Source organism: Phacochoerus africanus, chromosome 11 (genome assembly GCF_016906955.1).
Source record: "Phacochoerus africanus isolate WHEZ1 chromosome 11, ROS_Pafr_v1, whole genome shotgun sequence".
Lineage (NCBI taxonomy): Eukaryota > Metazoa > Chordata > Mammalia > Artiodactyla > Suidae > Phacochoerus > Phacochoerus africanus.
In genome coordinates this window covers 99,798,055-99,942,233 of record NC_062554.1, presented here as the reverse complement: position 1 = coordinate 99,942,233, position 144,179 = coordinate 99,798,055, and positions in this window count along the sequence as shown.

The following is a 144,179-nucleotide window of genomic DNA, read 5'->3' as shown; positions in this document are numbered from 1 at the left end:
AAATGAATCACATTTACTAGCTCAATTTTTCCATGCTAACTTTCATTATTGCTAATTTCCAAAGTCTGCTTTCTATTCCTTTTCCTCTCACTTATAATATGTAGCTTTTCTGAAGATAGACAAATTATATCATAAAATCTGATTTTAGAAACTGGATAATTAAACCTAAAGAAACTTTGCCCAGAAATATAAATAGAAATAAACTCTAAAAATTATAGCACACATATTCCTGTTATTAAAAATTGGGAAAAAGAAAAAAAATCTGGGGGTCATTCAGTTCTCTAACTTCAAATTCTAACTGGTAATATGAATAACTTTTAGACTTCAAAGAGAAAGGCATACAATGCCAATAATTAAAGAAGGTAAAACTGAAATGCAAAATCCCACTAAGCTCTACAAGATAAAGTACAAAACAAAATAAGGACATCAACAATAATAACAATATGCTCTCATAGATACAGGACATTTAATAAAGCTTATTTATGAGAGTCCACAAAAGCATATAGAATAAAAGTATATAATGCTAAAGCTGACACATAATTATCTCATTTGGTAGTTCAATTAAACATTGGTTTTTAAAGGTAACAACAATCATGAATTAAGGTGATTAATATAAAGTAAAACCTACAAATGTTTGCTGAAATTATTTTATTTTACTTTATTTTATTTTGGTCTTATTGTCTTTTTAGGGCACATCTGCCGCATATGGAGGTTCCCAGGCTAGGGGTCCAATCAGAGCTGTAGCTGTAGAGCTACACCACAGCCACAGCAACGTGGGATCCAAGCCATATCTGCAACCTACACCATAGCTCACAGCAATGCCAGATCCTTTACCCACTGAGCGAGGCCAGGGATTGAACCCATGTCCTCATGGATGCTAGTCACGTTTGCTAACCACTGAGCCACTACAAGAACTCCTGATGAATTTATTTTTCATGAAACTATTCTAACTTACATAGAAAATAAATAAAAATGTGTGCAGAATAATATAATTATATGGACATTAAATAAGAAAAAAATCAGAGTTCCCAGTGGCTCAGTGGTTAACAAATCCAATTAGGAACCATGGGGTTGCAGGTTTGATCCCTGGGCTTGCTCAGTGGGTTAAGGCATCGGTGCTGCTGTGAGCTATGGTGTAGGTCACAGACATGGCTCGGATCTGGTGTTGCTGTGACTCTGGAGAAGGCTGGCGGCTACAGCTCCGATTAGACCCCTAGCCTGGGAACTTCCATGTGTCATGGGTGCAGCCCTAGAAAAGACAAAAAAAAAAAAGAAAAAAAGAAAGAAAAAAATCCACTTAATAGTAAAAACAAATTTATATGTTAATTAAAGTTTTTAAAAAAAGACCAGTTGCTGAGTTAGAATATTTTCTCCTCTTGCACTTGAAAAATGCCAGGATTATTTTATTGCAATTACTTTGTGTAGGCCCATTGCCTTCCTATTTCATTTGCCAAGATAATGTTAATTGTGTAGCATCCATCAAATTTAAAAGGGCAAACACCACGGTCCATTTGAAAAGGAGAATTTGATAACTTACATAAAAAAAAACAACAACAAACCTTCAAGTGTATTCAAGGCTTATGCAGAATTCTTAACCCTTTTAATTACAAAACCATCCTGTTCATTACCTCAGCCTGAGACAATGAAAATACAGAATTTTGTGTTGTTTTCAATTAAGCTTTCAAAATTTTGAAAGGCAGCTTCATTTTAAAAATACCAAGATATATCCTAAATTTGCTATATTAACTCCTGTTATGTTTTAAAATTATCTCTAGAAGGATTGTTCACACGCCAAAAAATTTTACTTTCTGATTCAAAAATACTTCCAAATGTTGGAATTTGAATTATAGCCTTACATCAATCAAAATAACCAAGAAAAATGATTTATTAACAATATTATTTGTTTATATTTTTCTCTTTTTGTCTTAATCCCAATAAGGGTGTAAAGATCTGCTATCAGAGAGAATAATGAGCCATTGATAAACTTTTGCAACAGGATAATTTATATTTGCAAAGCCATCAGAATCTAAACCAGAGTTGAGGGAGGGGGAGGAAGAGGAGCAAGGGAAGGAGGAGAATGAAAAAGAGAAAAAGGAAGGAGAGAACACAGTTAACAGTCCAATTAGGACAGAAACAATATTGTCAAATTTGGGAAGTAAATACAACTGAGTTTAATGTGAGTGAATCCTTATGCTATTGATTTGTTCATTTATAAAAATAATTATGGAGTATGTTTAAATATTGTCAAAAATGTAACTACAATGAACAACAAATTATTTCACCATTATTTATTACATTAACCCAATTATCAATATTTTAATTTTTTTACTTTTATTAATAAAAGAAATCATAAAGAATTAATTTTTTTTAGTAGTAACTTATATAAACTAAAGGGCAAACTTGAGTGTGGTTGAAAATATTATTCCAAATAAGAGGAAGTTATTTTTCATTAACATTTAGGTGAATGACCTGTGTTCTTTTGTTCTGTTTGATTGTCAGTTCAGATGGAATCCAGCGTCCATTTTAAATGGTGAACAATGGTTTAGAGTTTTGGCTCCTTTCCACAACACGTGGGGGAAAAAAACAAAACAAACAAAGAAACACAAAAACCAAACAGGAAAAGTGATGCCAAGAGCAAAATCAGCCAGCAGTTAGAGTGAAAAGAACACTTAAAATTTTTGTTTTAAATATCTTAAATACTTGGGTTATGTTATAAACTTATCTCAGAGACATAATATTCTCTAATAGGGAGCACATTTTTTAGACTATGTCTGAGAGATTTCTTAGGACCTCACATTCAAAATTCCTAAATCAGTTAAAGTTGTAATTTGAGTTATCTGGCTACCGTGAACCCATCACACTTCTAACACAAGAAGTATAACTTTAAGAACTTTGTAATGTTTAACTTGCATGATGTTCAGGAAAAAATGGGTCTTGTCATAGAGAGTTGGTACTTAGCAGCATAACATGATTTTTCCTCCTTTTCTCCATGGGAAGTATCTACTTTATAGTATTTTAACATGACATTATAAGTGATGATAATCAATAGAAACATACCTGAGCCAGCTGATTATTGTTTTCTTTTGAAATGTATTAACAATAACATTTCTTTTCCTTGTATTTCTTTTCTCATTCTCAAGAACAATCTAGAACATAAGTATTTCTAAGTGTAATATCATAATTTATGCAGGAAGTATGCTGACAAGTACCAAATCATATACACATTTTATATACATTTGCTGCCTGCCACTATAATTGCCTTGGAAATAGTATGTTTCAAATATATAAAATATGGGATAAAAGCTACTGTGTCACTTCATGTCCAAGTTGCACTTGGCCAACATCACTATCAGATGTGATACTTTCTGAAACAAAATTTTGCCCACCTTCTTTCCCTTCCTCCTTTTTTTGCCCCTCTCTTCCTCTTTTCTCCATTTCTTCCATTAAACATTTCCCTATTATCTCCCTTTTTCTATGTTAAGTAGATCATTAAAAAATCCTGCTCTCCTCAATAAATTTCATCCTTCAGGAGTCACCTGAATCTACATATGGCAAATATCTCAAATTCACACATTTTAACATAGAGTCTCTTAGGTAGTGCTTGAAGGGGTGGGGAAGAAAGCAGAAGATGCTCTGGCTTTTTTACTGCTCCTTGCTTCTACCAGGTCATCATCAACAGCTTTGATCAAGTTGTTCTCACTTAGTTACATATTTAACTGCTTTCTTAAATCCAAAGACATTGTTTTCAGAAAAAAAAGTTTCTTCCAATTTCTATATAATTTTTTATTCCTTGAAATGCAAGAAATATATTCTAAGTAGTGGTTATTTTGGGTATGACATAATTAAAAAGTAGAATCTGTGTTATGCAGTATGTCTAGGTAAAGAAAGTAGCTGGTATTATTTGGTTCCAGCCGAATTTCCTATCTTTGTTTTCAATCCTATATCCAGAAATAAAACAAAGACTTTAGCAAGAAACATATTCTGTGGGTGTCAGTACCTTGAAAGGCAAACTGGTTGCAAGGTGTTCAGAAGCTTCAAGCCTATCCATTAAAACTTTCCCCAAAACTCTGGTCAGCCACAATCTGCAGAATTACATTAAAAATCTTAGTGCAGGGACTGCATTCTTTCACAGGAAAAAAAAATGTTTTCCTTTTATTCAGTTGCAAATTAATGAGGAATTGGAAATAGCTTTGTACGCTGCAAGAAATAGAACTCCTAAGAGTTCCCTTGTGGTGCAGTTGGTAAAGGATCTGGTGTTGTTGCCTCAGTGGCTCAGGTTGCTGCTGTGGTACAGGTTCAATTCTATGTGCCATGGGTGAGGCCAAAATAAAAGAAAGAAGGAAATAGGACTTCTAGGTATTAGTCACAGCTATGCTAGTAACTAACTATAATAGGGCACATGTCATTTAATTTCTTTGGCCCTCACTTTCTTCATTTGCAAAATCAGATATAGTCTTCTTGACTAAAATATATGATATTGAAGTTTTAGAAACAGAAAACCACTTTATTCCATGACTGAATTTGAAATAGCTGCATCTGAGGGAAAATGTTGTCTTCATTAAAACCATTGTTATTTAACCACCATCGCACCTGCCTTTCCAACCAAAACTGCTATAAAATCTAGTTTATATAGGTAATTTTCTCTCAATTTCAGACATTTGGTTACTGATCATGACTTATTGTATCATGGATGGATAGCTAACCCTAGAGCAGTGGTCTGAGTAGCCCAGAAAAGATTAGCCAAATGCACTGATTTTTGTCTAATCATACAGCAAAAGAACGGCACAGTTAGAAATTGCTGAGGCTTTAAGGATGTGAAAAGGATCATGAGGTGAAATCCCAAATATGAATAAAACTGGGAAGTAGCAACTTTGATAGATAAGCCTATAAAATATAAAAATAAAAATTACAACCTAAGAAAATGATTAGTAGTAATGGAAAGTAGGAAAAAACAACAGCAACAACAACTAAAGAAATGCACCAGAACAAATGTCCATTCACCAATACTGGCATCCTCTGTAGAGTTCTTCTTCCTGTGTTTCATTTGTTCATTGTCTGAGTTTATCTTTGTGGATAACTTTATAATAAGTTCTATATTACTGGAGCTTCCAAATAAAGTCATACTTTTTCAGCCTAAAGACCTTATCTTAAAGGAGTTATCTGATGTGTAAATGACAAAATGACTCATATTTCCACATGGTATTTATATTTTAAAAGAGTTGTTAATTACAAGATGTTTATGACTGGAAGTATATTTAGAATTTTTTTTTTTGTCTTTCTCTCTTTTTAGGGCTGCACCTGTGGCATATGGAGGTTCCCAGGCTAGGGATCAAATCGGAACTGTAGCCGCCAGCCTACTCCAGGGCCACAGCAAGGCGGGATCCAAGCCGCATCTGCGACCTACAGCGCAGCTCACGGCAATGCTGGATCCTTAACTCACTGAGCAAGGCCGGGGATCAAACCTTCATCCTCATGGATGCCAGTCAGTTTTGTTAACCGCTGAGCCAGGACAGAAGATATTTTGAAACAGAAGATTTGACATGAGTATTACCTATCCAGATCCCTGCTTTTCATATCCTCAATAACAAAACAAACTTGACAAAAAATCCTCTTCACAATGCTACTCAACAACCAAAGCAAGATGACATTTACATTATGTTTTCTAAGATTATGTTGGCTTGATTCATACATTTCCATATACTTCTATTAATACGAAGATGAATGTGCAATCCATTAAATTTCATCTTCATGATCAAGATGCTACACACACAAAAAAAAGATTTTCCATTTTTTTCCATGCTTAAACTTTAAATTAAATTCACCCAGATGAGGGAATAAATCAAAGAAAGTTCATAAAACTTCAGTTAAGAAGCATTTTTAAATGGCATTTTTATTTATTCTTCACAAAGAAGCCATGCTTTCCATACTACATTGCATCAGGGCATTAATGATTAATGAAGATATTTGATAAACAATATCAAATTTATTTTTCATTTTGGGAAAAAAAGAGTGACATATGCAAGATGACACGAGATGAAATAAAAGGCAGCCTGTTTGATTCAAATGATGAAAAATACATCATTGTTAGCTTGCCATTGGATATGCAAAGACATAAAAAGCAGAGTTTGCTTAGAGAAAGCTCTTGAATTTATTCAGTTTCTACCAATATCCTCTGCTCCAAAACAGCATATACAGAATCTGCACTTTGTTACTGAAAACATAGCTTCAATATAAGCACTTTAGTTTTCACTCAACTTTTGTTGCTATGTTTTTCTTCCTAAAGAGAAACATGAAGCTTCCACCAAGTTGAGACAGAACGTCTGTCACTCAGAATCACCCAGGAACTGCTCTAGACCACACTTGCAAGTAGTGGCTTTCAGTGTCCCTTGTTTCCTTTTTTGTCCTCCTCTCCCTAGCCTTCTGTGCTGCCTCCTAGATATCTGTCTAAGGTCCACCATTGTAATCCTTTCTTCCTGTTACTCTTGTAATAATTTTTCCTTCTTCCATGCTTTTCCCAACCACTTAGACATGTGGTTGTCAAACTTCCTCCTAATTTAATCCCCTCTATTATATAAAATCAGTTCCTAAAGTGTTGATTAATTCATCAAATAAACAAATACAGGCTAATACTCTTTCAGGTGACTAGAGTTTTTTTTTTTTTTCCTGAAAAAAAAAAAGATTATATTATCTTTTTTGTCATATCCATGTATGTCTCTATCTCAAAATATTGTGATGTCTCAGATTACACAGAATTTTCAACTTATATACTCTGTTTACTGACACACTCTAAGAATAGTTACCTGGGAGTTCCCGTCGTGGCGCAGTGGTTAACGAGCCCGACTAGGAACCATGAGGTTGCAGGTTCCGTCCCTGCCTTGCTCAGTGGGTTAACGATCCAGCGTTGCCGTTGCAGACGCGGCTCGGATCCCGCGTTGCTGTGGCTCTGGCGTAGGCTGGTGGCTACAGCTCCAATTTGACCCCTAGCCTGGGAACCTCCATGTGCCGCGGGAGTGGCCCAAGAAATGGCAACAACAACAACAAAAAAAGACAAAAGACAAAAGACAAAAAAAAAAAGAATAGTTACCTGAAAAGAAGCAACCTATGGTATGAGTTTTAAAGTATAATGTACGAATGACATCATATCCCTTAGACAATCATAGTGCTGGACAGCTTTGCCTTCAGATTCATTTCTCAAAATTTCCATGCCCTGCTGATATCACAGGAAGGTTAATTACTACAGTCTGGATTTCTCAGGATCCATGTCAGCTGGTTTCCTTCTGGATTTGGTCAGTGGTGGCTGTTGGCCGGGGAGTAACAGTGAGAGAAAGGGGAAATCCGGAATATGTGCTTCCCTCTCTATCAAAGGTGATGTCTTCAGCAGCAGCCCTTCTTCTTCCAGACCTTCTTCTCCTTCCATGGTTCCAACTTGCCCCAGCTGATTTTGACCCTTGAATTCTGGGGCCTCTTCACTTTGTCACTCGAATTAAAGGCAGTAATGGGCTCTTCCTTATTAGCCTCTGAGTCACTTTACAGATTTTCTATTGTATGTCTTAGTTCTTTTGTTACCGTGTAACCAGTTTCCTGTGTTAAGTACTTCCGATAATCATCACAGTGGTTTTCCTGGTTGGACTCTTCATAGGATGTGAGGATAGAGATGACAATATTTAATATTGCACATGCTTTCCTAAAACCTATTTATTCCATAAATTGCCCTTGGCTATACGTTTTTCAAATATATGTATGTTGGGCAAAGATAATGAGACTTCAGTTGGTAGTTTCTCTTCTAATTTATTTGTCTGAAAACTGCCAGATGGGAAGATCTACCCCATACCCATTTGTCATAATGTCAATCTGAGAAAACAAAGCAATTAAATCCCTTGACAGGAAAAGTAGTGAGGTTTTTTTTTTTTTTTTCCGCATCAATTTATGAGTAATGATCAAATATAAAAGAGCAAATGGCTAATGGAACAACTGAATTATAGGATGCCAATTTTAGATTTTCCTCAGTGCTCAACTTGACATAGTTTAAGTGTTTATTGAACAACTAGTCTATAGTGAAAATTGCGCTAAGCCCAAGGATAGGATTTTGAAAAAGGTACAAAGCTTGCCCTGCAGGCTTTCCATTCAGGAATGAATAGAAGAATAAATAAAAGTAGGTAAATTAAAGATAAGTACTGAAAAATATTGGTATTAGAAACAGAATCCCTTCTAGTAAGGGAATCATAAGTATAAACAAATCAATATGAAATACTGAGTAACTAGGACAAAATGGGGAAATATGCAAGTTGTGGATACAGACCAGGAATGGAGTACTAAATCATGGTGGGGGATGTATAAAGGGGTTGACCAGAAAGGGTTTTCTAAGGAAATAATGTGAGAGTTAATTTTATGCAACAACTTGACTGCATCATGGGAGGCCCATATATCTTGTTAAACATTCTTTCTGGGTGTGTCTGTGAAGTGTTTCTGGAAGAGGTTAGAATTTGAACTGGTAACCTGAATAAAGCAGACTGCCATCCCCTGTGTGAGAAGCATCCAATATACTGAGGGCCTGAATAAAAACAAAAACAAAAACAGTAGAGGAAGGGAGAATACACTATCTCTCTACCTGATTGATTATGCTAGATCATTGATATTCTCCTGACCTCAGTGATCCTGGTTCTTAGATCTTCAGACTCAGACTGGCATTTACATCCTCAGTGGCTCTCCTGCTCCCAGATCTTCAAACCATTTCATTAGCTTTTTTGAGTCTCCAGCTTACAGATCATAAGACTCTTCAGCCTCCATGATCATATGAGCCAATTTCTTATAATAAAGCCCTTTAGTATGAGTGAATGAATGAGTGAACGAACGAATGGGTGAATAACTAAATAATAAATAAAAGTAGATATATTGGAGGAAAGATAGGTACTTAGAAAGATATAAATATTAGAAATGGAACCAATAGGATCTATATCTACATCTGCTTCTCTGGAGAACGCTGACTAATAGCAGAAAACATCTAAGTAATATTTTGAAGGACCAATATCATTCTAATCCAAGAGCCATGTCAAAGAAGTAGGGGATAGCAAAATAATGAGTTTGTGTAACTGCTTTTACTAAAAGGTCAAGTAAATTCAAAATAACAGTCAGCAAGCCTTTAATGATTCTCCAGATGGACTATTTGTTTTTAACTTGAGAATAGTTGTCATGGGGAGTTTCCGTTGTGGCTCAGTGGTTAACGAATCGGCCTAGAAACCATGAGGTTGCAGGTTCGATCCCTGGCCTTGCTCAGTGGGTTAAGAATCTGGCGTTTCCGTGAGCTGTGGTGTAGGTCGAAGACGCAGCTCAGATTCCGCGTTGCTGAGGCTCTGGCGTAGCCCGGCGGCTGCAGCTCCCATTCGACCCCTAGCCTGTGAACCTCCATATGCCATGGGAGCAGCCCAAGAAATGGCAAAGAGACAAAAAAAAAAAAAAAAAAAAAAAGAATAGTTGTCTTGGTTGTAGCTGATATTTGGGGGACAGCAAGTACCTCCGTATCCAGCTATTGGCAATCTTGTAAAAGCTTTGACAGGGCCAAATACAAACCTAAGATTCTTCGTTTCCCTAATTTGGCATTTATGTTATATTTTACCCTTTTCCCTCTCTTATTTTCTCTTATACAACTTATTACTCCTGTTATTTGTAAACTGTTTCATACCATGTTCTAATTTTTTTTTTAATTTTATCTTCTTACACTCCTTCCCTTCTATTTATTCACCATGCCACATTCAGACTTTACCTGTATTGTTAAGATTCATGTTTTTATGTTTTCTTGAAGTTGTTTTTATTATTTTCTTTTTTGTTTGCTTTTCTGTTTTTTGGCTGTACATGACAGACTGAGATTATTTATAAACCCCTCATGGTTTCTTGGTATTGCCAACAGGTTGACAATGTCCCCAGTTTTCTCCCTAGGGTACTTTTGAATCATCTTTTAAAGCATTCCCCTGCATCAGAAAAACAGAATATCAGAAATTCTGAGCCATACCTTCTATGAAAAATATGCTTTCATTTGCCAGTTTTTTGAGACAAAAATGTACCATCCCCGTGTTTCTGTAGTACCAGCTTCCAAGTCTGAATTTCTACCAATAAATTTGTTCCTATAAAGCAGATGATAAAAGTAAACTGATATCAACAGGAAGTCATTTAAAATTTAATATGCTTTATCTTTGGTCGTCCAGCCAGTGCCATTTAGCCCTCTTTCACTAATATATTATCATGGATTAATTATCAATTTCCCTTAACATTCTCTATTTGAGAATCAGAGAGCTTGTCCTGAAGAAATTATTTTATTCCCTAAACTGAATTTAATCCCTTTTGACAAGAGGAGTTAAGCTTTGAAGTTATAATCTTGGTAGCTATATATACACACATATGCATATCTATGTCAATTTGTCAGAGTAAATAATAAACTATGTATATGTTTGTTATAATATTAATATTTAATATATTTTATAAATATTACTTAATATTCCAAACTCTAAAACAGTATCGTACACTTTCTTAAATATGTTTGAATTTCCACAGCTAATATCTTGGAAAGCAAGGATTTAAATCTGACTGTGTTCATATCAAATTTAATTTCAAATGAATTATTTTGTCTCATCGTCCTTATTCTGTGGTGAGGAAGTACTGAGCTTATAAAAACCAACCTGCATGGAGGATTTTTTTTTCTTGGATTAGAAAACATAAGGGAGAGTAAAGCAACTCATATCTTATCCATTATGATCAACAGCCCATGCTAATGGCATTCATTAAACTAAATGAGCAAGAGAATGAGGACTCAAGCTTTCTAATTGAGGCAGATTTATTTTGAGGATGAAATTTTCCCAAAATACATTTTCCTTTTTAAAATACCAAGTGCCATATTAAGACATATAATTTAAACAACCAATCATGGATGGGATATACTTTAGCCCTTCTGGAACTGTGAAATTTGCAAGCTCTCAAATCATCATTATCACTTTTATAGTTTTATTATGACTATTATTTATTACATGAGTGAATAAAACATAAAAAGAAAAGAAAAATGTTCTTCATTAGAGCTAATGACTAATCCTAGCAATTTTGATATTGAGTTAACTGTTTAAGTTCTCTTCTGCCCAAGGTCTTCTTCTGAGTGCACCAGTCATATCTAATAAAAGCATATCACAAAAATAATAACACCTTAGAATAGGATGCTTGGAAATAGATTTTACATATGCTGAGCTCTACTGTGCTTGGAAAAAAAAATATATATGTGAACACACATATATACATCACATACATAAATGTTAACAAACCTAACACAAATAATATTTTCTAACGTATTTTATATGCATTAGGCTCTACATATTTCAAGTACTTTTATAATGATTATTTATAATACTTTGGGTATAACTGAAAAATAAATGGACTTGTTATTAAGATCTGGATTTAAATTATGTTTGTGCCATTACTATGTCTGTGCTATGGACACATTCTAGAATAAGAATAATAAATGTGAACTCAAGTAAACAATTTTCAAAGTTTTGGTTCTGACTACAACAAAGTAACTTGTTTCAGACAAATCTTCCCACCAAAAAAATTTGTAAAGGTTGGACAAATATGTAAAACATTTGAAAACACTGGAAAAAAGCCAATGCAGGCAGGATTTGAGGATCCATAATCTTTAAGACAGTGGGAGCACATAAGTTCTCCATTCACCAGTCTTTTCCTCAAAGACATTTTCCAATGTCACTGCATCATGGAGCAAAAAGTAGCAGTCCCACTGGGCTGAAAGACAGTGGCAGAATTTCAAAACTGCCAACATGTATAGGACTTGAGAAGCAAAATCCTCAAAATGAGGGAAATATAATAGTGAATAAAAAAATTTTCAGACAAATCTCCTTCAAGTTCTTGATTGATTCCTGATGCTTGCATATGAAAGAATAGACAAAAAAGAAAAAAGGAAGGAAAAAATGAAGAAAGGAAGGAAGGAAGAAGGAAGACAGGAAAATAAAAAAAAGAAAGAAAGAAAGAAAAAGACTAAACTAAAGCCTAGCCATAAATGGTAACAGGGAGCAAAACAAACAAACAAACAAAAACAAACAAACAAAAAAACAACTGAGCAGAAACCACATCAGTTACCTTGTACTGGGAAGGCAGAAGCTGAAAGTCAAGACCTGGAGTGTTGGAAGAACCTTCTTAACCCTTAAAGTCCTCTGTTTGGTATTCAGAAAGGAGACACACTGGGAGTCAAGCCACACCTTAAATATAAACACATATTTTGGGAGTAAGGACTACACCCTAAAAAGAACAGCAAAACTTATACAGAATAGTCCTTTAAATCAGAGCTCAACAGAGTCAATACTGGGAGGAGTGTTGTCAAAAAAATCTAACTCTCTTTAAAGTTAAAATAACATATTCCAGAATCATTATAATTTTTTATCCAAAATATTTAGCATTGAATTAAAAAATAACCAGGAAAGTAAAATATCCTTATCCAGATTTACCAATTTTTAATATTTTGTTCCATTTGCTTCATCACACTTATACATCTAATATTTTCTAAACAATTTAAAGTGGGGATACAAATAGCACGTGTCTTTATCACTTAATGCTTTAATGTTATTTCTTTATGAATGAAGAACTCTTTTTGTATAACCATAATAAAATGATCAAATTCATGAAATTTAACATCGATATACATTTTTACCTGTATTTCACATTTCACTTTCTTCAACTGTTTTAATATGTACTTTTTAGCTATTTTCAGCAGTATGAGGTCATATCTAGAATTGTGTATGCATTTACTTCAAACATCCATTAAATTTCCTTCAATCTTTAGAGGTTAAGTATAGAACATCTAATGAAAAAAAATTTTTTTTTTTTTTTGCTTTCTAGGACACAGACTTTTTATGTTTTTAAGAACGTAGGTCTAGTATTTTATTTGAATTTTCTTCCCATCGATTTTACTGGTATTTCCCATGTTTATATTTAGGTTATGCGTCTTGGGGCTGGAAAACTCTATGTGCCATGTTGTGTCCTTTTCAAGGTATCATCTAGATACAAATGATGTTTGTTCCCTCTTAGTGATTGTGATAATTTTGACTACTTGGTTTTTGAGGTGTTGAGGTATTGTTTGGTTTATTTACTATAAAGTTATTTTTCCTTTTGTAATTAACATGTAATTGTAAGAAAAATAATTTGTGGTTAGGTGAATAACCTGTCCTTCATCGAATTTTTCACCTCTAAATTTAGTAATTAATTGTTTCTTGCCTGTGATGGCACGAAATAGTAACTTTCTAACTCTATTATTATTCTGTATTTATAAGTGGTAATTCTACTGTAAGGAAAAACTTTTCTATTCTCCTTAATTTATATATTTACATATTTCATTTACAGTACACGTTAATGAGTTCTTATTTTATTCAAGGTATTATAATCCATTATTGTCTTTATTTAATTAGAGGTTTGAGTTCCAGATTTGGCCAGAGGGATTCCCCCTTCAAATTGACCTCTGGATCATTTGGGCATGCTAACATCACTTTTTGATCTCTTAATTTTGACACAAATTAAGTTCCAGGTTCGTCCTGATTTTCTCTGCCCCAGCCCTGGAATTAGCTATTTCTCCAAGATTCCATAGTGTCTTTTAGTGGAGAATGGTACTTAGAAAAAAGGACCTGGTTTCCTGAAAGCTAGGTCTGTTCATTGCCAATGGAATGTCCTTTCAAGATAGGGGGTGGGAGATAAATAAATACAAACATAGTTAGATACGCCCAGAAAGATTTATTTTGCCTTTCCCAATCCATATTTGTATTTTCCTTTCTCCACAGTGAGAAAAGTGGATCCCAACAATATAAATATGTTTACTCATTTGCTCAGTATTATAATATGTACCCAGTAAGTTGCAATTATAAAACCCATAAGAAATAAAAAATAGACCTGTTTTTAAAAGTTCAAGATATATTTGGAGTTCCTATTTTTCTTTTTCTTCTTTAGCCTGAGGGTATATAGTTAAAGAACTGCTTTACAAAGTTAATTGGATTAGTGTTTTTATTTTCATTTCATTTTATTTTATTTTATTTAGTGGAGATTTTTTTTCCTTAGGCATATGTTTGGTTCATTTGTGTCCATTTGCATTCAGTTTGCGGATTTTATTTTTCCATTCCTTTAAACATTTTGTTTAATTATGTAGAGCATTAATATGATTCTAAAATTTGAAACTGTAAAAAATGCTATACTCAATGAAATATTGCTTCCTCTCATATTTTTTCACTTCTTTCTCCTTCATATTTGTGGATAACTGATGTCAGTGTTCTTTTGTATGTCCTTATTATATTTCTTATTGCAAAATTAGCAAATACTTGGATGTTTTCTTATTTCCCTTTCTGTCTTATATGAAGACAATATACAATATATACTTTGGATTCTTTTGCTATTTACTTTTTAAAAAATAATAACTTAGTCTGGAAATCATTCCATATCATGGATGGATTCCTGTATTCTTTCCCATAACTGCATAGTAGTCTAGTGTGTGCGTGTATTATATTAATTCAATCAATTTCTTATGTTTGGGTCTTTACAAAATTATTGATATTTTGCAATTAGAAATGACGCTATAATGAATAATCTTATGAACATACATTTTTGTACTATTGAGAATATAAGTTCATGGTAAATTCATAGATATTAAGTGGCTATGTCAAAGGACAGATGCATAGGTAGTTTATTACATATTGCCAAATCTCTTCCACAGGGGTTTTGCCATTTTTACATTTCACCCACAATATATAAAATTGTCTTCACATCTTCATCCATAGAATGCATTATCAAATTTCTAAACTTTAGCCAGGTTGGTATGTGAGAAATTGTATCTAAATACAGTTTTGATTTATATAACTTTTTATGTATGAAGTTAAATATGGTTTCATATTTAAGGCTATTTTACATTTTTTATGCAACTTGTTTTCTAACTTTTGCTTCTTTTTTTTTTTTTTTTTTTCTTTTTAGGACCGAACCTGCAGCATGTGGAGTTTCCCAGGCTAGGGGTCTAATTGAAGCTTCAGCTATTGGCTTACATTACAATTACAGCTCATTGCAGTGCTGGATCCTTAACCCATTGAGCAAGGCCAGGGATCAAACCTGCATCCTCATGGATACTAGTTGGGTTCGTTACCACTGAACCACTATGTGAAATATTAACTTTTGCTTATTTTTAGAGTTTTTAGAAATTCCTTGATTTTATTTTTTTTAACTTTTTGTTGAAATACAGTTGATTTACAATGTTGTGTTAGTTTTAGGTATACAGCAAAGTGATTCAGATATGTGTATGTGTGTGTGTGTATATATATATATTTGTGTATATATATATATATATGCTTTTTTAGATTTTTTTCCATTATAGGTTATTACAAGATATTGAGTATGGTTCCCTGTGCTATATAATAGGTCTTTATTGGTAATCTATTTTATATATAGTAGTGTGTATATTTTAATCCCAAACTCCTCATTTGTCCTTCCCCTCATTTCCATTTTGATAACCCTGTTTGTTATTTTCTATGTCTGTGAATCTGTTTTTGTTTCATAAATAAGTTTATTTGTATCATTTTTAGATTCCACATATAAGTGATATATGCTATTTGTCTTTGTCTAATTTACTTCACTTAATATGATAATCTCTGCATCCATCCAGGTTGCTGCAAATGGCATAATTTCATTCCTTTTTTAGGGCGGAGTAATATTTCGTTGTGTATATAATTCATATCTTCTTTATCCATTCATCTATTGATAGACATTTAGGTTGCTTCCAGTCTTGGCTACTGTATATAGTGATGCTGTGAACACTGGGGTGGATAATCTTTTCAAATTATAGTTTTCTCTGGATATATACCCAGGAGTGGGATTGCAAAATCACATGGTAACTCTATTTTTGTTTTTCTAAGGAACTTACATACTATTCTCCATAGATGCTGCACTAATTTACATTTCCACCAACACTTAAGTAGGTTTCCTTTTCTCCACATCCTCTCCAGCATTTATTATTTGTAGACTTTTTTTTTTTTTTAAATGGCTGTGCTAGTGGCATGTGGGTATTCCCAGGCCAGGGATCAAAACTGTGCCACACAAGCAATCCAAGTCATAGCAGTGACAATGCCAGATCCTTAACCCACTAAGTCACAAGGGAACTCTCTATTTGTAGACTTTTTTTGTGTGTGTGGTTTTTTTCTAGAACCACACCCACTGCGCATGGAAGTTCCCAGGCTAGGGGTCTAATTGGAGCTGCAGCTGCCAGCCTACACCACAGCCACAGCCACACATGATCTGAGCCACATCTGTGACCTACACCACAGCTTACAGCAATGCCAGATCCTTACCACACTGAGTGGGGCCACAGATTGAACCACATCCTCATGGATGCTAGTCAGGTTCACTACTGGTAAGCTACAATGGCACTCCCTATTTGTAGACTTTTTGACGATGGCCATTCTGACTCATTCTGACTTATGTGAGGTGATACCTCATTGTAGTTTTTATCTTCAAGAAATTCCTTAGTTTTAAAAATTCTTTGTATGAGATTTTACTCTTTATGTGAAATATATGTTGTAAATATTTTCTTTTAATTGGTCATCTAGTTTTTGTCTTGGCTTATGATGTTTTTTTCTGTTTGTGTTTGGTTTGGTTTAGTTTCATACAAAAGTCATTTAAAATTATTTCTGTGTGGACCAATTTGTTAATCTTTTTTTTTTTGTTGTTGTTGTTGTTTTAGGGCTGCATCCATGGTATATGGAGGTTCCCAGGCTAGGGGTCTAATTGGAGGTGCAGCCACTGGCCTATGCCAGAGCCACAGCAACCTGGGATCCAAGCCCCGTCTGCAACCTACACCACAGCTCATGGCAATGCTGGATCCTTAACTCACTGAGCAAGGCCAGGGATCAAACCTGTAACCTCATGGTTCCTAGTCGGATTCGTTTCCACTGTGCCAAGACAGGAACTCCTGATTTTGAATTCTAATTGCAAAGCCTTCTTCCACATCTAGGTTAGAGAAAATTTCATTCATGTTTTATTCTGCTATTTGGACAGTTTCAGTTTTATATTTAGATCTCTGATCCTTTTAGGGTTAAATCTTACACATGATGTAAGGAATAGAATTAAATTCCTGTTTTTCCCAAATGGCAAACACATTATACCAGGAGCATTTAAATAGATTTTTTTTTATGTCAGATATTCAGATATCTATATCCTAGTATACTAAATATCTTCATATACTTAGCTTTATTTCTGTATCACCTATTATAGTGTTTTAATCTTTGTCTTTTCATGAATTAGTCCTACATTGTTTTGATTATAGAGATTTTTAGTGTATATTATAATTTATAGTCTAGTCATCCTAGACCTGGTCTGGATTTAGAAAAAGAGAAAAACATGATAGTATTTCCATTCTGCGTCCTACAATATAATGAATGCTTTCCAACAGCTATCCAAATATAATAACTAATTACTTTTGTCTGAGAAATATAGGTATTGTGTTTCATTTTGCATTAATTGTTGAAAAAATGGATTGATTTTATTTGGAGGCAATTCTTACACTTACCAAATAATCATTAAAATATTGAAAGTAAATATTAGTAAAAGGGTAAAATACTTTATTTCAGACTGGAATTTGAAAACTGAAAGATAGATTGTGTGTTCAGGGACCCTAGTCCCCTGAAACAGTTTTCATAAAGTGGAGCATACTTAATTTCTTTTTCTCTTTCTTTCTTTCTTTAGTCCTACTCCTGTGGCATATGTAAGTCCTCAGACTAGGAGTTGAATCAGAGCTGCAGCTGCTGACCTACACCACAGCCACCAGCAACTCAGGTTCTGAGGCATATTTGTGACCTACACCACAGCTCATGGCAGTGCCAGATCCTTAACCCACTGAGCAGGGCCAGGGATCATACCCACATCCTCATGGATACTAGTTATGTTTGTAACCCACTGAGCCACAATGGGAACTCCTTAATTTCTATTTCTACTTTCTCACAACCAGGAAAAGGAAAGCTTATGCTAAGCCCATAATTTGATTTTTAATTTCAATTCACACTTGATATTTTAATAATGTTTTTATTTCAGAAGAGATGTTAAAATTGTCATATTACTTTCTTAATTGATTTCATTGTAGTGAATGATAATTTTTATTTTAACCCATTTCTTGGCAATGGAAAATGATATGTCTTGTATAATACTTGCTTAAAGCAGAGGAGTATTTTTAGGTATAAATCCTATGAAACAAGAAAAATTATTCATTAGTGGCCTTGTGATGTAATGAGAAAACATTAACATAACAAGAGACTTCAGGCTCTAATTTGAAGTTCTGTCTGTTTTATAACCATGATGAAGGCCCTAGGTCGTCAATCCACAGATTTATCATTTGTAAAATGTGCGAATTGTATTTAATCAATGCTTCCTTTTTTTTTTCCATCTTTTTAGGGACGCACCCGCAGCATATGGAGATTCCCAAACTTGGGGTCTTATCAGAGCTACAGCAGCGAGCCTACACCAGAGCTACAGCAACGCCAGATCAGAGCCACATCTGTGACCTACACCACAGCTCACGGCAACGCTGGTTCCTTAACTCACTGAGTGAGGCCAGGGATCAAACTGGCAACCTCATTGTTTCTAGTTGGATTCGTTAATCACTGAGCCACGACGGGAACTCCCTAATCAATGCTTTCTAATTATTATTTATTTAGTAGTCATCTTACATATATACTTAAATAATTTTCTATAGAATATATTACATAGTAGAACTAAGGATGTTATTTAAAACCTTGAAAAAGAGGAGCATTTCTACATTTCACCCATAACAAACTCTTCTGTTTTATAAAGTCTACCTTCTTTACTAAGTTATAAAGGCAAGGCTATGTCCAATTTGCTTAACATTTTGAATACTAGTGTTACGCCTTGCATGTACTTAGTCCTCACTAAATACATGTTGACTGGTAAGGATGCAGATCAACCTGAACTCTTCATACATTGCTGGTAGGCAATTTCTTATCGAGGTAAGAATGAAAAACTCCACAGGAAATGAATGTTCCTAGCTGTTTTATTTGTAATAGCTAAAACCTGGAAACAACCCAGATGTTTTCCAACTGGGAATAAATTATGATATATCCATACAGTAGACTACTATGCAGCAACAATAGAAATAGACATTGGATATGTGCAATAGCTTGACCGGATCTCAAGGGCACTGTGCTAGTCAATAAATAAATAAAAACCAAATAAACACAAAACAGAAAAAATATTCCACTCGTATCCTGTAAGATTCCATGTGTAGAGCAGTCCTAAAGTGATAAAACTGTAGGGATAGTGAACAAAAACTAGTGACCAAGACTTAGAGTAGGGGAAAGTTATGGTTATTGAGGAATAATACCAGGTAGTTTCTTTGTTGTGTTTGAATAGTTCCACATACCGAATGTGGCGATGTTTAATCAAAATTTTGTAAAACTATACATACATCAAAAAAAGAAAAAAGTATAAAACCTCGTGAAATCATAATAATGCCTGTATTTGAGTTTTACCAATGTCCATTTCCTATTTCTGACAATGTATTATGTAAATATTATTTTAGAAAGGATATTATCTTTGTGAGGTCTCTCTGTACTACTTTTACAACATCCTGTGAAAATGTAATCCATTTCAAAAGAAAAAGAAAAACAGAGTGAGGGAATTAATGAACTGTGCAATAATTGTCCCATTGTGTTGAGTAGGATGTACTCACGCAAATTTGACTCTGGTGGGCAGTCAGATTTGTTAAGTTGTCTTATGTTCCTGTATTTCTTCAGCTCATTTGAAGTACAAATTTATCACTAATTATTTGCATTTTCTTTGTCTAGAAACTAATCCTAATCAAACCAGTTGGATTCTTGTCCCTTTTTTTGTTACTGGGCAATCACTTTTTAATATCCAGCTAGTGACTATTTACTTCAACTCCTTTCTGATTCCTAGAAAAACAGTATACTCTCATGCCTGGATTGGAGGTACTCCTAACCTTCAGTTTGAATCTGTTCTCCTTATAGCTATTATACAAAACTCAACTAGAATTAATGAAACTTTCATTATACACTTTTGAACACATGAAATCATGCTCAGCTTGGAATTGACCCCTGGGTTTTTATCTTTTCATACTCTGTTATTTACTTTTCAGTTAAGACCTTTCTGAAGCCTCAAAAACTCCAAATTTTTTTTTTCCCACTGTACAGCAAGGGGGTCAGGTTATCCTTACATGTATACATTACAATTACATTTTTCCCCCAGCCTTTCTTCTGCTGCAACATGAGTATCTAGACAAAGTTCTCAATGCTATTCAGCAGGATCTCCTTGTAAATCTATTCAAAAACTCCAAAATTTAACAATATCATTTAGGTGCATCTTAAACCCACCATTTCTATAATAAACTATAATTTGATACTGCTGGCTTTGGAAGAAGTAGGTAACGAGGCAAATTTTGTAGTTCACCTTGGATAAGGAAAAAATCATTTTTCTTTCATTTGTTTTTATTATATTTACAGTAAGTGAATTTGGGATTCCAGCCTGTGCTAGAAAGTCTCTGAAATTATTCCCTAAAATCTTTCATAAATGTTTTACAGATGTGTTCCTAATATCAAAACATTTTACCTGACCCATGTTAGGGCCAATGAATTAATAGCATTTAAGTTTGAATGAAATTTTTGTTTCTTTTGAGAAAATGTCCTATAATATCCTATTTTACTAAACTTTTATCTCCTGTAAAATTACATTTCTGAGTTCTGCTTCATTTCTCTGAATAAGAAATTCTGTGAAAGAAATCAAAGACTATTTTCTATAAACTTTGTTTATTCCTTTGTTTATTCACTTGAGTACCTACTGTATATCCTCAGCACTTATAGGTACCAAGAATTCAGTGAGGAATAAGGTGAATGAAGTTTTCTTTCTCATAATGTTGAATTCCAGTATTTACTTGTTGTGTTTCTAGTTGTACCAGAATTTCACATTTTTCTTAGGTTTCATCAAAAATTTTTTATATTCAAAGGCATATTCTCCATGCATGGAATTTAAAGATCTCTAAAGAAGGAACTTCCTTGTGTATGAATGTGCTTTCACAGCAATGGGGATTTTGCACTATATCCTATCATTGAGATGCTAGAAATGTAGACTAATTTTCTAAAAGACCAAAGGCCCTTAAAATAGATCTTTATATATAATTTATATGTAATTTAAATTAATTTGGGAGCTATAGTTACTAAGTACATATGATTTTTATCTGAGCAGGTAACTAAGACTGAAAATATATTCTTTCAAAAATAAAGTAATAACTGAAATAAGTCACCAAGATTATTAATATTAAACTATAGCTTGTGTGACTATACATAAACATTTCTCCCATATATGTTTTTTTGAATGCATCTATGTGACTACTTTGTTGTTTAGGGGATCAAAGTTATTCATTTTAAGCAGAATTTTGCACTTTTATTTAGTAATGTTTATAATGAACATCTCACTTTCATTGGTCTACTACTCCACTTAGTGTGTTAAATAGCCAAAGATTGGAATAAAATATCTGTATCTGTAGTGGAGCATAGCAAGTCTTGCAGTGAAGTTCAAGATTGGCTAAGAGTAAAACTTATCCTTTAATCTCCTGAAGGAAGTTGAGTAACATTGATAAAACATCATGGAGAAGCTTGCATTGCCTTTTTTAATTTTTGCTTTTTAGGGTCACACCTATGGCATATGGAGGTTCACAGGCTAGGGGTTTAATTGGAGGTACAGCTGCCAGCCTATGCCAGAGCTAAGGCAATACCAGATCCAAGCCATGTCTGTCACCTACACCACAGCTCATGGCAACACAGGATCCTTAACCCACTGGGTGAGGCCAGGGATCGAACCCACAACCTCATGGTTCCTAGTAGGATTCATTTCAGCCGTGCAATGACCAGAGCTCCAAAACTTGCATTGCTAATGATTCCTTGAACTTTATAGAATAAAATGTTTTAACTTTGGCTGTCATGTTAAAGCCTAATTGAAAAAAATTGCAGAACAGTCCAAAAATAATTCATTAACAGCATTCTAGAGTGCTAGCTAAAACTCCCTGTGAATGTGAAGTGTAGTTTGCAATGTGATCTTAAGCTAATCCTGGGCTCCATCCAGCTCCAGGCAAGTCATCTTCCTGCATGGTAAAAAGATATTATTAGAAGAAGATGCCAGGGCATATCCACATGTCCCTGATTCCATCTTTTTTAACATCAAATGCCTAGGTTTAGCTAGAGCACAGTGGCTTAAGAATGAGACTAGAGGTGCGGGTTTGATCCCCAGCCAGGCACAGTGGGTTAAAGGATCCAGCATTGCCACAGCTGAGGCATAAGTCACAGCTGCACACTGGATTCAATCCCTGGCCTTATTCCACAGGTGCAGCCATATATATCTATAACTTTTAAAATAACCTATGGCTCCTGAAAGATATCTATGTCCTAATCCCTGGAACCTGTGAATGTTATTAGAAAAAATAAGGACTTTACAGCTGTGATTAATTTAGGGGATTTCTGATGAAGCAGTTATCCTGGATTGTCAAGATGGGCCCTAAATGCAATCCCAAAGTGTATCCTTATACAGGAGGGAGGAAGAAGGGGATTTCACTCTACGGGTATAAAAGGAAAAGGCATTATCACCATAGTGGCAGGGCTTGGAGGGTGTGACCACAATCAAAGGATGTTGACAACCACAGAAACTGGAAGAGATGAGGAATTAATTATTTCTAGAGCTTCCAGAGGGAGTTCAGACCTGCCGCCACCCTCATCTTGCCCCAGGGATACTGATGTCAGACTTGGGGTCTCCAGAACTGTGAAAGAATGTATTTTTTGTTTGTTTGTTTTAAGCCACCAGATTCATGTTAATTTGTTATAGCTGCAGGAAACTAATGCTAGAGTCACTGGATTTTTGTGTAGTCTTCAACACTGTGCAACTGCTGATGATGGCATTTAAAAAAATCAGAAAGCATGTATACTGTTTCTGAGATGTTTACAGTCTTGTAGGAATATCATTGGGCAAAATGTCCTTTTGTGGACCCTGAGCATCTCATATGTTCTTTTTAGGTATTCCAATAGTTCAAGATCCCAATCTCTCTTTTTCTAAGCTGTTTCTCAGAGTATGTTTGCAGTAAGCAGCATTGAAAGATAGGATAATGTCTCCCTCTAGGCCAAAAGAAGGAAGGCCATAAAAGAGGAGGATTCTCCAAGATCAGTGTTCCTTGATTGCAATGCCAATGCACTGTGTGCAGCAGCTACCCACTCAAAACCTTCTGCTTCACCCTTGGGAAGCTTGCAGATCAATAGGAAGTGACACAGGTATGATTCTCATTCTGTCTTTCTCTGCTGTTAGTAAGAACCCAGATCTGTCACCTGGGAGTCTCATGTCTTCTGATACCATCCATTATTAATAAAATGACTTAGTAGCTTGCAATGAAGTATGTTGGGGGTCCCTCAGACCACTTTCACATTTGGAAAGTTGCTGGAATATCTCACAGGACTCAGCGTGTAGTCATACTCATGGCCAGGGTTTATTATGGTAAAAGGACACACACAGGATCAGCAAAGGAAAGAGACAGAGTCTGGCAATAGCCATGCACATGATTCCTTTATGCTCGCCCTCCTGTGAAGGGGCATATTTGAGTATGTGTCTTCGTCCAGGATTAAAAATGCAGCAGTGTATGCAATGGTTTTGCCCAAGGAAGGCCAGTAGAAACTCGGTACCTACCTTTTTCACTGGAGGCTGATGAGGTAAGCACCATCTGAATGTACTTAAATTTCAAACTATCAGAAAGAAAGTAAGTATGTACCATAAATTATAATGCTTATACAAACAGTCTTGGCACAATGAGTCATTCTTATAAGTAAGTACTTACTGGTCAAGTGCCAAATCCCCAAATGTCAGCTAATGGCCAATCTTGCAAGTAGGCTCTTCTAAATATAGCTTCCTCTTGTCTGTTAATGTTAATTCATTTCTGCACAGAAGGTTAAATAAAATCATAGACCCTGAGAACTTTATCCATGAAACAAATAAAAATGCATAACAACATGTGGTTTACTTCCAATCAATACACAAATTATTACTTGCTAAAGGCACACCGCTTAATGAGACAAATATAATTGAAGGGGTATTTTTGGTGGACAATCTGGAATTTGAGTTGCATCTTGAAAGATTGAAAAGAGGTACAAAACAAAAGCTATATTCTTTTTTATTTAATGTAATACCAAAAGTCATTTTTGAAGTAAAATTGTATTAATTTTATAATGAAAATTAGGCAATGAAACTGTTTCCACTGGGAGAAAGGACTTAAGAAGAAACCTAAACCACAATGACTCAGAGAATAGTGGCATTTTTCCAAGGTGGAGGAAGACATTTATTGTTTTGGAAAGTATAATCTCCTATCTGAAAGCATTTGCCAGTAAGTAGGGCATTGGATGACTAATAAAAATTACAGTGGCTTTATTCTACTTTTTAAATAAAGTGTTGAATAGAGGCTGTACATAGAAAAAAATCAAATATTTGAAACACACACAAAAAAGTATTTCTATTTAAATTCCAGGGGAGATACTAAGACACAAACGTCAGAGAAATATATTACTAAGCTTAAGTATATTTTAACTTTCCTGTAACTGGTGAGGACTAGAACCATTTTGTATATACTAGTTAGAATTTTCGTGGTTTTAGAAATATCTTTTCAACCAAAATATATAGGGAGCAAAGCTGTTGTTGTTATTATTTTATTATTACAATATTTTGGTATTTGGTTTAATTACATAAATTGATCCAGAATTTTTTAAATGTGTGATTTAAATACTTACTATGTGCCAAACACTATGTGCCAAGACCAGCTCAGCAGGATGGGACTGAAGAACGGGTACTGTGGCACTTAAGGAAAAAGAGTTAACATAAAACAAGACACAGAGACATTTATCTTAAGTAAAGGTGGGAACTGGGGGACTCAAGGTCTTAAGGACCAAGAGCCCTGCCTCAAGAAACCACACTGCTTTTATTGTGCTCAAAGGATTATGTCAAGTGAGGAGGGGCTATGGGTGGAGGATAAATGGTTTGTTTACTATTTTATAAGTTCTTTTATTATTTTAAAAGTCACTTAGCTGGTAGATGGTTAAACTTTTACTCTAAACTTTAGGCATTTAAGAATCATAGCGTTTGAGTTAGCTATCTATGCATAGCATTTTAGAGAATCCTCACTGTGCTTCCGCAAAGGGCATGCCTATTTGCAGCAACACTGTGTGCCTAGGTTTGTACCTTGGTTCTTTTTGCTAATGCATATTCTGCTAACGACCACTCATAAACCACTTGGCCATGAGGTTCCTCTTTCTCTTATTCTTTAGAGGACATATCATGCTTGTGCAAATGGCATACCAATCTGCCCAGGTCCTAGACCAATGTATTATGTCCTCATTCAGCTGACCCCGCGAATGACCCATGCCTTTAGGTCTTTGTTCTTAAGCTTAAGTCATTTACCATCACCGTGACTGTTTCTCAAGCAGGAAGACGGGACAGAGTAAGGAAGGACAAGATGGAGTTTTCAGCAAAGAGGCTAAGAAAATATTATAAAAACATGTCTCGCAACAACTATGTTAGGAAATGATGCCTTTTTTTTTTTTTTGTCTTTTTACCATTTCTTGGGTTGCTCCCATGGCATATGGAGGTTCCCAGGCTAGGGGTCTAATCTGAGCTGTAGCTGCTGGCCACAGCCACAGGAAAGCGGGATCCGAGCTGCGTCTGCAACCTACACCACAGCTCAGGGCAACACCGGATCGTTAACCCACTGAGCAAGGGCAGGGATCGAACCCGCAACCTCATGGTTCTTAGTCAGATTCGTTAACCACTGCGCCACAACGGGAACTCCGGAAATGATGCCTTAAGTAAAAACACAGCCCAATCATACAAGGGAAGCAAAAGCTAATGTAACACAGTATGACAAGTACTATTCAAAATGTGGGATTCAAGAATTTAGATGACACATGTACATACTTGGAATATATACCTTTGAGTGCACATGTACAAAATACCATACAATATTCACTGGAAATGTTTAAGCTCAATTCATTTTATTCATCTGTTCTTATTTTCCTAGTAAGACTATATGACTGCTAGAGTATTAAAAACTTAAAAAAATGCTTATCACATTTGCCTTAATAATACATCATCTAGAAACGGATCTGAAAAATTAAAAAGGAAACATACAAAAGACATATGTATTAGAATATTTACAAAGCATTGTGGAATCATGAAAGCTAATATATTTTCAGGCATTTCTTGTCATCATGTTCCAGGAAATATTTACTAACACTTTGTCTTTCATATGCTAATAAATTAAAAAGCAGATTATGTACGAGACATACCATCATCCCATTTTGTAAAAAAATATATATATATTTATTTATAAAGATTAAATAAATTTATACTATTTATGCATAAAAATAAGTATATGCCTCAGAAGAGTAATATAAATGACCTTTGTGTGAAATTTTTGTAACTTTTTTTTCCTTTTTCTTTTTTTTCATTTTTTTTATTACTCAAATGAATTTATCACATCTGTGGTTGTATAATGATCATAACAATCTGATTTCACAGGATTTCCATCCCACAGCCCAAGCACATCCCCCCACACCCCAAACTGTCTCCTCTGGAGACCATAAGTTTTTCAATGTCTGAGTCAGCATCTGTTCTGCAAAGAAGTTCCATCTGTCCTTTTTTCAGACTCCACATGTCACTGAAAGCATTGGATTTTGGTGCCTCATTGTATGGCTGACTTCACTTAGCATGATAGTTTCTAGGTCCATCCATGTTGCAAAAAATGCTGGTATTTCATTCTTTTTGATGGCTGAGTAATATTCCATTGTGTATATGTACCACATCTTCTGGATCCACTCCTCTGTCAATGGACATTTAGGTTGTTTCCATGTCTTGGCTATTGTAAATAGTGCTGCAATGAACATTGGAGTACATGTGTCTCTGCGAGTTGTGGTTTTCTCTGGATAGATGCCCAGGAGTGGGATTGCTGGATCAAATGGTACTTCTATGGTTAGTTTTCTGAGGAATCTCCATATTGCTTTCCACAGTGGTTGCACCAATTTACAATCCCACCAACAGTGTACTAGTGTTCCTTTTTCTCCATACCCTCTCCAGCACTTATTGTTTGTAGACTTTTGGATGATGGCCATTCTGGCTGGTGTATCCTTTTTCTTTTTTTAATTTGAAGTATAGGTGATGTAGAGTATTATCCTAGTTTTAGATGTATGAAATAGTAATTCAACTTTTCAATACATAACAAAATGCTCACAAGTCTCATAACCATTTGTCATTGTTCAAAATTATTACAGTAATATTGATTATATTCCTTATGCTGTGTATTACATTCCTGTAACTTATTTATTTAACAACTAGGAGAGTTTATACTTCGAGTTTGCCTTTACCTATTTTGCCCCCCACACCCCTGCCTACCCCTCTGGCAACCACAAGTTTGTTCACTATATTTCTAAGTCTATTTCTGTTTTGCTTGTTTCTTTTGTTTGTTAGATTCCACATATAAGTAAAATCACATAGTATTTGTCTTTTTCTGACTTCTTTCAATTATTATAACCCACTCTAGTTTCATCCATATTGTTGCAAATTGCAAGATTTCATTTTTTTTATCACTAACATTCATATTATGTATGTGTGTGTGTGTATGCATCTTCTTTATCCACTCATCTCATGATGGACACTTAGTTTGCTTCCATATCTTGACTATTGTAAATAATACTGCAAAGAACATAGAAATGCATATATCTTTTCAAATTAGTGTTTTTGCTTCCTTCAGGTATATACTCGCAGAGGAATTGCTGGATGATACAGTAGTTCTACTTTTAATTTTTTGAGGAACCATCATACTTTTTTCCATAGTAGTTGCACCAATTTATATTCCTACCAACAGTGCACACACTTTTGCTTTTCTCTACATCCTTATCAACACTTGTTATTTGTAGTCTTTTTGAGGACAGCCATTCTGACAGTAATGAAGTGATATCTTATTGTGGTTTTGATTTGCATTTCCTTAATGACTGGTGATGGTGAACATCTTTTCATATATTTGAGGTGTTCCATATTTCTTCTTTGGAGAAATGTCTATTCAAGTCTTCTGCCTATTTCTTAATCTAGTTTTTGTTTTGTTTTGTTTTCTTGATGTTAAGTTGTACAATTTCTTTATATGATTTGGATATTAACCTCTTATCAGATATATCATTTGCAAATATCTTATCCCTCAGTAGATTGCATTTTTGTGTAGTTAATATTTTCCTTCTCTGTGAAAAATCTTTTTAGTTTGATATAATTCTATGTTTATTTTTTAGTTTTATTGCCCTTATCTGAGGAAACAAATAAAAAATATTGCTAAAATCAATGTCAAAGAGCATACTGCCTATGCTTTCTTCATGAAGTTTTATGGTTTCAGTTTTTACATTTGTCTTTGATTCATTTTGAGTTTATTTTTGTATATGGTGTAAACAAAAAGTGGCTCAGTCTCATTCTTTTGCATGTAGCTGTCCAGTTTTCTCAACACCATTTGCAGAAGAGAATAGTCTTTCCTTAGTGTATATTTTTGCCTCTTTTATCAAAATTAATTTATCAAAAAAGCATGGGTTTATTTCTGAGCTTTCTTTCTATCCCATTGATCTATGTGCCTGTTTTTGTGCCAGTACCACACTGTTTTGATTACTATAACTTTGTAGTATAGTTTGAAACCAGGGCTATGGTCTTCTTTGTTCCTCTTTGTATCCTACCCAGTAGTGTGGTCCCTTGTTTACATAGTCAGGTGCTCCAGGACAGTCCTCTGTGTAGGCTTGTGTGCCCTCCTTTTATGGCTGGGCTGCAATTGCTGCAGACAAACAGTCTGTCTGTGGGTCTGACACTTGGTGCAGATGGCTATAAGGCCCAGATGAAACAGTTGTGGGTAGTCTAGTGTGCAAGGCAGGATTTAGAGGCAAGGGGCCTTTGGTATAATGCTGGTTCTGTGAGCGTACCTACTGGACCTGGCAGGGTTGGAGCCACTTTGGAGGTATTTCAGTGCAGGCCAAAGGTGCCCACTGGATCTGGTAGGATGTGGATCTGTTTTGGAGGATGACTGGCTGGGTCAGGTACATAGGTAAACTCAGGGCAGACCGAACCTTGCTAGGAAGTTAGAGGTGGAAACTCAGAAATGTCTGCTGCTGGTATTGGATCCAATAAGTAGAAGATGAGCAAAAAGGAAAACAAAACTAAATAAAATTAAATAACTGCTCCAGCTAGCTCCTCTACTCCTGGAGAAAGTCTTAATGGATCCCTTCCTCTTGGGCATACACCCTAAAATCAGTCATTGAATCTCCTTCATGTATGACCCAGGCACTTTTCAAACTGTTGGCTCTGTTCTGGACCTTGAGTGAGTTTTTGTGAGTGCCCTCTAAGGGTGGAATCTTGGTTTCCTCCAGCCCTCTGGCTCTCTCAGACACTAGTTCCACTCATTTTCAAAGACATTATGGGGACTCTGGATTCTAGTGCAGGTCCTCTGAACTGGGGAGACTGATGTGGGATTTGGAATTCTCGCTCCTCAGGGAGGACTTCTGAGGCTCTGATATGCCACATGCTTGTGGGTTGCTGCACCAGGGGTATGGATTCCAGCCAGACCAAACCTCTGCTCCTCCTACCCCTCTCAGTGTGGCTTTTATCATTAGTTGAAGAAAATTTTATCTGCTAGTCTTTAGGTTATTCTCAGAGATAGTTTCTATGAAGTCTTTTTTTTTTGGTCTTTTGTCTTTTTAGGGCCACACTTGCAGCATGTGGAGGTTCCCAAGCTAGGGGTCTAATCTGAGCTGTAGCTGCTGGCCTACGCCACAGCCACAGCAATGCCAGATCTGAGCCGCATCTGCGACCTACACCACAGCTCATGGTGACACCAGATCCTCAACCCCCTGAGCGAGGCCAGGGATTGAACCCACAACCTCATGGTTCCTAGTCAGATTCTTTTCTGCTGTGCCACAATGGGAACTCCTCTATGAAGTCTTAACATTGGTGTGTCCATGGGAGGAGGTAAGCCCAGGATCTTTCTACTTCACCACGCTCGTCTTTACCTTTTCTTTCCTTATTTGTGATTTAAAAAAATTTTTTTTCTGTAATATAAATTATTTTGTAAATTAAATAAATATGAAGCTCTAAAATTAAGTACAAATTACCTATGGAGCAAAAGAGATATTGCCAGCAATAGATAATTAGTAGGGATCATAGGGAAAATACAAGTAAAGATAATAATAATAAATATCTACTATTAAACAATGTGGGAGAACAAAAATAAATTGAGTATGTTATGTGCTGTGTATCATGGAAAAGAGGAAAAATATATTTAACAAGTACATTTTTGGATATCATGTTGGTTAGAAACTAGTATGTAATAAAGTAAGTTTTCTTTTTTTGCAATTTTCTCACTTTTGATAAAAAATAGTTAAAAATTCAGACACATATATGATAATTTTAAAATGAATTTTATAGGTATTAAATAGCATTACAACTGTGAAAATAATTTTAATAGTATGATCTACTCTAACTGCATTAATAGTCACTGTAATTACCCAGAGTTATCACTTTGATTATCCAAATGTATTTTTTGTCTCTAATGAAAATGTGTAACTATCTTTTCATTGAACAAATTCTTAGAAGAGCACCAAATCTAATAGAAATAAGTGAAACAAATGTCTATATATTAAAGATTTTCATGTTCCTCATGAGAGCTCTAGGACAAGGGGACTCCTCTGGAGATGAAAGGAATTGTAAACTCCCTCCCTTGCAATCATCCCCCTACTAGCTTGAGCTAGAATTGTTAAATTTGAATCTACTTAAAATATTGTGCTATCATGCCCTACAAAAAAAGGCTTTTTTTTTTAAAAAATGTTCTGTGCTATCTCTGGTTTGAAAACTAATGTAAAAATATCACTATTTCATCATGAATGCATATGTTTAAATAATGCCCATTATATTACAAATGTTTTATTAAATTTTGCAAATATATAGATGACAGAAACACATTCTGCATCTTCAAATGAATCACATTTTTTTTGGTATAGGATATATACCTCAATATGTTTATAATCAGAAAATAAGTAAAGTGATAGCAATATTCACAGAATATTATGGGAATGAGGAGGAAGACAGCTGTAGCCTGAGGATGGAAATGCCTCCAAGGAAGTTGTGTGCCAGTTGCTAAAGGCTGGAATTAGTATCTAAGATGGATGTAGTTTTGGCAATCATAAACAAATTTATATTTGTTAAATCCATGATGATGGTTAACATTAATGAAGGAAGATTTTAGGGTAAGAATAGCAAAGAAGAATAAATGTAAGGGACAACAACTTATAAGCAATGTGTAAAGCAAAGATTACAGCAAAAGAGAGTTAAAAACTTTGGTGAGAGAAAAGAAAAACTCTGAGAGTGCAATGTCATATAAAATAAGGTAATATTAAGAGTTTTGAGTAGTGTCAAAAGTGTCAAATCAGCAGAATTTTCATTCTTTTTTTTAAATTGAAGTATAGCTGATTTGCAACATTGTGTTATATTCTTTTTCAGATTCTTATCCATTATATGTTATTACAAGATATTGAATATAGTTTCCTGTGCTATACAGTAGGTCCATATTGCTTATCTACTTTATATATAGTAGTGTATATCTGTTAATTCCAAACATCTAATTTATCCCTCTCCCCCTTTCCCCTTTGGTAACCATAAGTGTGTTTGTGTGTTTTCTATGTCTTTGAGTCAATTTCTGTTTTATAAGTTCATTTGTATAATTTTTTAAGATTCTACATGTAAGTGATGTCTTATGACATTTGTCTTTCTCTGACTGATTTCACTTTGATAATCTCCAGGCCCATTCATATTGCTGCAAATGTCAGCAGCATGTTCAATAACAGACAACCACAATGTCCATGGGGATGTTATTAATAACTCATGAGGATGTCAAAAATGGAACCAGATTCCAGCTTAATGAGAAATAAGTGGGAGGCTTTAAAGAAGAGGTATGAAATTAAAGACAACTCAAGTTTGCATGAAAACGGAGGAAACAGATAGAATGACAATTAGAGAATGTATAGGATCAAAATAGGATTGTCCTGGTTAGTCCTATGGGAGACATTTGAAGATGTTTAAGGACTTAGGGAGAGGAGAAGAAAAATATGAGTGAGAGGATTGACTGGTGATAGGAGGTGGGGTCAAGAGAAATAATACACAGGCTGGCTTGAAACAGAGAGATATAGTTAAAGTAGATGGCTTTGCAGGTATGTTTTGGAACAAAAATGTTTAGGAACAAAAACTATAGGGCCTGCCTACCAGGAGTGAATGAAAACCAAGGATACTTGTGAAAGTAACATTAAGAGAGCCTACTGTGAACTCAGACTAGCTAAGTGAGAACAAGAGGTAAAACAAACAAATAAACAAACAAAAAAAACCCAAAAACCAAAGCCAAACCAAACCAAACCAAACCAGACAAACAAACAAAAAAGAGATAAAGAGGGGAGTGATAGAATGGGTAAACAAAGAGATTAAGAAATTTAATGTCTCTGTATCTCCTAGTAACTTTCTTTTCCACATCTATTTTGAAGGAACATTATTTTTTAAATTTTTTTGTTTTTTCTTTTTCTTTTTATGGGCTGCACCTGCAGCATATGGAAGTTCCCAAGCTAGGGGCTGTATTGGAGCTGCAGCTGCAATTCACCACAGCCATCAGATCTGAGCCACATCTGCAACCCATGCCACACCTCAAAGCAATGCCTAGACGATCTAACCCACATCTTAATGGATCTAACCCACATCTTCATGGATAGTACTCAGATTCTTAACCCGCAGAGCCGTGATGGGAACTCCCATTTGAAGGAACATTTTACACCCCTATTATTTATATTTTCTCCTTTTCACAAACAGTTAGGATTACATATCTTCCAAGATAGGCATTGAAAACTTTTCAAATTCTTGCATTATTATTCTCATATTAAGCAATTAAATCTCATTTTTTTCCTCTTGCCCAACTAGTTAAAAACCCAGTGTTCAGTTTTTTCATGTCAAATAAATTCCCCACTTTGGAATTAGCTATTTTTGTTCTAAAGTTTAAACAGTTTTTCTTTTTTTCTGAGACATTAAGCCTTTGTTTCTAAACTATTTTCCCTTGTGTTAATCATATTAAATATTCTTCTTTAATAAGTACAATGGTCTTTTCCTTGCATTATTATAAAAGTCTCATACTTATCTCTGAGGTTTTATAGTCTGTAATCCACACAGCAACCAAAGCAATTTTTACTCACAAGTCATATCAAATTGATCCTCTGATCAGTGCCTTCCAGTGGCTTCTCATCTCACAAAATATCAGATCCATGCAGACTGTTAGGACCAATAAGATCTGAATCCTGTTACTTTTAGCTCATTCATTGCCCTCCACCTCTACCCTCACTCTGTCTCTAGTAGCACTGGAACCATGAAATGTTCCAGGCCCTCTCCCATCCACCCCACATTCCTTTGACTTATTCCACAAGTCCAAATCCAAGAATCTGCTCAAGTGATACCTCACCAGGGAGTCTCTCTTGACCAATATTTATAAAAGGGTGACACCTGTCTTGTTCTCGTAAGAATTTATGAATTACTCTAATATTAAATACCTATTTGTCTCTTCTAAGAAACAGCATATATTACATACTTCTTTATTGTGTTTCTCCCCTTTAGAATGTAAGCTTGATGTTTGATGGGAGTAAATTTTCTATGCTTATTTACTGTTTTACCCCTAGTGCCTGGCAGAATAACTGGCATGTGGTAGGCATCAATATATATGAAAAATGAATAAGCGAATTAATGTGATCAAAATTATTCATACAAAATGCTTTTTATTTCTTTTGTAAACCCCTTTGGACAACTTTGTCATTGACTTTTTTATTATTCTTTACATTATTTCCTCTCTGTTTTCCTATTTCTTCTAAAACTTGCATTCATCTATAGTTGTTGTCATTTTCTTTGAACTCTACTACCCTAATTTTCCTAAACGTTGTCTCTACTATTCCCATATCTTTTCCACAGAAATCTCAGCTCATTCTGAGCAAAGTTGTCCATTTTTATTTTTTAGCATTTAACAAATATGTTAAATACCTAATTAGGTACAGTCATTTTGCCAGCTATGCTTAAGGATTCGATTCGGAGGTAAATAATTACCAGTCTTTTAAGAAACTTTTAACACTTTACAACTTCTTGAAGTGTTTCTATAGCTAAAATGATAGATAATCTGTCTTGAACATCAGTGCATGATGACTAAACATATTGATCAACTTGTGAGTGTAAAATGAGATATCATTTGCTATAAATTGTTGATAGTGTTTCATACATTTTCCGTGGTTTTCTTTTACCTAGTTTATTTGCAGCTAATATGCCAACTTTTCTATCAATGATTAAAATGTAATTTAAATAATTTATCTCAAACTACAGAAAAATTATGTTAATGCTATTTTTGCATTGTTAATATTTGTTAAAAATATTTAGCACATTGGGTATTGAAATTTATGGATTTTATTTGGTAGTGTGTTATAGAATCTGGAAATATTATAGCATATTTGAAAAGGCATTGAAAACATGAATAAAGGAGAAAAGGAACAGGCGGTGCTTAAAGCGTCATGACTTAATACAAGTCTTTAAAGTTCTAGGGCTGATTGCAGTGATCAAATTCTAAAAACATTTAAAGTCCTAGTAAAGGGCTTAGGAAGGACATTATGCAAATGAGATTTTATATAAAGAGACATCAATCAAATTTAAACTCCTCAGGGATTAAAAAACATAAAAGATAATATCTTTATTGTTAATATATTTTTTTCATTTAAATAGTCACAATTCCATGATTCATGGACTATTTTCATAGGCCAGGCCATAGTACTGTACTATATTTCTAATGATTTGCTTGTTTTGTGAGAATGAATTTTCTCTTCTACTTCTTTCTAGTCTTGAGTATTTACAAATGAAAATGGGACCAATGACATTGTTTTTAGGAGATGATAAAAGAATTCTTAGCAGATATTACTTGTTATTGTTTTGGTTGGAATAAATTTCTTTTTTTTTATTTTACAGTTATTCACTGAAGAAGCATAAAGAATTCTTAGCAGATATTACTTGTTATTGTTTTGGTTGGAATAAATTTCCTTTTTTTATTTTATGGTTATTCACTGAAGAAGCATAAAGATGAATTTCTTTAGCCAAAACATAATATTAAGCTGAATACTATTTTATACATTGCACTTTTTCTTTACAAAAGGCTGTATTTTATAAAGTGCTGATCTTATAAAATAGATTTACCTTTATATGAAATTTATTGGAATATTAAGTTTCTATGAATGTGAAATTGAGATTTTTCAGTTTGTTAATCACCCTCATGGTAAGCCAGCACATTCATATTTTAATTGTAAATTGGTTAAATTAATTCATAAAAATAAAGATACAGTTGAGTAAATTTTAGAAATTAACTGTAGTCCCAAACTCATCCCTCTTTTCCCAACTCCAAACTGGTAAGAGGACACACTCAAATAAAGGTAAATTTTATTTTCTTTTTTTTAATTTTTCTCTGTGCATATATTGATCTTTTACTAGTTGGACAAGAAAATTTCCTGTCTCTCTTTCTTGATTTATCAGAAAATAGGTAAATGTAGGAAGAAATATTCATTGAGAACACTTAATAAAAATATGAAACAGTAAAACTTTGTATCTGAAGCATATATTATTAGTAAATGATTAAAGATAAAATATTTAATGCACCAGAAAAATATCAAATTTGGTAATTTTATAATCATTTTTTACCAGCCATTGCACTCCTCAAAAATATCAAAACAGGTAAATTCACAAATATAGTATCTCAAGTCTACCTGGCACAAGAAATTAGCTCTTACTCTGATATTTCAACTAAATTCTTTACTAAGTTTTTTTAAATTACTCAATGAATTTTATTACAATTATAGTTGTACAATGATCATCACAACCCATTTTAATAGCATATCCACCCCAAACCCCCAGCTCATTCCCCCACCCCCTAACCTATCTCATTTAGAAACTGTAAGTTTTTAAAGTCTGTGAGTTAGTATTGGTTCTACAAAGAAGATCATTGTGTCCTTTTTTTAGATTCTACATGTAAGTGATAGCATATGATGTTGGTGTCTCACCATCTGGCTAACTTCACTTAGCATGATAATTTCTAGGTCCATCCATGTTGCTGCAAATGCCATTATTTCTTTCCTTTTAATGGCTGAGTAATATTCCATTGTGTATATGTATCACATCTTCTTTATCCACTCCTCTGTCGATGGACATTTAGGTTGCTTCCATGTCTTGGTTATTGTATATAGTGCTGCAGTGAACATTGGAGAACATGTGTCTTTTTGAGTCATGGTTTTCCCTGAATAGATGCCTAGGAGTGGGATTGCTGGATCAAATGGTAGTTCTATTTTTAGTTTTCTGAGGAATCTCCATGCTGTTTTCCACAGTGGTTGCACCAATTTACATTCCCGCCAACAGTGTAATAGGGTTCCCTTTCCCCACACCTTCTTCAGCATTTATTGTTTGTAGACTTTTTGATGATGGCCATTCTGGCTGGCGTAGGGTAGTGCCTCATAGTGGTTTTGATTTGCATTTCATTAACAATGCGTGAGGATGAACATCTTTTCATGTGTTTCTTGGCCATCCATATGTCTTCTTTGGAAAATTCTCTGTTTAGATCTTCTGCCCATTTTTTGATGGGATTGTTTGTTTTTTTGGTATGGAGATGCAGAAGGTGTTTATAAATTTTGGAGATTAATCCCTTGTCAGTCGCTTCATTTGCAACTATTTTCTCCCATTCTGTGGGTTGTCTTTTCATTTTGTTTAGGGTTTCCTTTGCTGTGCAGAAACTTTTAAGTTCAATTAAGTTATACTTGATTATTTTTGTTTTTGTTGTCATTACTCTAAGAGGCGGATCTGAGAAGATATTGCTATGGTTTATGTCAGAGAGTGTTTGGTCTGTGTTTTCCTCTAAGAGTTTTATAATATCTGGTCTTATATTTAGGTCTTTATTCCATTTTGAGTTGATTTTTCCATATGGTGTTAGGACGTGTTCTAATTTCATTCTTTTATATGTGGCTGTCCAGTTTTCCCAGCACCACTTGTTGAACAAGCTGTCTTTTCTCCATTGTATATTCTTTTTTTTTTATAATTTTTTTTATTTTCCCACTGTACAGCAAGGGGGTCAGGTTATCCTTACATGTATACATTACAATTACATTTTTCCCCCAGCCTTTCTTCTGTTGCAACATGAGTATCTAGACAAAGTTCTCAATGCTATTCAGCAGGATCTCCTTGTAAATCTATTCTAAGTTGTGTCTGATAAGCCCAAGCTCCCGATCCCTCCCACTCCCTCCCCCTCCCATCAGGCAGCCACAAGTCTCTTCTCCAAGTCCATGATTTTCTTTTCTGAGGAGATGTTCATTTGTGCTGGATATTAGATTCCAGTTATAAGTGATATCATATGGTATTTGTCTTTGTCTTTCTGGCTCATTTCACTCAGGATGAGATTCTCTAGTTCCATCCATGTTGCTGCAAATGGCATTATGTCATCCTTTTTTATGGCTGAGTAGTAGTCCATGGTGTATATATACCACCTCTTCCAAATCCAATCATCTGTCGATGGACATTTGGGTTGTTTCCATGTCTTGGCTATTGTGAATAGTGCTGCAATGAACATGTGGGTGCACGTGCCTCTTTTAAGTAGAGTTTTGTCTGGATATACGCCCAAGAGTGGGATTGCGGGGTCATATGGAAGTTCTATGTATAGATTTCTAAGGTATCTCCAAACTGTTCTCCATAGGGGCTGTACCAGTTTACATTCCCACCAACAGTGCAGGAGGGTTCCCTTTTCTCCACACCCCCTCCAGCACTTGTTATTTGTGGATTTATTAATGATGGCCATTCTGACTGGTGTGAGGTGATATCTCATGGTAGTTTTGATTTGCATTTCTCTTATAATCAGCGATGTTGAGGATTTTTTCTTTTGTTTGTTGGCCATCTGTATATCATCCTTGGAGAAATGTCTATTCACGTCTTTTGCCCATTTTTCCATTGATTGATTGTTTTTTTTTGCTCTTGGGTTGTATAAGTTGTTTATATATTCTATAGATTAAGCCCTTGTCGGTTGCATCATTTGAAACTGTTTTCTCCCATTCTGTAAGTTGTCTTTTTGTTTTCTTTTGGATTTCCTTTGCTGTGCAAAAGCTTTTCAGTTTGATGAGGTCCCATGGGTTTATTTTTGCTCTGATTTCTATTGCTTTGGGAGACTGACCTGAGAAAATATTCATGAGGTTGATGTCAGAGAGTGTTTTGCCTATGTTCTCTTCTAGGAGTTTGATGGTGTCCTATCATATATTTAAGTCTTTCAGCCATTTGGAGTTTATTTTGGTGCATGGTGTGAGGGTGTGTTCTAGTTTCATTGCTTTGCATGCAGCTGTCCAGGTTTCCCAGCAATGCTTGCTGAATAGACTTTCTTTTTCCCATTTGATGTTCTTGCCTCCCTTGTCAAAGATTAATTGACACGGATTCTCCATTCTGTTCCATTGGTCTGTCTGTCTGTTTTGATACCAGTACCACGCTGTTTTGATCACTGTGGCTTTGTAGTATTTCTTGAAGTCTGGCAGAGTTATGCCTCCTGCTTGGTTTTTGTTTCTCAGGATTGCTTTGGCGATTCTGGGTCTTTTGTTGTTCCATATAAATGTTTGGATTGTTTGTCCTAGTTCTGTGAAAAATATCATGGGTAATTTGATAGGGATTGCATTGAATCTGTAGATTGCTTTGGGTAGTATGGCCATTTTTACAATATTGATTTTCCCAATCCAGGAGCATGGAATATCTTTCCATTTCTTTACATCTTCTTTGATTTCTTTGATTAAAGTTTTATAGTTCTTGGCATATAAGTCCTTTACCTCCTTGGTCAGGTGTATTCCGAGGTATTTGATTTTGTGAGGTGCAATTTTAAAAGGTATTGTATTTTTGTATTCCTTTTCTAATATTTCATTGCTGGTATACAGAAATGCAACTGACTTCTGAATGTTAATCTTATATCCTGCTACTTTGCTGAATTTATTCATCAGTTCAAGGAGTTTTGGGGTTGAGTCCTTAGGGTTTTCTTTGTATAGTATCATGTCATCTGCGTACAGTGACAGTTTGATCTCTTCTCTTCCTATATGGATGCCTTTTATTTCTTTTGTTTGCCTAATTGCTGTGGCTAGGACTTCCAAAACTATGTTGAAGAGCAGTGGTGAGAGTGGGCATGCTTGTCTTGTTCCAGATTGGAGTGAGAAGGCTTTCAGTTTTTCCCCATTGAGTATTATATTTGCTGTGGGTTTATCATAAATGGCTTTGATTATATTTCCATTGTATATTCTTGTCTCCTTTGTCATAGATTAGTTGACTGTAGGTGTGTGGGTTTAATTCTGGGCTTTCTATCCTGTTCCACTGATCTATATTTCTGTCTCTTTACTAAGTTTTAATAGAGCTCCTATCCTTTGTTATCCTGTGTGTGTCTGTCCATTGTTAAGCAAGTTGCCAGCAAACTTGTCCTGTATATTTATAAATAGAATTTTTAGATGATATTTCTGGATAGCTCATGTGTAATTGCACATCACTGTGTTCCTTTTTATAGTATATAATTTTTGAGTACATAGAATTTCAGAAGTACAAGTATGATGGTATACAGAAGTAATTAACTTTGCATGGTAAATTTAGGAATTTTGACTATTTTGAGGAATTCAATCAAATATTAAATAGTAGGCTTGCAGCAGTACATAATCAGAACAGATTATAGGAAGAATTATAAATTAAGGGAACTGGTTGAGCTCTAACTAGAAATATTGACTCACATATGAAGTTAGCAATTTTTTTTTCTGCCACAGTTGCAGCTGCACATCTTTTTCCCTTTCCTATTCTTCTTTTTCTATCTCTCTCTCTTTCTCCTCTCCTCATAAATATATATTTTTCATGACCCCAAAACAGAATTTAGTTATAATAAGACTAGAAAGACAGAAAAGGACCTGTCCAAGGATAGGTTGAGCCTGAAGATTAAGTAATAGTGCAAATGATATGGAAAGATCAATTATCTAAGTCCTCAAAAATGTACAAGGACTGTGGCCAAGGCAAGATATTTAACCTTCCTCAGCCTCAAGTCTCTTATTTGTAAATTGGTAAAATATTTTCCTGGAAGTGTCACTGTGCCATCCCTCCCTGCATCCCTACCTAATGGAAAGTACTTTAGCCAAACCCCCATCCAAGGAAGGAGACATATTTCTGTGTCACTTTAGTCTATTTCCATGTGTGGGCAAACCACTTAAGAGTAGCCAATTCTAATCCAACCCAGAACCTTCAGTTTGGAGTTGGAACAAAGATATTCTCACTGAAATTTGAAACAAGAAATACCAATTGGCTGACCCAGTTAGCTGGTAGTTTAGTAACTAAAAATTTGTAACACAGAATGACATGGTGGAGACCCACAGTAACTAAAGTTATATGCATTGCAAACTATGAGAGAATAAGTAAAAGTAGATGATAGTTATCTGATAGTGGGGAAGAAAATGGAAGACATTTGTAGTGGAGCAGTAAAAAGGAAAAAAAAAAAAAGCTTTCACAAATCCCAGTTACTAAAATCTATGGTATTTCCTTGGACATAGAACAATTCTCAAGTTCTAATAGCCACGAGGCCCATTCCTATTACAATGCCAGATCTTAGAATTCCATGAAATATAATATTCTCTCTCCTGGCCACTACTCTTCCATACCTCACTCCTTTTACGGAATAAATTTACATAAATTGAAGTTATCCTCCATGCTATCTTACTTAGAAGAACTGCCCTTTCTAGAAAAACTTTATTAAAGTTTTGTGTAAAATCAACTGTGGTTGTAAATGGATGGAAATAACTTTCAATGGTTTTAAAATATGAAACTATTTTTCTGTTAAGTGATAGTTTCATGTCTCCAAGTAAGGATATGTTGTATTTATTGCCATTGTCTTTTCATGGAATTCAAATTGTGACTATTAATTCATCCATCTGTTTAACCAATATTTATTGAGGGCTATTAACTCATATGCTATTTTCAGGACTAGAAAATATGGTAGTGAACAGACAAATAATGTCCTTGCTCTTAAGGGACTTGCATGATAATTGAATGGAACAGATTTAGGTGGTGTCCTTGCCTTGAACATCAACATGAACTATAAAATATCATGTTGGAAAAGTGAAGTGGTTAGTTTTACAGAATCACATTTTTAATATCCTTATGATTATAAAGTTTCTCTTTTACCATAGGAAAAGGAAAGAGGTGCTTATTCCATTCATATCTCAGTGAAGTAAAAATTCACAAACCTGATTAAGATTTAATGGATTTAAAAGTTTTATTTGTGATAAGGAAATGACGTTATGAAATATTGATACATGGCCCATCAAATTGATTTTTCTTTTTTAGTGCTAGTAGCTGTATTGACCCTGGAACACGAGTTATGAGCTGTGATCTGTCACCAACCACTAGTGTGACTTTGGATAATTATAATTATTATCGGCTTTAGCTTATTTGTTGTAAAATGAGGAGTTGGGATAAATGAAGATAACTTACCTTCTAGATCTAGCACTCTAAATATCCCAAAATAGATTTTTTTTCTTTGTCATATTTCTTATTTCTCATATTTCTGGTTAGTACAGCTGCCCTTATCCATCTACTTTCTTCTGGAAAAGCCCCAGTAAAAAAATGGATACTAATTTGTGACACATCATCTTTTTTGTAGGTCCCGGGTCTGAAATCCTTATTATCTCTTTAAGGTGCAAGTATTTTTTAGGGTCTTTTTATTTAATCAAAAATCATTTTTCATGAAATTCAGTAAGTGCCATTATATCTGACTATGAATCTAATTCTCATGTAATAAACTGATGTAAAGGTGATAATCTGACTCAGTAAATAGATTTGTATAGATTTATTTAATTGTTCTGTTATTAGGTTAATACACACAATAAAAAATAGCAATAGTTATTTTCATATAACATTAGTGTTAGAATAACTTGTATTTTAACATCTGACATTTTGATATCAATTAAAAAATACTGACTTTTTGAATGCTTACCAAATAAAATCTGTAATAGTAAGGGTTCTCCAGAGAAGCAGAACCAAGAACCAATAGTGTGTGTGTGTGTGTGTGCGTGTTTGTGTGTGTGTGTGCGCGCGTGCATGTGCATTTATCCATTCATTCATTTATTAAAAGAAACTGGCTCATACAGTTTTGAAGGCCGGCAAATCCAAAGGCTGTGATGGGGGGTGGCTAGTAGGCTGGAAATATAGGAAAGAGCTCATGCTATAGTTTAAGTTTGATGGCCATGAGGCTGTAAACCCAGGAAAGAAGAGATGCAGTTCAAGTCTGAAGGCTGTCTGCTGTAGAAATCCCTCTTGAATATTCTCTGGGAGATCAGTTCTTTGCCCTGTTCAGGCTTTTAACTGATTGAATGAAGTCCAGCCACATTTTAAGGGCATTTTCTGCTTTACTCGAGAAGTCTGCTCTTTTAAAGGTTAATCTTACTAAACAAACAAACAAACAGCCTCACAGAAACATCCAGAGTAATGTTTTACTATGTATCTGGGCACCATGGCCCAACCAAGTTGACACATTAAATTGACTCTTCACAAGCCAGTACAATTCATTCATTATAGTATTTAACTCCTTCATCATCCCGAGAGTTTGGTGTCATTGCTAGAAGTCAGCAAGATGTAGAGTCAATCAGGAATATACTCAAGGTCTTCAGCCTGTTCATCTCTGTTGCATCAGTTATTAGCTTTGCTCTTTACTCTAATTTCAATTTTCATGACCATAATCATCATTTATTTTTAAATTTAATTTGTAATGATTTTGTCCAATGACACCAAAAATTTTTACTTTGAGGTTTTACTTCAAAACTCTTCTTTTATTTGAGAAAAAAAATCAAAACATAATTGGGTTTGAACCAACCTAGTACCCTTAATATCTCCAACCAACATGGTTAAAAATCAACACCGTGGTTGCCCTGAAAAAATAGCCCCTGCAGTTTATGTACCAAGGCCTTAGATATCTGTTCATCTCTTCTTTCAACCTACTCTTGCAATTCTGCTTAATCAATGTTGTTAATCTGGTTTCAGTTCCATAGCCTGCTTTTTGATTTTTATCTCTCTTTAGTTCACTTTAACTGACAAATTATTTGGATTAACTTTTTTATTTTTGACCCTTTACTACCACATGTTGCCTTTGGGGTGTCATTTAATTCCTCACAACATAAGCATGGACTAGTGCTACTTTCTTATCATGTTTTACCTCCAAAAACACTAACCTGTTTCAAACCTAGTAGGAGTTAATATTACTCAGAGATAAAGGAAAGACCACCAAACTCTTTAATTCACCACATCGGTATCTAATTAGGTAGTCTAGAATTGGCATGTTTTAAGGCAATAGTATACTGAGGCTTGTTACACAAGTCTGTGAATAATTATCCAAAGAAATATGCATATGCTTGTCTTTGGTCATAAGTGTTTTCAGTGCTTGAGTATTTAAGCATTTTCACATGGATTTTATCATTGGAAAATTAAAAATAAAAATTTTCAAATTATGAAGCTATGTAACATAAGACAAGCCAGAAAAAAAGGGGTAGAAATTAAAAAGTATACAAATTATGATTTAATTTCCCCACTGCTTTCTGAATAGGGTGTGGTTTTATTTATTGGACACTGTACTATACTGGGTGTAATCCTTCACTAGTATTAAAAATTAAAATATAGGTATTTGTAATATATAAACATATAATTTATGCAAATTAAATGATGAAGGGTAGTTGGAAAATAAAATGTCAAAGAAACAACACAATGGATCTAAAGGTAATTTTTTTAAAAAGTGAAGTTAAAAAAGGATTTACAATATCTCTTAAAACGTATGAAGCGATATTATTAAAGAACTAATTGAATATCTCTCATCATTCAATGAAAGAAAACACAAGCTAAATCTGATATTATTTCAAATTCATATAGGAGTGAAGACTGTAAAACTCTGAAAGAATTCCTCAAGTTTTAGGTTCAAGAGGGGTGAGCAAGCACACAGTACTAAGCACTTAGCCCTTGACCAGCCTCACATGTTTATAATGAGACAATGAAAGTTCCAAATTTTTCAGATAGGTTATGCAAGAAAGGCTAAATCTGAGAATATTATTATACTCAGCAACAAAGTTTTATAAATAATGAAAATATTCTAGGTAAATGAAAATATTTTTAATGAGATGTAGCTCTCAGAAGAATTCAACTAAACTTTGACATTTCATGGTTATCCCTGGTTTTGCCATGACTAAAATTATTGGTCCTATAGATCTCAGTTCATTCTGGTTTCTAAATATAAAGGTCCCATCATTTCCATGACTCCCTAACTACATCTCAGATTGCTTCTCTTCGAGTTTATTTTGCTCGTTGTGTTGATTCTTAGAATTTTGTGGCCAACGTTTCCTGGATGATTTCAACTGTCTCCATTATTTAAGCTACTATATTAAACATCTTAAAGCAGAAATGTGCAGATTTCTTAGGGCTTCATGTCCTTGTTTGGTGCACATTTCCACAGGATGTTTTCCCATAAATGCAAATATAAAGTCTAAAAGTATACTTGTGGTTCCCTCCATGCCATGTCATGTTCCAGGATTTATTTCCAAATTAGCATTATGCTTTCGGTCCCACAAACAAAAAAACAAATGTATTCATCTTGTTTTCCCTGATCTTCCCAAATCCAGACAAATTGCCTAACATATTAATTCTTTTTTCTTCAGTGTTTATTTACTTATTTATTATTTTTTTGGATTTATAATTTTTAAAGAATTGAAGTACAACTGACATGTAAGTATTAATTCTTCCACTTTAATTTTTTTTTTTTTTTTTGCTTTTTAGGGCCTCACTTGTGGCATATGAAGATTCCCAGGCAATGGGTCAAATCAGAGCTACAGTTGCTGGCCTATGCCACAACCACAGCACTGCCAGATCCGAGGTATGTCTGTGACCTTCACCACAGCTCATAGCAATGTCAGATCCTTAACCCACTGAGCAAGGCCAGGGATGGAAACACCAGCCTCATGGTTCCTAGTCAGTTTCCTTTCTGCTGTGCCAATACGGGAACTCCCCCCATAACATTTCTGACAAATGTAATCTCCTTCCTCACTGCCACTGACTGTCCTTGCTTTGCATCAGGATTCCTACATTAGACTTCAAGTTAGCTTCTTTATTTCCAGGTTCTGCAGCTGTCTATTCAGCATTGTTGTTCAGTGAGTGATCTGGGGTTGGGCAATATTTGCATCATCTTGGAACTTGTTAGAAAGACAAAATATCAGGCTCTACTTGAAAACTTCTGAGTCAGAATTTGTATTGTAGAAGGACCCCAAAGTGATTGGTCTGCATATTAAATTTTGAGAAGCTCTGTTGAGCATGACCTTGATATTTCTCTATTCACAAGGCCTTGAAAACATCCTTGACCAATAGCATTAATTAAATTTAGAAGTATTATGTTTGTTCACACAAAATGCAATTCCCACTAATTACCTATACAAACCCTATACCTGGTTTTCTTAGCTATCCTTGAACCACTGTGTACATTCCAATCCCTGTGTTTGGCTCATGCGGTTTATTGGCTGAGAATGCCCTCTACTCAGTTGCTTGTAGTTACACAGAGCCAAGATTGGTTTATTTATTTATCTATTTTGCTTTTTCAGGGCCGAACCTGTGGCATATGGAGGCTCCCAGGCTAGGGGTCCAATCGGAGCTACAGCTGCTGGCCTACGCCACAGCAATACAAGATCCAAGCTGCATCTGTGACCTACACCACAACTCAAGGCAACACCGGATCCTTAGCCCACTGAGTGAGGCCAGGAATCGAACCTGAAACCTCATGGTTCCTAGTTGGATTCACTTCCGCTGCACCACGACGGGAACTTCCCAATATTGTTTTTAAAAAAATAAAAATCATTATTAAAAATTATTTTGAAATAAAAAGTTTTAAAATTTAAAAAAATTATAGTTCCTATTTTACAAATAATAATAACCAAAAATAATTATATTAATGGTGTATACAATATAATACAGAATATACAATATTTTGTATTATTTATGTTTTCTTTAAATAGCCTATAATTCCAATTAGATGGCAAGCCTTTTGTAATTTTGTTTCATTGCATCTAGAAGAGATCTTTGCACAGCACTGGGACCAGATGATTTCTAAAAATGCATCTTTCTAGATGTGCTTAAAAGTAAATCAGTGAGATTTATTTTGAATTTGTAACACTATTTGCACAAAAACTGTACAAAATTCTGTAAAATTATGGTGAAACTTTGTTTAAACAGAACTGTTGCCTTTCTCCATATTAGAAAAAAATTTAACTTAATGTAAAAATATTTAAATGGTTGAGAACCTAATGATGTGATTATATATAACATTAACTTTCACTGTCTATATTTAATGCTGTATGATACAATAGGTGGGGTATGTTGCAACACCTAATAGAGAAATAATATTCTTAATAAATCTGTAGAAAAATATATCTATGTTGGCAGCTAAGATGTTTAGTAGAAATTAAGCTTTATAACTAAGCTTCTTGTTAATTAGCATATATTACTAACCATAATGACTCAACAATTTGTATCACTCACAAATTATGTAATTAGTATTGGAAACACAGAACTCCTATGAATAAAAAACAAAATAAGGCATCATTTTTTTATATCACAAGGAAAGAAAAAAATTAATACATTTTTTTCTCACAGAAGGATTCTTCATTGTAACAGTTTTTAACCTTTTTTTGTTTCAAATAGTTATCTAGTCAAATATTTAAAGTGACCTATAATTTTTCTAGTTGTTTATAAAATAATTATATATAAAGTGTCTTGATATTTTTCTATGTTTGATGCTCTCCTATTTTAAATATTAATGCTGAGTTTCCAGGCACAGTAATAATAGTTATACAAAGTAATAACCCTTATATCCCTTACAGTTTATAAAGTCCTTGCTTTGGATTGTTCAAGTCCTAGAATTCACCTTTCACTGTAATGAAGCTTAGAATTTCCTATTATAAATTTGTCCTATTTGTCATGCTATTTTAGGTTAATTAAGTGCATTTCACACTAATTTACCTGTTGTTCATAAGAGGTCAGGACATCTGGAAGAATATGGCCACATTTCTAAATTGGAAATATCGCTAGTGATAAGTTTTCCAATAATGCAGCCATCTAGAAATATTAGAATTGATGATCTGATACAATGAAATACTAATTTGACCTCTCGGTCCTGTAACTAGTCCTAGGATTTAGGTTGTAAGTGTACATAGATAAAAATTCTACCAATATTTTAAAACTTTACTTTCCTCCCTAAAGACCACTAGCAGTCAAATCTTCTGGGAATGTCCTTTAGTTTTTAGGTATTGGAAGGTTAATGGGGTTGATATCAGGATGGATATTGTAGGCCTGAGACATGATACCATCCCTAATGGAACTTGCTTTCTCCTAGAGAGAATAAGACACAGATGCAAAGAACAAAACTGCAAGACAATGTGATGTTACATTTTAGATTAAAATTCATAGTACTGGGAGTTCCTATCATGGCTCAGTGGAAACAAATCCGACTAGTATCCATAAGGATGCAGGTTCAATCCCTGACCCCACTCAGTGGGTTAAGGATCCAGCATTGCTGTGAGCTGTGGTATGGTTGCAGATGAGGCTTGGATCCCATGTTGCTATGGCTGTGGTGTAGGCTGGCGGCTGCATCTCTGTTTCGACCCCTGGCCTGGGAACTTCCATGTGCCGTGGGTGCAGCCCTAAAAAGTGAAAAAAAAAATTCATAGTAGTTACTAACATTAAGTAAAGAAACATTATTTCTTCTGGGTGACTCAGTAAGATTTCATAAAGGAATTGGCATTTGAATTAAAATTTAATTTAAAAAGATTTTTTGGCATTCAGATGACTATGGGGTGAAAGCCATCCAAAAGAAATATAGAGAAAACAAGAAAATAGAGGAAAGTTAAAGGAAGAAGTAGTATAGGATGCATCACATTTGTGGAGTGGAGAATAATCATTGACTAATATGTAGACTACCTAAGACTTAGAGGAGGCAATAATGGATTGGAACTGCACCATATGGTGCTTCGAATGAGTTTGAACTTTACAGAATAGATCGTGAAAAGACTAAAAATGCTTTATGAATATATATTGCAATAATAATGTTAATGGTTTTCTCTTTTGGAATTTAAGAATAAAATACATTTGAATCAGAATATCAAAACTATATACTCAAGCTTTAAAGAATTTCATAAATCATTTCATCAAACCATTTATACCTGGGTAAAGTGGATTCCAAAGACCTTGAATAACTTCTACAAAGTCAAAGAACTATATTTATTTGTTTTAACTAGAAATCACACATAGTTCTTACAGTTATTTTGGTAATGTCAATACTTCTACTTTAAGAATGTAATCAACTCTATTGAGAAGAGAGTAGAGTCTGATTTGGATGATCAATTGGTTTCAAAAGATTGATTTGAACTATTATGATTTTTTCCCATATATAATTATATTCCATTTAAAGTTGGTTTTAGACAAAATTGCCATGAATTTTAAAAAGTATAAACATCATCGTTTCCTCCTTTCTTTAGTGGTCTTCTCATATACTATTTTATCCAATATAACATTTAGTCTATCATTTTTTGTTTTTGTTGTTCATAAAATTTATGAAATCTTTGTTCTGTCTTGGACATAGTCCTGAAGAGAAGGGAAGGCCTCAAATCTGTTGGCTTTTCAAGTGAAATCAATTTGGATATTTATGACTCATTTCCTAAGAATTTAGAGCTTTTTTTTTTAAGTTTCTATTTGGTTAGAGGTACAAGGGTAAAAAGGGGGAAAATTGAAAGTATGACAAGATCAGCATATCGCCTTGATTTCTGTCAACTTTAGAAATCCACTGTCAAGCTCTGTGGCTCACATGGCATATACCTCTCCCTAGATTTCTGGTAAGCTATATATGATTCATTACAGCACTTACATCTCTCCTGCCATCATATCTAATATCTTCTTTAATATATAGCCATACTTAACTTTTAGTTATTCTGTATATTCCTCAGCAAAATTAAGTACAACTCAGGGCAAAGGTTCTGCCTACCTCTAGCAAGAAGGGAAGTGAGCTACTTCATCTGGCCTGGCACGTTCAGGGAAATATATACATATGGGATTTCAAGTTTCCCAGGCAAATCCACTCCAGTTTCTTCACTCCAAATATTAGGGTTCCATGCCTTTTCTTTCTTTGTTTTGTTTTGTTGTTTTTTGGTTTGTGTGTTTGTTTTGCCTCAACAATTTATAATTTTTTATTAAAGTATAGTTGATGTACAATTTTGTGCCAATTTCTGCTGTACAGAAAAGTGACCCAGGCATATATATGTATATATTCTTTTTCTCATATTATCGTCCATTGTGTTCCATCCCAAGAGATTGGATGGGTATAGTTTCATGGCTATACAATAGCACCATGGCTTTAATATAGAAGGAGTCATTGTTGAGAAGCCAGTCTGCTTTGAAGTTCTCCTAGACAGAATTTTATACTCTGTCTGTCCTCCAATTGCTGGAAATAGAGGCCTTTTAGTTTTCACAAGATGATGTGAGGTTGACTTTCTTGACTCTGTCCTTCTTGTTCTTTAAGGTTTCTAGAGCAACTCACATTGTCATTGTTTCTTTAAATAAGGTGACCATTGTTATTTTAAAATCTGCATTACATAATTCAATTATCTGAGATCAGTATGAGTCTAATGTTACTGTCTCATAATTCTGGTTCTTTCATATGCATCTTTCTTTCTTTAACTGCCTGGTTATCTTTGACTGATTGTTCTTGGAGCCTTAGAAATTTGGGGTACCTTGAGGCCAGAGTTAAGTATGTCCTTTTCCAGAGAGGAATTGCATTTGCTTCTGCCTTTTGCCTGATGGAACCTAACTGTTGGAGATGACAGTAAAACAAGTTCATGCACTGAAGTTCCTTGAATATCCCAAAGTACATAGCTGGGGTGAAAAGTTATTATAACTTTGTTCTATGGCCATGATGTCTTAAAAATATTTTTCCTTTCCTTTCTTTTCTCCTGAAGACTTTCCTACTGTCTTCTGAGATTAGGGAGACAGTTATGTTTAGGTCTGATTTGATCTTTTCCTGTGATTGTAGCTCTTATATCCCAGCTTAATGTGGGAGAGGTTTCCTTTAAGACTCTCAACATTGGTCAAGATCTGAATTTTTATTTTGAGTACAGCAGATGAACCAAAACTTGAATGATATGTATTGACCTCAAAGTCTTTGGTGCCCTGATAATGCACTTTAATCTATTACAAACTTTCAAACAAAAATTGACCTTCTTGCTCACCACTGTATTTTTTACTTCTATAAAATAAGTAACATGGTTTCAAAATATCTATCCATTATTTTTTAGAGAATGAGTTAGTGTAGATAGTCCTTTAGAAACAGAAAAGCCTTTCAGAAACAGGAAAACTTAAATTGGAATGAAGAATATTTTAAAATATCATGAAGAATCATGACATTGAGAATCTAGATTAGGTTAATAATCTCTATACATTTCATTTTCTCCATATCTGACTTTTCTCCTGCCACATTCAGTGATAAATGTGAAATCATGAAGAATAAAGATTGGGATTTTGCCAAAACACGTGTATTTAAAATATATAATGAAAAAGGATTAGGAGATTTCCAGGAGAGTGATAAAATCAGTTATGGAATCTAAGTCAATAGGGAATAAATTAAAGATGGGTCAACAGACAAGGGAAAAAAAAGAGAAGCCAGTAAAGTGGGGTTCCTGGAGGAATTTACAACCACTCAGTTCATAAAAAATTAAAAGGAAAGTATAAACAGTAGAATACAGTGGGATTGGCTGGCACAGGACTTTTGGGTGATCTCTTAAGGTATTACTATGGGGTAAATAGTGAAGATGGACTAGATGGAAAATTATTGATGTGATGAAGTCAAAGATACATTTTTAAAATTTTCTACATGGATTTTGAAATAAACCAGATTGAGAAGATGAGTTAGAACAAACAGGAAAAGTTTGGACTTGATATCAGTGTATTCAGGAAATGAAGTGAGTAAGTGGGACTAACTGGTTCAGCTGGGCAATAGTGTATGACAATAATTAGGAGGGGTAGTGTGTTACAGATTATAGAAGTAGAATTTTTTACAAAAAAGAGATAGAGATTCCATGGACATAGCAATGGAGAGCCAAAAAGGCACTTGTCCCCAGTTATACTAGCTTTGAGAGAAAAACCAACTTCTCCTAATTTAACTCTTGTTAAATATGATCATCAGAGTGTTGTGTGTTTAGATAATGTCCTTTTCACTTTTGTCTCATTTATAATGTTAATAAACAGAGAAAAGCTTGGCTTAGTAACTATGCTTTAGGCATTAGTAAAAAAGGAGAGATTCTGAGTATACTTTAATAAGATAGTGGCATTGAAATTTAACAACTTAGAGTTTCATATTCTGGATGGCTTTTAGAAGGAAATTACCTGGATTTGTATTTGTTATGTGTTGAATAATGTCCCCCTGAAAAGAGATAGGTTGAAGTCCCAAACCTACTTCTTAAATATTATGTGAATTTATTTGGAAATAGGGTCATCACAGATTTAATTAGTTAAGAAAAGGTTATATTGAAGTAGAGTGTGTCGTTACTTTGATGTTGTGGTTGTGTATATGCATGAGCAAGCATATATTTATATATCTTATCTTTCTTTCATTCAAGTGCTGATGGGGATATAAAGCCACTCTAAATTTTATGCATTGCTGATGGAAAAGAAAAATGATACAGCCATTATGGAAAACCATTTGTTACACATGTATATTAAAGGTATGGGATTAATAGATACAAACTATTCTATACAAATTAGATAAACAACAAGAATATACTGTATAGTATAGGAAATTATACCCATTATTTTATAATAATCTATAATGGATTATAATCTGTAAAAACACAGAATCACTATGCAGCTCATTGAAACTTACACAGTATTGTAAGTCAACTATACTTCAATAAAAAACTAATGGGATTTTATTTCTATAACCAAACTAGTGTAGTTTTCTTTGACAGTATTTTTCATGAGTAAGCTGAGTAGCTTTATAAATTATAAATATGTCATATGAATATTTTATTTTAATGAGAGATACAAAGTACATTCAGATTTACGTGCAAAAAAAATCACACATTGATTCAATCAGCTGATGCATCAAATACTATCTTTAAAGAATTTTGAAATAACTTGAAACTGTGAAAATGAACATTGCTGAACCAGAAACTTAGAATGATGTAGCTGGCATGAACTAGAATGCAATGTCAAGAACCACTGTTAAATTATGTCCAATAACCAATAACAAGAAACATCGGAAAGATAATAGTCAAAGGCTTTTAACTTCTTTAAGATTCACTGCAATGTGCATTCCAGTAGGAACCACTTCCCTCCCTGCCCCTTGCCTCACTTCAACCCATTTCTAACTCTATATCAGTTCCTTTCAATGAGAATTCTAAGCAGAGGAATAATCCAATTTTCTGGCAAGACAATCAAAAGAGCAAAGTAGAAAAAATGTCAAGGAAGAGGGGTAATTAACGTAAGGCCTTGTAATTGGGTTAAATTTCAGAGAATCAGAGAAGCAATGCAGACCTAAGAGAGTGAGCAAAGAAATCATTCAAAAGAAGCTCGAAGTACATTGAAAGTCTGGTACAGAGTCCAATTCCACACTCACAGCTACTAGCTCATTTCAGGTTGCCATCCTGACTAACACCATATCTTGTGGATTGTGGCCCAGAGTCTCCCTCATACAATATGCTCAACATAATGTGACCAAAATAATCTTCCTCTCTATGAAACTCACTTTCCTTTAAGAAGGCAAGAACTTTCCACTATTCCTCCCTGTATTGGAGCTGCTTTAAACACCCTGATAAATAAACTTATTTAGAGAAAAGAACTGCATAAATGAATGAATAGACAAATAGGTAAAACCTATTTGAAATATATTAGTGATGGAAAGGTTTGGCCCACATAAAACTTCTTTATCAAAACAGAGCATGACTGTGAGATAGGTGAGAGATTTCATCAATGACACAAATATTTTAAAATATACCTTTTATACTAGATGTATAAGACAATATAATACTTTTATTTTGATATCTGAATACTTAGTAATATTTAAAAGTTTTGTAATTTAAGTTTTGTCTCCTTTTTTTGACTTAGATAGGAGATGGGTTTGTGGGAAGATAAAGGAAAGAGGCCAAAATAAGACAAAATAAAATAGAGAGGTGAGAAGGAGGTAGAGCAGAAAAGAAAAGGTGCCCACAGAAAATAAACATACATAAATAGTGTTAAGAGATAAAGATACCACATGGAGACAGACATAGAAATGAAACAAGAGAGAAGAAGACACAGGTCTATATGGAAGGAAAGGAGGTAAGGCATGAGGATCTATACAGAATGAAATAAACCAAAAGAAATTATGGGCCATGATTTAGTCAAGGCAGAAGTTCCTTGGTTGTTCAGTGGGTTAAGGATCAGGTGTTGTCACTGATGTGTCTCAGGTCACTGTTGTGGCATGGGTTTGAGCCCTGGCCCAGGAAAAAAAAAAAAATTTAGTCAAAGTGAACTTTATTTTCCCATACTGCCCAATCTTACTTCTTGCTGTTTTCAAAGTCTAATTAACTAGGTGATAAAAATGATAATTAAATCATATTAAGGAGAATTTTGAGAAATAAATGTGATGAGACTGACAAAAACAATGGAATGTGACTACTAAAATGATGGAAACATTTTTTTCCTACTGGCAGTTTGAGAACAAGGAACAATAAAAACTTGCATCATCATTGCACGCAAAGCATTGGAAAAGTCTTTACCTACTCAAAGCATGTTTATGTGTCATTCTGTCCAACAGATTTGTACCCTAACTCCTCCTCTGGGAACAAATACTCCTCTGCCTAACCAACTCTTGCATTACTTGCTCACTAGCCTTGTCTTTCCTTGCTTTACAGTTTTCTTTTTCCTGATATCAATCCACTCTCAGGGATGCCTTCTCCTGAGGTGTTCTGCAGGTCTCATTTTGCAGACAAAAAATGGAGAAGAGGAAATATGTAAGAAATTAATGGCTTAAAATTTCCCAGAAATTATGAAAACATAAATCCACAAATACAGAAAGTGAAATGTATCACAGCAAAACTATCTTTATAAAAAGAATGAAGGAGTTCACACTGTGGGCAATAGGATCATTGGCATTTCTGTAGCACCAAGGACCCAGGTTCAATCCCTGGCCTGGAACAGTGGCTTAAATGATTCAGCATTGCAGCACCTGTGGTGTAGGTCGCGATTACTACTCGGATCTGATCCCTGGCCATGGGGGTAGAAAATGACATTTTTTTCAGGAAGAAAGTTTTTGATAGTGCAGAATCATTAGAACTTCACTCAAGTAACTTCAAAATAAGTCCTTCAAAAGGAAAGATAATGATTACTGAAGGAAAATATGAAGTGCAAGACAAAATGATGATCAAAGAAAACACTAAATATGAAGGTAAGACTAAACAGTGATTTACACTAAGAATAATAGTGCTTCATTTATAAGATTAAAAGAAGTTAGAACTAAATAGTGGATAATTAATTGCATAGACAAGCATTATTTCTGTTTCATAGAAAGTTCAAGAAATGACAGTTAACTTTAATAAGTAAAATTAATAAAATAAGAACAATGCATGCAAAATAAATGCAAACTTCTAGAGAGAAAAACATAACTACTGCTGTATAATATTCTCCCTAGCAGCAACTTTCTCATTAATAACTCTGCATGGCAGAAAACTATGGAACAATAGTTCCAAAGGTATTCGAGAAAATGAAATGACTATAAATATAGGATACTGTCTCCAGGCAAATCATAAATCAAGTGTAAAAGTAGAACATTGACATTTTTTGAATTCAAGGACTCAGAAACTTGATTCATCAGTTGTTTTTAGACAGTACTTGGGAATGTGCTCCTATAAAACAAGGAGAAAATTAAGGAGGAAAAAAAAATCAATGATAATGGAATCAGGAAATTAGACACCAACCTGGGAGAGCAGAGACAGGAAATCATGGGAAGGCAGTAGTACCAGAAAGATACGACCTCAGATTCGAGCAGGGGGGAAAAGACTTCCAGCAGTGTTATTACTGGAGAAAAGCATGTCTAAAGGCACTAAGTAAGTATTTATTAACCTTCTTCATGTCAAATGATATGTAAGAAACATTTACATTTATGCAACCTAGTAAGGTAACCTGTGACATGAGCAGCGACATAAGGATATCTCTATACACTTACAACCTATTTTTCCCACATGCTGTATATTGGAAATTGCCTGGAAAGATTTTCAATGATTTGAAAGATAGATGGACTGAAGTTACATAAAAGATACATTATCTTATCATCAAAAAAAAAATCAGATAAAAATGAGAAACACCTGGGGAAGCTAATCATGATATAAGAATTCCATGGCCTGAATATGAAGCACACTAAAATATGGGCATAATTTTAAGTAACTGATAGAATGACTAAGTAATCAATACACTCTTATGTTGGCTGTATTATGTATTGAGTGATCCAGAGGTCATGGTATTGAGGCACTAGAAAAGAAAACATTATTTAAAAATACAACCCAAGTAACTTTACAAAATCATAATAATACAAATAAATTTTATTAGTTTTCTACATTTAGGCCATAGAGCAGAATATAACTTGTATTAATTTTGACCATAAAATAAAGTACTGAAGGAAGAGGTGGTAGGCATAATGAGAAGAAGAAAAAGTAAAAAGGTAAGGAGCAAGGTATCTACATCTAATCTAGATGGGAACTTGATGATAATTATGGAGTGTGAAATAAATATGTAAGTACATCTTATAAAGTTGCACAGCTAAGCAATAAAATAATTTAAATAATGATCACATTATCAAAATATTCAGAGAAAGGGATGGTGAGAGGTAGAGGATAACAAGTGATAAAGTCCTCAGCATTTGTGGTGATGAATTAATAAGATAACATTTACTTTCCATAAATCAAGAAATTGTAGAATATATATAAAGATAATATAAAGTGAGAAATGATTAAATGATTTTATCTCTTTATATTGGAATGGGGTAAAGCGGTGACAAGGGTACAAGGATTATTATTTTTCTCTGTGATACCAAATCTAATATATGAATGTGTAACATGTCATTTTGATTGAGGTACTTAATATTAATCTGGGAAGTTCCCTGATGATCTAGTGGTTAGGATTTTGTGCTTTCACCACTGAGGCCCAAGTTCAATCCCTGATCTGGGAACAGAAATCCCACATCAAGCCGTTGCACACTGAAGCTGCAAAAAAAAAATTAATCTGAAATTTCCCAGAAAAATTACTTTTAAGATAAGATTTCTCTGTCATGTGATATAAAGAAACATTCAAAGATTACTAAATCTATGAATGGTGGGTAATTTATGTTTTAATAAATTTATATTATTCAAGAATAATATAAATGTAAATAATCAATGCAAAGTTCAAAAACCTTCAAAACATATCTCAATATATATCATTGTGTATTGGCTTCAATGTATAAGTATTCAATTGACAAGTATTAGTAAGTTTAATAAGTGAATGAATGAGGGAATACTCTAACTTCTATATTTTTTCATCTTTAATATTCTTTACAAAACAGTTTCCCTTATTTATTTGAAATTATTATACAAAATTCATGTGTGAGTTTCTAAAAAAGGAAAGAAAGAAAATCTAACTTTTATTCATTATAAATCATGCTTCATAGAAAACAAGAAGATTGAGATTATGATCATTGTTCTGCCGAAAGTATTTTTGTGCCCATGCTCCTTAACTAATCTGATATATTTTTTATGTATGTATAAATGTGAAAAGTGAGAATTTAGTTAAAGTACATGTAAATCTCTATGATCCACTCATTTTTAACTCTGAAATTTCAGAAGAAAGTATTTCTTTAAAGGTTATTCTTTATTTTTTCTGTTTAACTTTCAAATGGTATTTTAAAAGTTGTAAGATAAGAAGAACTGGTTTCATATCATCCCATCAGGTAGATTTTCTTCTTTTCTTTTCTTTTCTTTTCCTTTCCTTTCCTTTCCTTTCCTTTCCTTTCCTTTCCTTTCCTTTCCTTTCCTTTCCTTTCCTTTTCTTTCTTTTTTGTTTCTGTTCTGTTTTTTTAGAGCTGCACCCTTGGCACATGAAGGTTCCCAGGCAAGGGGGCCAATCAGGGCTGTAGCTGCTGGCCTATGCCAGAGCCACAGCAAAGCGAGATCCGAGCTCCCTGTCTGCGACCTGCATCACAGCTCAGGGCAATGCCGGATCCTTACCCACTGAGCGAGGCCAGGTATGAAACTTGCTTCCTCATGGATGTTAGTCGGGTTCCTTAACTGCTGAGCCATGATGAGAATTCCCAGGTGGATTTTCAATATAACTCCTCAGAGTTTTCATGTCTCTGAGACACCAATACAATCTATTCTGTTTTACAATGCTTCTTTTTTCTCTTCTTTTCTTTTCTTTTTGTAAAATGGTGATAGATACAGTTTTTGAAAAATACATTTAAAAAATCTTTATTCACCATTTCATCATTAATAATTTACTAGGACTCAACACAAGAATATATTAAAGGAACTAAATTAGATGCTCAGTTTTAATGAGTCTGCAAGAATTTGGTTGTCATAGCATACTAGGTTTACTGGGAAAGGATTCCAGCTGATGGTTTTTTAATCAGAAGAAGGTAAGGGAAACCCTGTTTTTATTAGCAGCTTTTCCCAAACACCAGAATATAGTAGCAATGTATGAGTTTAAATGTTGAAAATTTTACTGAGTTCCTGGTAAAGAAATATGTTTAAACAATATTTCTTCATTGAAAGAGTGTTATTCTTTCCCCAGGAAACCAGCTGGAGAGTAAAGCAATAGTCTTCTACTTTGTTACCATAGCATTCATTTATGCCCTGTAGGCAAAGGTAAACACATAGTATTCACAGCTCAACATCTTCTTATTTAAAAAAATAAATAACTCATCTAATATATTTTACCAGTCAGCTGATCCTGGCAGTTTCTAAGCATACTCCTTGTCTCAGAGAGATGTACTTGCCTTGTCTTCTGCAGAGCTGGCTGCAAAGGCAGTGTTCTGGCCTTAGACCAGGTGCTTCTCTCTGGCATGAGCCCTGCCTGTCTCCTAGCAAGCATTGAGTGAGGCAAACCCAACAGCAAAGTATCTTTCAGGTGCGTAGAGAAATACACATTTTATATTTTTTTCAAGGACAAAATTTGAAGGAAAACACATGATATATGTTCTAAAACACACACAACCTAAGCTGCAATGGATAGGATATATATGAAAAGATAAAACTTCAAACTGAAGGTTAATAAAAGTAAGCAATGAATGAATAATTGAGGAAATCATTTTGATTAATAGATAACTATGGATATATTGCCTGAAATTTATGAATTTGTATGCTTGAAATATGAGACATTCAATTAAAATAAATTCCCTCTTTTTCTCACTGTATCTAAGTCCCTTCTCTTTTTCTAGCTATTAGTACTCTAAGTTTGATGATCAAAATCCTTTGAAAAAGCAAAACCATATATTAGTATTAGAAGTCTTTTACACAAATTATTCTTGGATATAATGTAATAGAATATTATTTTTAGAAATTATTTTAATTGTTTTAATTACAAAGTATTAGAAGGAAATTAAATCAACCATAAAAACAATATTTCTTTAACTATTATACAATATAAATATGTTGGGAAACGTATATAGGCTTTGCTATGTCATACTCATGATTCCATGTTTCATTAACAAAGATAAAGCAGTAAATGCAGTAATTCATACCAAACATGAAAACTAAAGGTTCAAGACTACCCAACTTTTCCAAAAAATATGTAAATTATTACAGATAACTTCCATAATTTTGAAAGCTGGTCATTGAAATATATTTTATTGCCATAAGTGTTTGAAATGGCTTTTCTATCATTAAAAGAAAGATTGAGTAAAAACTTAGATTTATCATCTAAATGACTCAGTACTATCTGAAGTTAAAATCTCATCCAAGCACTAAATCTCAAAAAAATTAATCTTGAGATGAATTAATACTTATTTTAGTAAATGAGGTAAATTAAAAGTAGAAATACAAGGTAACTCTTCACAGTTATAATATTTCAAATGGACACTAGTTTCTTTTTATGTTGTAAGCTACTCTGCTGTGGAATTCTTAGTCAGCTACTATTCTGTATGATCTCAGATAACAACCTTTCTGGCAGTCTCACCATGTCTAATTTAAGCTGAATTGCTTAAACTACCTGACAGTCAGTACCACCGAACAAGTAGAGTTTCATGTTAAAAATATAAACATATTAAAGACATTGATTTTTCCTAGTTTTAAAAGTTATAAATTTTTTTAAGTCAGTAGAGAGCACATTGAGGAATTTGATCTGTAACTTATGCATACCTGATTCTTAAAATCAATGAAAATTTTAATTTCATCTCTGGATCAAAATTATGAGGAGGATAATAATTTTGATTATTATTTTAAATAATATAATTAAAATTTGATTATTATTATGAGGTTTTTTACTTTACAAAAATGAAGTCATTTATGCAGTCTTGTTGGTTCAGTTCTTAGGAATAGATGTGCATCTGATATAAAAAATGTTAAGTTATTTGTTAGAAATTCATGGGCAGCAACTTTAACTGAGGAGGAAATTCTTTTTGCACTTTAGATTCTTGAGCACCATGTGTTCAGACAGTTCCTCTCTCTTTGCTTGTCTCTGAGACAGACAATTTATATTGTGCCATCTGGAAGGATTATAGGCAACAACCTAAACAAAATGCATTTAAAAAAATTGCAAGCTATATATCCAATTGAAAAAAAAATGTCAGTGCTACCTAAGGCCTTTTTAAGATTTTGCCTAATTCTGCTCGTTTGATCCATTGATGTGTTTTGGGATGCCTACTTTTTGGAAATCTTGTTTTGATGACTGTCTAATCTCTCAGATAATCTTTTTACAAAGTAACATATGTGTTGGAATTTATCCAAAAGAGATATTACTGCCTTCTGAGAAAAGGATTAAATTGTTCTAGCCCAAGGAGTTCCTCTTCAAATATGGCAAAAAAAAAAAAAAAAAGAAAGAAAAGAAAAGAAAAAAAGCTTCTAAAAAATGAATCGTTTCAAAGATAACAGCTACAAAATATGGAAAAACTTTTTAAAAAGCTAAAAGTGAGAAAAGCTTATGTGTATTTTTTTTAAAAGAGGATGTAAAACTTGGAAAATAGTTATAGCATGGGTGGTTTCCCATTTTTATGACATTAGTTTGAAGGCAGGCTGCAATCCCACTGTGGCCAAGGAAGTTAAAACTCCTGTAGAAGCTCACATATTTTTCTGGTCTGAAGAACCAGAAGGTAATACTGAGGTGATCATACACTTAGAAAGTGAGGAGGGAATCCTGGGAAGGAAAAAGCCATGGAAGGAATCCCCAATTTCTGTGTATAAACTTTCCCCACATCTCTGGCTAATCACTGAATCATGCAACTATGGGTAAGAAATAAAGCAGCTTTCAACCAAGGCTAAAAGAAAGATTTGAGGTGCTGCCTCCACTAGGTGAGAAAATGTTTGAAATTTGACCTTAAACAAGGTTAATTTTTTTTGCTTTAAAAAGAAAAACACCTGGAAGAAGAGAAAAATAAATCTCAGTCAAAAATTAGAAAATACTAAATAAAAATAATAAATAGAAAATGGAAAGTATAGAAATTAGGAACAAAATATTTGAAATAAAAAGTAGACTAGATGGGATTAATAGTAGAATGGAACAGACAGAGGAAAAAGCAAATGGACTTTAAAACAGTTCAATGGAAATTATCCAAGCTGAGGTCCAGAGAGACAATTATATTCAAAGGGAAGAAATGCAGACCTTAGAAAATATTTAATAGCATCATATTGTCTAAAATGCTTCTGTAGTCCCATAAGTTGGAGTTGTTTGAAGTTCTTTGTTATCTTGCATAAAACTGCTATGAAAGTTTGCCTGCAAGTTCTTTGTGTGTATATATATTATTTCTCTCAAGCAAATACCTAGAGTGGATTGGTGGGGTTATTTGGTAGATTTATGTTGAGATTTTTGTTTGTTTGTTTTTTTAAGAAATTACCAAAAAGTTTTCCAAAGTGGTTGTGCCATTTTGTATGCCCTCTAGGAGTTTTTTAAATGTCCTTTTGGATTTGACTGGTATAGCTTTGAAAATATGTATATATTAAAAACTTTAACAATATTGTATCTTTCAATCCACTGGATTGTGCTGGATATATAATCTCCACTTTCTCAAGTCTAATTCTCTCAGTCCACTTTTATAGTGATTAGTAGAGAAGTCTTGCACATATTGTATTAATTTGTTACCTAAATAAATAGATATATTTAGGTAACAAATTAATGTGTTTTGATATTATTTTACATGGATTTTAAAAAATCATATTTCAATTATTTATGGCTAGTATATAAAATCCAGTTGACTTGGATATGTTAATGCAGCATGCTCTGACCTTATAAATTCACATAATTCTAGTTGTTTTGCATACTTCTTAGGATTTTTTTATATAAACAATCATGCCATCAGCAAATAGAGACAATTTTATTTCTAACACTCTAATCCCTGTACCTTTTATTTATTTATTTTTCCTGTTTTATTTCAATTGCAAAATCCTCTATTGTAATCTCATATAGAAGCAGTAGGAGTAGGCATTTATACCTTCTTTCTGACCTTGAAGCAAAAGCATTAAATATTTAACTATTAAACATGACATTAGTTGTAGGTTTTTATAGATGCTTTCTACCAGACTGGGAAAGTCCTTTTCCCCTTTTTATTGGAAAATTTTTTGTCATGAATAGATGTTGAATTTTGTCAAATGCTTTTTCTGTATCTATTGATATGATTAGGGGATTTTTGTCCTTTATTAATAAAAATATTTTGTCATCATAAAATAACCCTCTTTATCTCTTGTAGTACCTTTCGTTTTGAGGAATTTTTTCCCCTGATTTTATTATATCTACTCTCATGTATACTTGGAACTTTATAACTTTATGTGTTTTTCCATTCCTTTGCTTTCAACTTACCTGTGTTTGTACAGTGTAATTGACAGGTTGAATGGATTTAACTTAAAGTATTTACATTTTTTCTTCTAGTCAATTTTTTAAATCTAAATCTTTGGGGATGTGCACAAATCTGCAGTGTGGCTCTTGGTGCAGTTTTCATGCAAAGTCTCTACTCCAGTTTCTGCAATTTAGAATAAGTTAATCTGGTACAACTTGGCAGCATATCTATAAAATTTTCTCCTGATCACATCATTTACTATTCTTTTAAAGAAAATGAGATGGGAGATGGTCCTGGAAGTTCTGAGGAAATTTGCGTTTTCCCTTACTTTCTTTTCCAGCTAGATATAATATTCTATTTCTTGAGCTAGATACTGGTTACACAAGTGGGCTCAGTTTGTGAAAATTTATTGAACTTTTCATTTATGAAGTATGTAGAATTCTGTATGTATATTATACTTCAATTGAAAAGTTAAATGTGTTAATTAGAAGAATAGCAATAAAATCATATTTCTCTGCATTTCATAATAAATTATATGGCTTTCTCTAGGTTAGAAGAGGGAAATATATTGTGAAAATTAAGAATGCTTATACCTCTCAAACAATATTTCATAGTTTGTGTTGTGTAGAAAAGTGGTTCTTATATAAATGTTTGAGAAATGGCCCATATGCTATACTCCAACTTGAAGATTCCTAATTCACAGTTACAAATAAAAAGTCTTGAAAATGTTTATCATAAATATAACTGTTGGGCTTTATTTAACACAGTGTTTACAAAACTTGGATGTGTTCTATAGAACACTAACTCTTCTGCATATTAATATGTGATATAAGAAAGCAAAAAATTCTATGGTCAGATGTTTGAATATTAATGGGTTAAATAAAATTTAATAGTTTTCTTTACTACAGTAGTTCAACTGAAATTTACTGTCTTTTATAGAATATCATATTTCTGTATATGAATGAACACTCTTAACTATTTTGTAGGTTTTTTTTTTCTTTTTTTAATTTTTTCTTTTTAAGGCCATATCTGTGGTATATGGAAGTTCCCAGGCTAGGGGTCGAATCGGAGCTGCATTTGCTGGCCTACACCACAACCACCACAATGCTGGATCCAAGCCATATCTGTGACCTGTGCCACAGCTTGCAGCAATTCTGGATCCTTAACCCCTTGAACAAGGCGAGGGATTGAACCCACATCCTCATGGACACTACATCAGGTCTTAACCCACTGGGCCACAATGAAAACTCCTCTGTTAACTATTTTAGAAACATTATTTTCCCTGCCATCATCTAAAATTAACTGGAAAAATCATATTACAAAATGAAGTTTCAGCCAATAAGTTAAACTATGCCTGAGGGACAGATACTTCCCCATGCTTCCAGGGTTTCATTTTGGACAGTTGTAGCCACTTTGAACTATGTAGCAGAAACTTTCAAGATTAGGGTTTCTTGGGAGACATTCTTTTTAGAATGTATGACCCTTCACATGAAACACCTCTAAAAATGGCATTTCCAGCATCTCTAACATTCACTCACTCTCACTGGAGAGTCATCTATCCAGTGTTTCTGCTTTCTACAAATCTGCACAACAGCAGTATGGTCAGAATAGGACATAATAAAAGTAAGAAAAATGTGCTTGATGAACTCAGTTGTTATACAAAGAACTGTGATGAAATTATTTGAATTTAAGGCTCGGCATCTGAAAAACTGCAGCGACTCCCCTAAAATTAGCATACCAAAACAGAAACCTGAAAGTGACCAGTTTACATGAAGCAGTATAGCATATAATGTAACAGAGATAGGAAAAAAGTTGCTTATGATTAAAATGTGATCAGAGGGAGTTCCCATCGTGGTGCAGTGGTTGACGAATCCGACTAGGAACCATGAGGTTGCGGGTTCGGTCCCTGCCCTTGCTCAGTGGGTTAGGGATCCGGCGTTGCCCTGAGCTGTGGTGTAGTTTGCAGACGCGGCTCGGATCCCGCGTTGCTGTGGCTCTGGCGTAGGCCGGAGGCTACAGCTCCGATTGGACCCCTAGCCTGGAAACTTCCACATGCCGCGGGAGCGGCCCAAGAAATAGCAAAAAGCCAAAAAAACAAAACAAAAACAAAAACAAAAACAAAAATGTGATCAGAGCCATTAAATGGTTATTTCATATTAGAAATTGACCTTTATGTGTTTTTATGTTAGTAAATATAGAGAAACTAGTTTCAATATTGCAGCATTACTTTTTTTAATGTTATATTTTGGGAGGTTAGCAATAATAGGAACATATTAAGTGATAAGCTACAACTCTTTTTAAAATATGTTGTTTTAGAGTTTTGAATTTGGAACTTTAAATATTCTACATAAATTATAAAAATAAATTAAAAAAATACCCCCAAGGACACATCAATTTAATGGCATAACCACTCTGACCAGAATTATTTAACATTATTTTAAAACACACTATTTTAACTGACATTGCTACTGGGATATGCTTTAAAGTTTAAAATAGCATCAAAAATTTTGAAATCTAATTAGTCACTATTAGTAAAAAATATAGGTATCAAGTGAATATATATTATAATAGACAACAGAGATAATGTTCAAAACAATAATTTAATCAGTATTTTTATAAAAAGAGAAAATAAAAAGCAAAAGTTAAATAAAATCCCATTATTATTTCTTTTGATTTAAAAATGTCAGCTTACACTTATCAGTTTTCTTTAAAAATGCATCCGTCCTAGCTCTGTTTGTTGAGAAGACAAAAGCAATGGCAACACAGAGGTAACCCCAAACTGGAACCATTAGTGTCTAAATACCATTACTCATTAACAGAAATGAGGCTTTTTTGAAAAATTGTTTCCATATCTGGGAAATGTAGATGATGAGCGTGAAGTATTTTCCTGTCTAAAAAAGCAAGAAATCTGTCAAAAACTATTGAGGTCATCTCAAATGGACATAGGAGCAAAGTTGAACAGACTTTTTTCCTGTGGCTAAAGATAAAACAATGGGGGCAAAAGAAAATAAGGATTACAGGGAAGTAAAACATAAAATATATGGAAATCTATGAACTTGTAGAAACACTCATGGGTCAACTTTGTACAGGTTTGCCTGAAATATCCCCATTGACTACTGTCCTAGGTTAATTATTACTACTACCCCATATCACTCATAAGTGTTTCAATTTGGAGGTTAAATTATATAGTCATTGTACCTTTTTTAATGTAATAACTCATTATTCTGCAAACTGGCAAGTGTAAAGGAAAGAAGAAATTATAGTACATTATAACATAAAGAATTAAGGAGTAGCCAAATATTTGATAAGGTTAATTTCCTTTATAGAAGAAGTACAACTAATGAAACAAAAGGAATGATAGAAGATTAAAATCATCATTTTACAAGCCCAAATTAAATAATGGATCTAGATAACAGTCCTTACTAGATGCTATAAAAATCACATGAAACATTGCTGGTGAACTTAATAATGGATGGATTGGCTGACAATAACTGAATACATTGATCTGTCTTAGGAAAACAAGTTTGTATGTGCCCATAATTTAATGTTAAGGGAAGATAACAGACCTTCTACAAATTATTCTTGCCAAAATTCGTCCTGAATCTGCAAACCTCCAGATTCAAGTACAGGAAATATAAAGAGAAATATGTTGAGTAGTATCAGGAGCGAGCAATAGAAAAGGAAATCCTCCTGTTCTGTTGGTGGGAATGCACAGTGGTAAAACCACTATGGTGGACAGTATGGAGGTTCCTCAAAAAACTAAAAATAAAACTATCAGTAATCCCACTCCTATGCATATAGCCAGACAAAACCTTCATTGAAAAAGACACATGCACCCCTTTGTTCACTGCATCACTATTCACAATGGCCAAGAAATGGAGGCAACCTAAATGTCCATCAACAGATAAATGAATAAATAAGATGTGATACATATATACAAGGAATATACCTCAGCCATAAAAATGAAATAATGCCATTTACAGCAATGTGGATGGACTTAAGAGATTATCATATTAAACGAAATAAGTCAGACAAAAGCAAACATCCTATGATATCTTTTTAAAATGATACAGGAATTCCTGCTGTGGCACTACATGATCAGTGGTGTCTTGGGAGTGCTGGGACGCATGTTTGATCCCCAGCCCAGCACAGTGGATTTAGGATCTACCATTGCCACAGCTCCAGCTTAGGTTGCAACTGTGGCTCAGATCTGAGCCCTGGCCTAGGAACTCCATATGCCGCAGGGCAGCCGAAAATAAAAGTGAAAAATACAAATGAACAATTTACAAAGCAAAAACAAACACACAGACTTTGAAAACAAACTTGTGGTTACCAAAGGAGAAAGTTGTAGGGGAGGGATGGATTGTGGGTTTGGGATTGGCATATGCACACTATTTTTTGTGAAATGGATGGTCAGTGGGAACCTGCTGTATACCACAAGGAACTTTACTACCCAATATTCTGTGACAACATGTATGAGAAAAGAATCTTTTATTTGTTTATTTATTTTTGTCTTTTTAGGGCCACATCCACGGCACATGGAGGTTCCCAGGCTAGAGGTCTAACCAGAGTTACAGATGCCGGCCTACAAAACGCCAGAGCCACAGCAACGTGAAATCCGAGCCTCGTCTGTGACCTACACCACAGCTCATGGCAATGCCGGATCCTTAACCCAATGAGTGAGCCCAGGGATCGAACCTGTAACCTCATGGTTCCTAGTCGGATTTGTTTCCACTGAGCCATGATGGGAACTCCGAGAAAAGAATCTAAAAAAGAATGAGTATGTGTATATATATATGTGTGTGTATGTATGTGTATATGTATATATCTGAATCACTTTGTTGTACAGGACAAATTATCACAACATAGTGAATCAACTATACTTCAATAAAACTTTAAAAATGGGAAAAATTTATACATACCATAAATTTTACCATTGTAAGCAAAAAGGAGAGATAGAAATAAGTCAAATATAGACAGCGGAACATGATGCAGAATGATTAAATTCTTAAATAAATGGCTTGGGAAAAATGTGCATATATGTCTGTGACAACTGCTATGTTACTATAGGACAAAAGATATTTAAGAGACATACCTGGAATATTCTCAAATATTTGGAAACTAAAAAGTTTTAAAATCATTTGCTGGTCAAAAAATGTCAAAAATGGAATGTGAGAGGTGACATCAATAAAGATTCTACAGATATTTTAAAAATAATAAGAGACTATGAAAATTTTATGGCAATAATTTCATTTTAGTGAAATGGACAGATTCCCTGAAAATCACAAATTATAAAACCTCAGTCAAAAAGAAGTAGATTACCTGGATAGTTCATACAACTATTAGAAAACCATATTTGTACTTTCTAACCTCCCCACAAAGACAACTTCAGGTCCAGATATCTTCATTGGTGAATGTTCCCAAAATTAAAGGAGGAACTTATGCAAATGCTATGCAATGTCTTCTAGAAAATAGACAAGATTTACTCTGTTAACCAAACCACACAGGCCTGATGTCTCTGGAAAAAAAAAAAAAAAAAGGCCTTAATAGTGGGGTAAGGACAACAATTTTGTTCTTATGGCACTGAAGAAAACTCATGCAGAGAAGAAAGAAAACAATAAAATGATAGTCTGGGGAACAGGAAGCAGAATTTGCTGTCCCAAAACTCCAGCCTGAGGAGGAGCAGGAGCGCTAAAGGGGCCATGCCTTCAAATGTTTGACCTTACCTATTTAATTAACTTCTCTTCCCAAAGGAACAATTTGCAGGCTAGTGGTAATAGAGCTGTTTCTCAATTACAGTACCTCTTTGAATTGAAAGATAAGGAAACATATCCTTAGAATTTTTCTGGCAGAAGTTCCATATTTACACATATCTATTTCATAACTTAATGATGGGGAAGTATGTATTTTTCCAAAAATGAACTATTTCTTTTGCTACATTTAGCTTTGAATGCCTTTTTTAAAAGACAAAATCAAGAGAACACTTCATACAAGTCAGATTGCTTGAGTATTCTTTAATTTATCCATCTGTTGAGAATTCACCTGACATTGGTTGGTATTAATCCATTACTCGGTATTAATTCACAGCTTACTTGACATATTATATTAGTTTGGGGAATCACTTCAGATTGTAGGTAACATCTCAAAAGAGAAAAAAAAAAAACACTATTTCATATAGCTTTGAAATGCTCATCTCCTTACTTTATTCCAACTCTGGAATGACTTTCTCTTTTCCCTTTGTTTGAGTCCAATCCAATTTCAGCTTCTCTATGAAATATGACAGCACTCCAAAAAACTTTATTGACTTAATTAGATGTTCTGCTCAAATTGTCACTCATATAACTATTCTTCCATGTATTTTTTCTTCTAGTTTTCTCTCATAATTCTTAAGATATGTATGATATAGCTTACAACATCCTTTCATTCAATTTTCTGTCTCTCTCCAACTTCTCTTTTCTCCTTTTCCATTTTTTATGCTTTGGTTCATTTTTAAAGGGATAGTACTATGCTTTGTATTAAGTTTTTTGGCCATAGTTCCTAGTATATATTTTTCATGTTCAGTTCCTAGTATGTATTTTTCACATATTTGTTAAGAAAATTAGCTTTATTCTAAAATCTAAAATAAGAGCAATAGATGTTAAAAGTCATCACCTATCATTACTTATTTTGAAGTTCCGGATGATTTTAAAATAAAGGCCTTTAAGTCCACAGCAAAAACAAACAAACAAACAAACAAAAAAACTGTTTCTAGAAGCACTTTTAGAGAATGGAGGCGATAAGTGAAAGAAAGGAAATAAAAGTGCCAGGTGTTCTCTTTGTGGCAGGAGCTGTTTTGAGAAATTTATATTTTGACTGTGTGTGTGTGTGTGTGTGTTAATAGCCTGGTATGTGGTCAGTATTCCTTCACCCATTTCATATTAATAAAGATACTAAATCTAAGTTCCAAAGTGGAACAGCTAAGATCTCAGCCCAGGTTGTTTTAATTAAATAATACTTTTTCTCTCTACCATACCTCCCACTTGAAAATGAAGTAATCAAGACTCTAAAGAGAGCATTTTTCTGTCAAAAAATTATTGTTGAATGCATCATTGCAGAACATTTTGTGTAAAGAGTGCTCATCTTCTGAGCATGCAGGTAAATACTTAACTCATGGAAAATAGCTCTTTAAACTCACAATTAAAGTTTGGCAATAATTTGTGACAGGAATATTGCTCTAGCAAACAATAATCCTAAACTTATAACTAAATTTAGAAACTATCAATGTATTAAAGTATATTTTGAAAGACCTAGAAAAATATGGAAACTTGGATAATGAAAATTAATTGGAAAAGAAAAAGATACTCTTTGATAACCCAGATATCTGGATATCATGAAAAATATCTAAACTTATGAATGGTCCTAAACCAACTGATTGACAGGATCAAAATGTAACTAAATTCAACATTTTATTTGTGGAAACTACAGAAAGAGTTGGGTTTATTAGTCAGTTGGTTTTGGTTGTGGTTTTCATGTTTTGAAACTGAATTTAATTCAGTTGGGTCAAGTGTGTCTAGAGAGAAACATCTGATTGTATGAACTGTTAAATATAGAGGTAATCATTTAATCATATATTCATTCCCAGGTGTTGGACAAGCATCATTTATGTTGCCTGGCCCTCTTCTAGGCCCTAGATACATATTTTAAACAATATAGACACCCAGTTCTCATGGGTATTTGATTCTAGTGTTGGAACAGTCACAGGGAAACAAATATTACAGAAATAAAGAGAATAATGCATTGTTAATAAGTGTTATAAGGGAAAATAAGCCAGGGTATGGGACTAGAGGTGGTCCGGAAAGTCCTCTCTTAAAAGGTGACATTTTAGCAGGGACAAGAATTAACTGAGGGAGCAAAACACACTAATATTCTGAGAATGAGTATTAGAGGCTACAAGGACAGCATGTGCAAAGGCCCTGTGAAAGGCTATCCTTGAAATGAAGCATATATCATGGATAACACCCCAAGTGCTTTTTCTCACTCCAACACTGATAGATGATTTAGGAATAGGGAGATTAAACATAAAAATGTTAAATGGACAAAACCGAACTAAAAATGTTATATAGAACAGAAAATTATTTTGCTTTTAGTACAGATTCTAGCTTTTCTAAAGTTTTTTTTCTTAATTCAATTTGTATGTGTTTAAGATCTTATTTATATAGAGAAAACAACCACAGAGATAATTAAAATTTCCTCTGAAATTATTTAGTCACTCAACCGTTAGCATAAATTGAATCAATTTTAAATTAATGGACTGTAGGAATAACAGTAAAATTGCATAATGTTACAGATGACTAAAATCTAATCTGAGTTAATTTACACTGAAAGCTTTACTTAATTAAAACACAATCTTTAACTAAATAACATTTTTTGTTTATAAGTCTTATCTAAAACAAGTAATGGTCTCTAAACAGAGTAAGACATTCTTTTATAGTCTCATGAAAAATTATATGAATGATTTGTTTCGAATGGTTGCTGTCTTCAAAACCCTTTACATTTGTGTCGTTACCTAAAAGTCCTATTAATTTCAACTGCTTTGTAATCAATTTATACAAACAAAAATCACGTCCTTAGATTATACTCGATGAACAGATAACATTACTTTTGCCTTATTACCCAGCTTTTTAGTAATCAATCATATATTTGTTTTTTATTTGTTTCATGGTTAATTGGAGATAACTAATAGATGTGTTTGTCTCTCTCCGTATAAATCTTTCTAAGGCATCCATCATGAAGTACATGAAAAATTATATCTATTTTAATTTTGAGATTGTTAATATTCAGTTCAGAAAACTAAAACTCAAAAATATGAATTTCCTGATATTGTACTTTGGAAAGTTACTAAAAAATCATCAGAATAGTAACATGCAAATTGTGATTAATTTACATATTTTTCTAAATCAGTTACAAAAATGAACCCTGTCGTGGGATAAGAGTTGCTATAAAAAAGTTTACATGTTTTATCACATTTATTTGGATATACTTTAAAAAAAAAGAAGACAATTTTTTATGGTCATTTATTTCAGTATTTCATTTTATGTTCATTATCTTTATCAATGATATCTTATGTAATCTTATCCCATTGAAATAGAAGATGGATTAATTTAAAAAAAAAAGTGGTTTAAAGTTTTTATAATATCCATCTATAGACCAACTTTAATTGATTTTTTTTATGACTCTTTATTTAATATTAGTTATTTTCTGTTAAAAATGGTTTTGAATAAATAATGAATTATTTTTCAATACTTTTAATGGGGCTTAATATGCCTTTGGAGAAAAATATTAATTAATGATAAAGAAACATAGTGCTATATGCACATACTTCTAGTCTTAACAATTGTGTGGTGATGGGTTATCTTCTCTCCTAAATTTCCCTAGATCTTCCTGAGGATAGAACAAAAGCCTTTTCTTTCTCTGTGTCTCCAACCCCTAACGTAATGCCTCAAACATAAATGTTCTTGAGTCTGACAGTGTCTAACACCGAGTCAGTGACAGTAACACAGTAGTTTTTTCTGCTCTGTGCTCAGGCCTCACCTGACTGGAGTCTTACCTGCTCATGCCATTTAAAACAGGAATTCCTCCTCAGTCTCAACTTCTACTCATTCCTCCCCCCGCCTTTTTTTTGTTGTAGCACTTACTATCATATAATTCTATACATATTATTTTTGTTTTGTCTATGGCTAGTATCCTCAGTACATAACTGTAGAGTTAATGAAGAGATGAATGAGGAAGCAGAAGGAAATTCGAGTAGTTTATGAGCCAGTATCGTGTAAGAGATTTTTAGGTGGCTTCTGTGTTTCTTATATTGTTTTTTATTTATTTGTTTTTGGCTGTGCCTAGGGCATGTGGAAGTTCTTGGGCCGGGAATTGAACCCATGCCATGGCAGCACCCCAAGCTGCTGCAGTGAAAACACCAGATCCCTAACCCACTGTGGCACAAGGGAACTCCCCTGATATCCCCCCACCCCAGATCTTGATCTTTCTAATTTTGTAGTTTTACAACTTCTATGCAGAGAATTCTAATGCTATTTGTAAAAAGGACTAAAATTGAAAGTAGTTATCTCCATATAAGATCAAACAATCTAATCTCTATAAAGCTTACTGCAAACCATTAAAATGTAGAAAAAAAGTCTTTTTCAAGTAACAAACATTTTCTAGTTTTGCTATACTCTAAAGCAGCACTGTCCAATTGAACATTCTGCAGTGATGGAAAAGTTCTATGGCTGTGCTGTCTCCCATGGTGGACATTAGGCACAAATGATTATTGAGCCTTTGAAATATGGTTAGTGAAACTAAAGAACTGAGTTTTTAATTTCATTTAACTTTAATTAATTTAAATAGCCACCTGGATATAATGTCTATTATATTGGATGAGCACAGCTTTATTATTCTCCTTATAATATTCAGATGTTTTAAAAGAAATGATGCAATGAAAATAGTGACATTTACAAAAACACCAAAGAGTTAGTTTTAGGCGTTCCTGTTGTGGCGCAGCGGAAACGAATCCGACTAGGAACCATGAGGTTGCCGGTTCAATCCCTGGCCTTGCTCAATGGGTTAAGGATCCGGCTTCGCTGTGAGCTGTGGTGTAGGTCTCAGACACGGCTTGGATCTGGCATTGCTATGGCTCTGGCGTAGGCCAGCAGCTACAGCTCTGTTTGGACTCCTAGCCTGGGAACTTCCATATGTACAGGTGTGGTCCTGATAAGCCAAAAGACAAAAAAAAAAGTTAGTTTTAACACTAACTTTAATACTTCCTTGTAAAATTATTATGGAAAAGGGATATCAAACATTTACGAATCATTGTGAGGAGTTTTGCTTTTCTTGTGTTATTAAATTACAGAATGAGATATATAAAGATGTTATAATAGCTGATACAGTCATATAAAAGGTAAAATTGTTCTAACGATATATAATTCATTATACCATGCTTTATGAATTCCTTCTCTAAGGTTTGGGATCAGATTTAAATTTTTTTTTTTTTATTTTTTAATCTTTTTGCCATTTCTTGGGCCGCTCCTGCGGCATATGGAGGTTCCCAGGCTAAGGGTCGAATCGGAGCCGTAGCCACCGGCCTACGCCAGAGCCACAGCAACGCAGGATCTGAGCCGCGTCTTCGACCTACACCACAGGTCACGGCAGCGCCGGATCGTTAACCCACGGAGCAAGGGCAGGGACCGAACCCGCAATCTCATGGTTCCTAGTCCGATTCGTTAACCACTGCGCCAGGACAGGAACTCCCAGATTTTTTAAAAAATGTGGTTGTATTAAAATAAAATTTTTAAAATCACCTGCTAACAGATATTAAACAAATACCTTTGTTCACTGGAATGTTTATTATTCCTTTCCTCGTTTGATTTTTAGTCATACCTGAATTTAAAATGAGATCAGCGTGGATCTTAAATGCTTCAGTGAGATAAAAAGATTAATTCCTTTGCAATAGGAGCTTTATTATGGTTGTGAAGATATCAGCTTTTCTAAATTTATTGAGTAGGTCTGCAATGATTGTGTTTTTGGGATACTGACATTATATGTAGGATATATAAAAATAAATACTGTAAATAATGATAGATTTGATTTTTAAATGCTAAGAAAAATGACCAAGATATGAAAAAAGAAACATAAATAAAACTTTGATCTGAAATATTTTGCTGCCCTAAAATGAATAGGAAAGAGACGTTAGAAGCTTGCTTTCTGAATTGCACTCTTCTGAGTCTAGCTCATTCACTAAGCCAATTCAAATATATGGTCTATTTTGACTATACCTTAAAGACTCAGTTTGTCAAAATAGTTGGATGCCTACCTTGTATACTTTCTTGCTTTATACCCAGCCTAATTCTGGAAGCTCCAGTTGATAAAAAAATTACAAAATCATACTTAAAAATGGACTAAGAAGAAGAGATAAAATATTCAAATTACAAGAAATGACTGTTTATAGGAAATTTCTGGAAATCAAAGAAGTATTGTTAAACTAATATGAGAATCAAGTAATGTGGAAAATAGAAAAATAGTTTACAAAATTGCCATCTTTCCTGTAGGGCAACGATTAGCGGTTATAAAATGCAATGGAGACTATGTCAATGAAAGTAGCGTCAAAAACTCTAAAATATTTGAAAACAGCCATAACAAGATATGTTAAATATTTTATTGATGGACAAAAGGAATAACTGTTGAGAAAGATCATGTTCTGAAAATGGAAAGACAGTATAAAAGAAGAGGTTAATTGTCCCTAAACTAAACTATAAAACCCTTGTAATTCCACTTAATATCCTAATGAAAAATGAGTATTTGTATGTATGTGCATATATATGGTTTTAAAATAGTTCTCAAATTTTTTATTTCAAAATTTATGTGGAAATTAATTTTAAGGATAGTCAGTGATATTTCAGAAAAGGAAACAATGAAAGGGAACTTACTCTAAATCATATCATAGAAAATATAGAATTATACAACCAAGCTATTTAATATTTTTATGAAAATGGACAAAAAATTTTAAGGCAGAGGGAATATACACATACATGTTTATTCGGGATGTAAGGTGACTTTTAAATAGGAAGAAAAAATTACATATAATGAAATCTATGTTGTTTGAATAATTGGCTATAAATTTGCAGAAAAATTAATGACAACCTGACATCATTCACAGAGGTATGAGATCAGTAGATACAAACTACTATATATAAAATAGATAAGCAACAGAAATATACTATATAGCACAGGGAATTATACTCATTATCTTATAATAAATTATATTCTGTTTTTGGTGAGTTACTTGTGTGCATTTTTTTCTTAATACATCTTATAAATATTTTGTGCCAGTGAATAGTTTTACTTCTCACTTTCTATGAGTTTTTATTACAGAATTTTAAATGTTTTGATGGTCAAATGCATTAATATTTTCATTTGCAAATATACCACAGATTATCTGATTTACCAAAGCCTCCCCTACATTAGATTATAAGAATATTTGGTTATTTGTATCTAGTTTAACATAGGCATTTGTATCTACTAATCTCATACTCCTTTTTTCTTCTCTCCTTCTCTTCCCTTTTGTAACCACAAGCAAGTTTGTTTCCTATATTTGTGAGTCTATTTCTTTTCGTATATACATTTGCTTTATTATTTTTCATATCATATAGTATTTGTCTCTCTCTGTCTTATATTGCACTAAGCATTATATTCTCTAAGTCCATCTCTGTTGCTGTAAATGTCAATATTTCATTCTTTTTATAGCTGAGTAGTATTCCATTGTGTGTGTATATATATATATGTGTGTGTGTGTATGTATACATACACATGTTGGTGTATACATATAATATATATGTATATACATACACACACACACACACACACACACACATATATCTTCTTAATTCAATTGCCTGTTCATGGACACTTGGGTTACTTTCTTATTTTGGCTGTTGTAAATAGTGTAGCTATGAACGTTGGGGTGGATGTATCTTTTTGAATTAGTGGATTTTTGTTTGTTTGTTTGTTTTTCTGGACATATACCCAGGAGTGGAATTATTGGATCATATGGTTGCTCTAGTTTTAGTTTTTTGAGAAACGACCATACTGTTTTCCATAGAGGCTTCACCAAATTACATTCCCAGCAACAGTGAACAAAGGTTTTTTTTTTTATTTTCCTGGGGAAAGGGAAGGAATGAGGGGGAGAAATCTTCTGTTTCCGAATTAACCCTATATGCACCTTTCATAACAACTAGTAAATGTGTATTGAAGATGGGTGAGATGTTTGAGAGAGGTGAGGAATGGTCTATTACTACAGAGCTGTTAAGGCAATACACAGTTAACACCAGCAAATTCTGCCAAAGTGGCCCCAAGCCAATAAAAAAAGGCAATTTTGATAACTTATTCAGACAATGTATGCAGTTCTTATTTTTTATTCATTTAACCAGTTAATTTACATTGAGAACCTGTAAAGTAATAGGAGCTTGTAACTTCTTTGCAACAGCATATCTATTTTCCGCTAATAACTTACATGAATTCTTTGTATCAAGATTGTTTGCTAATACAAGTTTTAACAATTATTCACATTATTATTTATAACATTACTCTTACAATCTTATACTTAATATTTTATTCAATTTCTTACATTTAAAAATTTATCTCTTCAATTATGTTATAAAATTTTAAAGGTAAATTTCATATCTTATTCTTTCTTATATTTTTCATGGTGCTTAGACACAATAGCATTCATTAAAACATAGCCATACTGTGAAGTTGTTTTGTAATTTCTCTAGCTGCTTCCAGGCCTTATTTTGAACTCCACAGTGGCAGGGTCAGTGGTAGAGTCTGACTTGTAAAGAGAAACAAATAAAGGAAACATCAGAGAGATCATTTCTATGAGGTCTAAGTTTCATTTTTTTAAAATGTCTTTGTTATTTTTCTTCAAATTAAAAATATATTAATATTCATATGCAATAATTACACTTTTTATTCCTTGGACAAAAGAACCTTAGTTAACCTAAAAAAGATAGCACTTACAAGTGGGATCATGTGTTTATCTCCCTGAGACTCGTCCTTTTTCATAAAAAAATAATATTTCATAGTAATGGCCCAAAAGTTACATATCGACAAGGGCAAGTGCCCTGACGAAAAAAAATCTTTAAGGAAGTCAGTGTTAAGAGACAGTTCTCTGTGGATCTCTACCATTTCAGCCTAGTCTTGCAGTAAGAGGCTCCATGTTATCAGAGATGTTCGCATAGCAAACAGCCCTAGGAGACAAAGAGCATCTGTGGTGAGGTTCAGGCAGGTTTATTGCCTACCACAAAATATTTGTATTCTTTAAGGTTGGGATTCCTACTTCATGTGCAGTTTCCATCCGGGCTAATCCATGTCACTATTGGGACTTGAGAGACAAGGGAAATTGATATGAAAATGAGGCTTTTGCTTCCTTACTATGCTTTTATTCTGACCTAAAACTTCCTGTCTTCTACCAGCATCCATGAAAGGTTAAAAATTGTACCTTTTTAGCATGTAAATCAGTTAAAATTTTAGATTATTTCCAGTTCCTGATATTCAATACAACCCAATTTAGAGATAGTAACTGTTACAGATACAGTTACAGGGTATACTATAAGCTTTAGCTACTTTTCCAGGATGGGATTCTTAATCAATATACTACTAAGCCCCTGAGATACACTGTGGCACCATTTCTCAAGGAGGAGTATTCTTACCCTCCATTAACCATGGGAAATTGGTTGCTAAAGTCATGCTCTATTGATTCTTTAAGTTATTTAAAAATTTTACCCTGAGAACTTTAAAAATCCACAATTTTATCTCTAGAAAGTAAAATTCTAGCATGCTGTTCTAATCTTAATACATGAGTACAAAATCCTACTACAAAAAATCTCAAAGTGTTCCTACCCATGTAATAACATTCAGCAAATATTCACTGTAACAAAACACCTAAAATTATTTAGTCTCCCAGCACTTACACTGAAAATTGCTGTGCTATAAAATGTGCATAATCTATAGATGGACATGCTAAGTATACATATACAAAGTTAGAAAAACCTTAAACATAACTATATAAAATATACATATATTAAAAAATATATTTATACATATAAATAATGAACGGTGAATTCATATTCTACTGACTGTTGATGGTAAAAAATAATTAAAAATCCTAGTAAAAAAATTATTAAAACATATAAATTTGCAACAGAGATGTTAAGAGAAAAAGTGACCTTGTGTGATATGCTTGCTGCAGCAGGTGTTAACTTTGATAAATGATACTTGTAAATCAGGGCTAATGTGGTATGGTCCCAACTGACACATAAAATATAAGTGCTTCTGATGAACTTTATAAATGCCAAACAGCAGATGCATGCACTGGCTATTAACATTCTTGGATTTTCTTATTAGAAAGAAAGATAGAAATTAAATATAATGTAATTGCTGGCCACATAGCGAAATTTCACAAAGACCAAGTCCAAGATATTTCAGGCTTTCAGAATTGAAAGGAAGAAAATAATCTTAAAACTTTACATGTAAACTAAAGACATGTCTGTCTATAAAAGATATTTTAGAAGTTTCCAGATACCTTAAAACATTTTTTTAGGTTACTATGATCTATATAATAAAATAAAATACCTGTGGAAATGCCATGTTTCCAAGTATTTGAAAAATAATGCATGATATTAAAGTGATATCCAAGAGTATATGTTTACCCAATGATACTGTTAAGCAAACATTGAAAATGCATAGCCCTTCCTTTTATATCTAATTTTGCCAAAATGTTAAAAAAAAAAAAAACAATATCTGATTTCTGATAAAGGCTAACAAAAAAATCAGAAATTCAAAGTTCTTTCAGAAAAGCATAGTAAAGAATTCTTCCCTTTTTCAATAACACATCTATCTAAAATGTATTGTTATATATACATAAATTAAAGTAGTTCCCGTTGTGGCTCAGTGGGTTAAGAACCTAACTAGTGTCTATGAGGATGCAAGTTTGATCCCTGGCCTCTATCAGTGGGTTAAAGGATCTGGTGTAACCCTGAGCTTCCGAGTAGGTTGTATATGCTGCTTGGATCCTGCGTTATTGTGGCCGTGGCATAGGCTGGCAGCCGCAGCTCTGATTCAACCCCTAGCCTGGGAACTTGTATATGCTGCAGGTACAGCCCTAAAAAGAAACAAAACAAAACAAAGATAGGTATTGAGTGACAAGGATTATGCTGGGTACTTGGAATATGTCAGTGATTAAAATAAATAAGCCTGCTTTCTTGAGGGTCACACTATATATTGACAAAATAATTTTTAAACTTTATTTAAGATGGAAAAGACATATTAAACATGCTTAAGAAAATAAATTTTATAAATGGTTTAAAATATAAATAAAAAGAATCCCTTATACTCAAATGATTATCTTTTTTGATTCACTAAGTTTCAATAAATTTACTAAGTGGCCTGCTCCCTTATGGATATTTGCCTAGCTGTGTCAAAAGCACACATTCAAACACAATTATAGTACTAAGTTAAAAAAGTAACAAAAATTTCCTAGGTCACCTTCAGATGGATGGAATGACTGGCCTTTGATTGACAGAATATAGTGAACAAATTCTGGATTTTGGGAAGCCTGCTCTGTTTTAAGTGCTAAGATAACAGTTATCACTGTTAAGTGATGAGTTTACAGATTTAAAATGAGTATATTTGACTTAAAATGAATATTCTATGGTAGTCTCTGCTACTTTTAAACTTAAAAAATAACATAGTTTGGCATAAATTCTCCATGTAAGGGTACTATATAACGCAAAGAAAGTTGTATGCAAAAATGATACATATAATTTTAATTTAATTACCAAAAAACTTTTTCATGTCTGAGTCAGATTTTATAGAGTATATAATGTAGATGATATAGTAGATTTTATATATCATACCCAATTTTTTAAGGTGTTAGAAATAGTTATATTACTTAACATGACTTGCTATATATATATCAGTTTATAGTAAAAAACATTAAATGAATAAAGCAATATATTATAAATTGTAATATTACCTTTAAACATTATAATTTTATATTTTATTAATATTTATAAATACCGATAATAATAGAGTTATAAAATTTTAACTTTGAATTTTGACTTGAAATCTGAGCCTTCAAAATTCTTCCTTTTTCCATTATAGTCAGTAATTAAAAGAGGGCTATTCATACAGTCCACTTTTATATTGAAAATATGATACTAAAATTATATAATTATAATGAATATTATAGGTAAACACTTCACATACCTTAAAAGTATAATGTCATATGCTTTTTTCAACTCTTTCTGTTTTATTTTTTATTATATTGATTTAGAATATTCTGTCAGTTTCAGCTGTATAGCAAAGTGACTCAGTTATACATTTATATACATTATTTTTCTCACATTATCCTCAATCAAATTCCATCAAAAGTGATTAGATATGGTTCCCTGTGCTGTACAGCAGGATACGATTGCTTCACTGCTCCAAATGCAATAGCTTGCATCTACTAACCTGAAACTCCTAGTCCATCCCACGCCTTCTCCCTCCCCCTTGGCAATACAAGTTTGTTCTCCATGTCCATGAGTTTATTTTCTGTAGATAGGTTCATTTGTGCCATATGTTAGATTCCAGATAGGAGTGATATCATATGGTATTTGTCTTTTTCCGACTTCACTTAGTATGAGAGTCTCTAGCTCTATCTCCGTTGCTGCAAATGGCATTATGTTCTTTTTTTAATGCTGAGTAGTATTCCATTGTGTATACAAACCACATCGTCTTAATCCATTCATCTGTTGATGGACATTTAGGTTGTTTCCATGTCTTGACTATTGTGAATAGTGCTGCGATGTAGATAGGGGTGTGTGTATCTTTTTCAATGAACGTTTTGTCCAGATATATGCCCAGGAGTAGGATTGCTGAATCATATGGTAGTTCTATATTTAGTTTCCTGAGGTACCTCCATCCGTTTTCCATAGTGATTGTACCAATTTACATTCCCACTAACAGTGAAGGAGAGTTCCCTTCCTTCCAGCATTCCTTAGTGCCTGTCTTTTCCATTCACATGACATAACTTTTCCATCCCCTTGCTTTCAATTTATGTGTCCTTTGCCCTAAGATGAGTCTCTTGTAGGCAGCGTATTGTATGTAGACTCTTGTTTTTTAATCCAGTCTGCCACTTTATGTCTTTTGATTGAAGCATTCAGTCCCTTGACATTTAAAAGTAATCATTGATAAACATGTATTTATTGCCATTTTAAACCTTGTTTTCCAATTGATTCTATGTTTCTCCTTTGTTCCTTCCTATTTTGGTTGGATGATTTCCTTTTATTTTATTCTTGTGTCCTCTTCTTTTTAGCTTTTGTGAATGTATTTTTTGGTTTTGATTGGTGGTTGCCCTGTTTTTCAAGTATGTTAACCCCTTTCTCTATTGGGTTGCTTTAGCCTGATGGTCATATAGGCTCAAACACATTATAGAAAAAACAGTCTAGATTTTCTTACTTTCCTTCCCCACATTTTATGATTTTTATGATTTTGAAGTCCTTTTAAAATATCTTCATGTTTACCCCTTTGCTGTTCCTTGCGTTTATCATTGCTTTTACAATAGGCTTTTTTTTTTTCCTTTTAGATCTGTACACTGGCTTAAGTGATTACTTTCCAACTGTGCTTTTCTCCATGCTGTTTCTCCTTAATTCTTTTTATTTAGAGGAACCCTTTCAGCATTTCTTTTAGAATGGGTTTAGCATTGCTCTACTCTTTTAGTTTTTGTTTGTTGGAGAAATTCCTTATTTCTCCTTCTATTTTAAATGATATTCTTGCTAGGTAGAGTATTCTTGGTTGCAAATTTTTCACTTTTAAAGTTTCGAATATGTCTTGCCACTCTATTTTGGCCTGTAGTGTTTCTGTAGAGAAACCAGCTGATAGCCTTATGGGGGGGTTCCCTTATAATTAATGCTTTGTTTTCTCTCACTACCTTTAGAATCCTTGCTTTATCTTTAAATTTTGCCATTTTTATGATGTCTTGGTGTGGGCGTGCTTGGATTCAACTTGTTTGGGGCCTTCTGTGCTTACTGTATCTTGATGGATGTTTCCTTTACATTTAGTAAGTTTTTAGCTATAATTTCTTCAAATATATTTTCAATCCCCTTTTTTTCCTTCTTCTCTAATCCCTATTATGTGTAGAATGGTCCACTTTGTATTATCCCATAGATCTCTTATATTGCTTTCATATTTTTTCATTTGGTTTTCTGTCTGTTGTCCTGATTGGGTGCTTTCCACTATTCTGTCTGCCAACTCACTGATTCATTCCTCTGCATTATTCATTTCCCTCTTCAGTGCCTTTAACTAGCTTGCATCACTGCAAATGAACTTTCTAATTTTTATTGTTTCCTCCTTATATTTTCTAGTTCTTTTCTAAAGTAATCTACATTACTGTTCATTTCTACTCAATTCCTCTAGTGTTTTCTTTTTTTTTATTTTTTTTAAATTATTTATTATTATTTTTTCCCACTGTACAGCAAGGGGGTCAGGTTATCCTTACATGTATACATTACAATTACATTTTCCCCCCAGCCTTTCTTCTGTTGCAACATGAGTATCTAGACAAAGTTCTCAATGCTATTCAGCAGGATCTCCTTGTAAATCTATTCTAAGTTGTGTCTGATAAGCCCAGGCTCCCGATCCCTCCCACTCCCTCCCCCTCCCATCAGGCAGCCACAAGTCCCTTCTCCAAGTCCATGATTTTCTTTTCTGAGGAGATGTTCATTTGTGCTGGATATTAGATTCCAGTTATAAGTGATATCATATGGTATTTGTCTTTGTCTTTCTGGCTCATTTCACTCAGGATGAGATTCTCTAGTTCCATCCATGTTGCTGCAAATGGCATTATGTCATCCTTTTTTATGGCTGAGTAGTATTCCATTGTGTATATATACCACTTCTTCCGAATCCAATCCTCTGTCGATGGACATTTGGGTTGTTTCCATGTCCTGGCTATTGTGAATAGTGCTGCAATGAACATGCGGGTGCACGTGTCTCTTTTAAGTAGAGTTTTGTCCGGATAGATGCCCAAGAGTGGGATTGCGGGGTCATATGGAAGTTCTATGTATAGATCTCTAAGGTATCTCCAAACTGTTCTCCATAGTGGCTGTACCAGTTTACATTACCACCAACTGTGCAGGAGGGTTCCCTTTTCTCCACAGCCCCTCCAGCACTTGTTATTTGTGGATTTATTAATGATGGCCATTCTGACTGGTGTGAGGTGATATCTCATGGTAGTTTTGATTTGCCTCTAGTGTTTTCATTACCTCCTTTTTGAACTCGGTGTCTGTTAGACTGCAGAAGTCTGTTTCATAGTTTGCTGCTTCAGGTGAATTGTCCTGTTCTTTTAACTGGAAATTAAAGAAGAGGACAATTCCTGAGCTTATTTATTTTGCTTATATTTTTCTTATTCTTTGAGATTAGATGAACAACTACTGTAGTCTTGGAGGGCTATTTATATGGGAATGTGCCCCTGGGTATTTTGTGAGAGCTTACTATTTATTTTTTGGCATGAGGATTGCTTTTTTTTTTGGATGTTTGCTATCTCTTTCCTCAGTGTGTGTAGGTTGTTATCTCCTTGATAGGGTGCTGTGTGTGCTTCCAGGGGGATGGAAGCAATGGGCAGGGCTAGTAGCCAGCACCTGGTTGCTGGGCCCTTGACAGTGGCAAGGATCAATGGGAAGATGGCACAGGCTGCTCCTAGTTGCAAGGCCCTGGGAAGTGGCAATGATCCTTAGGGAGGTGTAGGTGGCACCTGGAACAAATGGCAGTGGCAGAGGCAGGGCATGTGTATTCCTAGGAGAGTGAGAGCAATAATGGGTGGTACTCTTTTACAGTGCCCTCCTCTGTGCTGACCTCTGAGGTGACTAGGGCTGCAGGTTGTTCCTGTTCATGGACCCTAGTGGTGGCATGCCACTTGCATGTCTGGTGTCTGAGAGGATTGTGGTGGTTTGCTTCCACTGCCTGTCAGTCTTGCAATAGGTGGCCTGTCACACTTGGCCCACAAAAGAGCCCACCCATAGCCCACACAAGAGATGCCTTGTTGCCAATAACCCTGCCCTCTGAGAGTCCCTGAATGCACAGAGAAAGATATTCCTATGGTGGTCCACCCCTCCTCCTCTTCTCTCACCTTGCTTCTTCTGCAGGCCCAAACCTCCTCCCAGTTTCCCTTAGCTGTGGTGCTCTGCTCCGCAGCCCTTGGTGCACTGTTCCCTACCTTCTCAGGCTGTCCCCACACAGCAAGCACTAGTCCTCTCCCCAAAACTGACTTCTGGAGCCTGAGTCTCAGTGCCCATCTCCTTTCTGAGCATCTCAGTCTATGTTGTCCTGGGAAGTGGTACCAATGATCCGTGAAGCTCTCTCTCTTCTTTGCCCTCCTCAGTTCAGCTGCTGTATTCTTCTCTGAGGCCTTGAGATCTCTCCGTCTCAGCTGATCTCCCCATCAGTTAGGTGGCTTCCCAGGGTGTGGGTTCCTTTCCTCTTTCACACCTTCCTCTCAGGAGTGCTAGTCCCATCCTGATTCTTTCTTACTCTCTTCTTTTCCTTTTGTTCTACAGTTATGTGAAGCGTTTCTTGCCCTTATTAGACATTTAAGGTCTTGTACCAGTGTTCAGTTGATGTCCTGTGTGAATGATTCTACATGTAGATTTTCTCGTGTGTGTTTGTGGGAGAAGGTGAGTGCCATGTCTTACTCCTCTGCCATCTTGATCCTGCCTCTGCTTTTAAAAAAATAATGAAATTTTTGGCTATAAATTAAGATGTAAAATTATTAATTCATATTCCTACAACATAAATATACAGCATTTCCACCCCTGAATATAGTGGTACCTGTTAATGAAAGGACTGCTAGTTCAGGATATTGAAAGAATGTTATTTGCATTCATCCCCTATTTAAAATAAATACCAACATCACTGAAATAATATATTCTGAAATAGGAAGCATGTCACCATAACCGAATAGCTCTCTTATATGAAGTGTCAGGGGAAATTGCTTTACCTTAATACTTATCTGAAGTGCACAGAATCCTTATCTTTGACTGGAATTATTAGGAGTGAAATAATTTTGAAATAGCTTGGTTTCTTGCCTTTTGCTAGCTTTGTGTTCTTCTTAGAAGTATAGTTCATTATATGATTATAAAGAAATGGTAATTGAAATTTTGTTATCTATTTTTCATTACCATTTTTATATTTTTATCAAGTTGCCTATATTATAATGTAGATGATGATGAAATGTGCTAAGAGAACAAATACAATAAAAACTCTTTTACAACGTAATTCAATAGACAAATGTTAAAATACTTCAAGAATAAGGAATCAATATGCTTCAACAATTTAAATTAATTTAGGTTAACAATTCTGTAAATACCCATTTTACTAGCTTCTATTTTTTTTTTTTTGGTCTTTTTGCTATTTCTTTGGGCTGCTCCTGCGGCATATGGAGGTTCCCAGGCTAGGGGTCGAATTGGAGCTGTAGCCACTGGCCTACGCCAGAGCCACAGCAACGCGGGATCCGAGCCACGTCTGCAACCTACACCACAGCTCACGGCAATGCCGGATCGTTAACCCACTGAACAAGGGCAGGGAGCGAACCCGCAACCTCATGGTTCCTAGTCGGATTCGTCAACCACTGCGCCACGACGGGAACTCCCTATATTTTTGTTTTTAATGAAAAATTTATGTTTTCTAAAAAGTTAAAATTAAAAATAATGTGGAAAATGGAGTAGGGAAAGGGGTGGATATTAGAATGTGCAATAAACAAATAATAAATATTTAATAAATGGCTATAATAAAATCATTCTAAAGATGTAAAGGCCTAAAAAGTAATTATAATGGAAAGAAAATGTTTTTAAATAATAAATAAAAGCTCTGTTTTTAAAAATAGAAAGGATGAACATTAATTACTAATGATTCAACTTAAGAAATTAGACCAACCTCACAAAATAACCCTAAAGCAATTATAAAAATGTAAATGATAAAAGCAAAAATTTTTAACATGTATGAAAGAAATAGAAATGACTAGCAAAACTGAACAGGTTTTTTTTTTAAAAAAAATAGTAAAATAGACAAGCATTTAAGCATAATTGATTTTAATATAAAAAAGATTAAGAATCAAATGTGTATGAATATGCAGCAAAGGAGGGACCTAAGTGCATGTAAAATACTTCCTTTAAAAAATGAGATATGGAAGTTCCCATGATGGCTCAGTGGTAATGAATTGAAGCTGACTAGTATCCTTGAGGATGCAGGTTCAATCCCTGGCCTCACTCAGTGGGTTAAGCATTGCTGTGAGCTATGGCATAGGTCACAGATGCAGCTTGGATCTAGCATTGCTGTGGCTGTCTTATGCCAGCAGCTGTAGTTGTGATTCAGCTCATAGCCTGGAAACTTCCATCTATTTCAGGTGTAGCCCTAAAAAAGCAAAAAAAAAAAAAAGGAAGAAAAGAAAAGAGAGATATGACCACGATTTAATTTAATTTATACCAATATAGTATGTACACACATATACACTAAAACAGATAAAAATTAAAATATTGTCTAAACAAAAAATTTACCAAGAAAAAATAGTTCACGGAAAAACTATAGACCTATACCAAAAATCCGTGTGGAAATAACATCTATTTCTCACATCTCCCCAATCCATGCAAAAGAAAAAATTAAAGGTAGGCAGAAGTAAGTCTGAATTACTAACAGCTTCACCAACCATTCTTATTATAAATTCAAGGACAAAAAAAAAATCCCTATTTAATTCAATTTATTCTAGTTAATAGAAAGAAGTTTCCAAAACCATTTTATGAGGCTGATGGAACCTTGATATCAAAACTGGCCAAAGGCATTTTAAGGCATTTGCCAACATGTTCCATTATGAAACACTTAAAAAAAAAAAAATCTAGTTTCAGAAATTTACCACCATGTTAAAGTTCTCAATGTATTCTGATATATTTCCTTTTCCTTTAATAATTTAAAAGATTTATGGTTTATTTTAATATATTTTTTACATTTTAATCTGGAATTTAATTTGGAGAATGATAGGAGGTAAGGATTTATCTTTAAACTTCTCTTTTTATCAAATTGATGGATAATTAAAGCAATACTATTCATGTGAAAGACTTGGCAGATTTTGTTGATCACAAAATCAATATGAGCACACAGTAGTGAACCAATGCAGGCATACATCTAGCATGTTAAATGTGATTTTAAGCCTGAATAGAAGATAAATGTGAAAATGTATTGCATGATTTAAGGCACACACACACACACACACACACGTCTTCAAATGAAGACTTGATAAGACTAATGGGAGATAGAGTGGCTTTAATTGAATCATTATTTAGGGTTTCATGATGAAGGATGGAAGGAATGAAGAATGCAATGCTCCAAAATGTTTGGGTAATTCCAACTTTCAACCTTACACCAGAAGTCCTGACAGCTAATTGCCAGTCCTGTCCCTGGAGGCTTGAAGTTTGGTTTACCTTTGATCTCTAACGTCTCACAACTAGCTGAATCTTTGATTCTGTGTGAGAATATGTTTTCCTTACAATATAAAAATTTGGGTCAATAAAAAGTGTCAGTAAATCATTTCCTTAAATACCTATGTAGACCGAATCAATATTTTTGAAAAGACCATTAATATATTTAATAACAGATAAAAATGTTTAACTCTAAAAGACTAGAAGGCATAGTTGTAGGTTACAATACATGTGCTACAGAATTATTTTAGAGTACATACAACTGTAAAACACAGCAGTATTAATTCTCATACTAAGGTAATTGTTGAAGCCAAGTTGTCATTTAACATGTCAGTTTTGACATTTTTAACTTTGACAATTAGGTGTTAAAAAAAGTAATAACACAGGTCTATATCCAGTCGAAGACATTCTGTACATAGTTATAGATAAACTAGAAAGTTGAGTAAATATATTAGTGCAATGCCTTGTTTAATCTAATTTCATGTGTGTGTCTACCCTTCTCCTTTACATAGACTAGCTTTGGGGATCTACCCATAGTCTGGATACAGAAGAAGGGATTCTCACTCACGGTAATATCTAGATGCCACGTACTCTACTAATTGTGCTATCAACCTGACATAAAAGAGGAAGACAGTTTATTCCTGTAGGCTCCCTACTTTGCATCCTGATCTGATGTTTTCTTATCATAGAGTATCATCTGTTTCCCAATCCTCATATGAAAAAAGGATGACAGTAAACTATCAATGGAAATTTTGTTTTGATTATTTGTTTTGGTTTTTACTTTTCTAAAATTTTAAAATATAAAAAAAGTATCTTAAGGATAAAAAAATCAATGATTATCTAATTACAAGCATACTACATGTTGTACTTTTCTAGAAAATGTATGTTTAACATACAACCTGTGAGTAGAGATAGGTCTTATTATCTATAAAATTTTGGGTAGTTACAATTAAAAAAGAGAAATATGTACTTAAAAATGAAATAAATGTTATAAAATTATATTTTATTAAGCATTTTTTGAACAGAAAATAGGATGAATTATTGAATATAATATATATCCCATGTTTGGTCTTGAAATACATGATTCTTCATGGGGAAGGAGTTGCATCATGGAAAAATAAAATCAGATGAATAGAATAAAACTATTGAGAAGTCTTAGAATGATTTCATTGGTACATATATAAGTGAAGACTAATTTTTAATAAAACCAAAATCTACATTTTTCAAAAATGAGAAAACATCTGAACATTTTATTTATAATGGGGTAAAGTTTCAGTTTAACACATTCATCATATGGATACTAAAGGTTATATGCTGATTTTTAAGTGAATATTCATGAATAGGTACCTACATGTTAAAGCAGTCAAAGATGAAAAATCACCAGTGCACTGGGCATGGACTCCCAGGAATTTCTTCATCTAATCACAGTCTTTGAAGTCATTTGCTGTTACAAAACATACCGATGTGGTTAGGTCAATAGACAGGATATGGTTGGATTCACTCCCTGCAAAACACTATTTCAGTATTCTCTCTGGAGCTCTTTTGTCAATCATGGAATATTTTGTGAGTGATTAATCAATTAACTTAAGGATTAGCATAAAAATTATGCTTGTGGCATAGTATTGATCACAAACAAGGTAATTCCAATATTTTTCCTCTTGACGTATTGTCTCTCTCATTAAGCAAATACATATGTTCTAGGAAATGTGATGGGCCCTTGCCTAGTGAGAATATCATTAGGTAAGGTAAATGAATATGTTTATCAAAAGGAAATTATTATTAGAATGCTGGAAAAAACCCAAATTTATAAATCACTAAATGCGTATACATAAATATATATATCATTATATTTATTTGTAAATACAAATACATACATCATTGAAATGTGTAATTTTCCATATTTTTATGACTGGAGGCATTTTTTTTTCTTTTTACAGCAGCTCCTGTGGCATATGAAGTTCCTGGGCTAGGGGTCAAATAAGAGCTTGACATGAAGCCAACATCTGTACCCTGCACTGCAGCTTGTGGCAAGTCAGATCCTTAACACACTAAATGACGCCAGGGATCAAACGCATCCTCAGGGACACTATTTCAGGTTCTTAACCTGCTGAGCTGCAATGGGAATGCCTATGACAGGAAGTATTTCATTTCATGGTTATATAATAGTAGTTTAAAATACTTGTATCTGTAAAAAGTATGCTCTTGGTGAGCCATCACTGATTATCTTTATCAATAAATTCCTAAATTATTTTATTTCTATTGCAAAATTATGGAAGTGCATGTGCACTTTCAGAAGCAGAAAACAACAGTGTAAGCAAATCTGTGGAAAAGTGAACTTGATCAGAACATTTCTATGACTATAATTTCAATAAAAGAAATAGCTAAACTTTTAGATGTTACTTCAAATACTTCAGTAAATTATATAGGCAAACACTGTTGATCTTTCCTGACATTTAAAATTTTGGAGCTGGCACAACATTGTAAATCAACCATACTTTAATAAAAATATAAAATAATTTTTGGAGCAAAGCAAATGATATCTTGAATTAATTTCATTTTTACTTTCAATTATTTTCCATTGCAAAATTCAATTTTCAAAATTTTCCAAAATGTCAAAAAAGATTATAGTTGCTGATAAATTTTTTTTCTAAGGCAGATAGTTTATACATGTAGATCAGTGAATAGATTATACTCATTTTTATCCTGTATAACACATTTTTTTGTTTGTTTTGGTTTGGTTTTGTCTATGTGGATATTTAATTTCCTGTTCATTCACTCGTCACTCAGTCCACACATTTATGTAAGAATCTTTTCTGCCATTCTTCTATCCTCTTATTTAACAATTATTTATTGAGTGATTATAATATAGAAGGCACTATCTGTGAATAGTCTGGGTGTGAAATGGAATACTCCCTCAGAGAGTTTCTTGTCAATAGTTTCAAATGTTGATATGAAAAAAATCAAGGAATAAGTGTAATAGTAAATTTTAACAGGTACTAAAAATGTAGTAAGTATATTTATAAGTAGTTTTTTTTTATTAAAGAAAACAGCATGCACACACTCACACCTGTATCAATGTCAGAAAAGAGAAAGAATGAAGCAAATGCAACAAATACGGAAGAATTGGTTCTGGGAAAATGAGGAGTCTCTATTCTGAGTCTTCTATCTTTTCAAAAAAAAATAGAGAGTAGGATTATCAAATAAAAACGTATTTCTTACAAAAGTCGAGAAGAATAATAAAAGGTAATAACACTGCAGGTCATGGAAAGCAGCTTTACCAGAGAAATATACTAGTGCTACTGAACATTGTAGAATGCTCATTTGGTATCGGTGATTCTGAACATAAAATGACCCCACTGTGTAATTTTTTCCAGCAATGTCTGAGCACTTGGTTACAGAAAGCTTAAAGGAAGATCTGGAATTGCTATATAATGGGGGAAAAAGAAAAGAGAAACAATAAAAGAAAATGTTAAATGAGTGTATAGATTGAATCAGCAGACTGAAGACTGAAAAAAAAATCTGTGTACAAACAACCTGATTCCTACAAAAAAAAAAAAAGAAAGAAAGAAAGAAAGAAAGAAATTGCAAAGGAAAGTATAACTAACATCTAATAGTAATGCATGGATCTTGTTCAGATCCTAATTCAAACAAATTGTAAGCCAATAAAAATTATTAAATCATCCCTGTAGTGCAGATACTATCTGGCTATTTGATGTTGAGGGATCATTGTTTATTTAAGTATAATAGTGACAGTGCTGCAGTGCCATTATCCTACCTTTTAGAAATACATACTAAAATAATCACAGATGAATTGATGTAACGTCTGATTTCCTTCAAGATAATCTGTAATGGGAGGTTGAGGAAATAGGTCAGGGTATAAATTAAAGAAGACTAGTCATAAATTGATCACTGTTGAAGCTGAGTGATGGTTATGTAGTAAACTTCTCCTGACTTGTAAATATATATGAATTTTTTCATAACAAGTTGTTTAAGAAAAAATATGTTCCTTAATAAGATATTGCTTGAATCAATCACTCACTACCTTACTAAGTAAAATCAGATTTCTGAGCTAATCCTAAAATCTTCTCTGGACATTGTAATCCCTCATCTTCACCTCTCCACACACCCTCTACTTCCTTCGTAAAGTACTACTATATGCTAGTGATAGACAGGTTCTTTCTTGTCACTTGCACTTTGCTTGCATTATTCCTCATACGAGGAAACTCCTTTTCTTCTCTCTAAATTCTGACTTTTCTGATCCATTAAGTTCAGCTCAAAACAAACAAAAAAACCCTCAAAATTTTTTTTTCTCCATAAAGCCTTCCTTTATCTCTTTTAGACTGGTTGAATAGTTATCATGGTTCATAGTCTTTTGTGAGTATGACTATTATAATACATTTTCATGGTGTTAAAGTTATATGTACTTACATATAACTTCACCCACTAATTGCAAGCTTTTTTAGTTTAAGGACTCTGTCTTTTTTATCATTTTTAATTCATCATCAACAGTGGAAAGTAAAAATGCCCAATGAAAGTGAGTTAAATTTTAAAAGAGCCATTTAATTAATATTCTACCCTGTATACTACAATGTACTATGTATGATGTATATTGCACACAATTTTTAAACACTTCTGGATAGATGACTTCTAATACCATTTTATATTTCTGATTTGTAAAATGACAGTGCACAATTACGTTTAACTCTCTTAGTTGATTTTCTTCTATTGGAATATTTTGGGAAGTAGAAACAGGGAACATTGAATCGAAAAATAAATAAATCCACAGATCCATTTTTCAGAGAAAATGTTCTTGGAAAATCCCATTCTTTCTTTTAAAATAATATTAACTCTGTTCTCATTAAAGAAACTATTGGTGAGAGGATTCTTCAGTTCCATGTAATTTGCAGTCATTCTACTTTCATCAGCTCCTAAAGAGCCAGTTCCTTCAGTAAAAAAAAAAAAAAAAAAGCTGCCTCTTGCAATCAAAATCGATCTAATTCAAATAAGACTTCTTTGTGAACATGCTCATTTGAAATGTCATTATAGCACAAAATGAGTGTATAGTTAAAAAAAATCCATCATTATTCAAAGTAAATTAAAATTTTCAAATGTTGAAATAATCATAAAATTGTAATTATAAAAACCTGTATTTTAATAGGAATAATGAGAAAGACTTCAAATTTTTAAAGTTTAGATTTGTGGATAAAATCATCATAAAGAAAAATGCAAAATTTGGGTCAGTAGATAGTAATTCCCAAAACTTTATATTAGTCAGAAATTCAAAATATTAAATGTATTAGTAAATTTTAGACCTAAGAGGAATAGGCCTAAGGAGGTTGTCTTATCAGTTCTTGCCTTAAGGGATTGGCCACTAAAGGGGCCATGAGTAATGTGGTGGCTGCTGGTGAGGAAAGTTTATAGAGCCCACTGCCTGCTGACAGAGAAGTAATCTTCATAGTTCACCTGGCTTCTAGAAGGTTTTTAATTTCACTCAATCAAGTTGCCTCTTGGTTGACCCCCCAAAATTATTCTAGTGGCATTTTAATTGCACTATTTATTTAACCAATAGTGTTCATAATTTAAGAAAGGCATCCCAGGTGAGATCATCATATTTCCAGATTCCAAGAAGGTAGAAAAGATAGTACAACACTGAATTGAAATTAGAGCTTCAAAATATCATAAAAGGCATGAATAATAGGTTATATATAGTAAAATTTCCTAGAGATAAATGGAGTTTTAAGTAAGTTCACATATTGATTAATAACTATACATATGGAGAATCAGAGTTAAGTTCAACATGTCAGCAATGGAATGTAGCTTACTCTTCCTTTATCTACACAATTTCACTTGGGTAAAATCTACACTGTAGAGAGATGAGAAATGTGTGTATGGTTGTCTATATACTCTTTAAGAATTAGGAAGTGATATGATCTGGTAGTGGAATGTATTGGGTTTGGCTATGTGTCTCAAAAATACTTTTACAAGTTGAAATAGAGAATGAGGGGAAGGATAGTTTCTGAACTGGAGGGTCAAAATTGAGCACCCAGCCTAAATTTGAAATTCTGATATTGTGGTGTCCATCTGTGTCACTGAAGGATGTCGTCTTATGCAATAACTAGTAATATTTGGCAGCCTGACTCTAGAAAGTAGGTCAATAATCAAGTAGATCTGATTAGGGGTGGAGAGTATTAAGCTGGTTGTTGTGAGAGAACAAAGTTGACAAGTATATGAGGGTGTAGGCAAGAGAATTGCTGAAATAATGGATGGACTCTGGACTGAATTTGATGGTAAAACCAGAACAGGATATTAGAGTGAGATCTTGAATTATTTACTCTAGTTCCTACAATTTTGAAAGGGTCATCAGTAAATTCAAGCATATCTAGAGGAGAGAAATGAGGAAAGTTAAGTTTGGGGACAATATAACATAAAAGGAATTGTTCAAAAGACTAAGCCCAATTAAACAGGAGACATAGGTTGTTGTGTTCAGTACTAAAGTACTCTAACAGTTTTCACATGGAAAACTGTTTACACTTTCCTCTTGGCTTTTGAAGGAAACTACTGAGGGCTATTTGATGAAGTTACAAATTAGATTTTGGTTTAATACATGTACGAATTTGCTTACCTATAGAGGTATCTGCAGTTGGCATGGAGAGATGTTTTTATGTAAGTCTGTCACTAGTAGTTTCAAATAAATGTTCAATAATATTAATATGAATACAAGGAAGGAATTTATTCTTCAGACATAAGGCTAGAACAGATAATTTAAAAAATCTGACAATTCCAAAATCTGTTAAAAATATGTAAATTTTGGTGTATACCTTTCTCATTTACAAAAATTATACCACTATATAAATCTCAGTTTAAAAAATTAGCTTATTATATTTAAGTAAGCATACATAAAAAGTTCATCAGAATATAACAGTATTATTTTCCTACCTTTGTACATAAGCTTAGGATCATTAAATAGTAAGGTTTATCTCTCGTTCTAGAGCTACACTGTCAAATGTGGAGCCACTAGCTACATCTGTACAGTGGGCCCTTGAAAAGTGGCTAGTCTAAACTGAGATGCTTATGGATTTAAAGACACAGAGGGTAATACTATAGACATACTGGTTTTAAAAATATGATTATACATTATTATTAAATTTGCCGTTTTTCTTTTTATGTTTTCAAATATTTCTAGAATATTACAAACTATGTGGCTCAGATCGAATTTCTATCAACAGTGCTGCTCTTCAAGAAGGAATAATAGGGTTCAACAATGCAGTTCTTTTTTACAGTAAAATTATCACATTACAGACATCATTCTTTGCATTCCCCTACAGTGATTCTCTTTATTCACTGATTTGTTCCTGCAATGTGCAAATCTTTGTTCCCAGCACCAGAGAAAAAACAATGATCAAGACAGGAAAAAATCAGAAGGAATTCTTCTCCTAAAACAATTTACCTTCTAAGGAGAAAAAGAACATATTACTAAGTAAAATATGTACTATGTCCCATGATAATGGGTTCTATAGGAAAAACAAGGCAGTGAATCGGGATTGGGGTTGCTGACAGGGAACTGCATGATCGATCATGCATTTGGAATTGCAATTTTCATGAATGGTTTGGGAGGCACTCACTGAAAAGATATGTAAAAAAGGGAGAGAGTGAACTATATGAATGTCAGGAGGAAGAGTGTGAGGGGCAAGGAAAGACCAAGTGCATAGTTCCCTGATGCCCAGCTTGGGTGGAGCATTCAAACAAGTGCCACTGCTAAGAGGCTGGGTGTCTAGAACAGAGGGGAGGTGGGAGAAAGTAATGAAGGATGGGGTGGTGTAGGTCTGTGTAGTCACCTTCCACTTCCCTGCTCTGCTCAAGACTTTTAGCAGAGAAGGAACTTACTTTCCATTGCATTACAATGTAAAAAGCAACTTATAAAAATGACTCTCCCTATGAGAGATGGTACAGCAAGAAAGGGTAGAGGCTGGTGACTAGTTAGGAGGAAAGGAATATGGCGTCTTGGATCAAGGTGATCACGGTGGAGGTTATGACAAGTGGTCAGATTCTGGAGATAGGGCATACAGAATTTGCTGACAGATCATGTCCTGTGAGAGAAGGACAGGTGTCAAGGATTCTTTAAGTGACATTTCCCCTCCATTATATTACTAAATTAACTTAACAAAAATGTACAGACTCAGTAGAATTATTTTTACTGTGAAAATATCTTTCTGCTATGAAATTCTGACTTTCTGGGGGGAAAAGTAAAGATTTGCTGTCAGAACTACACAGGTTAGAACTTGTGTGTTCCTAACAGTAAAATAAAAATTTAAATTTTAAATGATGATGATTGAACCACTTCAAGGCATTAAGTAGACTGATTTTTCTTCAGCTGTTTATATAAAATATCAAAAATAACTGACATATTATATAATAAGTTGTTCAACAGAATTACTCTTACTGGAATTCAGTTACCAGTTATTGAACTATGTATTACTTAACTCAAGAAGAGCTTTCAAAAAACACAGTGCAGAGCTCAGTATCAAGTCATTTCATACTACAGGTTTACTCAGTTTCACCCCTATTGACATATGGTGCCAAATAATTTTTTGCTTTAGTTTTTTTTTTTCCCATTCAGTTGTGACAACCAAATGTTCTATGACCATTAGAATCTTTTATTTAACTTATAGCAAATTAACTTTTTATTAATTAGGTAATTAAAGCAGTAGCTGACATTTATAGGTTATGGGCATTAAAGGCATAGTCACTTTTATTCGCCATAACCATATAATTAGGGGGTTGCTGTTCTCTCATTCTACAGATGAAGAAACTGAAGCTCAGAATGGAGCTCACTTCCCCCAAGTCTCAAAGCAAGGAATTGGAGGAATCAGGACGATCTGGAAGTCTGAGCCCTCCCTAACATTTCTTCAGTTGAGAATCTGCAAACCTTGATTCATTTATGAGTTTATCTCCATGATTTGAAAATATTCAGTGGATTTAATTAAAATATCATAGTTAGATTGCCACTTAATGTTATCAGAAAGAAAATGGTTTGGTTTAATAAGGCTTTCCATTTTTAACTTTTTAAAACTTTTCAGTTTATATATCTGCAAGCATGTGATTTGAAAATGTGCCTTGCCCAATCAAATTGCAACACAGTTAATACTCTTCAATGTTTACATCTAACCAGAAACTACATGATAGCAACTTTGTAAACCATTAGGTTTAATTTTTTTCCCAGCAGGATTATTTTAAATGTGGTATTTAAACTGGATTTTATTAAAATACATTACTTTAGCTGTGTGAAGGGCTGTAAAGGAGTGGGGGAAAGAGTGTGACAAAACTGTCAAAAAGGAGTTAGGGAAAACCTTTCAGGAACAAAGAGAACTAATTAACTAAAACATATGGCTCATCTCACTCTGATAAGAGTTAATTGCCTTGTATGCACTCCAACTGTTAAAAGGACTATGCTGTGGCTACTGATGTGAACATAAATAGAAAAACTAGTAGAAAGTATTGATATTCATGATGCATACTATATTTTACATAATGAAAATCCTTTCCTTCTGAACATAGTGTTCCAGTGTACGTCAGAGTCCCCTGAGGGCTTGTTCAAACACAGAGCACTGGGCTCCACCCTCAAAGATTCTTTTTCAGTAGGTCTCAGGTGGGACCTGCTGGTTGCATTTCCCACAAGTCACAGGTGATGTGATGTTATTGGCCCAGGAACTATGCTCTAAGAACTTCTGTATTTGAGGAAACTTTCCCTGAAAAGCTAAACTCTGATAAGTAGCACATCCTCGGATTTCTCTTCCTTAACCATCTAAGTGTAGTGTACACATTTTAGCATTTAGTGATACACTTTAAATTATTCTCACATCTCAATTTGTAAACTCAGCAACAAGAACAATTCTATTTCTTTTGTACTTTCTAGAGAATCAGCTATTCATAAATATGCCATTTAGCTAGTGAGCAGGTGCAATAGGCATTTGAGAAACGTACAAAAGTGTTTTAATTAATTAGATACTTAGTTCTACACTGTTACTTGGATGGTTTGTTTTTATATTACATGTTTATATTTTGATAAATGACAAGTAAAATAAATAATTTAGGAAAGTCATTTTGGAGTAAAAAGCTCAGAACTTCCAATATAATCCTGATTTTACCAATAGTTGGATTTATGATTGATGGCAAATAAGTTTTTTCCCTTGAGTCTCAGATTCTTCTTCTATAAACTGAGGGTATTAGATTAAATGAGGTCTAACCTGGGAGTATGTTTTAAATTGTATGATAACTTTTTTAAAAAGACCTACATTGTTATCTTACAGATTGATAAGACTTTTACATTTCCTAGAACACAAAAAAGAAAGTTAAGATTTCAAGCTTTTTCTTTAATAGGTCACTTGATATGCCATCTCAAAACAAGAGATAGTGTAGAAGAGAAGGGTTGCCATACCTGTGAGGAAAGGGTATGCCTTCCTACATACCTAAACCAGTAGATGAAAAAAGCAAATATTCCTCATGCATGGTGCTACATGACACCTAATTATAACTAGAGTTTCATGTTGGGTTTCCATATGCTTGATATAGAATTTTTCTTAAAAAATGTATCAAATCCTCAGCTGTAAAAATATCAAATATCATTAAAGTAATTTATAGTTTAAAATAAACCTATTATGTAGAAGGCAAGAATAAAATGTTTTATCCTTAAATTAGATGTTAATATAAACCTCAATGTGTAGTTTGTTCTATAGAATTAATGAATACATACCACAGTTTATTTTTCATTTGTTTTATTGATTTAATAAATAAGGATTCTAAATTGTACTTTGAAGACCTATTTCTTTTCTCTCCTTTAACAAAAGGATTTCCTTTTAGTACTCTTTATTTCCCTTAATAATACTAGTGCCCATGGCATTTTATTAAATCTGATAAATTAGTGTAATTTATAAATCTGATAAATTAGTGTAAAAATTTATCAGCACACACTCTGGTTTTTTATGACTCTGGATTATATTAGTATTGCAATTCTTTTAAAACAGTTCAGAACAATTTTTGTTTAACAGTAGGAGTAAGGTAGGATCTAAGTCTGTCTCAGAATTGTTTTTTATTGATGCTTAATCTCTGTGACAATCACTTCACTTTTCTTTGGTCAACAATCATTTAAAAAAAAAAAGGGACAACATACACAAACACAAACCAACAAAAAGATGTCTCCCCCTGTTATGCTCCTTTTTAGTCCCCGCAGCACATTTGCTACATTCTCCAAGTTATGAGTAGGAGCCTGTGTGTTAATTAACTAGATGACAAGGAATTTACAACTAAGTAAGTTTTCACTGCTCCTTCACTGCTTTGATCTAATTGGACTTGAGAACTTTTGGGATCTTTGCTTTCTCAAAAACAGTGCTGAGTGTTCAATAGAAAAATCATGTGCAGAAGGTTTAGCAGGGTAGATTAGCACATGGGTTCTGCCTTTCACTAGTTGTGAGAACTCCAGAAAGTTTCTTAATTTCTCTGTCTCAGTTGTTTTCTCATCTGCAAAGTATAGATATTTTAAGAAGTACTTTGTAGGGCAATTTTTTGTTTCCATTTTAAAAGTTAAATTTTTTCCAGCTCTATCAAAGAATAATTGACAAATATATATTTAAGGTGTGCAATGTGATGTTTTGATATATGTATACTTTGTAAAGTGATTACCTCAACAAGCTAATTACAGTATCCATCACCTTACATAGTTACCTTTTTCTATTGTTGTTGTCGCTTTCATTGTGACATTTACCATAAACTCTGTTAGCAAATTTCAAGTATATAATACAGATTTATTAACTCTAGAACTAGAGAATTTACTCATCCTGCATAACTGAAACTCTGTACTCTTTACTAGTATCTCCCCATTTCCTCAACTCCCTAGCCTACATGTGGATTCTAAAAAAGTTAAACTCATGAAAGCAGTGAGTTGAATGGTGGTTTAAGGCAATACTTAGATATTGTAAGTATGCTTTACGCATACTTCTTCTCGACCTTATTTCTCCAGTGAGGCAGCCTCTGCTACTCCAATATTTTGCTACCTAGTACTTTTGTGCAAAGCACTCCTACAGCTCTTACCAAACTGTATTGTAAAAAAATACTTCCTACCCTCTAGCCTTTAAAAGAAAACCAATGAATAAAATAACTTTAAAACTTTAAGGGTAAGGTCAGTGTTTAATTTATTTCTCTTCAAAACTCTAATACCAGTTCCTAGTACTTAAAAAGTGCTGACCCACAGTAGTATTTACTTAATAGCCAAATAATTCTTGGTGATAAAACTAGTAATTTTTACTAATTTTCAGTAGATGCAGCTTTGATATTTAGGATCTTGTAGAGCATCAGTAAAGAGTCTATTGGCTTGGTCAGTGTGGCAGTACAGATAAATCAGGAGCATGTGTTAAAAGGGAATGAGCTTCCCATGTGGATAAAATAATCTTGAATTCATGTACGTAATAAACCAGGCATGACATGACTTGTGACCTCCCTGAAATATTGTTATAGTATTTAGTGTAATCTCCAGTATTTACTGGAATCATTGTGTAACTTGGCCTGGAAAAATTTAATTTTACAATGTCCGAAGTATGCTTCTGGGGAAAATTTTGGAAGAATGGATATTGCCAACTAAGCTTTTCCTTTGAAATCTAAATTGTTATAGGGAAACATTTTTTTGTTTGTTTCCAGAAAGTGAAAGTAGTCAGAATGGCAAATTAGCCACACGTAATGAATTGAACAGAATCAAAAGATTTTACAATCTTAAAGAAAAACTATACTGGCAGAAATATTTTTATAAATGACTTGTTTAATGAATAGGGTTTTAAAGAAATGCCTCATCTGCATGGAAAGAAGCATCTTTGTAATGATTATTTCCATTTGGAATACGATATAGAATTGTTCTTTCTCTGTAATAATGCCAAGTACATATTGGTATTGAATAAACTGTATTTTGCTTAATGAATCAAAATGATTGAGACACTTTGACATTATTATACAGCCTTGGTTAGCTTATGTTCCAATTTTGATCTGTATACCATTTTAGTAGATTAGAAATGGAAACCAGATTTTGACTTAGAAATTAGTTTCATGTCAGTTATTATTTTAATACAGAATAAATATATTTCATTAACTAAAAAGCAAAGCCTCTTAAGGACAATAATGATAATAGCTAATATCTATGTATTTACATAAATACAAAGTTCCTCAATGTCATTTTATAAGTGTCAGAACTGGATTCAGTCTCAAATCTCCTTATCCTAAAATCCTTGCCCTCTGCACTCAATAATATTGCTTTTATCAATAAACTTAGCCCTTTGTTTCCCTAAATCTCTTTGTGTTTTTTCACCTTGTTTCTGCTTCCTTCCAAATCATGATTATTGATATACACGGAAATATTGTGATATCCAGCAAGCTCTGTGAAAACATGATTTCAAATATTACCCAGTTTCTGCCCCATTGCTTCACTTCCTTTTGCTCTTGGCAGCGTGACAGTGAGTCTAATGGACAATTTGGTAAAGTAATCACTGTATTAAAGAGCTAACATTTTTTTGTAGAAAATGATTCAGAGCAATAACTCATGCTGCTGTTAAGATTTTTAGTCGTAGTGTGGTAGGCTTTTTTGGTCACCACAAGCTTAGCAATTATTAAATTTATCTACATACATAAAGAAGGTATTCTTTTTCAGAATTCTTTGAGTTAATAAATCCCCCTTGAAATTTTAGAATTTTCCCATTCTCATTAGAGTATACTTTATCATCCCCATTTTGCATTTTTCAACAGACCAAGGTACTTCATAGGCAATGTGTCATCAAACCAAAATATACCTCTATGTAGCAAAAACTGATTTAAAGACTATTAACTATTTAGCACACATGAAAATGTACTGCTCAGACACACACAGCATCATTGCGAACATTGCAACAAACTTAAATTTCTGATTCCATGTGTATTCTGGTGGTGCCAGTTTGACTATTTTAAAAATTAATTATGTGATAATTTTTGAACATCAAAGGAAGGGTAAAGTGGATTAAGCTTCTAAGATATATCTGTCCAATTTTTTCATCACCTAAGAAATAAAGTGAACAATACCCACATAAACCCCAAAAGAAACTCTGTGCCCTGATTAATAATATTTGAAATTATTTTTTAAGTAATCAAATAATTCATTACAAAATAGTTTGCATTTTTTGAAAACATCAGAACAATCCTCTCTCTATGGATTTCATTTTTACCTAATATTTATGTGTTTGTCCTGGTTTTCTGCAAAGAGATTAAAGGACAGCAAATATTAGTATGTCTAGTCTTTTATTCGGTTTTGCAAACTGTTTTCCCCAGTTGCGGGACAAATGGCTAAGAGAATGAGACAGTACTTGAAGGAATGGGTTCCAGACATAAAACACTTGGGGTTTTAAGGAGAGAAGCAGGTGTTGTACTTCAAGATTCTCCAAGTAATAAGGAACATGTTATTTTATGTGTATCTCTAAAACATGGCCTTAAAACCCTTAACAAGCCAAACGCTCTTGCTCATAGCTCTTCTATCATTAGAGGGTAAAACAATTAGGCCTCCTCAATGAAGTGAAGGTGAGTTCTTAACTTTCTGACAAAATCCTGAGTTGAGTTCTAAGTTAAATGTGGAAATTAAAAATCGGTAAAAATATAAGAAAGAGCACCAAGCTGAAATAGTAATCAGTGTTTCTCTCTTGCCTTCAGGACTCTCCTGCCTTCCTTTCCTGCTTTTCCCTAATGCTCTGTTGCTGCTCCATTGGCTCCATCTGTTTGGCTTCACTTAACACTGCACTGCTTATTGGTTTAAGAAAAAAGCATGTCAGACTAAAGTCTTCCAATAAGTGATTTTTCTGCTTAACAAGAAAGGTAATTTGTAGAGCCAGCAAAATCCAAATGCCTTTTTTTTTTTTTAACTCGTGTGTGTGTGTGTGTGTGTGTACATATACTACTGGGCAATAATCCTTCAAGAGAAATTGTGTGATTTGTCAGAGTCAATGATGCTTCTTGAAAAATTGTTAAGAAAACATTCACAAAAAGGATTGGAAGACAAGTTAACTACTCAATAACTAACTTCTTTTTCGGTTCACTTTAATAGTGCTCACTTTGCTCTCAGAGGTAAACAAGCAACTGTGAAAAGACATTGATCTCAATTGCTATTTGGGTAGAAAAATAAGTTGTTCTTTACACTGCCTGTATTGATTTTCTGAAATAATATATGAGGGGTATTTTTTCAAACTACTTAATTGCTTGGTTTTCAATTTAGGGAGGAATACAAAGAATGCATTCCTAAAACCGAAGAAATAAATCTTATTCCTAGGAGTAGAAATTTCATGTAATGGAAAGAATATTGAGCTAGGAATCAGGACTTCTGAGGTCTAATCCTTATTCTGTTACTACTAAACTTACTTTCATTCTGGCAAATATAAATTCTCTGGGTGTCACTTTCCTAAACTGTAAAATGAGAGCTTTGGACTTAATCCCTGCAGTACTATCAAATTCTAAAATTGTTTTTACCTACCTTAATGCTAATAAGTGTGTTCCTCAAATAAGCCTTCATTATTTCCCTCAAGACTAGCTTCTTCCATGAACTATTCCAAAGATAGTTTACAGACTAACATAGGGACAAAGGAAGGTGAGAAACATGTTTTAGGTAAGTGCAGATTAGAATTCAGAAACCCATCATGAATTATCAACTCTAATTTTATTAAATTCTCAGCTTCCTTGTTCATTAGTAACTTAAATGTTTTGAAAATCCATATATTAATTTAGTGAAGTGAGAGAAAATTTACTGAATGTTAAGCAATGAGCATATTCCTGTGTCAGCCCAATATGTAATTTGATAGCAGACTCAAAGAATTTTAGAGCTGACAGGTGTGTGTAAAATGGGTTAGAGAGGGTGAAGGACTTTTGTCTATGCTCTTGCAGTTCTATTAAGGGAAAAATTAACAGATGACAAATTGCTAATTTATAGAGTACTGTTGTAGAGTACTCTGGCTACTGCTATTGTGCATAAGAAAGTCCTTGGTCTCTGACTCAGGATGCTGATGTCTTCTGCCACCATCCATGAAATTGTACCCAGCTAACTTGTTAGCTGGCAAATCGAGTAAAATCTCAGATGCTTCACGTTTTTTGACATTTCATTCTTTTTACTAATATTAAGCCATTTTATGGATACATCTCAGTTTAGTAACCCATCCATCAATTAATGCATGGCTGTTTCTAGTGTTCGGCAATTATGAAGAAAAAAGCTGTTATAAACATTTACATACAAGTATTTGTATAAATTATAATTTTTTGTTTATATTTGGTAAATACTGAGGAGTAGAATGGCTGGGACATATGTGAATTTTTAAAGAAATTACAGCACAATTTTATAATGTGATTGTGTTATTTTACATTCCCACTGACAGTATATGAGATTGCAGTTGCTTGGGTTTTTTTTTTTTTAAATATATATATCCAATTTTTCTGTCATAAATTATTTAAAAATCCCTATTGACTTTTTTCTTTTTTCTTTTCTTTTTTTAATAATTGTCCTAAAGATTGTAATAAAATTGCTAAAATTTAAAATGCTAGCTGAAACAAGTTTTGGCAAGGATGTGGAGTAACCGGAACACTCACATACTGCTGGTGGGAAGAAAAAAAATAGCACACCTGCTGAGACCAGCTCAGCAGGTTAGGGCTAAAGAATGGTTGCTGTAAAACTTAAGGAAAAAGTTAACATAAAACAAGACACAGAGACATTTATCTTAAGTAAAGGTGGGAACCAGGAGACTGAAGGTCTCCGGGACCAAAAGCACTGCCTCAAGAAACCACACTGCTTTTATTGTACTCTTTTGGATTATGTCAAGTGGGGGTGGGGGGGCTATAGGTGCAGGATATAGTTTTTTATTATTTTATTAGTTCTTTTATTATTTTAAAAGTCACATAGCTGGTAGATGGTTAAGCTTTTACTCTGACCTTTAGGCATTTAACAGACATTAGCATTTGAGGAAGCTTGGTGTTAACTATCTATGCATAGTGTTTGGAGAATCATCACTGTGCTTCCAAAAACAGCATGCCTATCTGTGGCAATCCAGCATGCCTAGGTTTGCACCTTGGTTCTCTTTGCTAATGCATATTCTGGTAAGGACCCCTTATAAACCACTTGGGGCCCACTTGGGGCCATAACGTTCCTCTTTCTCTTATTCTTAAGAGGACATATCATGCTGTGCAAATGGTGTGCCTATCTGCACAGGTCCAGTATGCCTAGACCAATGTATTAGGTCCTCATTCAGCTGATCATATGAATAACTTATGCCTTTAGGTCTTTGTTCTTAAATTTAAGTCATTTACCAGCACTGTGACTGTTTTTCAAGGAGGAATATGGGGTAAAGTAATGCAGGACAAGATAGAGTTTTCAGCAAAGAGCCTAAGAAAATATTGTAGAAACATGTCTCCTGACATACACCAACTTTGGAAAAAAGGTTGGCAGTTTCTTAATAAGGTAAACATATACCTTCTATAAAACCTATTTCACTCCTAAGTATTTACCCCAGGGAAATAAATGTATATGTCTACATCCCTTCACCCATATGCAGTTTTATTTGTTATACCCCAAAATTATTATAAAAACTCAAATGTCTATAAAAAGGTGAAGGCATAAGAAAGCTGTGGCATATACAATCAAAGGAAGACATCAATTATTTTTTCCAGGTTTATTGAGATGTAACTGACATTGAACATTGTGTAAGTTTAAGGTATTTGATGTGATGATTTGATATATGCATAAATTGAAAAATGATTACCCCATTAAGATTAGTTAATGTATTCATTAGCTCACTTAGCTACATTTTATCTTTCTTTTTGAGTTGAGAATGTTCAAGATCCACTTTCTTAACAACTTCCAAATGTACATACAGGGTTGTTAACTACTGTCACCATGATGTACATTACATCCCTAGAAATCGTAAGGTTGTACCCTTTGACCAACTTCACTCAATCTACTCTATCTCCATTTTTTTGTTTTTGTTTTGTTTTGGATTCTGCAAATAAGTGACACCTTAGAGTATTTGTCTTTTTCTGTCTTATTTTGCTTAGTACAATGCCCTCAAGCTTTATCCATGTAGTCACAAGTGGAAAATTTCTTTCTATTTTATCACTGAATAATACTCCATTGCATATATTTCGCACATTTTCTTTAACTACTCTTGTATCAGTAGACACTTGTGTTTTCCATCACTTGGATTTTTTTTTTTAATGCTGTGATGAATATGGAGATACAGATATCTCTTTGAACTAGTGATTTTATTTTCAGAAGGAGGATTTCTGGATTACATAATTATTCTATTTTTCACTTTTGAAGGAAACTCTATACTCTTTTGTACCATGAATCTACCAATTTGAATTTCCCATCAACAGTATACAAGGGTTTCCTTTTCCCCACATCCTCACTGGCACTTGTTCTCTCCTGTCTGTTTGTTGCTAGCTATCCTAACAGGTATGAGGAGATACCACATTGTGGTTTTGATTTGCCTTTTCCTGACGATTAGAGATGTTGAGCATCTTCTCATGTTCCTGATGGCCATGTGAACATCTTCTTTAGAAACATGCCAATTCAGGAGTTCCCGTCGTGGCGTGGTGGTTAACGAATCTGACTAGGAACCATGAGGTTTGCAGGTGCGATCCCTGGCCTTGCTCAGTGGGTTAAGGATCTGGCATTGCCATGAGCTGTGGTGTAGGTCGCAGACACGACTCAGATCCCACATTGCTGTGGCTCTGGCATAGGCTGGCAGCTACAGCTCTGATTGGACTCCTAGCCTGGGACTCTCCATATGCCATGGCAGCGGCCCTAGAAAAAAAGGCAAAAGAAAAAAGTAAAAAAAAAAGAAATATGCCAATTCAGGTCCTTTGCCCATTTAAAAATTGAATTATTTGACTTTTTTGCCATTGAGTTGTATGAGTTCCTTGTATGTTCTGGACATTAACCCCTAATCTGATATGTGGTTTTCAAGTATTTTCTCCTATTCTGTAGTTTGCCTTTTCATTTTGCTGATGATTTACTTTCTGTGCAGAAGCATTTTAGTTTTATATAGCCCCACTTGTTTGTTGTTTATTTTGTTGCTTGTGTTTTAGGTGTCGTATCCAAAAATTCATTGCATTGTTTATGATCAGGTAGACTGCTGGCTGAGCTCCACTTTGGGGCAAGATCACTGGCAGGGCTCTCTGGTTGAGAGGTCTTCTAGCTGTATACTGCAGTTAGGTGGGGATAGAGACTGTGCTTCCTGAGATGGGGTCACTATATGGGATCCCTTTCCATGCTGGGTTATAGGCTACATGCTCCATGATTGGGCAGAGTCATTGACAAGGCCACTGGATGTATTTAGCCATAGAACAGAGCCATAGGCAGGGCTTCTCTGCTGGGTAGGGCTGTTGCCTGGGCTCCACAGCTCAGTGCTACCATGAGGCTGAATTCTGAGGCTGCCCAGGGTCACTATTCAGGCTCCCTGGTTACATGATGCCAGAGACCATGCTCAACAGCTGAGCAGGACTGCTGGCCTACCAGCAGACCAACCAGCAGTATAGATTTTTCTCTGTGGCTGTCCAGGCCCTCTGGCCAGGTTTTCCTGATGAGCAGGAACAGAGGCAGAGCATTTGCTTTCAGCTGAAGTGTGTCGTGATGTAATGACCTAGCAGGGCCCTTTAATTGGAGACCTAAATCAGGCAGAACTACCTAACAACCCTGTTCCCTGGATAGACAAGACCACAGCAACACCATGGCTGGGATCTCTGCTCTGCACCCAGTAAGTAGGAATGCAGTCTGTCAAGGTATGAGCGGTGGTTGCTTCAAGCTGGGTGCTCCCAATCTTTGATTCCCTGTAGTAGAATGCTGCCAGTTGGTTCCCCAGGTGATCTCATTGATGGGAGACCACCAGAATGGGCCTTCCTGGAACCACATTCCTCAATTCCGGGAAAGCTGGATGTCCACTTTGGTTTCTCTTTTTCCCAGTGGAGAAATTGAGGGTGAGGGTGGTGGGTACCTTTTCTAGGCAGCGCTGTCCCGGCGTGGGGGAAGGGCAACACAGTCAGAGTATAAGGTTCCTCTCACCTTTTAATGTGGACCGTCTCCAGCTCTGTGGTCTTAGGGGTACTTCAGCCTCAGCCCTACATTCTGGGATTTTCTCAGTGGTGTCTTGTCTATGGACAGATGCTAGCTGGTCTTCTTTTGAGAGGAGTAAAGTCGAGGAGGTATAGTCGCTGTCTTGATGAGGTTTTCTCTGGGAGAATGCTGCAGCAGGCCCAGCTGGGGCACTGGTGGTCAGCTGTTTATGGACCAGAAAGCTAGGCAGGTGATGGAGGGATCTGTGAAGACCAAAAAGAAATGGGCTACTGATACACACAAATAAATTTCAAAAGCATTATGCTGAGTGAAAGAGGTCAAACACAAAAGACTATATCCTATATAATTCCATTTATATGAAATTATAGAAAAGGCAAAGATGTCATAACAAGCAAATCTGTATTGTCTGGGTCTGGAAAGGATTTCATTTCAAAAAGGGCCAAAGAAAACTTTTTGAGGTAATGTAAATGCTTTATGATATATTGTAATCATCTTTACAAAACTGTACACAATTACCCACCCAAACTCATTGAACTGTGTACTTAAAATGGGTGAATAAGGTATGTAGTAGATACCTTAGTAAATCTGGAGAGTGAGAGAGAGACAGAGATTAAGACAGGGAGAGAGGGATAGCCAAGGCAGGAAAAAAAAATTTGTGCTTTTCCACTTATTTGGTTTGCCAGAGGAAAACTGCCAAAAAACAAACAAACAAACAAACAAACAAAAAAACCCAGTAAGAAGACCTCTGGTGACCAAATTCTGTATGGATTCCATGTGAATTGGCAGGACCCATTTGGCATCCAGAAAGCTTAGCAGAATTATATCTTCTAAGTTACATGAAGAAACACAAATAGAGAAAAGAATGGTAGTTGAAAAATACTTGGATTTTTTATTGAGTTTTGGAGGTTCTTTGTATATGTTGATAATAATTTTTATCAATTGCAATATCTTGTATGATTTATATCTACATTTTTTGTCTTTTAATAAATGGAAGCTTGGAAGGTGGTTATGTTTCTCATGTCATTTTTATTATTTGTGCTTATGATATATAAGTAGCCCTTCACGATCCCATGTTGATAATTCTCTCTTATCTTCTGAACTTTTATATTTTTGAGTTTCTTTACATGTGATTTGAGGTGAGAACTCAATTTCCTGGACTTACTGGATCAGATGACATTTATTTTTTAAATTTTTTGAGGAATCTCCGCACTATTTACCATAGTGGCTACACCAAATAACATCCCCACCAACAGTGTAAAAGGGTTTCTTTTTCACTACATCCTCGCCAATGTTTGTGTTTCTTGTCTTTTTGATAAGCTATTCTAAAAAGTGTGAGGGGCAGTGATTTAGAGCACCATTTTATGTACCCTTAGCCATCTGTACATCTTCTGGGAAAAAAATGGCTATTTGCTTTTCTGCTCATTTTTAATCAGATTATTTTTTCCTACTGAATTAGGTGAGTTCTTTATATATTTTGGATATTAACTCTTTATCAGATATATGATAAGCAAATATTTTCTCCCATTCAGTAGGTTGCTTTTCATTTTGTTGATGGATTCCTTCTCATTGCAGAAACTCCTTACTTTGGTGTAGTCCCGCTTGTTTAATTTTGCTTATGCTACCCTTGATTTTGGTGTGAAATCCAAAATATCACCAAGACCAACCTCAAGGAGCTTAGCACCTATGTTTTCTTCTAGGAAAACAGATTTTCAGAGATTGAAGGTTCAAGTTTTGCCTTTAGATCTTTAATCCATTTTTGTTAATTTTTGAACATGGTGTAAGACAGTAGTCAAGTTTCATGTTTTGAATGGGTGGCTGTCTAATTTTCTCAAAACCATTTACTGAAGAGATATCCTTTTCCTATTGTATATTCTTGACTCTTTGTCATATATGGGTGTTTCTTTTTTCCGAGGTTCCCTATTATGTTCCTCATATCTATCTATTTGATTTTATGTAATACTATACTGTTTTAATTACTATACTTTTGTAATATAGTTTGAAGTCAGGAAGCCAAATGCCTCCAGCTTTATTCTTTCTCAAGATTGCTTTGGCTATTTGGGGTCTTTTGTGGTTCCATAAAAATTTTATAATTATCTGTGAAACATGCCATTAGGATTTTGGTAAGGATTTCATTGACTCTGTAAACTGCTTTGGGAGTATGAGCATTTTAACAATATTAATTCTTCCAATTAATAGCATGGAATAGCTTTCCATTTATTTGTATCTTCTTCAATTTTTTCATTAATGTCTTATAGCTTTCAGAGTACAAGTCTTTCACCTCTTTGGTTAAATTGGATCCTAGATATTTTATAGGTTTTTTTGATGCAATTATAAATGGGATTTTTTTAGATTTTCTTTTTTGATAGTTCATTATTAGTATGTATAACACAAAAGCTTTTTATATATTGATTTTGTCTATTGCAAGTTTACTAAATTCATTTTATTAGTTATAATAGCTTTCTGGTAGAGTCTTTAGGGTTCTCTGTATATAATAAATCCTGCACAAGAAACTGTAACTCTATCACAGAAAGTCGTGAGTGTGTTTCAGTCTGCTGTTTGTGCAATGCCCTTGGGTAGCAGCCTGCTAATATCTGCCTCTCCCATTGTTACCTGTCCATGGGACCCAAGAATACAAGCTTCCCTGGCCTCTAGAGCCGAGCAATCAAAGTGTGTTCCCTGCATGGCAGCCAGATGAGTGTAAAAGTTTCCTTCTGGAAAGTACTGGCACTTGAGCATGTCAGACAGAGAGGGTGAAGATGGTGCTGGCCACTATCTGTTCTGGAAAGTGTTCCAGGAGGCTCCTAGGTGTGTGTGTTAAATTAGATGCTCACCTCTCAGGTCAATGCATTGTAGTAGGCTGCATCTGCATGGAGCCCTGAGGCAGGTGAATTAAAATGTGTGAGCCCTTTAAGGGCCAGTTCTCAGCCTGCTATAGCCTGTGTGTCTCTTGGACACAAGCCTCATTGGTTTTTAAAGCTAGATGTTTTAGGGACAAATGTCTCAGGTGCAGATCTTAAAAGTTAGGGTGGCCAATATGGGGTTCAAACCCTACTCAGGGAGAAGGTGCACGTTTTGCATTCCCACCCAATTGTGCTCACTGTTCTAGAGGGTGCGGTTTATGGTGAGATCATTTCCTAGCCTCTCCTACTGCTGATGTGTATTTTTTTTCTCACTTGTGCAATGTGTAGTTGTTGCAAAGCCAGCCTTTAAGCATTTTTCAAAGGAAATTGTTTTGTATGTGCCTGTACACTCAGTGTGTCCCCGAGAAGAGGTGAGTTCAGGATCTTCCAGCATCCTCATTGTGAACCAAAATCCAGAAGTGCTTAATCTTTACATGAGTGTCTAAATTCTATATTTGAGAAGTCTAGGAAAAATTATTTATAAATTTTCAAATATTACTTATATGATCAAGCTGATCTTAAAGAGTTGGGAATTATAACAATTAAAAGATTTAAATATGTACTTGCTTCTAAGTCTGTTAGCTAGGAATATAATCACACCTAATTCAAAAATAAATAAATTTATACTTCATGTAAAATTATAATTTCTTTATACCTGGCACACAAATGTAAAAGACAAATAAATACCAAAAAACTTTTAAGAAATACAGATGAAAAATTAGTATTTTTGGCATTAGTAAATATTTTCTATCATGACTTGATTCAATGAGTATGAATCCAGTTGTGCTCTACTTTTTCCTTCTTTGGAAAAATCATTCATATTCTAAAGTGGTATTAAAATGGAAAAAAAAATAAAGTATTTCTGTAATACCTACATCCCCTCCATCTGCATTCCAACCATTCCTTTACATTTTTAACAATTGTAATAATGAATGTTTAATCTAAGTATGAACTGTGACCCTAATCCCATAAAATTTAATAGGAAATCAGTTTCTAAAGATAACCTTTGGGTCTTAATGATGTTCTCTCTGTATCCCAAATTTCTGCCTGGCATTTTTGCCCAGCTTACCATTGATGAGGCTAAAAACCTATCTGTGGGTTGTCTATTGTGTAGACAATATTTCAACTCTAAAAACAAAGAGATTTACTGAAGATTTCTAGTTGATCTTTGTTTCTAGATGAACATTAAATGTGTGGATTTCATAGAATCATAGAACAATTGCATCTCAACAGTAAACACAGACTTTATCAAACTACCACACTGTGCTCCAGAATGGTCCAGATAGTCCTTCCATGGGTCTTGCCATCTTTATATTGATTTCATCTTAAAACTTACACCATAGATCCATTTCGGTATCAGTGCTTCTTTATAATTTACCATTCCATTTTATGACCTTTAATATAAATTTTGGGGGAAATTTTGATGGAAAATACTGCTTAAATTTGAATGTGATCCTTAAACTTGATTTCCTCACAAGAGAATAAAGAACAAAAAGAAACTAAAGACCAGAATTCAGTTTGGAGTTTAGGAGCAAAACATTCATCTTACATATCTCAGGGGAAAAGTTGAGAAAATTGAAACAGCCCATATGTAAACTACCTGATAGATTTTCTATATCTCAGGCAGGTTGACAGGACAACTTCACTTTTCAAATAGAACACTGGGGAAGTCTTAGAGATTTTAAGAAAATATTTTAAAGAAGCATACCCAGGGGCTCTTATGTCAAACATGTTATTGGTGGGGTTAGGTAAAATCTCTGCGAATGTATATTCCAGTAAAACCTCAAGTCAAAGTACTAAAATAAAAAATTAATAATGCTGCCTCAAACTCCTTTGCATAAGTGCATATGGTAATATATGAAAGTTAACAGCATCATACTTCATAGGGAACTTTTTGTTGTTGTTGTTAACTGGATTTGATTAAAATTCATGGTGGCACAGATTACTAAAAACTAAATTGAACGCATGTGCTTTTCCAGAAGCAAATTCATCTGTGAAGGTGATGGAAAATATAGTCAAATGTTCCATTTAAATGTGTTATAAGGGAGGATGATGAAAATTATGACCCTGCTGGTGATGAAGCCCATTATCTTATATCATGATGGTTTCAGATATAGTAAACAATAAATTCATTATTATTACCGGATTTTAAAACCAAGTAAATCTCTACTGTTGCATAGTAAAATCATGCAAAAGAAATCAACCATGCTAGCTCTGGTAATGCTTTTCTAATGAAATAGTTTGAACTGCATACCAATCACCATGTAAACTGTCCTTAAAAGGTTAGTGACTATGGCTCTTCTGAGGACAATAGTGAAGTATTAACACTATTTTCCATTTCAAAAGGGAAAATAAATTGAAGGTCATGAACCAAATTTCTTTCTAGTTTTAGGCAAAATGGATATGGAATTTAATGTACGACAAAATCAGGGCAATCGTTTTCACTTTCACTGTGAGGTGGGACGTGTTCGTTCTCTGTATCCTACATTCTGATAAACTATAATCTCCTAGAGGTGAAAAGTAAGCAATCATCTAACTCTTTGGCTACCTTCAAGTAGGTGAATGTTTCTACATCTCTACTTCTATTGGCATCAGCTGGGCTGATGTGATTGATGCCAGGCTCAACTCCTAAATGGCTTCTCTTACAAGGTGGCTAACGTTGGTACCATCTGTTGGCTGGAAGCCCATTGGAAGCCATTGAAGGAGGCCTCAGCTCTCTTCCATGGGGTCTCTCCATGTGACTAGTCTAGGCTAGAGTTTTCACAGTATTTTGGTCTCAGAGAAGCTGAATTTCATGCATGATGGCACACTGTTCCCAAAGTACCAATGCTTCTTAAAGCTTAAGCACAGAAGTCCCAAAACTAGCAAAGTGTCCTATCATACTTACTGCCATACTGCATTGTTTAGGTAACAGGTCCAAATTTAAGAGAAGACTGCACACGGATACAGCTTCAGGGAAACCTTATATATTTTCATATACCTCAGCACACAGATGGTAATAACTAAGTGGTTCTTGTGTACATGAATTATAGATCATCTAAATTATCCTTTGTCAGTGTTTTATTACCTCGATTGTTTTTCCTGTTGGTTAGCTAAAATTTCTCTTTATTGAATTTAAGCGTAATTGTTATAAGTTCAAATTACTATAGTTATAGTTAATAAATGCTCAGCATCATCTTCACAAAGCAAATTTTTGCTTAAAGATAAATGTTAAGTTAGGCAGTCATTTCTTTCTGAAAAACAAACTCATTTTGTTGCCATATGGGAAATAAGAAAGACAATTAAATACTTGGCAAAGAGGAGTCAATGATTTATCCTTTGAAAATAGAAGAGTTTCTTTGAATCAAACTTAAGATGCTCTCAGTGCCTTCTGGGGGCTCATGAAGAAGAGCCAAGGCACAGGAAAAACTTCCTCCCTTGGTGTTATGAATGGGCCCTGAGTTGTAAGTTAGAATTCCTAAATTTAAGTCCTACCTCTGGCATAATCAAGCAGTATATCTTAAACCAGCCACTTAATCACTCCCAGAGGTCTGTTTTCTCACCAGTAAAATGAGAAGGCTGTATGTCTTGAAAATCTTTCAGCTACAATACTCTGAGCTTTCAAGGTCTATTTCAAATGATAGATATTATCAAATTAACATTTGGTTTATACACTGACTTCAGCTAGCTGGGAAAATAAAGCAATTAAAACTCAGGGAATGAATCCATGAGGTCAAATGTCAGAAGAGTAGCTGAGAATAGATCAACAATTAGAATAACAACATAAGGAAATATAAGCAACTATCTGAAGAATAATTGCCAAGGCTGAGAGATGGGATAGATTGTATGCAGACCATTTCAGCAATGGAAGTACTAAAGGAATCTGTACCTGTGCATCTTTGCAGGGTTCACTTTGGAATTTGTGTCTAAAGCAGACATTTATTCATCCAATTTTGTGAGACTTTCTTAAAAATAACATTTAACTGTACAGAAGAAATTCTTATTATTTATAAAATAGTATAATCTATTATGAATATGATACTTTGGATTACAGTTGACCCTTCAACAACTGAGGGCTCAGAGATGCTGAACCTCTCGGCAGTCAAAAATCCAATGCACAGTCAGCCCTCTGTATCAGAGGTTCCTCTGTATCTGCAGTGTCACATCCATGGATTCAACCAACTTTGGATCATGTAGTAGTTAATACTGAAAATAGTCCTCATGTACGTGGACCTGTGCAGTTCAAAGCTGTGTTGTTCAAAGTTTGACTGAATGTATCAAAAGGTAAAATACTTTAACGCCACCATTTTTACTATATCACAAATCCCAAAACCCCTATTTTCCTTAAATTCTGCTACTTTTTTCATTTAATAATAAAATATTCCTTCTAATATTCATATATTATATATTAAATATTTCCCTCCACTTTCATCAAAAGCTTATATACGTATAATCTACTTGGAATTTATTGTATGGTGCGATCATATGCTCTGATCATATTGTATGATTATCTTCTACACATAATTAATTTTCCAAGAATTTTTATTCAAATGCCCACATTCATAGTATTATTTTCTGGATACTCTATTTCATTTTATTTTTCAATTCATTTTATTTTTCAATTCTTATATGAGCTCTCAGCTACTCAAATTGTTGTTTTATGGAATGTGAGGTTTTTTTTTTTTTTTTGCCTGTGAGGTCAAGATATCACAGCTCTGTCTTTTTTTTAATTTCATGTAAATATTCATCATCTAAAGTAGCTATATTTAAATATTATATAGTTATACTGACAGGAATTACATAAAATTTATAGATTAGTTTGAGTCTTTATAAATGTGGCATATATCAGCATTTTTTTCAGGGATTATTTTATTCTTCAGTTAATTGTTTTTGTTTTTAGCAGAGCCTCATCAGTCTTTGAGCATTTTCTTATTTTCTAAAACAACAGGGTTTCAAGTTCACTCTCGTATTTGCCTGCTAAAGATCTATAATCACACATTTTTCACTAAAAACCCTGGTTCATTTCAGTGGAGAGTGTTACTTAGGAACCACCACTAGGTGTCCTCTCAGTGGACTTCCTGTAGATCTGGTGGAGTGAGGAAGGCTGCATGATAGAGGGAGGCATCCACTACTCAGGCTACAAGTTCTTGATTAAGCCTTTTTCTCTCTAAAGCTGAACTTGTGTGTTTTAATTTAAACGTCTTTAAATCATATCTTGGCTATGGTCTCAGATATTTTAACTGCTCAATTATGCCTTTTCTTTTTCAATCTGTTATGCCTTTTAATCAATAGTTTTTCTGAAATCTGAAGAAGACTCCATTTTTATCACAGTTTTGGAAACTTACATATTAAACATGTCTAAAAGTAAAAAGACTAGTTAATATTCCCTAAGTGCTAATAATTTAAAAAGCAATCATTCAAATCTTTTAGGCAAAGATATAATTTTATTTTAGACACAAGAATATTTTTATATCTTTATCAGTTAGGGCAGCCACTTCTCCTCTTCTGATGTACTTACACATCACATGTTTTGAAGTTCCTTTTGATGTCCTTAAATTCTTGTTTTGTCTAATTTCTAAGACGTTACTAACTTGCCACACTTTTAAGATTTCCTCTGTGTTCACTCCTCATATCTTCTCATGTTATGCTATGATTGCCTTTACTTTGATGCAATATTTTCCCCTGAAGATTTTAATATTAATAAAACTTTAAAAGTGCTGTTAGTAGTTCAAGGATGTAAGAACATGCTCTCTTTGAACTTAATATTTGAAAAAATACTGCAATAGCATTTACTGGTGCCACATTTTAGAATCGCACCTAGGTTGGAATACCCAACTTCATACTGAAGATAGTAAGGAAAGTTTTCATAGTATCTAATTTTTATGAATAAACAAATAAAGCTTAAGAAAGAACAAATAAGGGAGGGAAGAAAGGAACATTTATGGGGCCAGAATAAATGATCCCATGCTTTAGTTTTTCCATATACTTGGAACTGAACATCCCTCTGTGTTCCCATGTTCCAAAAGTATAAACCAGAGCAAAAATACTGATACAAGAAGTAAAGTGAAAATAACAATACATTAGTTCATTTGTGAAAGAGAACTAAATTGACTTCAATAATGAGTAAATACCAGCAGTTATTAGGAAGCTTTCAAAGGTTTTTTAAATTTAAAAAATTCAAACTGATTCTTTAATTTTATATTTTTAGGCCTTCAAATATGTATGCTAAAAAATACCATATCTTGAGGCAATGTTTGATTAAGAATTTCTAATTTTAATGCTATATTAGCATAGGTCAGTGTTTTAAATATTTTTAGGCATAGAATACCAAGACAAAATATGTTTATCCAAAATATAAATAATGTGAGAGAGAAATCTTAAAATATATTAAAGTAATATTATTTCTGCTTTCCCAAGACCATTCTCTTAGGTGATTTATAGCTTTATCAGAGTAAAGTGAGACAAGAAGTGATTTTTTTTTTAAAAAAAGAAAGATAATGAGAAATACTGAGATCAGATTCACCTGCTAACATGAAAAACAGAGTAATGCAGCAGGACAAGTAAGTATGATTCTGGTTATTTTCTTGGAGCTTTAACTCTCAGGATCTTGACAGAAATTTTTAAACATCAAAAAGGGATTATAATGAGACAACAGAAACTTGATATAAAATGATAGATAAGGAAGATAAGGAATTAAATGGAACAAATATTAAAAATTATAATCCCTGAAAAATTCCATTAAGATTTGAAAATAATCTTGAAATATACAGTATATACTTTGGAAAATAGACCCTAAATAGTCAAGGTGGTAATATGCTATGATAAATCTATTTCAAGAAAAAGAAAACTCTTGGGCACCCAAACAAAAAGTCCAAGTCATTTATAATGGTAAGAAAATAGACTTTCAGCTACATGCCATGCCGGAAGATAAAGGAATAATATGTTTGAGAAAATCACAAAAAGAAAAAAATGTTAGCCAAGAATTTTATAGCCAGGCAAACATAGCCTCAAGAATAAAGATTGCAGACTGACAGGAAAAAGCAAGAACTCAGAGAAAATAGTTCTGTGAGCTCTTCCTAAGGAACTTACTAGAGAACATGACTTAACCAACATGACTATTGATAACCACTGGTATTAAGCAAGAAATATTTTACCTAACAATGTAAAATTAAATGATATAAAGGAGGCAGTATAGAATGTATGGGCTATATGTCACGACAGTACACAGCAAATTAAAATAAGCTTGCCAGTTGCCATATAGAAATTAACAGAGGGTATAAGAAGGAGGAAATGTGGAAAGGAGTTAGATTTCTTTGAATATAATATAGCTTATGGATTTTATTTTGGATGCATACAACTATTTGACATAATCACAGAAGTAAACTGAGTTTTTAAACAATCCCCAAAATCAAAAGCAGATTTAAAACAATTGAAACTAAATATGTGCTGAATAACCACAGAGAGGGTTTTTATTACAAATGAGCTTAAAACACAATAATGTCTTTGTATTCTGGGCGGGATTATACTCTAAGAGTGAAGAAAGAATTGCTACAAAATCTTAATTGATTTTTGTAACCATATTGTTGGGGATAATGTTGGTATTGCTGTTCTAAAACTATTTTGTGTATAGTGTCATATAAATCAAATGAGTCATTATGGTGGTAGAGTTGAAAAAAAGTTTTCAGCATGGATGAAAAGCAATCAATTAATATACAAAAAGTAGTTAACTTTGATTTGTAAGTACCAGTATAAAAAAATTTCTCATTTCATGCATTGAAATTGCCTAGAAACAACAATAATAACAGCAAAAATAAACATCTTAATCCCCAGATTTTGTGATCTAAATAGTACTTTCCACTATAAAACAACCAAGCTTCTTAGAGAAATGGTTGATTCCAGATTTGGGTCAGAAAATATCAAGATGAGACTGCACCTCTTGTGCCAAAAAAGCAAAGAAGTAAGCCATCAAGGGCTTCTAGAAATATGTCTAAAAGACCAGAATCCAACTTCAATAAGATTCTACTAGCCCCAAATCAGAAAATCTGAGCAACCTTAAAGATAATAATTAAAAGTTTTGAAATGCATCAAGTATGATTAAGTTGATAAATTCATAATGATGCAAAATCAAAATAGAAAACTCATTAATCACTTCTGGAAGACACTTGAAGACTCATTCCATATTATAACATCAAGTAAATAAAGGAAAAGAATCAGGTAGTTTTCTGCTTTTCCTCTACAAACTGTATCCTATGGTTTTTAAAAGTTTTCTTGTTATAGATGTGCTCTAATAAATGAAGGAATATTAGAATATTAGAATTAGAATATTACACTTCTGCTACACCAGGTTTATTAATGGGCATAGGGTGTAATAATTGATAGATGGTAACACAACCAAGAGTAAAGCAAGCAGATTACATGCTTCTGTATGGAATGCCACAGCACTACTTGATCCAAACATAAATTAGATCAAGACTCTAGCTCTCAGTGCAAATTCATTAAAAAAGGCAAGAGGAAAATGTTAAGTGATATAATGAAGGATGCAATCAGCAAACTCCAGACTCTGGGATATTCTACAGAACAAATTACATGGTTCGATCAACAATAACCTCGACAACAATAAAAAGCAGGATAAAAGTGTAGGGGATTAAAAGAAACTTTACACAGGGAACTATGTTCAATATCTTGTAATAACCTATAATGGAAAAGAATCTACAAAAGATTATATATATATATGTATGGGGAAAAAAAAGAGACTTTAGAAACTTATCACCCAATTACAGTTATAGAAGTTATTTGGATCCCAGGGAAAACAACCAAACCGTAAAACAAACACACATGTGTTAGACCCCTGGGGAACTAGGTCACTGACTGAACATTTGATAATATTAAGGAATTATTGGTAATTTTAAGTGTGACAATAGTATTATGAATTTTTAAAGTCATTAATATTTATGGATATATTATGAAATATTTATGAATGAAATTAATAATGCCTGGACAAGTTGTGATGTAACTGAAGATAGAAAGGAAATAAGATTAGCCATTACTTTAACTACTAGATTATTGAAGATGGGTGATGAGGAACTTCATTATGCTCTTCTCTATACTTTTATATATGTTTGAAATGTTCTATAGTAATAATTTTCAGATTCCGTGAAGGGCCGCATGTTGAGGTGGTGGTGGGAATGGGGAAAAAGTGGATGCCTTGAGTGGGAGTTGGAAGTGTTGCTAGTCAGTAGTCACTGGTGACTTGGAGCTAGATGGGGAAGGGTGGGATTGAGAAGTTATGACTCATGGGTGACCCCGATAGATGCCCCAGCAGCTTGGGTATGTGCCCAAACATAAAATGCGATGGATTTATTCAGAGTACAGATTTTTTTTTGGAAGTTGGGATGAGAGGACAAGGGGATAAATGGGTTAAGGAAACAGCAAAGAAGTTAGTGATAGATTATGCCTGGAATAGAAGAGAGGTGAAGCCATGAGGGGTCTGAGATAAAGGGCAAAAGGAGAGAGTGCTTTGGACACTTGTTGGCTATTAACAGGATGTTTAATGGTTTTATTTGGTGTCTGTATCTGAAAAGTGATAGTGGACTTAATCTACAGTCATTTGCAGCTCGAAAATGGTGTGCTTCTCTTCACATATCTATCTTTTTTTCCAGTTAGCATTCATCACATAGTAAAAAGAACTGTTTGGATTTTTACACTGGTTTAAATTACAGCAACACAGTACATTCTCTTCAATATCTATTTCCCAACATAACCTTAGTCATGAGAGAAGCATGAGGCTAATTGAGTTTGTTTTTTTGAGTGTTTATTTATTTTACACTTTTATTTTGTTGTTAAGGGACTTTCTGCCAAGGTTAAAATTTTTAATTAATAATCTCTGCAGCTCCAGTATTAACCATGTAAACATTACTATAATAACCCTAATCTGGGCTGTTTGCAAAAGCTGTTTATAACCTTGCTTTAAGAAGTGTTTCTTGGAGTTCCCGTCACGGCTTAACGGTAGTAAACCTGAACAGTATCCATGGCAAGGAGGGTTCAATACCTAGCCTTACTCAGTGGGTTAAGGATCTGGCATTGCTGTGAGCTTTGGTGTAAATTGCAGATGCAGCTCGGATCTGGCATTGCTGTGATTGTGGTATAGGCCTGCAGCTGCAGCTCTAATTTGACCTCTAGCCTGGGAACTTCCATATGCCATGGGAGCAGCCCCCCAAAAAAAGACAAAAAGAAAAAATGAGAGTTTCTTTATTAACATAGAAAATAGTGCTATAATGCTGCTATCAAAAATTCTGTTTAATAAAATTTGTGTTACTCTACCTCAGTTGAACTGTGGAGAGGTGAAATATCATAGGGTTAATCAATTTATTACCTTAATTCTCAGAGATGGTTCAAAGCCCAAAGAACTGCATGTACCTGGTCTATGTGAAAACTTAACACATGCCTGAACAGGGTACATGTTAATCCCTTGTCCCTTTATCTCTCCATAGAGAGCTGAAGACATTTTCTCTATTACTTATGCTGAAGTAGAATCACCCTCTGGTTGTTTTCTCAAGCCCATTCATTCATTAATGTTCATTATGAGAAAAGAAACTTGCTGGATGAGATGATGACCAACTGAGTCATTAAATCATTTTTAAAGGTCATTCTGTATATATAACTGAGGCTTCAACAAGCTAATTTCAATCATAATACTAAGGTATTTTATCAATTAAAATGAACAACTCATAAAGTAACACACTGATTCTCATTTTGGAGGGACAATGAAAGGTTTGACCTTAGAATTCATTCATTGATCATCTAATATATGCCAATCACTGTTGTAGGTGCTGGAAAAAATGACCGTGATGAAAAGTTCCTTACATTCTTGTTAGAAATCGTTGAATGTAGGCCCCAACAGTGAGACTTAGGGACCAAAATCACTCCTGGTGACACTGAGCCCTACATGCAGCCACATCAGCTGAATTAAATAGGATTGAACCTCAAAAGAATGGTAGCCTCGAAGACAAATTTCAGCAAAAATGGCCCACCATGTTTGGAGCATTAGGCAATGGTTTGCTAGTATCCTCAGGTAAGGGACCAGAACTGCATTTAAAAGTTCTAATAAACACTTGTTGCTATGGCTCTGGCGTAGGCCGGTGGCTGCAGCTCCGATTAGACCCCTAGCCTGGGAACCTCCATATGCTGCGGGAGCTGCCCTAGAAAAGGCAGCAAGACCAAAAAAAAAAAAAAAGTTCCCATAAACAAAGATGATGCTAAGAATCTAGGAAGGCTCCCACTTTTCTGAGACCTCTAATATTTAACATATCCTGAGGTTAGGAAGAAGAAGAAGGAGAAGAAGACTCAAGAGAATTTTGACCCTTACACTGAGAAGTTAGGACTAATGATAAAGTCAGAAACAAGTCTACCAAATAGACAGCATTTCATTGCTTAGGCTTTTTCTATCATTTGGACAAAGGAACATTGCTCCCATGACTGTGTCTTAGCTAAAACAGCAGCCTAGGGGATTAACAAAATAAAGGAATTTCCATATTGCCTTTTAAGTTTTAAGTGCTGCAATTCAGTATCTGTTACCAAATCTGTTCCTCTCTCTTGATTTAAATTGTATCCAAGGCCAAAGAGTACATGTGACTTGGTTTATCTAAATTATGAGACTGATACATATTTAATCAATGAACAGCTAAAAGGCTTATCCTTATTGGATAAGTAATCATCTTGGTTTAAAGTACTGAAAAATATGGAATTAATTCATTTAATCAATGAACAGCTAAAAGGCTTATCCTTATTGGATAAATAATCATTTTGGTTTAAAGTACTGAAAAATATGGAATTAATTAAAATGCTAAGAAGAAATTTTTGAAAGCTCATACCTGTGTGTGGTTCTGGTTCCAGGAATTAGTATTTCTCAAGGAAATGCTGGTTTAAAAGCAGAATTTTTTGTTACAATCAGTATAGGAGTAGTGAGAGAAGTAAAGAAGATTATAATGGAAGACATGTTCAAGAATGGGATTTGCTTAGGATAAATATTTCTTTCTGGTTGGTTAGCCTAGATACAAAAGAGAAAAGGAGATATGCACATTCCTAAGTCTATTAAGGGTAGAGATAGGAGAGAGGCATGTATTGTAGTTGGTGAACATATCACTATTTGTGGGAAGACATCAGAGCCCAACTTGGATGTCTCCAGAGGCAATTTGAATAAAAGAAGCCAATGAAGACAACCTTTGAAGTATCAGAAAGATCCTGGGGAAATTCCCTTGGTTAGTTAGGATAGATAAATTGTTTCATAAAATCTGGGCATATTTTAAAAACAAAGTCTTCAACAATAGACATAGAGTATTTTTGCATCAATTACCAAGTTTCAAATCCACAGAGTTGTATAAATTAAGGTAAGGGGACAATCTGGAGTATTAACAGTATAAAGTTTCTAAAAGAAGATGCTGGAAGAATATAGAAGTAATTCTGGGAAGTCCTGGAAGGCACTCTCACATGTAGATCAGGCTTGATTAAATGTTGGTCTGATGGGAGGTAATTTCTGAATGTATACTACTTAAGGAGGTGAGAGTATCATCATTTGTTCAATTAACAGATGCTTTTGGTTGGAATAGAATTTATTGAATGTGTATATATTGCTATGGAAAACTTGCAGCAGAATCTGGGAGAAAATTTTAGGAAAAGCTAATGTCAGATACTAAAAGCAAAAAGGCAAAAAAAGAAAAAAAAGGGCAAATACAGCAGAATGTTAGCCCTACTTGATAAAGAGGTAATGATAGAAAGGGAACAGTTTAAATTTTGAAATCATTTGAAATTGAAAAGAATAGTGAAAAGCAAAAGAAAGAAACATGACTGGTGTAGCTATTGATATAGGAAAAAAAATTGATAGAAAAGGATATTTCTCCTCTCACTAAAGCAGTTTTAGCTCCTGAAGGATTGAAAAGTTAAAAGCCAAGGCAACTGTTTCCAAGGGGGTCTCTGTAGACTTCATTCTTTCCACACCTTCTCCAAATACCATACATAGTAAAAGAGAAGTTAAATTAAAACACTTGCACTATAACCAGGAAACAGAATATTGTAAGTTCTAATCTATTAGTAAAAGGAGGAATAAGTAACTGAGATTAGAGTTGATCCAGAGCCCACATTTGAATGTCAGTCTGGAGAGAGCTCTGGGGCAGTGAGGATTGGTGTTGAAATGCAGGGAATGTTACTCAGGGTTCATGTCCATAAATGGAGAACCCCACCCTGAGTGGAAACTACAAAGAGAAGTTCTTAGGCTTGTAAATCACAACACAGGCAACAGAAACAATGAGAAGGGGCTTAGAAAGGCAGTTTTGGGAAAATGTCTTAGAGTTGTTAAAGGGTAGGGATAAATTGCAGCTTGTCTGGGTAGCTCTAAGCTTATATCCAGGGAAGCCTGGAAGTCTGCTATTAACCTTTGCTCCAAGAAAGAATGAAATAGACTAGTTATAATGAGGTGTGTAAAGTCTAAAATTGCCCTGGAGACATGCTCTGCTAGCTTGTTAGCTACATTGGTTAGTGAAAATGTACATAAAGATTGATAGTTTTACTGCTGCTTCGTTGAGTTAATACACTAGTTTTAGCTCTGTGACCAGCAAGTATAAAAGACTCCTCAGTAAACCTGTGTCTTGGTTTCGATATAACCACAGTGTCTTGTACAGATAAACCAAAAATGAAGCATGTCCTGTGTGACTGAGGTAGAACCCCAGAGGGCTGCACCTGTACGTCTGGGTCCTCTCCATGAATGCCTGAGTGTTCTCTCTCCTGCTGAATGTGTCCTTTGCCTATATAAAGGCTTTAAATGACTCTATCCTGTGGCATTCCATGAGGAAGTTCAGTTACCTGATACTTTGTGATTTCTGTGTCAGTGATTTCATTTGGAATCAGCATCTGATTTAAGGGGAGGAAAATAAGCAACTGATGATGAGTAACCTACTATAACAAAACAGAATAAAAAAACACAAGCAAAATACCCCCATCATCAAATGATGACTTAATATATGGAAACTACCACTCCCTATTGCAAATGAAACAGAGCCTTTGATATAACTTGAAAATGCTCTCTGCTGCCCCTGCCTCACAAAAAGGAATATCCTCCCAGTCACTATTCCAGGAAAGTAAAACATGGAAAAAAGAAGAAAATCATCCATTCTATAAAAAACAAAAACTAAAATAGGAATCAAAACAGTTTCATAGATGAAAGTACATAAGACACATGCACCTGTATGTTCATTGCTGCACTATTCACAATAGCCAAGACATAGAAACAACCTAAATGTCCATTGACAAATGAATGGATAAAGAAGATGTGGTATATACACACAATGGAGTACTACTCAGCATTAAAAAAAAGAACAAAATAATGCCATTTGCAGCAACAGGGATGGAATTAGACTCTCACACAAAGTGAAGTAAGTCAGAAAGAGAAAGACATACCATATGAGGTCACTTATATCTGGAATCAAATATATGGCGCAAATAAAACTTTCCACAAAAAAGAAACTCATGGACTTAGAGAACAGACTTGTCATTGCCAAGGAGGAGGGGGAGGGAGTGGAATGGGCTGGGAATCTAGGGTTAATAGATGCAAACTATTGCCTTGGGAATGGATAAGCAATAAGGTCCTGCTGTATAGCACTGGGAACTATATCTAGTTATTTATGATGGAGGATAATGTGAGAAAAAGAATGTATATATGCATGTGTGACTAGGTCACTTTGCTGTACAGTAGAAAATTGACAGAACACTGTAAACCAACTATAATGGAAAAATTAAAAATAAAGAAAAAAGTTACAAAACCTTTCTGTAAGTACAGTTCCTGCCACAATTTAAAATAGCAAAATGAGAAATTGTAGATGTGAAAGAACATTAAAAAATAGACATCACAAACTTTGAAAAAAAGACCAGTAATGAGAGACAGGTAAGAGATGATGTTAAATGTGAAATGACAAAACTTGAAAATAATTCAAAATTAATTTACAAATTAAGAATAAATTATAATTTATCCCAAATAAAATATAAACTACTTAAAAGTACAGTAAATAATATAGACAACATAAGAATGAGGAAAAAAAATAACAGGTAATAAAACTGGGAGAAAAACATAGAATTCAGGAAGAAAAAGAGGATCAAATGTAAAAACCATTAAAGAAAATCCACTGTACATGTAATAGAAGTCAAAAGAAAAAAAAAAAGAACAAAACATAATAATAACAACCAAAAAAATCAGAATCTCTATAATTAGAATACAAGAAGCCCTCATTTTCAAAATGCCTGAATCTCCACATCAAATTTGTGCAGAGTGTACATAGGAAAGTTGACCTAGGAGCTAAACATTAACACTTAAACACCTAAAGATTGAAAGATCTTAAAGATAACAGGTAAGAACTATCAGTCTCTAATGAGACATGCATCAATGCTGTGGCAATGCAAAGAAAGTAATATTAGCATCGCACTACTTAGGATGAACGTTAAATGCAAGGGGCACAATATCTACCAGATGCACAAAGGAAAAAATGTGAGCCAGTAATTTTTTATGCAGCCAAGCTTCCTTTCAAATATCAAGATAACTAAAAAAATAGTGTTAAACATGCAATAATTCAAGTTTATGAATCCTTCCTGAGCAGTCTTGCAGAAGATGAATTTAAACACCCAGAGCTGATTGAAGTAATTCTGTATAAATTTCTATTGAGCATTTAATATATAAAACCATATATATGTTTACAAATATAGAACTTATATAACTACATATAGTATATATAACAATGAAAGAAAGGTGGGGCTGAGTGTAAATATTTTGCATATATGATTTGCTTTTAAAAAGGAAAGAAGGAATCATTAAATAAAAAATAAAATAAAAAATTAAAAAAGGAAAGAAGGAAAAAAGGGGTAAAAGAGGGAGATACAAGGAAAAACAGAATATGACAAATCATTGCCTTATATGTAGTGGCTTGGAGGCAAACAATTACACTGGAATAGAAGAAGTTTGTTGTATTAGTCATGGTTCTCTAGAGGAACAGAATTAATACATATAAATATATATATATATATATAAATAGAGAGAGAGAGAGAGAGAAATTTATTGAAGGAATTGGCTCACACAATTATAGACACTGAGAAGTCTCACGATCTGCCAGTGGCAAGCTTGAGATCCAGGAAGGTCTGTGGTACAATACAGTGCAAGTCCAAAGGCCTGAGGAAAAGGGGAAAAGATGATGTAGATTCCAGTCCATATCTGAAGGCCTGAGAACCAGGAACACAAAGGCAGGAGAAGATGGATATTGCATACGATGTGGTCATGCATGTTAAAACTCAAGAAAACCAAAAGAAATATTATAAAAGCAATAAAACTATTCGGTAAGCTAGCACGTAAAACTGACATACTAAAATAATTGCCTCCTTATAGGTGAATGATAACTAGTTAGAAGAGATAATGGGAGAGAAGAACCTATTCAAAACTGATTTTAAATAATAGTTATGATAAAAGGTAACAATATATAAAAATCTAATTGGGGAAAACTTGAAACGTTTCTGACCAACACAAAAGTAGGCTTGAACAAGTCGAAAGACAGACCATGTTCTTGGGGAAGAACACTCAACATTATGAGTATTCAATTCTTCCTTAGTTAATGTATAAAACTTAACATGATTTAATAAAATACCGCCATTTTTAGCATAGCAAATACCAATTTAATCTACCCTACTCATACCCAAACTTAATTTTTCCCTTTCTTTTACTCTCTAATCCATTCGATCATGTTCTAAAATTAATTCTAATATATATCTCATTTCCATCTCTTTTCCTTCTCTGATGCCAGCATACAAATCTAGATCATCATCTTTTGTTTGGACTGTGTGGTAGCCTCCTTAGTGACTCTCCTATGTCTTCTCTTTCTTCTCCCAATCCTTTCTTCACTAAGCAGCAAGAGAATTTTTTTCAGAACTATAAATCACATTTTCTTCCACTTTATGCCTTCAAAGGGCTCTTTGCAGTTATTAGCAAATATCTGACCCTTCTCTATCTCTTCACCTCATAATGCCACACTTTTAAAAATATGGTTCCTTATCTATGCCAAGCCCTTAGCCATTTCATGGTTCATTTTTCTTCCTTGTCTCTGCCAAAACCTCCTCTCTCTGCTTGACTATTACATAGCTGCTCTCTTCCCCTCAAAGATGCCTTTCTTACTAGCCCATCTCAAACTTACCCTCCCCACTTATGGCTATCCAAATATGCCATTTATTTTCCTCATGGAACGTAAACAAAAATCTGAGGTTGATGGATTTTTCTGCTCATTCACTGTTTATTTCAGTAAATATACTCATCCATAAATCAGTTAGAATATACTGTCCTTAATGGCAAGGAATATTTGTCTTGTTCACACCTCTCTGTTCATTTTCAAAATAGTGGTTGGTCCATAACAGATACTCACTAAAATATTTATTGAAAATAAAAGAGTTCCCGTCATGGCTCAGCAGTTAATGAATCCGACTAGGAACCATGAGGTTGTGAGTTTGATCCCTGGCCTTGCTCAGTGGGTTAAGGATCCGGTGTTGCCGTGAGCTGTGGTGTAGGTCACAGACGTGTCTTGGATCCCGCATTGCTGTGGCTCTGGTGTAGGCTGGTGGCTACAGCTCCGATTAAACCCCCAGCCTGGGAACCTCCATGTGCCGCGGGAGCATCTCTAGAAAAGGCAAAAAGACCAAAAAAAAAAAAAATCTGTCTTATCTTCAGCTAGTTCTTAGACTTGTGGGACCTCTAAACTTGTACTGAATAGTTACTGAACACCGGTTTTCTAGAGCTATTTTCTGTAAATGTTGTATTAAAGAGGAAAAACTACAAAAACTTCAAGAGGATGTGTATATATCATTCCCTGGGAAACATTTCCTATATATTAATATAATTGGTCATGAGATAGAAAACACAATATAAATACCACCACTACATAAATAAATCCATTTTTATTTGTCTAGTGAAATCAGGACACAAAGAAGCACAATATTAGGAAAAAGGTCTTGAAAAGAAAGATTATGTAAGGGGAAAGTGTATTTATTGGCTAAAATAAAAGGATAATTTGTGGATTTTAATTAAAAATGACAATCTCCACACTCCTCTGAAATGCTCTTAATAAGATAACTAAATAAAAGTAGTAAATAAAATGAAACACCCTTACATTCAAAGGAAATCCCTGTTTCTCTGAACCATCAGAAAAATCTGACTTGTATTGGCATGGTCAATAAGGAACTCTCTCCACTCACATGGGTGCATGTACAAATGTAAGCAATGGCTGAATCACAGCTTCTGAACCTTCCAGCCTCATTCTCACATTACTGAGTTAAGAGCCTCAAGTGTGAACACAATACGCAGAGGACAAGGAAGGAATCTTATTCTTCTGACCATTCTCATTTAACAGAAAGAAAATTCTTTCTCAAAAATCTCTCTCAGTATTTTCTTACATCTCCTAAATCCCAATTGGGTCACATGTCCTCAAAGAACGCCATGTATTCTTTCATTTAGCCTAGTTTTCCTTGCCAGTCACTGGCCATGGATATAAGATGATTGGTGTATATCGTTAAACTAGTCAAGCCCCCACCCCTGAGAGCCCAGGATGGAGACAGTTTCACCTGAAACACAAGAGCTGCATAGATGAGGCTAGAGGGATTACACATTTGGGGGAGAAAAGGAATGCTGATTTGGGAACCAATGTTTCTCTGTGAAGTCTGTTTTAATAAAATCCAACTTCTGATTTTCAACATCATAATCTCTTTCCACACATCCCACTGCTAGTCCATTTAAGTTCATGTTTGATATTGAATAACTATCTCATCCATTCTAGTGAGCCTTTCTGTTAAAATATTCCCAAGTGTTCTGTGAAAATTCAAGCAAGACTAACTGCTAACAATGTCATAGAAGTGAAAGCTTCTAAACTTAGTAACCTCTTTCACTTTCATAGGGATGCATGACCAGAAACTATTTGAGGAGTAAGCATTCAGTCACAATGACTGAAAAAATAAAGATGATAATGCAGGAATGGCAATTTTCCAGATATTATTCCAGCTCCAATTGTTTCCTGAGTAACTTGCCATATCTGTTTGCAAAGCAGTAATTGGCATTGTGTAGAGGAGACAAGCTTCCTCTTGGCAGCTTGAAAATGATAAAATAAATTTCCTACAAGCTCTTATTTTTCTCTACGTTTATTTCTTGCTTAAACTGTCATAGCTTTTTGTTTTTTTGTTTTTTTTGTCATGATAGGTCTTAAAACAATGCTCAAACACTGACTTCTGAAATATAATCTATAATATCCAATAGAGTTTTTCTAAATACTTGAAGTTATTCTGTGATATTTTTCTCTAGATTATAATCATACATTCAGTTTCTTAGCATGTCACAGTATCTTTTAAGTCCAAATGTTGAGTGCTTCTGTCTAAATAATTGACCCTGCCTGGAAAGCAGCCAATTGAATATAACAATGTTTGGTTAATTTCAAGTTTTAAAATACCCACTGAATTAAAACTACAAACAAACAACAAACTATGATTTAGGATAATATTTCATATTTACTGTGCGACTATTATCTGTTAGGCATAGTGTAAAATTTACAGAATATAAACATAGATTACTCATGTTTATCCTTATATCACAATATATTTATAAAATACTTTATGTGTCTCTCAAACTCATTAAAGTTTGTTTTGTTCCTGTCTTTGTTGGTAGGAAAGTGGTTTTACATTGAGGTAATTCCTATATATGGGACTTACAGTATAAAACACAGAATCAGTAAGGAGGTAACTCTGAATGATTTTCTTTGAGTGGTGTTTGATTTTTTTTTTTAAGTGAACTTGTATACTTTTTTCAGCTAAAATAAATAAAATTGAAATGTGAAAAACTTCATAAGTTTATAATAAATGTGATGAATAATGAATAAATGCTGTGATGATAAGGAAAAATAACTACTAATATCTTTGTTTACTAGTTATGAAAGGTAAATTTTGAGCTGGATCTTGCAGGATAAATAGGGATTTACTAAGCATAAAGCAGAAATTTGGGACTGGGAAAGATTATATATATATGTATTGGTTATTAATATAACTAGAAATCTCTTGTATGAAAGATAAAAACTTAGTGCTAATCAATAGAAATAGAAAGTGTGAAATCAGTGAATTCGAAGGAACATATCTCCAAGATATAGAAAAGCAGTTAAGAAAACAGCTAACTCAGTTTGACGCCACTGAGAAAAGAGTATAAGTGAAATTATCCAACTATACCTTGGGGAAACTTAAGGGAAGCATTTGAAGGAAAGAAGGCAGTAAACAGCAGAGTAGATCATTAGGGGAGATGGACTGGGGGCTCGAATGTAGATGTAATATCATGCCTCAGTATTCAGAAATGCTTGGGGTTTGCAAGTCTTTTGTTATGAAAGAAAACAAGGTTCCAAGATGACTGTTTAGAGAGAAGATGAAAAAATAGAGAATAAATATCTTTTGATCCTATCCATGAAGTTATGCTATACAGATATTACCTAGAGCTTAGGCTGGATTTTCCTTTGAAAATCTTTCCTTTTCTGTACTCTAGAATACCAAAAGTTTCTACCCTTTAAAAAAAAAAAAGTCATTTCCATAAAACTCAAACACAGAGAAGCATGACCAATAGTAGACTTGAGTGTTCATTTATATATCAATAGATTTGGCAGGTATGTTAGAAAATAAGAATATCGTTCTTATTTGTGAGAAAACCTACTATAATAAAACACCAAAAAATCACAAAACTGTAATTTTTTCAAGCTAATAAAGGTTCATAATAGGCTTATGGCACATTATCTGTTTCTATTCATTTTTCCTTCAAATGAGTGTGCCTAATTCATGAACACATATTCTTTTCATAACATTACAAACAAAACACTACTTTAAAAATCTAGGAAGGTATGAATAACTTGTTGAAATATAGCAATTAGAAATGTACCTCACTGCTTATACCCTCGTTGTTAAACTAGTCTTTACTTAGCCTTTACAAAGTACTTTTGTGCCTGAAGTAGAAGTTCCTGAATAAGCTTTAGTTAATTACCAAAACATATATGAGTAAATAGTGAAATGCAGCTTCTATCAAATTGCAGTCAATATGCCACCTTGACTGTTTGGTAATAGTTTTTATTTTGCCACTACCAAAATACTTGGTATTTTATTAAATTCAGAGTTTTTCAAAAACCATCTGACCATTAGTTATTCTCTAACCATTTATGACATGTTGATCCAAATCATCTAACCAACATATAACGTTCAATAGTACATCTTTGACTGTATATACCTCTCTAGAAAAAAATATATGAGGTTGAATAGATGGATCTACTAAAGATAAAAATAAAATATAATGACATGGTAATGATCACCTTGTTAACTCCTTAAACCCTTTTAAATGTGTATTAATATTCAAATGCATGAAAACTACTGCAGAATTAAACTTTTAAGTGAAATAATATTTTTCTTTAGAAAAAATTAATCCAAACATTGTAAAATTATTCTTCTTTTATACAGACAACTCTTCCAATATATTTGTAAATATCATTTACTAAATATTTCATAAGAACATTTTTGCATAAAGTCATAAAGAAATTTTTTTACTTTCCTCAGACCACACTCCAAATCAGTTAATTCCAGTTTGGAAAAAACCTTGAAATATGGCATACTTCAAATTTTTCTTTCTTGATTTTTTTATTATAGTGTTAAATGTATTTTTATGAACTGTCTCAAAATTTTGAGTTTGGAAGAAATGAATATAAGGTATCTTACAGAAAAATGTCCTTAATAGTTTCTACAGTTCGGAGATAAAATGGAAAGAGTTTGGAAGCACAGTCACCTATGTGCACCATTATTCATTCAGTCAATATGATTCTGATGATGGTTTAGATGCAAAATTTCAGTTTAAATACATTAGTTTGCCATTAAAGGAAATGTGGGTGAACCATCATTTAGTTAAGACACTTCTATAATTTATTTATTTATTTATTTATTTTTTATTTTCCCACTGTACAGCAAGGAGGTCAGGTTATCCTTACATGTAGACATTACAATTACATTTTTCCCCCCACCCTTTCTTCTGTTGCAACATGAGTATCTAGACAAAGTTCTCAATGCTATTCAGCAGGATCTCCTTGTAAATCTATTCTAAGTTGTGTCTGATAAGCCCAAGCTCCTGATCCCTCCCACTCCCTCCCCCTCCCATCAGGCAGCCACAAGTCTTCTCTCCAAGTCCATGATTTTCTTTTCTAAGGAGATGTTCATTTGTGCTGGATATTAGATTCCAGTTATAAGTGATATCATATGGTATTCGTCTTTGTCTTTCTGGCTCATTTCACTCAGTCTGAGACTCTCTAGCTCCATCCATGTTGCTGCAAATGGCATTATGTCATTCTTTTTTATGGCTGAGTAGTATTCCATTGTGTATATATACCACCTCTTCCGAATCCAATCATCTGTCGATGGACATTTGGGTTGTTTCCATGTCCTGGCTATTGTGAATAGTGCTGCAATGAACATGCGGGTGCACGAAGACACTTCTATAATTTAAATTTGACTTAGTATTCAATACCGAGTTTCCTAGAAACTAAAGCAAACATTGAAAGAAAAGGAAAATTTCAACATAGTAGCTCCACTACTTTTAATCTCTCTGAATTTTGAAACCAGCAATCACTTACCACAGAGTACAAGGACATGGGATAGAGATGCAGTTTAGGTGTATACCTAAGCCGAATTCAAGATGGTAGCCTATCAGAGAACATGAAGATGAACAAGAATATTAAGGGCACAGTCTCTCTTTTCAACTGTCAGACTATCAGTGTGGCAGAGTAGAGGAGCAAGGCTTGGATGGCAACCAACTCTATAGCTGTGACACTCACAGGGGTGGGAATAAGTATTAAAACAAAAGACGCATGCACATGTGATCATATCACATACCAGGCTGAAATGTACTTGCTCAACCCAAAGGAAAGTAAGAGAGAACTCTTAAGAGAAAAAGAAGAGACCCCTCCAGGGTCGCAGTATCCAGTAGAGGTATTAAGAAAATGATTAGAATACCATGTCTAAATCTAAGTGTCATGCTGACTCTGCATAGTCCCCTGGTCTGTCTCCAACACTAAGCTTTGATTAACAGCTGGTGCAGAATGAATGCCTCCCTTTCAAAACAGAGTAATAATTAAAAAGAAACTAACATGAGACTATGCTGGTTCCTTAACCAACATCCATTCCCTATTTCAAGATGCTACCCTGCATTTTTCTAGGTAGTCATCCTTCCCCATGCATCTCCCACAGCAGTGGAAGTCAGTGGTGCCTTCTCAGTGATAGGTTCAGTAAATCTGTCCTATGCAATTATCACAATTATCACGCAGTCTTCTACCAACACCACTGGTTCAGCAATGGGTATGTGACACAATATGAATCAATGATATGCAAAGAAAAGTTTTATAGGGATAATGGGGTACATTATCTTTCTCCTGAGAGATTGCTGCTAAAAGAGAAAAGGGCTGTGTTCCTCTTCCTTTGTTCCTTATGATTTTATATAGGTCCGAAGCCTGGAACTGTTGCAGTCATCTGCAGGCACAAGGATAAAGATGATGAATGGAAAAACTGTGATTTAACCAATAGTGTGTTCTAGATCTTCCCTTCTACTTGTGTAGGTGATTTCTAGTGTGGAATAATTCAAGAAATACAGCTTTTGTGAATATAGCCCCTTTTGGCAACAATAAATGATGAATTCCAACCAAAATAGAAAGAAAGAAAGAAAGAAAGAAAGAAAGAAAGAAAGAAAGAAAGAAAGAAAGAAAGAAAGAAAGAAAGAAAGAAAGAAAGAAAGAAAGGAAAGAAAAGAAAGAAAGAAAGAAAGAAAGACCCTTTAAATGGAAGTATGGTAAGGACTGAATAAGAATTTAATTAAGTTTAGACATAGAACCAAAAAAATAGAAAGGCAAACATCAGGAATGAGAATGTTAAAGATAAAAGCAGCATTCAAAAACTCTATAAAAAATTATTAAAACAGGCTAAGTTCAAGTATATCTGTCATTAAAATAAAAGAATAATTAAATAATGAAAATGATTTCACATTTAATCAAATAGCAGAGATAAATTTTATACACCGGAAAGTAGTAATTTACCTTCTGTTCAAGCATGCAGCCCTATTAATTAACAAAAATTGACTACATTTTACAGCAGGAAAGAAATCTCAACTAATTTCAAGAAGTTGATGTATCATTAGATCACATTTATGGTTAAAATGAGCTAAGACCAGGAATAAAAATGAAACTAGAGAAACTAAAAAACAATCTATTATAGGCTTTGAAAGAGTGAATTACATGTTATATGGATTATTATTATATGTTATGAGTTTTATTAAACACTATCAAATGGGCAAGCTGACAAAGACAATTACTCAAAAATAGAAACAAATGGCATAATAAATAAAAATAATTATAAGGAATATATTATATATCAGAACTTGTGGCATATTAAAAAGTGCTCAAAAGAAAATATAGAGACCTAGTGACTGCATTACTAATAAAGAACATGCAAATATTTGATTGAGTATTCAATAGAAGTAGATAGAAAATTACTTTAAGGAAAGGTATTCAGAGGATTTAACAGTGACTAACACAAGAATTAAGAACTAGATAACAGGAAAGTGGTAGAACTTATACATAATAATCATAAGCAGTTTATTAAATAAACTAGTAAAATAAATTAACCTCTAGCTAACCTAATATTTTAAAAATCATGTATATAAACATATAAGTAATAAGGAAATAATCATATATATATAATATTTAAAATAATAAGGAAATACATTAGTTATTCTACAAAAACTGTATAAAACAACAAAAAAAACTGTATGAAACTGATAATTTTTCAGGAAACTACAAATGATCAAAATTTAACCTTAAGATATTAGAAACTTTAAATAGACCAGAGGCTATTGAATTAATCAAACGTATTTGAAGGTTAATTTCCCTGCAAATGTACTAGCTAAGTATACTACATTGATCTTTTTGGAAATAGATTTTTACAGTGTTACTTAAAGTGCCTCAAAGAATGAAGGGAAAGTGTTACTTTTCGAATTTATATTTACCTAGCCATCATGATATTAATACCAAAACCAAGATTTCCCTCAAAACCAAATACTGAATAAATTTTGACACATAACTGATCAGGACCACAAAGATTAGTGTCCACAACCTGGCATCAAGGATTCTAGCCTGGAAAAATTATAAGGTAGAATTTACTAATGTCCACCAAATCTATAGAAAATCTCATTATGCTATTAACTTTAATCAGATCATCTTTGTGAACCAAAGATGATGACTTAGTTACAACATTAAGTGGATGAAAAGATTCATTGACTATATGGCACTTTTTTATCAGTTATAAAATATGATCACAGAGCAGGAAATATTTATTAGGGGATGGATGAAAATCTGGAATATCCTTAGTTTTAAAAAACAATTTGCTCCAAAGCTGAAAGAAGTAGAACCATTAACAAATGTGTTAGTTTTTTTAAACTATGAAATTATCTGCTTTTAGAAAGGACAAAGACTTTCAAATTGGTGTAAGAAAAATCTCCAGGAGTTTCCATCTTGGATCAGTGGAAACAAATCTGACTAGCATCCATGAGGATGCAGGTTCAATCCCTGGCCTTGCTCAGTGGGTTAAGGATCTGGCATTGCCTTAAGCTGTGATGTAGGTCACAGACGCAGCTCGGCTCTGGCGTTGCTGTGGCTGTAGAGTAGCCAGCAGCTACAGCTCTGATTCAGCCCCTAGCCGGGGAATTGCCATATGCCATGGGTGCAGCCCTAAAAAGACAAAAAAAAAAAAAAAGAAAAATCTCCAAATATAAGTGACCTAAAATAAAGTGACTATAATAGAAAAAGAGATCGATATTCAAGAACAATTTAATAGTAAAAATATTTTCCTGAAATAATATAGAATTATTTCTTAAAATTTTGGTAGAATTTGCATGTAAAGGGTTCTGTTTGTTTTCAGTTTCTTAAATTGTATTAATCTAATCATATTTTTGATTTCTTCTTCAAACATTTCTGGCATTTTTTATCTTTCTAGTATTTTTCCATTTCATTCAGTTTTTCAGATGAACCAGGTAGTTCAAAATGCTTATTTTTTTAAAAAAGTCTGTCTCAAAAAATTATGTAATAACATGTTTTAAGTGAGGCTTTCTTTCACCGTTTGTAGCTTTGGGGGCTACTGCTTCCAACAAATTAGTAAAATATTTCCCAGCCAAAATTGCCATAAAATGCTAAATAAATTATAAACAATCCCTTTTAAAATATTTCTGAGCTGTTAATGAAAGAAGAAAGAACAAATCCATGGCATAGATATATTGACTAAAGTAAGTCTTTGCTAGGTATTCATGTTAAAATTTCTAGGGCAACCACTGGAAGAACAGAAGTAAATAATGTAGCTTCCCAAGTATTAGGGAAAAAAAAACAAAGAAAAGAAGCAGTCAATCCAAAAGAAAACAATAGAAAGAGAAAATAGAAAAAGCAGGAAGAAGGGGAAACACAAACCAACTTATTAGATATGAACTGAATGACCTGAGTAGCATAAATGGACTAAACTCTTCAGTTAAAGTTAAAATTGCATTCAGGATTTTAATAACAATATCCATATATTTGCAACAGGCATGATTAAAACAAAAGGAAGAAGAAATGTTAAAACCAGAGTTATATATATAAAAAAAAACTACAGAAAAAGCCTAGGTTCCAATTTTATTGGATGAAGTAATTCTGAGGCTTAAGTCCTTCTGAGAGATAACAAAAGGAAGGGGAACTATGTAGTACTATAAGGTTTAGTTGCACAGGAAAATGTAATATTTTATGCATGATAAAATGATTTCAAAATACTTTAAAAGTACTGTAAGGAAAAACTGATACATTCATAAGAGCAGAAGGCTTTAATGAACTTTTAAGAAATAGATGGCTAAATATGTTTTTAGAAATATCAACAAGAATAGAAAATATTTAAATAACACAGCTAAACTTTATCTACTGGCTAATATCAATTCTGTATTCAAAAGTTGTAAACTCCACATCAGGGACATATATTACATACATATTACAAAAAATTACTTTTTTTTGTTTGTTTGTTTGTCTTTTTAGGGCCACACGCAGGGCATGTGGAGTTTCCCAGACTAGTGGTCCAATCGGAGTTTTAGCTGCTGGCCTACACCACAGCCAAAGCAATGCGGGATCTAAGCTGCATCAGTAACCTCCACCACAGCTCATGGCAATGCCCGATCCTCAACCCACTGGGTGAGGCCAGGGATCGAACCCATATTCTCATGGATACTAGTTGGGTTTGTTAACCACTGAGCCACGACGGAAACTCCTAATTACATATTTTTAATGTGACTGATTTTTTCTTTTAAATCTAAAATCCATCTTGGGAAGTTGGAAAAAGAAAAGCAGAATAAACCCAAAAGAAGTAGAAAGAAAAGAAAATAGTAAAGGTAAATATAGTAATTAATTCTGAAAATAAAGAAAGCAAAAAAGCTAATAGATAATATTTCAAAATGATTAATAAATATGATACATACCTCGAAAAAGATTAGGAAAAGAGATAAATATGTTAAACTGTACATTAATAATGAATAAATAATTTATTAATAAATTAATGTTGCAAGTTAATTGAATAATATAATATTTGTGCAAAATAATTAGAAGAAATGCATACATTCGTAAAAAAATATAAATTCCTAAAATTGATTCAAGAAGAAATAGGATTTTTTTTTTCAAATAATTAACAGTTGGGTTTATAACAATAAGTTTGAACAGTAAGTCTGAATCATAAGTATTACAGCAATTATATAAGGAATAGACAATTTCCTATACTGTCAAATATATAAAAGTTCTTTTTGCATTTTCCTCAGCACTGATCAACAAGCAGATGGGAACTTTGAATAAGCCTATTGACCCTTAGAGAAATAATAATTTAAAGACTTCGCGTTAAGAAAACAGTGGATAAGGAATACGTTACAAGTGGACTAAACCAAATATTTAAGAAACAATTAATTACAGCCTTATACAAACTCTTTCAGAGAATTGAACAGTCACTTCTGGTTTTGTGAGGTATGATAAAAACATTCTAAATTAGCTTTCTAAATAACCCATGCTCTAATCCCTGGAAACAGATGTAATCCAACAGAAGAGGAAATCTGGTTTGAAGCACTTGAAAGATTCCGTGGGCTGTTGCCAGTTTTAAAGATGGAGGCAACATGAGTCAAACAAACAGGAATGGCTTCTGAGCCATAGCCAGGAAGAAAACGAGGGCTTTAATCCTACAACTGCATGAGAAGAAAATGAACTCTGTCACTACCTGAGCTAGCCTGAAAGTGGATTCTATGCCAGAGCTTCCAGATAAAAGTTCAGGCTGGCTGCCACTTTGATTTTTGTCAAGTGAAAATGAGGGGAGAGAATCCAGCACTGAATTATTGATCTACAGACTGTGAGATAGTAAATTTGTAGTGTTTTAAGCTCTGGTCTAGGCCTATCCTGACGTAAAGCCATGAAAAATTAAAAGTCAGACGAGGAACTCACATCCAGATGGGTTGCTTCTCCAAGACTGCATTCCTCTTCCCCATCTCTCTGATTTTATTTTTTTCAGACTCCTTAGGTAATTGCCTTCTGTATTTTATAGAGTTTTTCATTGTAATCAAAGGGAAACACAGGCTTTTGACTAGGGAAACTTAGTCAATCTTAGTCAGAACTGAAAACATTCTATTTTTATTAAATGCCTGTTGGCCCTTCTCATTCAATTCTCCATGTATCTTAATTTCTCTTCAGTGTTTCCCATTTCCTTATTTCTCTAAAGGAAATTCTGGTTAATTTACCAGGTATCTCTTCAGGTCATAAATTTACACTTTGGCTGAATTAAATATGCCTTTTAACCCATTCTTTAGATATACAATATCACCAATAATGTTTTGCGTTTCTAAGAGATTTCATTTATTTCTTAACTACCTGATTATACCTGATTTTCTTCTAATCTTTGAAATTCTATCTTTGGTTTAAACACTTCTCACTTATTTGTTCTGTATTCTGTAGCGGTCACATCCAGTGTATGTAGTATATAAGTACCTAAATCTGTTACTTTTATTTCTCCTCTGACTCTCCCTTGTGGTGGCTTGCTTCTTCATGTGGTTGGTGATTTTTGATTATGAATTTTTGGCTGATCTGATCTATAAGAAATCTTGATCTTAATTGAGTTATGAAGACTTTTGCTTCTGGCAGGAACCACGGAATGCTGTCAACCTGGGATGACAGTACAGCTCCCCAGAGGTCTCATCTCACTATGACGGGAAAATATTCAAGCACTTTACGAATGCCCTAGGCCTAGTATCTAGTTCATTATGTTGGCATCATCTTCCAACCTCTTGGAATCTTTCTCATCTACTTACTGCTCCCAGGCTGAATCCCAGATCACAAATTTCTTTCTTCTCCTTTTTTTTTTCTTTTTTCCCTGTTTTTATTTTTGTTTGCTGGTTTGTTTTTCCAGGAGGGGAAAATTGATCTTGAAGAAATTCAGCAATCCATTAAAAAAGACCTTATATCAATGATCTAATTGTTCCATCACAGAAAAGTCTTTCTGTATAATTCATGTCATATTGCCAAAAGTTCGCTTTTATCTAAGTCTTCTCTATCTTCCAGAATTTTTCATATGTTGTTTCTTGTATGTTTGCTTTTTGTCTTTTGAATGTATACCTTTTATTTCCTTTACTTTCATTTAAAAATTGCTGTAGTGGGGCTGTGATAAATTAAAAAAAAATCATTCTGTCATTTTAAACCAGATGGTTTATTTTCTTTTTTATATAATATTTTGTAGAAATTATACCAATGTACATGCTCATATGAGCACACACAAATAATTGCATGCCCCTCATTTTAAAGTTAACTTTAACTCATGAGTATTTCCTCTTATTAAAATTATTTGAAAACCTAATACTAATAATGGTACAAAATCCATTTTTTGAGTTTTATAAGTCTTACTGCTTGATTTTTCCCTCACTAAGTAATATTTACTATAATAAATACTATGAATATCTGGAGCAGTAATCTTTGTGCTTGTCACTTATAAATTTTTATCACATAATTTTCAATCACTTTAAAAAATGGTTGGGAAAAAAAATCTATATTTTTAGTGACAGAATATTATAATAGCTCTTTATATTCTCCCTGGCATTTTTTAAATTATACGTATACATATATGTATATATGTGTGCTTATGTATGCATACATTATTTTATATTTCATGGCTTAGTTTTCAAAATTTTCCTGGACTTTAGTGATTTTTATGTTAAGTGGGTTTCCCAATTTCAATTTCTCATCTTGTATATAAATACATTGGAGTTAGAAACATATATATATATATATTATTGCACACAGTGAGTTTTAAAGTGAAAATCACTTTTGTGGAACTATTATTAATAAAGAAAATTGAAAATTTTCATTTAGCATCTGCTTTGTGCAGTAGAAACCTTTATGTAAAATATACTCTTCCTGCTTTGGAGTCTTATAAAATACATCAGGGGCTGAGCATAACAATAAAATATGTATGTCCAGATCATTATGAAATACACAAAGAAATGAGTGCCTAACTCAGACCCTGGAGATTAAGAAAAGCTTTGAGGAAAACAGAACATTTATTTATTCTGAGTTTATATGATTCACTTTAGACTTTCTGAGCATTAAGAAACTAATTTGAGAGCAACTTATTTTGAGAAGCAAACATAAAACCAGTTGCATATGACCTTCTTACCTTTAGCTCATCTGTGTTCACTATGCCATGTAATCAAAAATGGGGATAAAATTTCAAGTCGAAATAATATTTGGAGTTCCCATCATGGTGAAGCAGAACGATGAGGTTGCAGGGTCGATCCCTGGCCTTTCTCAGTGGGTTAAGGATCCAATGATGCCATGAGCTGTGCTGTAGGCTGCAGATGTGGCTAGGATCCCAAATTGCTGTGGCTGTACCATAGGCTGGCAGCTGTAGCTCTAATTCAACCCCTAGCCTAGGAACCTCCATCTGCCATGGGTGTGGCCTTAAAAAAGAAAAAAAAAAAGAAAGAATAATACTTGTTTTTTTAAATTTTTTTATTTTTATCTTTTTTATTTTTATTTTTTTATTACTCAAATGAATTTATCACATCTGTAGTTGTATAATGATCGTAACAATCTGATTTCACAGGATTTCCATCCCACTAGCCCAGGCACATCCCCACACCCCCAAAACTGTCTCCTCCAGAGACCAGAAGTTTTTCAATGTCTGAGTCAGCATCTGTTCTGCAAAGAAGTTCAGTTTGTCCATTTTTTAAGATTCCACATGTCAATGAAAGCATTTGATGTTGGTGTCTCATTGTATGGCTGACTTCACTTAGCATGATAGTTTCTAGGTCCATCTATTCTGCTAAAAATGCTGGTATTTCGTTCTTTTTAATGGCTGAGTGATATTCCATTGTGTATATGTACCACCTCTTCTTGATCCACTCCTCTGTCGATGGACATTTAGGTTGTTTCCATGTCTTGGCTATTGTAAATAGTGCTGCAATGAACATCGGAGTACATGTGTCTGCGAGTCGTGGTTTTCTCTGGATAGATGCCCAGGAGTGGGATTGCTGGGTCAAATGGTACTTCTATGGTTAGTTTTCTGAGGAATCTCCATACTGTTTTCCACAGTGGTTGCACCAATTTACAATCCCACCAACAGTATACTAGTGTTCCTTTTTCTCCACACCCTGTCCAGCACTTATTGTTTATAGACTTTTGGATGATGGCCATTCTGGCTGGTGTAAGGTGGTACCTCATCGTGGTTTTGATGTGCATTTCTCTAATAATGAGTGACGTTGAACATCTTTTCATGTGCTTCTTGGCCATCTGTATGTATTCTTTGGAGAATTGTCTGTTTAGCTCTTCTGCCCATTTTTTGATGGGGTTGTTTGATTTTTTTTAGTATGGAGCTGCAGAAGGTGTTTATAAATTTTGGAGATTAATCCCTTGTCAGTCGATTCACTTGCAAAGATTTTCTCCAATTCTGTGGGTTGTCTTTTCATTTTGTTTAGGGTTTCCTTTGCTGTGCAGAAACTTTTAAGTTTGATTAGGTCCCATTTGTCTATTTTTCTTTTTATTGTCAATACTCTGATAGGTGGATCTGAGAAGATGTTGCTGTCCTTTATGTCAGAGATTGTTTGGCCTGTTTTCCTCTAGGAGTTTGATAGTGTCTGGTCTTATATCTAGGTCTTTAATCCATTTGGAGTTTATTTTTGTGTATGGTGTAAGGGAGTGTTCTAGTTTCATTCTTTTCCATGTGGCTGTCCAGTTTTCCCATCACCACTTATTGAACAAGCTGTCCTTTCTCCATTGTATATTCTTGCCTCCTTTGTCATAGATGAGTTGAGTGTAGGTGTGTGGGTTTAATTCTGGACTTTCTATCCTGTTCCACTGATCTATATTTCTGTCTTTGTGCCAGTACCATGCAGTTTTGACGACTGTTGCTTTGTATTAAAGTCTGAAGTCAGGGAGCCTGATTCCTCCAGCTCCATTTTTCTTTTTCAGGTTGTCTTTGGCTATTCTGGGTCTTTGTGCTTCCAAACAAACCTTAAAATATTTTGTTTGAGTTTTGTGAAAAATGTCCTTGGTAATTTGATAGGGATTGCATTGAATCTGTATATTGCCTTAGGTATTATAGTCATTTTGATAATATGAACTCTTCCAATCCACGAGCATGGTATATCTTTCCATCTATGTGTGTCATCTTTGATTTCTTTCATCAGTGGCTTGTGGTTTTCAGAGTATAGGTCTTTTGTTTCTTTAGGTAGGTTTAAGGACCAGCTTTTCGTTTCATTGATCTTTTCTATGGTTTTCTTTGTTTCTATTTCATTGATTTCTGCTCTGACCGTTATGATTTCTTTCCTTCTACTAACTTTAGGTCTTGTCTGTTCTTCTCTCTCAAGCTGCTTTAGATATAAAGTTAGCTTGTTTATTTGAGCTTTTTCTTGTTTCCTGAGGTGGGCTTGTATTGCTATAAACTTTCCTCTTAGAACAGCTTTTGCTGCATCCCATAGGTTTTGGGGTGTCGTATCTTCGTTGTCATTTGCTTCTAGGTATTTTTTAATTTCCTCTTTGATTTCTTCAGTCATCCATTGGTTGTTTAGTAGCATGCTGTTTAGTTTCCATGTGTTTGTGTTTTTTGCAGTTTTTTTCTTGTTATTGTTTTCCAGTTGTATAGCGTTGTGGTCAGAAAAGATGCTTGATATGATTTCAATTTTCTTAAAGTTACTGAGGTTGGGTTTGTAACCCAGGATGTGATCCATATTAGAGAATGTGTACTTGAGAAGAATGTGTATTCTCTTGCTTTTGAATGGAATGTCCTATAAATATCTATTAAGTCCATCTGGTTTAATGCATCATTCACGGCTTGTGTTTCCTTATTGATTTTCTGTCTGATTGATCTGTCTATTGCTGTAAGTGGGGTGTTAATGTCCCCCACTATTATTGTGTTATTGTTGATTTGTCTTTTTAAGGTTGTTAGTAGTTGCCTTATATATTGTGGTGAACCTATGTTGGGTGTGTAGATATTTAAAATTGTTATATATTCTTCTTGGATCGATCCTTTAATCATTATGTAATGACCTTCATTGTCCCTTAAAATATTCATTTTAAAGTATATTTTGTCTGATATTAGTATTGCTATACCAGCTTTCTTTTGATCCCGTTTGCATGAAATATTTTCTTCCATCCTCTCACTTCCAATTTGTATGTGTCCCTAGAAGTGAAGTGGGTCTCTTGAAGACAGCATATATATGGGTCTTGTTTTTGTATCCATTCAGCCAGTCTATGTCTTTTGGTTGGGGCGTTTAGTCC